The sequence below is a fragment of the Pelodiscus sinensis genome, unplaced genomic scaffold, assembly GCF_049634645.1.
Source record: "Pelodiscus sinensis isolate JC-2024 unplaced genomic scaffold, ASM4963464v1 ctg59, whole genome shotgun sequence".
Taxonomy (NCBI): domain Eukaryota; kingdom Metazoa; phylum Chordata; order Testudines; family Trionychidae; genus Pelodiscus; species Pelodiscus sinensis.
This window is the reverse complement of record NW_027465846.1, coordinates 667,501-795,969: the sequence shown is the minus strand read 5'-3', so window position 1 is coordinate 795,969 and position 128,469 is coordinate 667,501. Positions and strand designations below refer to the sequence as shown.

General features: G+C 67.3%; 7 protein-coding genes and 1 long non-coding RNA gene across 16 annotated transcripts; 6 read left to right on the top strand and 2 right to left on the bottom strand.

Annotated features, from left to right (window-relative positions):
- The first annotated feature begins 33 nt into the window (after positions 1-33).
- Positions 34-1,286, top strand: LOC142823710 (uncharacterized). The gene is made up of 3 exons (XR_012898869.1): positions 34-436; positions 604-701; positions 1,060-1,286. It is a non-coding gene; the product is annotated as an uncharacterized LOC142823710 (long non-coding RNA).
- Positions 1,287-2,094: 808 nt separating this feature from the next.
- Positions 2,095-7,497, top strand: SPIB (Spi-B transcription factor). The gene is given in 8 exon segments (XM_075914975.1): positions 2,095-2,325; positions 3,588-3,675; positions 4,395-4,414; positions 4,416-4,580; positions 4,880-4,918; positions 4,921-5,035; positions 6,892-7,037; positions 7,039-7,497. Coding segments are annotated over 8 exon segments (1,101 nt in total). The 5' UTR covers positions 2,095-2,118; the 3' UTR covers positions 7,360-7,497.
- Positions 7,498-8,903: 1,406 nt separating this feature from the next.
- MYBPC2 (myosin binding protein C2) lies at positions 8,904-37,711 on the top strand. Of its 3 annotated transcripts, none has more exons than XM_075914972.1 (29): positions 8,904-9,052; positions 14,113-14,187; positions 14,521-14,544; positions 14,732-14,809; positions 15,346-15,494; positions 15,947-16,064; positions 16,413-16,461; positions 17,424-17,483; positions 18,349-18,548; positions 19,837-19,969; positions 21,451-21,575; positions 21,931-22,036; positions 23,166-23,332; positions 23,532-23,697; positions 24,438-24,544; positions 24,896-24,925; positions 25,739-25,878; positions 26,120-26,279; positions 26,670-26,774; positions 28,130-28,318; positions 30,120-30,254; positions 30,770-30,937; positions 31,427-31,515; positions 31,622-31,817; positions 33,039-33,178; positions 35,598-35,757; positions 35,977-36,113; positions 36,517-36,703; positions 37,502-37,711. In XM_075914972.1, the coding sequence occupies exons 1-29, from the start codon at positions 9,031-9,033 to the stop codon at positions 37,693-37,695; spliced, it is 3,609 nt and encodes a 1,202-aa protein (XP_075771087.1). In that variant the 5' UTR covers positions 8,904-9,030; the 3' UTR covers positions 37,696-37,711. The 3 variants fall into 3 exon arrangements, with proteins under 3 accessions (XP_075771087.1, XP_075771089.1, XP_075771088.1); XM_075914974.1 differs by lacking the exon at positions 37,502-37,711 and adding an exon at positions 37,345-37,493 and having other exon boundaries at positions 8,905-9,052; XM_075914973.1 differs by having other exon boundaries at positions 9,009-9,052; positions 14,116-14,187.
- A 71-nt stretch (positions 37,712-37,782) lies between these two features.
- GARIN5A (golgi associated RAB2 interactor 5A) lies at positions 37,783-44,991 on the bottom strand. Its single transcript, XM_075914978.1, has 5 exons — positions 44,764-44,991; positions 39,136-39,275; positions 38,708-38,888; positions 38,334-38,508; positions 37,783-37,929 (listed from the first exon to the last, which is right to left on the bottom strand). The coding sequence occupies exons 1-5, from the start codon at positions 44,970-44,972 to the stop codon at positions 37,927-37,929; spliced, it is 708 nt and encodes a 235-aa protein (XP_075771093.1). The 5' UTR covers positions 44,973-44,991; the 3' UTR covers positions 37,783-37,926.
- EMC10 (ER membrane protein complex subunit 10) lies at positions 39,969-44,665 on the top strand. 2 transcript variants are annotated; one of them, XM_075914977.1, is made up of 8 exons: positions 39,969-40,118; positions 40,724-40,790; positions 42,393-42,505; positions 42,607-42,711; positions 42,997-43,178; positions 43,475-43,568; positions 43,953-44,044; positions 44,428-44,665. In XM_075914977.1, the coding sequence occupies exons 1-7, from the start codon at positions 40,032-40,034 to the stop codon at positions 44,034-44,036; spliced, it is 732 nt and encodes a 243-aa protein (XP_075771092.1). In that variant the 5' UTR covers positions 39,969-40,031; the 3' UTR covers positions 44,037-44,044; positions 44,428-44,665. The 2 variants fall into 2 exon arrangements, with proteins under 2 accessions (XP_075771092.1, XP_075771091.1); XM_075914976.1 differs by lacking the exon at positions 43,953-44,044.
- A 3,824-nt stretch (positions 44,992-48,815) lies between the features above and the next one.
- CLEC11A (C-type lectin domain containing 11A) lies at positions 48,816-51,372 on the bottom strand. The gene is made up of 4 exons (XM_075914914.1): positions 51,134-51,372; positions 50,154-50,361; positions 49,732-49,923; positions 48,816-49,328 (listed from the first exon to the last, which is right to left on the bottom strand). Exons 1-4 carry the CDS (start codon positions 51,236-51,238, stop codon positions 48,928-48,930), a joined length of 906 nt encoding a protein of 301 aa, XP_075771029.1. The 5' UTR covers positions 51,239-51,372; the 3' UTR covers positions 48,816-48,927.
- A 2,118-nt stretch (positions 51,373-53,490) lies between these two features.
- SHANK1 (SH3 and multiple ankyrin repeat domains 1) lies at positions 53,491-98,811 on the top strand. Of its 5 annotated transcripts, none has more exons than XR_012898868.1 (24): positions 53,491-53,817; positions 61,805-62,034; positions 63,240-63,443; positions 63,786-63,857; positions 64,291-64,399; positions 64,511-64,662; positions 67,826-67,993; positions 74,413-74,529; positions 74,610-74,687; positions 75,110-75,176; positions 75,639-75,930; positions 76,320-76,510; positions 78,169-78,282; positions 78,654-78,729; positions 84,504-84,586; positions 84,829-84,953; positions 87,036-87,171; positions 87,396-87,479; positions 88,040-88,063; positions 90,076-90,132; positions 90,426-90,547; positions 91,144-91,246; positions 92,510-94,962; positions 95,700-95,838. XR_012898868.1 is itself a non-coding variant. In XM_075914878.1 (24 exons), the coding sequence occupies exons 2-24, from the start codon at positions 61,825-61,827 to the stop codon at positions 96,265-96,267; spliced, it is 5,487 nt and encodes a 1,828-aa protein (XP_075770993.1). In that variant the 5' UTR covers positions 53,492-53,817; positions 61,805-61,824; the 3' UTR covers positions 96,268-98,811. The 5 variants fall into 5 exon arrangements, 4 of the variants coding, with proteins under 4 accessions (XP_075770993.1, XP_075770995.1, XP_075770994.1 ...); XM_075914878.1 differs by having other exon boundaries at positions 53,492-53,817; positions 92,510-94,844; positions 95,700-98,811; XM_075914879.1 differs by lacking the exon at positions 53,491-53,817 and adding an exon at positions 60,668-61,605 and having other exon boundaries at positions 92,510-94,844; positions 95,700-98,811.
- Positions 98,812-103,718: 4,907 nt separating this feature from the next.
- Positions 103,719-122,821, top strand: SYT3 (synaptotagmin 3). Of its 2 annotated transcripts, XM_075914917.1 has the most exons (10): positions 103,719-103,852; positions 107,758-108,153; positions 108,981-109,147; positions 114,340-114,712; positions 114,942-115,494; positions 119,085-119,205; positions 119,712-119,883; positions 120,539-120,668; positions 120,863-120,969; positions 121,813-122,821. In XM_075914917.1, exons 3-9 carry the CDS (start codon positions 108,994-108,996, stop codon positions 120,944-120,946), a joined length of 1,587 nt encoding a protein of 528 aa, XP_075771032.1. In that variant the 5' UTR covers positions 103,719-103,852; positions 107,758-108,153; positions 108,981-108,993; the 3' UTR covers positions 120,947-120,969; positions 121,813-122,821. The 2 variants fall into 2 exon arrangements, with proteins under 2 accessions (XP_075771032.1, XP_075771033.1); XM_075914918.1 differs by lacking the exons at positions 103,719-103,852; positions 107,758-108,153; positions 108,981-109,147 and adding an exon at positions 112,379-112,534.
- Positions 122,822-128,469: the final 5,648 nt, after the last annotated feature.

The following is a 128,469-nucleotide window of genomic DNA, read 5'->3' as shown; positions in this document are numbered from 1 at the left end:
GCCAATGGGTGGCGCAAGAGTCCGCGAGGGGGGGGGGGGGGTGTCTCCAGGGTGTTGTAACCCGAGAAAAGCCCCATGCAGGTTCTGCAAATTCAGCTGCCCCCGGGTCCCGCTGCAGGGATCTGGCCTCTGGCCCCGAGCCCCCTGTCCCGGGCGCCCCTGGGGGTCCGGCCCCCTGTCCCGGGCGCCCCTGGGGGTCCGGCCCCGAGCCCCCTGTCCCGGGCGCCCCTGGGGGTCCGGCCCCCAGCCCCCTGTCCCGGGCGCCCCTGGGGGTCCGGCCCCGAGCCCCCGTCCCGGGCGCCCCTGGGGGTCCGGCCTCGAGCCCCCGGCCCCTGGGGAATCCTGCCCCTGCCCCGGGGCCCCGCTGATGTCTCCCCCCGCAGGCGCAGTGTGTCAGTTCTGTGTGGCGCACCAGTCGGAGCTGTACCAGAAGGAGGTGAGTTGTGGGGGTGCGGGGGTCTCACCAGAGCGAGGGTAAATGGCCGGGGGGGGGACTAGTGGTTAGAGCAGGGGGCTGGGTCCCCTGGTGGGCGTGGGGTGAAGGCGGCAGGGTGGGGGGGCTGCGTGGGGGGAGACGTGGTCCTAACCCCCCTCCTCCCCCAGATCTCCCATCTCTCGGCGCTGGAGGAGAAGTTCTCGCGTCTCTGGACCCAGTGTCAGCGCTGTCAGGGCAGCTTGCACGAGGACGTGCTGTGCACCAGGTGGGGGGCTGGACGGGCGGGGGAGGGGGCAGGCAGCCACGCCCTCAGAGCCGGTTCCCACGGGAGCCGGGGCTGAAATATGGTTTTATGCCCCGGCCCCCCCCCCCCCCCGGGCGTTTACAGCCCCTTATCGGGCTGCGCAAACAGCTGGCTCCCACGGGGGGGGGCCGGGCCCCGGGGCCACTCAGTGCCCAGGCTGGCGCCTTTACAGCCCATAAATCCAGCACCTGCCACTGCGGCTGCCAGGGCGGGGCTCAGCTCTGCTCCGGGGCCCCCAAAATCTGCGGGGCTCCCTCCCTGCCCCCTCCCCACCAGCTGGGACCTCCCCCCCACTGACCCCGCTCCTCTCGCCCCACAGCCGAGACTGCCCCATCTTCTACATGCGCAAAAAGGTGCAGAAGGACCTGGACGACCAGGAGCGGCTGGTGGCGCGGTTTTGGGCCCCCCACCTGGTGACCAGGGCCCCCCCGCTGGCAGGGGGCAGGACCGGGGGCTGGGCCCCTCCCTTGCCAAGGGAGGTGCTGGGGGGGGGGGGTGTCTGTAATTTTTGTATTTTCTCTGAGGAATAAAGATTCTAATTTTCAATGCTGGGAAATTCTTGGCCGGTTCCTGGGGCCCCAGGCCTGTGGTGGTGGGGCCTAGCAGTTAGAGCGGGGGGCAGGACTCCTGGGTTCTCTCCCTGGCCTGGTCCTGAGCCCCCGTCTCATGAAACCCCCCAGGGAGAGGGGAACCCAGCCTGCCCCCCAGCACCCCTCCAGCCCTAGTGCCGCTGCACACGTGGGGGCTGCTTGTCCCCCCAGCCAGGGCTCTTCCCATCCCCCCAGCACCACCGGCCCCCCCCCTCCCCCCCCATGCCAGATGCCGCTGCTGGGGGTGGCTGATAACGGCCCTTTCGCAAGCCCTTCACACAGCCAGGGAGATGCGGCCACCTCTGGGGAGGGGCTGGCGCTGGTGTCAGGACATGGCCACTGGGGGAGTGAGGGGAAGGGGGGGGAAGGGGCAGTTGCAAGCAGTTTAGGACAGGAAGTGGGGGTGAAGCCCACATCCTGGTGTCCTCCCACCACCCGTCCCTCCTCCCCGACCCCGGAGCTGGGCTTCAGCTGGAGGGGGGTGTGCTTTACAGGGGTGCAGGGCCAGTCTTGGGGGGCAGTGTGACCGGGCTGCCCTCCCTGGCTGGTTTCCTCGTCCCTCCTGGGCCGGGCAGGAATCGGGGGGGGGGGGGCGTCTCTCGTGAGCTGCTGCCTGCCTGAGGGCGGGGGGGGTGGGGTGTCTGTGGGACCGGAGCCATGAGACCTCAGCTGGGGAAACGGGGCCACCCCTCTGGCTCTTGTCCCCATCCCGTCCCATGGGGGGGGGGGATTTCTCCCTCTTCTCTTCTCCCCCCCCCCCCCACCCCCCCCCGCACGTTGGTCCGTGTATGCCTCTTTCCTGGCACAAGTGTTTAATTGTGCAACACTCGGCCCCGCCCCCCCGGGGGATTTCTGCTGTGAGCTCACCCCCCCGCCCCCCCCCCCTGCCGTATAAAACCCTGCCGTGGCCACTGGTCGGAGCAGAGCCGCCCTGGCCCCCCAGCTCTGCACCGGTCCCCCCGCTGCCCCAGGATGCTCACGCTCGAATCTGCACCGTAAGTGGGGGGGCATTGGGGGGTGCTTCTCCCTGCCCTGGGGCAGAGACTGGCTGGTTCAGTGGGGCAGACAGTGGGGCAGGGGCCTGTCCCCTCTAGGGGGCACCAGCTTCCACCTGGGGGGTGGGGGCCTGTCCCCTCTCGGAGGCACTGGGGGGCAGGGGCAGGTCCCCATCAGACCCCAGGGCACAGACTGGTGGGAATGGGGCGCAGGCCTGTCCCCTCTAGGGGGACCAGCTCCCACCTGGAGGGCGGAGAGACTGGCCACAGCCCCCCGTGTCCTGACCCCAGAGACGGGTCATCGCACGCTGCCCTGCGGCTGGACTCCCAAGTGTGGGGCAGGGGTCCGGGGGCCAGTTGGACAGACGGGGGGGGGGGGCTTTGCAGAAGTTTCAGGGGCGCCTGTTCCAGGCACCAAAACCCCACCCCCACCCCAGCACAGGGCCAGGTCCCCCCCCTTCACTTTCTCTCTCCCTCCATGCAAATTCTGGTGGGGGGATTTGAATATTTCCCCTCTGGGGAAAGTGGAACAGAGGCGAGTCATTTGCATGTGGGGGGCTCCACCTGCCAGCCACCCCCCCAGGCCCCTCCGCTGTCTGCTGCTCTGTCCCCTGGGTGGGTGGGGGCTGTTTCCAGCTGTAGTGGGGGGCAGGGCTCCCCCAATTATCCCCTGACTCCCCCCTGTGCCTACAGGTTCGACGGGTCCCACTATGGCTGCCCGGTAAGCCGGCTGTGTCTGGCCCCCCATGTCTGTCTGTCCCTCCTGCTCCCCCCCATCCCACATTTACATAAAACCCAGACACCCCCCACCCCATCCCCTCCGTGTCTGGTGACTGGCCTCCCACCGGCCTCCTGGCTTCTGCCTGGGCTGGGGTTCCAGGGTGGTGGGTGCGCTGGGCCCCGGGACTCCGGGGTTCTCTCCCGGGCTGTGGGAGGGGAGTGGGGGCTAGTGGTTAGAGCAGGGGCTGGAAGCCCGGACTCCTGGGTTGTCTCAGCCCCGGGAGGGGAGTGGGGGCTAGTGGTTAGAGCAGGGGCTGGGAGCCGGGACTCCTGGGTTCTCTCCCGGGCTCTGGGAGGGGCGGGGGGCTGTGCTCCGGGGGGGCTGTCTGGGGGGGGGCTGTGCTCCGGGGGGGCTGGCTGGCGGGGGGGGGGCTGTGCTCTGGGGGGGCTGGCTGGGGGGGGCTGTGCTCCGGGGCGGCTGGCTGGGGGGGGCTGTGCTCCGGGGGGCTGGCTGCGCTCATCCTGTGCCCCCCCCCCCCCAGTTCCCCGACGGCAGCTTGTACGACCTGGATTCCTGCAAACAGAGCCCGAGTTTCCCTCCCTTCGTGATTGACAGCGAGGGCCCCCCAGGTGAGACCCCCGCCCCCCGCCCCTCCGGTCTGCTCCCCCTGGGGGAGGGGGCTTTGGGTCCCCCCGTCGCGTCACAGCGCCCCCTGGCGGGGGGGGCGGGGCCTCAGGGATTCCCCCGTGACATCACGGCTCCCCCTCCCTCCCCGGGCAGGGGCGGGGCCGCCGCATGCAAATGCCTCCGGGATTTGCCTATTTCCAGCCCCGCAGGCCCGAGGGACACAAAGAGCCTTTCTCCGGCTTCCTGCCCCGCCCCCGCCGGACGCCTGGGCGCTCCCCCCGGCCTGGGAGGGGAGTGGGGGCCAGTGGTTAGAGCAAAGGGGAGGGGGGCCGGGAGCCAGGACTCCTGGGTTCTCGCTCTGGGTGGGGGAGTAGGGGCCAGTGGTTAGAGCAAAGGGGGGGGGGGCTGGGAGCCAGGACTCCTGGGTCCTCGCTCTGGGTGGGGGAGTAGGGGCCAGTGGTTAGAGCAAAGGGGGGGGGCGTGAGCCAGGACTCCTGGGTTCTCGCTCTGGGTGGGGGAGTGGGGGCCAGTGGTTAGAGCAAAGGGGGGGGGGCGGGAGCCAGGACTCCTGGGTTCTCGCTCTGGGTGGGGGAGTAGGGGCCAGTGGTTAGAGCGGGCCTGGGCGCCAGGGTGCCTGAGTTCTCCCCCCAGCTCGGGGGAGGGGGAGCGGGGCCCGGTGGCCAGAGCTGCGCCAGGACTCCTGGGTTCTCTCGCTGTGCAGATCCGGGTGTGAACTGGCTGTGAGCTCCATGACCTCAGCTACGAGGCCTTCGATTCGGGGCAGCTGGCCCCTCTGCAGAACGTGCAGGTCTCCTACGCGCAGGGCCTGTACCCGCTGGATGCCATCTACGCCCTGGAGGGGGCGCCGCTGCCCGGCCACGTCCTGCCAGAGGCCTACAGCGCCCAGGTGAGAGTCACTGCCGGGGGCTGGGAGCCTGGCGCAGGGAGGGGAGCGGGGGCTAGTGGTTAGAGCAGGGGGGGGCCCAGATGCCTGGGTTCTCCCCCTGGCTCTGAGAGGGAAGCGGGGGCTAGTGGTTAGAGCGGGGGAAGGGGCTGGCAACCTCTGGGTGACAGACATGTGGGCCCTATGCGAGGGGGCTTCCCTGAAGTGGCAGGGGGCTGCGATGGGGGGGGTCTGTTGGCTGCCCCAGGCACAGTCCCCTGGGTGGCCCCGATTAACCCTTCTCTGCCGTCTTCTTCCCACAGCCCTGTGCCCCCTATGGGCCTGCCCCCCGCCCAGCACCCTGGCCAGCCCCCCCGGCTCTGAGGATGAGTTCTCCCTGGAGAGCCCGGCCCTGGAGGTGTCCGACAGCGACTCGGAGGAGAATCTCTCGGCAGAGGGCTCGCCCGGCTACGAGGCGGGTAGGTGCCAGCCAGGCGGGGCCCCGTGTCACCAAGGGGTGGGGGAGTCCCCGGCCCTGCGCCCCATCCCCAGCCAGAGGGGAGCAGGAGGGTCTGAGGCGGCAGGGACCCGGCCTTTGTGGAGCTGCTGGGGACTGGGGCAGCCTCCCTCGCTGAGCGTCCCCATTGAACCTCCCTGCCCCCAGGGAAACTGAGGCACGTCCCCGGGGCCAGTGCAGGACAGTGGAACTCACACGCAACACAACCAGCAAGCAGAGCGAACGCGATCCCCACGGCCCCATCCCCCATCTGTGCCCATCCCTCCTGGCTGGTCCATGTGGCTCTGGCCCCTCCCCTCCATCGTGCCCCCCTCCCTCGCCCCGCGGCCACGGCCCCGCCCCCAGCTCGCGGCCACAGCCCCGCCCCTCCTGGCCATAGGTACAGCCCAGCCCACGGCCATGGCACCGCCCCTCCTGGCCATAGGTACAGCCCAGCCCACGGCCACAGCCCTGCCCCTCCTGGCCATAGGTACAGCCCCGCCCCCAGCCCACGGGCATGGCCCCGCCCCTCCTGGCCATAGGTACGGCACCAGCCCGCAGCCACGGCCCTGCCCCTCCTGGCCATAGGTACAGCCCCGCCCCCAGCCCACGGGCATGGCCCTGCCCCTCCTGGCCGTAGGTACGGCCCCGCCCCCAGCCACGGCCCCGCCCCTCCTGGCCATAGGTACAGCCCCACCCCTCCTGGCCGTAGGTACGGCCCCGCCCCCAGCCACAGCCCCGCCCCTCCTGGCCATAGGTACAGCCCCGCCCCTCCTGGCCGTAGGTACGGCCCCGCCCCCAGCCACAGCCCCGCCCCTCCTGGCCATAGTATAGCCCCGCCCCCAGCCCACGGGCATGGCCCCGCCCCTCCTGGCCATAGGTACAGCCCAGCCCGCAGCCTCACGGGCATGGCCCCGCCCCTCCTGGCCATAGGTACAGCCCCGCCCCCAGCCACGGCCCCGCCCCTCCTGGCCATAGGTACAGCCCAGCCCCCAGCCATGGCCCCGCCCCTCCTGGCCATAGGTACGGCCTCGCCCCCAGCCATGGCCCCCGCCCCTCCTGGCCATAGGTACGGCCCTGCCCCCAGCCATGGCCCCGCCCCTCCTGGCCATGGGTACGGCCTCGCCCCCAGCCATGGCCCCGCCCCTCCTGGCCATAGGTACAGCCCCGCCCCCAGCCCACGGGCATGGCCCCGCCCCTCCTGGCCATAGGTACGGCCCTGCCCCCAGCCATGGCCCCGCCCCTCCTGGCCATAGGTACAGCCCCGCCCCCAGCCCACTGGGCATGGCCCCGCCCCTCCTGGCCATAGGTACGGCCTCACCCCCAGCCATGGCCCCGCCCCTCCTGGCCATAGGTACGGCCTCGCCCCCAGCCATGGCCCCGGCCCCTCCTGGCCATAGGTACGGCCTCACCCCCAGCCATGGCCCTGCCCCTCCTGGCCATAGGTACGGCCTCGCCCCCAGCCATGGCCCCGCCCCTCCTGGCCATAGGTACAGCCCAGCCCCCAGCCCACGGGCATGGCCCCGCCACTCCTGGCCATAGGTACGGCCTCGCCCCCAGCCATGGCCCCGCCCCTCCTGGCCATAGGTACAGCCCAGCCCCAGCCCACGGGCATGGCCCCGCCACTCCTGGCCATAGGTACGGCCTCGCCCCCAGCCATGGCCCCGCCCCTCCTGGCCATAGGTACGGCCTCGCCCCCAGCCACGGCCCCGCCCCTCCTGGCCATAGGTACGGCCTCGCCCCCCAGCCATGGCCCCGCCCCTCCTGGCCATAGGTACGGCCTCGCCCCCAGCCACGGCCCCGCCCCCCAGCCCCCGTGACCCCTGTGGCCCCCTGCAGGCTCCCGGCGGAAGCTGCGCCTCTACCAGTTCCTGCTGGACCTGCTGCAGCGCGGCGCCATGAGGGAGTGCGTCTGGTGGGTGGAGCGCGAGGCCGGCGTCTTCCAGTTCTCCTCCAAGCACAAGGAGCTGCTGGCGCACCGCTGGGTGGCAGCAGAAGGGCAACCGCAAGGCCATGACCTACCAGAAGATGGCCCGGGCCCTGCGCAACTACGGCAAGACGGGCGAGATCCGCAAGGTCAAGAAGAAACTCACCTACCAGTTTCGGCCAGGCCCTGCTGGGGCCGCCCGGCGCACCGCGCCCCCTCCTAGGGCCCCGCCCCGGCGGCAGGACTGGACAGTGCATGGAGCTGCCCGGGGGGGGTGCTGGAAACGGACCCCCCCCCCACGCCTCCACGGAGCTCTCGGCCAGGGCACCTGGGTTCCACCTCCGGCAGGCTCGTGGAGGGGAGCGGCAGCTAGTGGTTAGAGCGCAGGGAGGCAGGGCTGGGGGCCAGGACGCCGGCGTTCCTTCCCCAGCTCTGGGAGGAGAGTGGGGACCAGTGGTTAGAGCGGGAGGGGAGGGGGTGGGGGCCAGGACTCCTGGGTTCTCTCCCCAGCTCTGGGAGGAGAGTGGGGACCAATGGTTAGAGTGGGGGGGAGGGGGTGGGGGCCAGGACTCCTGGGTTCTCTCCCCGGCTCTGGGAGGAGAGTGGGGACCAATGGTTAGAGCGGGAGGGGAGGGGGTGGGGGCCAGGACTCCTGGGTTCTCTCCCCGGCTCTGGGAGGAGAGTGGGGACCAATGGTTAGAGCGGAGAGGGGAGGGGGTGGAGGCCAGGACTCCTGGGTTCTCTCCCTGGCTCTGGGAGGAGAGTGGGGACCAATGGTTAGAGCAGGAGGGGAGGGGGTGGGGGCCAGGACTCCTGGGTTCTCTCCCTGGCTCTGGGAGGAGAGTGGGGACCAATGGTTAGAGCAGGAGGGGAGGGGGTGGGGGCCAGGACTCCTGGGTTCTCTCCCCAGCTCTGGGAGGAGAGTGGGGACCAATGGTTAGAGCAGGAGGGGAGGGGGTGGGGGCCAGGACTCCTGGGTTCTCTCCCCGGCTCTGGGAGGAGAGTGGGGACCAATGGTTAGAGCAGGAGGGGAGGGGTGGGGGCCAGGACTCCTGGGTTCTCTCCCCCCTCCGGCCAGGGCCCATTTCCTGGTCTCTCTGCGGGTCGTCCGGCCCCGGGGGTGCGGACAGAGAGGCGGGGGGCGTATCTGGGGTGCACCAGGGCGCGTGTCGGAAGTCGGCTCTTTGGGAAGTGGTGGCGTCTGTGTAAAGCGCCTTGGTAATAAACGCTGGTCAAACTAGCCATGGAGTTACCCCGACCAATCACTCGGCGGGCCAGAGCGGGGGCGGGGCCGAGAGCCAGGACTCCGGGGTCCCCTGTTTGGCTGGGGGAGGGGATGGCTGCAGTGTGCCCCCCCCCGGCCTCCCGCCCCATTTCGGTCCTGGGCAGCCGGGACCCTCCGGGCTCTGTCTCCCCCCCCGGGGGAATTGGCTTGTACCCCCCATCTCCTGTGGGTCCCGGGGGGCGCTGCAGCCTGTAGGGTAACGCCCCCCCGCCGGGGCTCCCCGAACCCCTGGGCCCACGGGGACACCCCTCCCGCGCCCGGCGGCACGCGGTGGGTCCTGGCCCCCCGCCCGCCAGGGATTAGGCAGCAGATGGCCGAGGTGCCTTGGTATTACCAGGCTGACGGATGAAGGGACGCGGCGCTCGGCTCGGGTTTCAGAGCTTCAGCGCCGGGGGGCGCCCCCAGGTCCTGCAACGTGGGGCCAGGCGCCTGCCCCCTCAGCCAGCCAGGCCCTGGGGCCGGTGGGAGCTGGCGCCCCCTGGAGGGGACAGGCCCCCGCCCCCCGGCATGGTTGTGGGGGGGAATCGGGGGACCCCCCCGGAGCCGTGGCGTGAGCTGTTCCCCCCCCCCCACCCGGCTGTCTGTCCCAAGGCCGAGCCTGGGATTTAAAGCAGTTGATGGCAGGGCTCAGGAATTTGGCCCAGGGCCTGGGGTCAGGTGACAGCTCCTTGGAGCCCCCCCCATCCCAGAGGGCCCCCCCTTGTGCTTTAAAGGCCCCGGCCGGGCGCTCCCCGGGGAGACAGCACTGCCAGGCCGCACACACACCATGCCTGAGCCAAAGCCAGCCGGTAAGTGCCCGGGGCCCCCTCACAGCCGGGGGGACATGGGCCCCTCTTCCTGCCTCCACACACGGGGGGGGACCCTGGCCCCTACCGCTTGTAGCCCAGCACCCCCGGTTGGCTCCTGCAGGCACACAGGTGGCTGGCCGGGCTCTGTGCGCTGGCATGTTCTTGGGGACCCCCCTTTGCAGCCTGGTGCCAGGGCCCTGGAGTACCCCGACACACACAGCCCCCCGCCGCTGGGCAAAGGCCCAGAGCTCTGCACGGGGGAGGGGGGGTTCCCCCCTGGGGTATCGGCCTTCAGTGGGGTTGCCTGTCTCGGCCTGGCACTGTGGATTGGGGGGTGCAGCCAGGAGGAGGGGTGCCATGCGGGAGCTGGGGGCAGGGTGGAGGAAGGGCTCCTGGCTGCTCCAGCCCCAACCTCTCCCAGCGGGTGGGCGCCTTTGGGAGCGGGGGGGCTGCCGTATGAATTCCTGCACGCACGGTGCCCCCCCCCGAAGTGCCCGGCTGGGGCTGTGTGCCTGGAGCTGCTGGGGGGCAGGCGGTGCCCAGAGGGGATGGGGGCCAAGGCCCCCCAGGGCAGAATGTTGGGGTGGGCTCAGCTCAGCAACTGTGTATGTTGGGGAGTCGGGGGGGGGGACTGTACAGAACAGCTGGTGTGTGGGGGGGGTCCGGCTGGGTTGCTTGTGCCCTGCACTGTGGCTGGAACATGGCATGAGGTGTGGACAGATGCTGTGTGGTCCGCACCCGTGAGGTCTGGGGGTGTAGCCATGCAGCTGGCAGGTGTGAATAGTGGTGTGGAGGTGTGTGCCCGTGCTCACGGGGCTGTGTGCTCCGAGTTTGTGTGTCCGTGCACATGGGGCCGTGTGTGCCATGCGTGTCCGTGCACACGGGGCCATGCGTGTCTGTGCACACAGGGCCAGGCACTTCATGTGTGTGTCCGTGCACACAGGGCCATGCACTCCGTGTGTGTGTCCATGCGCACGGGGCCATGCACTCCATGCTGTCCATGCGCACGGGGCCATGCACTCCGTGTGTGTGTCCGTGCACACAGGGCCATGCACTCCGTGTGTGTGTCCATGCGCACGGGGCCATGCACTCCGTGTGTGTGTCCGTGCACACAGGGCCATGCACTCCATGCTGTCCATGCGCACGGGGCCATGCACTCCGTGTGTGTGTCCATGCGCACGGGGCCATGCACTCCGTGCGTGCAGGGTTGCACGGGGCTGCGGGTACCTTTCCTGGCACGCTGGGTGAGCCAGGTGTGGGGCTGGGGCTGTGTGGCCCAGGCCCTGGGGGAGGGGAGGCTCTCTGGGCCCCCCACCCAGGCAATGGGGGGATATTCGGGGGGGGGGTAAGCTGAGACGGTGGCTTTCCGAAGTGCTGAGACCAGGGGCTTTTCCTGCGAGCAGGGGTCTGGTTACTGCTCCAGTACGGGCAGGGTCCCGAGCCAGCCGCTAATTATAACCCCCCCCCCCCCCCCGTGCAGCGCGTCTCGCTCCCTGCCCCTACTAGGGCACAGGCCCCCCAGCTGCAATGTGAGACGGGGCCAGGAAAAACCAGACTCTTGGGGGGGTGCCGGGTGCTAGTAAATCAAATCTCCCTGCCTCCCCCCCGGCCAGGATCTGACCTTCTGACCAGGATCGGGCCCCCCGCATGCTGGGTGCTGCATGGACACCCCTCCCCCCCAGGTTCAGGGACCCTGCGGTGCTGGGAATTGAACCCAGGCTGGGAGGGGGGGGCAAGGGATGGGATGCTGGGCCCAGGGAAACTGAGGCACACACACAGGGTTACTACAGGACAGTCGAAATCACAGGCCCTAGAACAAAGCAGAGTGACCCCAAACCCCACTTCGTCACTCGGCTCTGGTGAGAAACCACACGGCAGGATGGACGGATACAGGGCGAGGCTCCAGCCGCCGTGGTCCATCCCTGGGGGTACCTGGGGACCTGGCTGCACTGCGGCCCCTCTGGGGTGGGGCGGGGGGCTGGGTACCTGGGGACCCGGCTGCACTGTGACCCCTCTGGGGTGGGGCGGGGGGCTGGGTACCTGGGGACCCGGCTGCACTGTGACCCCTCTGGGGTGGGGCGGGGGGCTGGGTACCTGGGGACCCGGCTGCACTGCGGCCCCTCTGGGGTGGGGCGGGGGGCTGGGTACATGGGGACCCGGCTGCACTGTGGCCCCTCTGGGGTGGGGCGGGGGGCTGGGTACCTGGGGACCCGGCTGCACTGCGACCCCTCTGGGGTGGGGCGGGGGGCTGGGTACCTGGGGACCCGGCTGCACTGCGACCCCTCTGGGGTGAGGCGGGGGGCTGGGTACCTGGGGACCTGGCTGCACTGCGGCCCCTCTGGGGTGAGGCGGGGGGCTGGGTACCTGGGGACCTGGCTGCACTGCGGCCCCTCTGGGGTGGGGCGGGGGGCTGGGTACCTGGGGACCCGGCTGCACTGCGGCCCCTCTGGGGTGGGGCGGGGGGCTGGGTACCTGGGGACCCGGCTGCACTGTGACCCCTCTGGCGCAGGGGGGCAGGCCGCCGGGGATGGGGGCAGCCAGGCAGGGTCTGGGCCCAGGGCCTGGTGCCCGCGTCTCTGGAGCCGTGAGTGGCAGCCCGTCTGGGCTGGCTCCCAGGCGTGACAGCTGGGCCAGGCGGTCGGGGGGTGGCCGGGCTATATTAGGGGGCAGGGAGGGAGTCGAAGGCCCCGCTGGATCAGGAGCAGCTGGAATGCCGGAGTCAGCGGGGGGGGGGGGGGGGGGGGCCGGGCCTCCTGGCCCCACATAGCCGGGAATTACAGCCTGGGCAGGCCTGATTAGCACCCGGGCAGCCTCCTTCGCACCTCAGGCAGCCGGCCGCCCCGCAGGGAGGGGGGTCCCTGTGGGTGTGGGATGGAGGGGGCTGCCCAGCTAGTTAGGGGGTGTGGAGGTTGGGGGGGTTGGGCGGGTAGGGAGCACTCGGCCCCTGGGGGGTGCATGCAGAGAGGGGGAGCACGGGGCCAGCGCAGCGCGATGCTTCGCCGGCACCAACCAGGGGGCTTTCCTGAGCCCTGAACCCCCCAAGGATCCCTCCGGCCTGGCCCCTCCCCCGCACCTCAGTCCCCCTGCAGCCAGCTGAGCCCTGCCTGCTCTGCTCTGCCCCCCAAGAACAGCCCCCGTCTCCCCGCCGAGCCCCCAATCCCCCCAACAGCCCCTCCCCGGCCAGTGTCTCTCCCCCCGTCTCCCCGCCGAGCCCCCAATCCCCCCAACAGCCCCTCCCCAGCCAGTGTCTCTCCCCCCGTCTCCCCGCCGAGCCCCCAATCCCCCCAACAGCCCCTCCCCGGCCAGTGTCTCTCCCCCCGTCTCCCCGCCGAGCCCCCAATCCCCCAACAGCCCCTCCCCAGCCAGTGTCTCTCCCCCCGTCTCCCCGCCGAGCCCCCAATCCCCCCAACAGCCCCTCCCCGGCCAGTGTCTCTCCCCCCATCTCCCCGCCGAGCCCCCAATCCCCCCAACAGCCCCTCCCCGGCCAGTGTCTCTCCCCCCATCTCCCCGCCGAGCCCCCAATCCCCCCAACAGCCCCTCCCCGGCCAGTGTCTCTCCCCCCGTCTCCCCGCCGAGCCCCCAATCCCCCCAACAGCCCCTCCCCGGCCAGTGTCTCTCCCCCCGTCTCCCCGCCGAGCCCCCAATCCCCCCAACAGCCCCTCCCCGGCCAGTGTCTCTCCCCTGGTAACGGGGTGGCCTGGGCCCCTCCTCCCTCCCCCCGATGTTCTCCCCTCGCTGGGACCAGCTGGGCCGCTCGCCTGGGTCCCCTCTGCCGCCCCTTGTCTGTCTGGCCGGACCCGGCCGTGTCCTCTGAGCAGGGTCTGCCAGGTCACCAGGGCCCCGGGCGCCGGTTCTGGGCTGGTCTCCGCAGCCACAAACTCCCTCCCCCTTGTGGCATTAACCAGTAACACCCGGGCCCTGAGCGCCCCCCTGCCTGCAGCCCCCCTTAGCCCCCCACTACGGCACAGGGGAGCCAGTCTGCGCTGTGACCCGGGTTCCCTGCGCTGGGAGGTGGGATTCCCACTGATCCCCCCGCTCCTGGGCCCAGCCTGGGCGGGTAGCACAGCTCTCCCCGGGGGGCAGCCAAAGGAGGGAGGCGGGGACGGGCACCTGGCTGGGGGCAGGGCTGGGAGGGAGGCGGTGGCTGGCTGGGAAACAGGAAGGGAACAGACTGAGCTGAGGACTGGGGGGCGATGGATCCCCAACCCCAAGGGGTCTGAGGCTGCCTGGCCCGGACTCCTGTAGCCACGTCCCGTCTGCGCTGTGTCCTGGAGGAGCAATAACCCCCCGTTCTACTGGCCGGTGGAGTCTGTTCTGGCTGCTACGGGGGTGCAGGATCGGGGGGTCCCCAATGCACCGTCACCTCCTCAAAACGCCCCACTGCCTCCCAAGGGTTCGCTGTTTTCTCATTGGTCGTTTTCAAAGTTCCAAGAGCGCGACGGACGCCCGAGGGTATCCAGCTCCGAGCTCCGTGGCCGCGCCTGTCAGCGCCACAGACAGGCGGCCAGTCGGGTGACCGATTCTGAGCGCCAGGCCGGGTTTTGTTGGGTTCTCCCATTGCCTTTTGAAATACGTGTCTCCCTCGAACGGCTGATGCACCTTCCACGTGTAGCTCCCTACACCTGGACGCTGCGTAACACGCTGGGATCGTACCGCGCAGGACAAGCGAATCCATCCTAACGTCCCACAATACGTGGCAAAGAAAACCATCGGCTACGCTCCAGAGGCTGCAACTTTCAGCCGTGGCTTGTTACAACCTTCCAGCAAGAATACTCCTTTTTTTAATGTGTGTGTATTGTGTGTGTGCGCACACCATGCTGTGAACACAGCGCTGTTTTACAAATAGCTCCTTGCCGGCTTTACCCCTATTGGCAAGCTCTTGTTTCCTTTAGCTTCCCTTATCAGCCTCCTACGTTTGTATACTGGTGGCTACATTCACTGCCAATTTCCTGTCCTTCCTGTATGTTTTTTTGTAATGGTCCCTTGCTGCTTTTGCATTTCCTTTGGTCAGGAGGGCTGGGTCCCCATTTCACATTCTCTGTTCATGTCTCCGCCGCCAGCAGCTGAAAAGAAGGAGAAGAAGAAAGAGGAGAAGAAGAAAGAGGAGAAGAAAGATGCTGTAGAAGCTCCCAAAGGTCAGAGCTGGGGATGGACTAGGAGGGGTACTGAGGAGTGGGGGGGCAACAGGACACTCCCCGCCCCGTTCTTAGGGCGCCTTGTGGCGCAAGGAGCCCTGGGACCCGTCCTCGGGTCACTGCGCATGGGGCTGCCCCCCCGTCTCTCCCTACACGCCCAGCCGGCGCGCTCCGGGGTCAGGCGCTCGCTAAGAGTATCGCCGGCTTCCTCCCTTCCCTCCCCGGGCCCGGCCCAGCCCAGCGCTGGGGGGGAAGGGCTGGGATGGAGGCGGGGGGGAAACTGGGGGGCTGGTGACTCAGTTTCTGGCTGACTCAAATCCTGGTTCTTTTCAGAAGCCCCAGCGGAGCATCCAGAGGGTGAGTGTGTCTGAGCCAGGACATCCCTTCCCCCTCCCCCGCTACAGCCCCTCCCCCTCTACATCCCATCCCTGCCCCCGCTACACCCCCTCCCCTCCTCCTCCCCCTCCCCCGCTACACCCCAGCCCATGGGGCCCCTGGGACGCAGCCCCAGGATCCCTGGCCTGACCCCGCCGGTTCCTTGCAGATGCCCAGCCCCAGGACAAGCCGGCCGAGCCCCAGAGCCTGTTCCTGCAGAAGCCGGGCCACATCCTGGTGGAGTGCGGTAGGGCCGGGGGCCGCTGGGCTCTCACTGGGGCCTGGCTTGGGGGAAAACGGGGGTGGGGGGCTCTGGGGGGCAGGGAGTTCTGGGGGCCTCACTGTGGTCGCGGGGGGGGGGACTGCACCCTCCAGGTCAGGGTGGGGCTGTGGCTGGGGGGAAGGGGAGGGTGCTGCGGCGGGGGTGGGGCAGCAAGCGAGGTGAGGGGCTTCAGTGGGGGGGGGGCTGCAGTGGGGGAGGGGAGGTGCAGTGGTGGGGGAGGTGAGAGTCTGCGGTGCCGGGGGGAGGGGCTGCGGTGGAGAGGGGCAGCGGCTGGGGGGGAGGTGCTGCAGCTGGCGAGGTGAGGGGCTGCGGTGTGGGGGAAGGGGAAGGGCTGCGGTGTGGGGAGAGGGGAGGGGCAACGGCAGGGGAGGGGAGGGGCCGTGGTGTGGGGGGAGGGGAGGGGCCGCGGTGTGGGGGGAGGGGAGAGGCCGCGGTGTGGGGGGAGGGGCGGCGGGGGGGCGCCGCGGCGGGGTCCCGGGCTCACGGCGCGGCGCCCCCAGGCAAGGAGGTGGCGGTGGAGGTGCAGGTGGACGGAGGGCAGCTCGTGGGGAAGCCGAGCGTCAAGTGGTTCAAGGGCAAATGGCTGGAGCTCGGCATCAAGAGCGGCCAGCGCTTCCAGTTCAAGGAGAGCTACGACAAGGAGAAGAAGGTGGGGCCCCCTCTCGGCTCCCCCTCTCCCCTCCCCCAGCCCCGGGGTCCCCCTCTCCCCTCCCCCAGCCCCGGGCTCCCCCCAGCTCCGCTGCCCCCTGGGCTGCCAGGCCATCAGGTCTGGGCCGAGCGCTGGGAGCAAATGGGACTCTGGCGGCTCCAGGGCTAAGCCCGGCTCCGTGCGGCTCCAGGCACGTGGGCCTCCAGGGGAGCGCCGCAGCTCCCATTGGCTGCAAGTTCCGACCAATGGGAGCTGCAGGGGAGGTGCCTGCAGGAGCAGGGTTGCTGGGGGGGGGATGGAGTGGATGGGGCGTGGCCTCTGGGAAGGGGCGGAGCTGGGCCGTTCAGTGTTGCCCTGGTGGAAAGCTGGCAGCCCTAGCCGTCTCCTCCCTCCGCCAGAGCGGGGGGGCAGCGGGGGAGGGGGAGCCGCCTCTGACCCCATGTGCCCCCCAGGTGCACACCTTCGAGCTGCACATCAGCAAGGTGGTGATCGGGGACCGTGGTGACTATCGCTGCGAGGTGGCCAGCAAGGAGAAGAGCGACTTGTGCAACTTCAACATCGACGTGGAGGGTGAGTGGGGGGCAGGGACCCCCAGAGCACCCGGAGCTCCCCAAGGCTGGGGAGACTCGGATTCCCCGGGGTATGGAGCCCCCAAACCTCCCCAGGCCAGGAACCCCCCAGGCCCTCTGCCCCCCAACCCAGGGACTCGCTACAGACCACCCCCCACCCCACCCAGTGCCCTATCCCCGTGCCGCTCATTTTGGTGTGACCCACCATAATGTCCCAGCTCTGGGGGTCGTGTGTCGTGGTGCGGAGGCCCAGGCAGAGATGGTGTCTGGGGGGCAGGCGGTGGGGGGCACGGGCACTGGGGGAGGGGCTGGAAGGAAGGCGTCATGCTGTCACTGTCCTCTTTCCCAGCCCCACGGACGGAGGAGAGTGAAAATGTGCTCCAGGCCTTCAAACGGACGTGAGTGCCAGTGCCCCATAGCGCCCCAAGAGTGCCCCTCCCAGTCCCCCATAACGCCCTTCATCAGTGCCTCCTAGCTCCCCTGCCAGCGCCCCACAGTGCCCCCATAGCTCCCCTGCCAGCGCCCCCATAGCTCCCCTGCCAGCGCCCCACAGCGCCCCCATAGCTCCCCTGCCAGCGCCCCACAGTGCTCCCCATAGCTCCCCTGCCAGCACCCCACAGTGCTCCCCATAGCTCCCCTGCCAGCACCCCATAGTGCTCCCATAGCTCCCCTGCCAGCGCCCCACAGCGCCCCCCATAGCTCTCCTGCCAGCGCCCCACAGTGCTCCCCATAGCTCCCCTGCCAGCACCCCACAGTGCCCCCATAGCTCCCCTGCCAGCGCCCCACAGCACCCCCATAGCTCCCCTGCCAGCGCCCCACAGTGCCACCCATACCTCCCCTGCCAGCGCCCCACAGCGCCCCACATAGCACCCCTGCCAGCGCCCCATAGTTCCCCTGCCAGCGCCCCACAGTGCCCCCATAGCTCCCCTGCCAGCGCCCCAGAGTGCCCCCATAGCTCCCCTGCCAGCACCCCACAGTGTCACCCATAGTTCCCCTGCCAGCGCCCCACAGCGCCCCACATAGCACCCCTGCCAGCGCCCCACAGCGCCCCCCATAGCACCCCTGCCAGCGCCCCCATAGCTCCCCTGCCAGCACCCCACAGCGCCCCCATAGCACTGCTGCCAGGGCCCCCATAGCTCCCCTGCCAGTGCCCCACAGCGCCCCCATAGCACCTCCCATAGCTCCCCTGCCAGCGCCCCCATAGCTCCCTTGCCAATGCCCCACAGCGCCCCTCATAGCTCCCCCACCAGTGCCCTCCAGGCAGTGCTCCCACCTGCCCCACAGTGCTCCTGCAGGCCAGACTGGGCCCCTCAGCTGGGCGGGGGGGGGGCCTGGGTGAGCCGCTTTGTTCTCCCCACAGGGGCGAGGGGAAGGACCACGTGGCTGGGGAACTGGACTTCAGTGGCCTCCTAAAGAAGAGGTAGGTGCTTGGGAGGGGCCGCCTGTCCCTGGGGCGCTGGGTGTGTCTGTCCGTCCGTCCCTGGGGCGCTGGGTGTGTCTGTCGGTCTGTCCCTGGGGCGCTGGGTGTGTCTGTCCGTCCGTCCCTGGGGCGCTGAGTGTGTCTGTCGGTCCCTGGGGCGCTGGGTGTGTCTGTCCGTCCATCCCTGGGGCGCTGGGTGTGTCTGTCCGTCCGTCCCTGGGGCGCTGAGTGTGTCTGTCGGTCCCTGGGGCGCTGGGTGTGTCTGTCCGTCCATCCCTGGGGCGCTGGGTGTGTCTGTCGGTCCCTGGGGTGCTGCGTGTGTCTGTCCGTCCGTCCCTGGGGCTCTGGGTGTGTCTGTCCATCCGTCCCTGGGGCACTGGGTGTGTCTGTCGGTCCCTGGGGCGCTGGGTGTGTCCGTCTGTCCCTGGGGCAGGGCACTTGGTGTGTGTGTGTGTGGGGGGAGGGTGTCTGCCCATCCTGGGGGAGAGGCAGTGTCTGTCTGTCTGTCCATCTCTCCTGGACTCCCAGCTCTGGTCCCACGCCTGGCCCCCAGGGCAGCCTGCTGCCACCTCGGGATTGCTCAGCTGTTGGGGGGGGTCTCTGACCCACTGGGTTACCTGCCCACGTCCAGGGGACACCCCTCCATTCCAGGCCTGGGGGGGGGGGGGTTGAGCACACCCAGCAGGGAAACTGAGGCAGGCTGTGATATGATGACCCCTCCCCCCCGGCCCAGAGGGGTTGGGCGCTCCCAGTGGGGAAACCGAGGCAGGGCGCAGCATGGTGACCCCGGCCCCGGGGCATTGAGTGTTCCCGGTGGGGAAACCGAGGCACGGCGCGGTGACCCCGTCCCGTCCCGCCCGCGCAGGGAGGTGCAGGGGGAGGAGAAGAAGAAGAAGAAGAAGGACGACGACGACGACGCCTTCCCCCCCGAGATCTGGGAGCTGCTGAAGGGGGTGACGAAGAAGAGCGAGTACGAGCGAATCGCCTTCCAGTACGGCATCACTGACCTGCGCGGCATGCTCAAGCGCCTCAAGAAGGTCAAGGTGGAGGTCAAGAAGAGCGAAGGTCAGTGGGGGCGGGGCTGGGGGCGGGGCTGGGGGCGGGGCCTCCTCGGGGGAGGAGCGGGGTGGGGAGCGTGTCCCCTGTCGGAGTAGGGGGATCCCTGCCTGTCCCCCACCCAGCCCCATCCCAAGGACCCCCCACGGCTCCCCGAACCCAGTCCCAGCTCTGAGGTCCCCCGTGTGTCCAGCCCCCCAAGCCTCCCCACACCCTGACCCCCTCCCACCCTGTGACCCCAGCTCCCTCCCACGCCCTGTGCCCCATGACCCCGCCTCCGCCCACCCTGTGACCCCAACTCCCTCTCGCCCCCTGTGCCCCGCGACCCTGCCCCCCCCACCCTGTGACCCCAACTCCCTCTCGCCCCCTGTGCCCCGCGACCCTGCCCCCCCCACCCTGTGACCCCAACTCCCTCTCGCTCCCTGTGCCCCGCGACCCTGCCCCCCCACCCTGTGACCCCAGCTCCCTCTCGCCCCCTGTGCCCCATGACCCCACCTCCGCCCACCCTGTGACCCCAACTCCCTCTCGCCCCCTGTGCCCCGCGACCCCGCCCCCCACCCCCTGTGCCCCATGACCCCGCCTCCGCCCACCCTGTGACCCCAACTCCCTCTCGCCCCCTGTGCCCCGCGACCCCGCCCCCCACCCCCTGTGCCCCATGACCCCGCCTCCGCCCACCCTGTGACCCCAACTCCCTCTCGCCCCCTGTGCCCCGCGACCCTGCCCCCCCCACCCTGTGACCCCAACTCCCTCTCGCCCCCTGTGCCCCGCGACCCTGCCCCCCCACCCTGTGACCCCAGCTCCCTCTCGCCCCCTGTGCCCCATGACCCCACCTCCGCCCACCCTGTGACCCCAACTCCCTCTCGCCCCCTGTGCCCCGCGACCCCGCCCCCCACCCCCTGTGCCCCATGACCCCGCCTCCGCCCACCCTGTGACCCCAACTCCCTCTCGCCCCCTGTGCCCCGCGACCCCGCCCCCCACCCCCTGTGCCCCATGACCCCGCCTCTGCCCACCCTGTGACCCCAACTCCCTCTCGCTCCCTGTGCCCCGTGACCCCGCCCCCCCACCCCCTGTGCCCCATGACCCCGCCTCCGCCCACCCTGTGACCCCAACTCCCTCTCGCCCCCTGTGCCCCGCGACCCTGCCCCCCCACCCCCTGTGCCCCGCAACCCCGCCTCCGCCCACCCTGTGACCCCAACTCCCTCTCGCCCCCTGTGCCCCGCGACCCCGCCCTCCTCAACCCAACCCCACTCCGCCCCTGCGACCACCCGAGCCCTGCTCACCCCTGCTGCCCCCCCAGCCTTCACGATGAAGCTGGACCCGGCCTACCAGGTGGACAAAGGCCAGAAGATCAAGCTGGTGGTGGAGATCAGCAACCCCGACCTGCCCATCAAGTGGTTCAAGAACGGGCAGGAGATCAAACCCAGCGCCAAGTGAGCGGGCCGGGGGCGCAGATGGGGGCGGGGCTGGGGGTTGGGGGGTGTAGATGGGGGCGGGGCAGGAGGGCGTTGTTGGGGCTGGGGGCTCGCGGGGCCAGAGCCAGGGGCAGTGTAGATGGGGGCGTGGCCGGGAACTTGTGGGCCAGGGGGTGGGGCTGGGGGCGTAGATGGGGGTGTGGGGGTGTGGATGGGGGTGTGGATGGGGGCGTAGATGGGGGTGGGGGGGTGTGGATGGGGGTGGGGGGTGTGGATGGGGGTGCGGCTGGGGGCGTAGATGGGGGTGGGGGGGTGTGGATGGGGGTGTGGATGGGGGCGTAGATGGGGGTGGGGGGGTGTGGATGGGGGTGTGGGGTGTGGATGGGGGTGCGGCTGGGGGCGTAGATGGGGGTGTGGATGGGGGTGCGGCTGGGGGCGTAGATGGGGGTGGGGGGGTGTGGATGGGGGTGCGGCTGGGGGCGTAGATGGGGGTGGGGGGGTGTGGATGGGGGTGCGGCTGGGGGCGTAGATGGGGGTGGGGGGGTGTGGATGGGGGTGCGGCTGGGGGCGTAGATGGGGGTGGGGGGGTGTGGATGGGGGTGCGGCTGGGGGCGTAGATGGGGGTGGGGGGGTGTGGATGGGGGTGCGGCTGGGGGCGTAGATGGGGGTGGGGGGGTGTGGATGGGGGTGCGGCTGGGGGCGTAGATGGGGGTGGGGGGTGTGGATGGGGGTGCGGCTGGGGGCGTAGATGGGGGTGGGGGGGTGTGGATGGGGGTGGGGGGTGTGGATGGGGGTGCGGCTGGGGGCGTAGATGGGGGTGGGGGGGTGTGGATGGGGGTGTGGATGGGGGCGTAGATGGGGGTGGGGGGGTGTGGATGGGGGTGTGGGGTGTGGATGGGGGTGCGGCTGGGGGCGTAGATGGGGGTGTGGATGGGGGTGCGGCTGGGGGCGTAGATGGGGGTGGGGGGGTGTGGATGGGGGTGCGGCTGGGGGCGTAGATGGGGGTGGGGGGGTGTGGATGGGGGTGCGGCTGGGGGCGTAGATGGGGGTGGGGGGGTGTGGATGGGGGTGCGGCTGGGGGCGTAGATGGGGGTGGGGGGTGTGGATGGGGGTGCGGCTGGGGGCGTAGATGGGGGTGGGGGGGTGTGGATGGGGGTGGGGGGTGTGGATGGGGGTGCGGCTGGGGGCGTAGATGGGGGTGGGGGGGTGTGGATGGGGGTGGGGGTGTGGATGGGGGTGCGGCTGGGGGCATAGATGGGGGTGGGGGGGTGTGGATGGGGGCGTAGATGGGGGTGGGGTGTGTGGATGGGGGTGTGGATGGGGGCGTAGATGGGGGTGGGGGGGTGTGGATGGGGGTGGGGGGTGTGGATGGGGGTGCGGCTGGGGGCGTAGATGGGGGTGGGGGGTGTGGATGGGGGCGTAGATGGGGGTGGGGGGGTGTAGCTGGGGTGGGGCCAGGGGCGGGGTCTCTGTGACGGGAGCCCCCCCGTGACCCCCAGGTACATCTTTGAGAACGTGGGCAAGAAGCGGATCCTGACCATTAACAAGTGCACGCTGGCCGACGACGCGGCCTACGAGTGCCTGGTGAGCGACGAGAAATGCTTCACCGAGGTCTTCGTCAAGGGTGAGTGGGCAGGAGAGGGAGCCGGGCTGGGGCGGGCGGGGGGAGGGAGCAGGGTGGGGGGGGAGCCGGGCGGGGGAGGGAGGCGGGCGGGAGCGGGCGGGGGAGGGAGGCGAGGGGGGGCGGGTGGGAGGAGGGAGCCGGGTGGGGGGAGGGAGCCGGGTGGGGGTGGGCAGGGGAAGGGAGGCAGGCGAGGGAGGGAGCCGGGCGGGGGCGGGCAGGGGGAGGGAGGCAGGCAGGGGCGGGTGGGGGGGGAGCCGGGCGGGGGAGGGAGGCGGGCAGGGGAGGGAGCCAGGCGGGGCGGGCAGAGAGAGGGGAGCAGGCCCGGCCCCACGTGACCCGCCCCCTCCCTCGGCAGAGCCCCCCGTGCTGATTGTCAAGGGCCTGGACGACCATCAGATGTTCGTGGGCGACCGGGTGGAGCTGGAGGTCGAGGTGTCGGAGGAGGGAGCCCAAGTCATGTGGTAACGCCCCCGCCTGCCCCACCCCCGCCCGCCCGTCTGCACACCCGCCCCACCCCCGCCTGCCCACCCGCCCCACCCCCGCCCGCCCGTCTGCACACCCGCCCCACCCCCGCCTGCCCACCCGCCCCACCCCCGCCCGCCCGTCTGCACACCCGCCCCACCCCCGCCCGCCCACCCGCCCCACCCCCGCCTGCCCGTCTGCACACCCGCCCCACCCCCGCCCGCCCACCCGCCCCACCCCCGCCCGCCCGTCTGCACACCCGCCCCGCCCCCGCCTGCCCACCCGCCCCACCCCCGCCCGCCCGTCTGCACACCCGCCCCGCCCCCGCCTGCCCACCCGCCCCACCCCCGCCCGCCCGTCTGCACACCCGCCCCACCCCCGCCTGCCCACCCGCCCCACCCCCGCCCGCCCGTCTGCACACCCGCCCCACCCCCGCCTGCCCACCCGCCCCACCCCCGCCCGCCCGTCTGCACACCCGCCCCACCCCCGCCTGCCCACCCGCCCCACCCCCGCCCGCCCGTCTGCACACCCGCCCCACCCCCGCCTGCCCACCCGCCCCACCCCCGCCCGCCCGTCTGCACAACCGCCCCACCCCCGCCTGCCCACCCGCCCCACCCCCGCCCGCCCGTCTGCACAACCACCCCACCCCCCGCCCCACCTCCGCCCGCCCGTCTGCACACCCGCCCCACCCCCGCCCGCCTGTCCGTCTGCCTCAACCCCACCACCTGTTTGCCCGTCTGTCTGGCCCCATGCCTGCTTATCTGTCTGTCCTCTCCCATGCTTGTCAGTCCATCCCCACGCCTGCCCGTCCATCCATCAGCCCGTCCCCACATCTGTCCGTTGGCTTGTCCCCACGCCTGTCCATTCATTGGCCCGTCCCCCCGTCCTCCCGTCGGCCCGTCCTCCTGTCCGTCCATCGGCCCGTCCCCCCGTCCCTCCACCGGCCCGTCCCCTCGTCCATCAGCCCGTCCCCCCGTCCGTCCATCGGCCCGTCCCCTCGTCCATCAGCCTGTCCCCTCGTCCGTCCATCGGCCCGTCCCCTCGTCCATCAGCCCGTCCCCTCGTCCGTCCATCGGCCCGTCCCCTCGTCCATCCCTCGGCCCGTCCCCACTCCTGCCCTGTGCCCAGGATGAAGGACGGGGTGGAGCTGACCCGCGAGGCGGCGTTCAAATACCGCTTCAAGAAGGACGGCAAGAAGCATTTCCTCATCATCAACGAGGCCACCAAGGAGGACACGGGGCAGTACAAGGTCATGACCAACGGGGGCCAGTCTGAGGGCGAACTGGTGGTGGAAGGTACGGTGGGGGCAGGGCGCATGGGGAGGGATGGCAGGTGGGGCAGGCCAGGGACAGGGTGCGTGGGGGAGGGGCGGGAGGCGGGGCAAGGAGTGTGGGGGAGGGGCGGGAGGCGGGGCAAGGGGGTGGGGGAGGGGCGGGGGCGGGGGCGGGGCAGGCCAGGACAAGGGGGAGGCCCTGACCCCTCCCCTGCCCCCAGACAAGCAGCTGGAGGTGATCCAGGACATCGCGGATCTCACGGTCAAGGCCACGGAGCAGGCCGAGTTCAAGTGCGAGGTGTCGGATGAGAAGGTGACGGGCAAATGGTACAAGAACGGTGTTGAGGTCCGGCCCAGCAAGCGCATCCACATCACCCACAAGGGCAGGTGGGCACTGCCGGGAGGGAAGCTCGCAGCGCCGGGGTCGGAACTGGGGCACTGCGGGGGGGAAGCTCGCAGCGCCAGGGTCGGAATTGGGGCACTGCTGGGAGGGAAGCTCGCAGCGCCTAGGTCGGAATTGTGACACTGCCGGGAGGGAAGCTCGCAGCGCCGGGGTCGGAATTGGGGCACTGCTGGGAGGGAAGCTCGCAGCGCCTAGGTCGGAATTGTGACACTGCCGGGAGGGAAGCTCGCAGCGCCGGGGTCGGAATTGGGGCACTGCTGGGAGGGAAGCTCGCAGCGCCTAGGTCGGAATTGTGACACTGCGGGGGGGAAGCTCGCAGCGCCGGGGTCGGAATTGGGGCACTGCCGGGAGGGAAGCTCGCAGCGCCGGGGTCAGAATTGGGGCACTGCGGGGGGGAAGCTCGCAGCGCCGGGGTCGGAATTGGGACACTGTGGGGGGGAAGCTCGCAGCGCCGGGGTCGGAATTGGGACACTGCGGGGGGGAAGCTCGCAGCGCCGGGGTCGGAATTGGGGCACTGCGGGGGGGAAGCTCGCAGCGCCGGGGTCGGAATTGGGGCACTGTGGGGGGGAAGCTCGCAGCGCTGGGGTCGGAATTGGGGCACTGTGGGGGGGAAGCTCGCAGCACCAGGGTCGGAATTGGGGCACTGTGGGGGGGAAGCTCGCAGTGCCGGGGTTGGAATCGGGCCACTGCCGCTCACAACCCCACGCTGCTCCCTCCCCCTCAGGTTCCACAAGCTGTTGATTGAGGACGTGAGGCCAGAGGACGAGGCCGATTACACCTTCATCCCCGACGGATACGCTATCTCGCTCTCCGCCAAGCTCAACTTCCTGGGTGAGTCTGGGATAGGGCACTGCTGCAGGGAAGCTCACAGCACCAGGGTGTTCAGTGAGGCACTGCTGCAGGGAAGCTCGCAGCGCTGATGTCTGCGTCTCGGGCACTGCTGCGGGGAAGCTCGCAACGCTGATGTCTGCGTCTCGGGCACTGCTGCGGGGAAGCTCGCAGCGCTGATGTCTGCGTCTCGGGCACTGCTGCGGGGAAGCTCGCAGCGCTGATGTCTGTGTCTCGGGCACTGCTGTGGAGAAGCTCGCAGCGCAGGGGCACTGGAGCCGGGGCTGTGGTGGGGGGGGGGGGGTTTGCTTTCCTAGGGTCTGTGCTAACCCTTTCCTCTCCTCTCTGCTGCAGAGATCAAGGTGGAGTATGTCCCTAAGCAAGGTGAGCCACTCCCCCGCCTCAGGCATGCACACTGGGTGCAGAGGGTGGGGCTGCAGTGATAGAGGTGCTGGGGGCAGGAGGGAGGGGCTGGGTTAAGAGGGGTGCGGGGCTGGGGGAGCTGGGGACAGGGTGGGAGGGGCTGAGGTTGGAGGAGGGCGGGGCTGGAAAGGTTGGGCGGGGGAGCTGGGGACAGGCTGGGAGGGGCTGAGGTTGGAGGAGGGCGGGGCTGGAGGGGTTGGGCGGAGGGCTGGGGGCAGGTGGGAGGGGCTGAGGTTGGAGGAGGGCGGGGCTGGAGGGGTTGGGCGGGGGCTGGGGGCAGGTGGGAGGGGCTGAGGTTGGAGGAGGGCGGGGCTGGAGGGGTTGGGCGGGAGGGCTGGGGGCAGGTGGGAGGGGCTGAGGTTGGAGGAGGGCGGGGTTGGAGGGGTTGGGCGGGGGGGCTGGGGGCAGGTGGGAGGGGCTGAGGTTGGAGGAGGGCGGGGCTGGAGGGGTTGGGCGGGGGGCTGGGGGCAGGTGGGAGGGGCTGAGGTTGGAAGAGGGCGGGGCTGGGGGGGCTGGGGGCAGGTTGGAGGGGGGCTGGGCTGGGGTGAGAGGGCTATGGGGCAGGGGAGCGAGGGGGTGATCCCGGAGGGGCACACGGCTGGGTGGCCCATGGGGGGCAGTGTCTCTGGGGAATTGGGGGCTCCATTGGGCTATGCTGGGGTGTTTGGGGGAGCCTTTGGCTGGCTCAAGGAGGGCTCGGGGGCCGAGTTAGGAGGGACCCTCGTTGGGGGGCCTGTCCAGGCTGGCAGAGCCGACCCCCTCCCCTGCCCCCAGAGCCCCCCAAGATCCACCTGGACTGCTCGGGGAAGACGGCGGAGAACACCATCATCGTGGTGGCGGGGAACAAGCTGCGGCTGGACGTGCCCATCACCGGCGAGCCGGCGCCCACCGTCTCCTGGATGAAGGGCGACCAGGTGGGGCTGGGGCTGGATGGGGCGGAGATGCTCCTGGAGATGGGGTCCCCGTGGGGGGGGGGAGGTGAGACTCTCTCTGATCGTTTCCATCCATGTGTGGAATAAGTTTTGTTCTGTGTACCGAGGCGCGCGCGGGTGGCACCCCCCCGGAGAGCCACGGGCTGGCGGCTGTGGAATTGCCCCGGGGGGTAGAGTGCCTGGGGGGCAGAGGAGCCCATGGGGCTGACCCCCTGCCCCCCAGGTGTTCACGGAGACCGAGGGCCGCGCCCGCATCGAGACGCACAAGGAGGAGAGCAGCTTTGTGATCGACAGCGCGGAGCGGGGCGACGAGGGGCGTTACACCATCACCGTCACCAACCCCGTGGGGCAGGACTGCGCCTCGCTGCACATCAAGGTGGTCGGTGAGCCGGGGCCGGGGCCGAGCGGGGTCAGGGGGCCGAGCGGGGCCAGGCCCCGGGCATTAGGGGGTCAAGGAGAGCTGGTATGTTGGGCTAGTTCATGGGGGGCCGGTTGGGGCTATCGGGGTGAAATCGAGAGGGTGTGGGGGGCAGTTGGGGTGAGGTTGTGGGGGGCAGGGTTGGGGGCTGGTTGGGATGAGGTCATTGGGGGTCATGCGGGGGGCCATTGGGGTGAGATTGTGGGGGCAGTGGGGCGCTGGTTGGGGCTATTGGGGGTGTGGGGGGCAGGGTGGGGCTGAGGGGCTGTCGGGCCAGCCAAGGGATCGTGGCCGGGGTGAGGGACTGGGGGCCCCTCCTTGTGCTGAGCTGCTCTCGGGGCCCCGTCTCTTCCAGACGTCCCCGACCCCCCCGAAGCCGTTCGCATCACCTCCGTGGGGGAGGACTGGGCCATCCTAGTCTGGGAGCCCCCCAAATATGACGGCGGGCAGCCCATCACCGGTGAGTCGCCTCCGGGAGGGGGCAGAGGAGGAACAGGGCCGGGACTCGCTGAGGGGGGGGGGCAGAGCCGGGACTCGCTGGGGGGGGCAGGACCGGGGGACTCGCTGGGGGGGGGCAGAGCCGGGAGACTCGCCGAGGGGGGGGGGGGCAGAGCCGGGAGACTCGCTGGGGGGGGCAGGGCCGGGGGACTCGCTGGGGGGCTATGGGGTGAGGCGGGGCGGGCACAGAGCACAGGACAGCCCAATGCTCAAGGCCTGGCAGCCGGTCCAGCCTGGGGGGACCCAGGGCTTCCCCCCAATCCCAAAGCAGGAGACCAGCCCCTCCCTGCAGCCCCGCCCGACGCCCATCTGCCCATGGACAGGCCCCCCCCAGCCCCGTCCGTTCTTGGCCCCTACAGAGCCAGGCCCCTCGGCCCCTGGGCTCCAAGTGAGACACTGGCCTGGGTCGGGCAGGGGGGTCAGTGAGCGTCTGGCCCCTGCGCAGGGACCTCCCCCGGCCCCGGGCCTGGCCCCCCCCCGTCCTGCAGCCCTCCCCTCCCCCAGCCCAGCCGCCCCCCTCCCCCACCTTTTTCTGACCCAGGTAACCAGCCTCTGGGCCCCTCTCTGATCCGCCTCCTCCTGATGGAACGGAAGAAGAAGGCGGGGTACGGGGGGGCTCTGGGGGGGTCGGCGGGCCTGATCCCCCCCCACCCGCAGGGTACCTGATGGAGCGCAAGAAGAAGGGGGATACGGGGGGCGCTGGAGGGGTACGGGGGGCCCTGGGCGGGTACGGGGGGGTCGACGGGCCTGACCCCCCCCGCCCGCAGGGTACCTGATGGAGCGCAAGAAGAAGGGGGGGTACGGGGGGTGCTGGAGGGGTACGGGGGGCCCTGGGCGGGTACGGGGGGGTCGACGGGCCTGACCCCCCCCGCCCGCAGGGTACCTGATGGAGTGCAAGAAGAAGGGGGGGTACGGGGGGCGCTGGAGGGGTATGGGGGCCCTGGGGGGTTACGGGGGGGTCGACGGGCCTGACCCCCCCCACCCGCAGGGTACCTGATGGAGTGCAAGAAGAAGGGGGGTACGGGGGGCTCTGGAGGGGTACGGGGGGCCCTGGGTGGGTACGGGGGGGTCGACGGGCCTGACCCCCCCGCCCGCAGGGTACCTGATGGAGCGCAAGAAGAAGGGGGGGTACGGGGGGTGCTGGAGGGGTACAGGGGGCCCTGGGCGGGTACGGGGGGGTCGACGGGCCTGACCCCCCCGCCCGCAGGGTACCTGATGGAGCGCAAGAAGAAGGGGGGGTACGGGGGGTGCTGGAGGGGTACGGGGGGCCCTGGGCGGGTACGGGGGGGTCGACGGGCCTGACCCCCCCGCCCGCAGGGTACCTGATGGAGCGCAAGAAGAAGGGCAGCATGCGGTGGATGAAGCTGAATTTCGAGGCCTACACGGAGCTGAGCTACGAGTCGACGCGGATGATCGAGGGGGTGCTCTACGAGATGCGGGTCTTCGCCCTCAACGCCATCGGTGTGTCCCAGCCCAGCCTCAACACCAAGCCCTTCATGCCCATCGGTGAGAGGGGGCGGGGCTGTGGGGTGGGAGTGGGAGGGGCAATATGGGCGGGGCAGTACAGTGGGAGTGTGGCACTGTGGGTGGAGCTGTGGAATGGGAGTGGGAGGGGCAATATGGGCGGGGCAGTACAGTGGGAGTGTGGCACTGTGGGCAGAGCTGTGGAATGGGAGGGGGAGGGGCAATATGGGCGGGGCAGTACAGTGGGAGTGTGGCACTGTGGGTGGAGCTGTGGAATGGGAGGGGGAGGGGCAATATGGGCGGGGCAGTACAGTGGGAGTGTGGCACTGTGGGCGGAGCTGTGGAGTGGGAGTGGGAGGGGCAATATGGGCGGGGCAGTACAGTGGGAGTGTGGCACTGTGGGCGGAGCTGTGGAATGGGAGTGGGAGGGGCACTATGGGTGGGGCAGTAGGGTGGGAGTGTGGCACTGTGGGCGGAGCTGTGGAATGGGAGTGGGAGGGGCAATATGGGCGGGGCAGTACAGTGGGAGTGTGGCACTGTGGGCGGAGCTGTGGAGTGGGAGTGGGAGGGGCAATATGGGCGGGGCAGTACAGTGGGAGTGTGGCACTGTGGGCGGAGCTGTGGAATGGGAGTGGGAGGGGCACTATGGGTGGGGCAGTAGGGTGGGAGTGTGGCACTGTGGGCGGAGCTGTGGAGTGGGAGTGGGAGGGGCAATATGGGCGGGGCAGTACAGTGGGAGTGTGGCACTGTGGGCGGAGCTGTGGAATGGGAGTGGGAGGGGCACTATGGGTGGGGCAGTAGGGTGGGAGTGTGGCACTGTGGGCGGAGCTGTGGAATGGGAGTGGGAGGGGCAATATGGGCGGGGCAGTACAGTGGGAGTGTGGCACTGTGGGCAGAGCTGTGGAATGGGAGGGGGAGGGGCAATATGGGCGGGGCAGTACAGTGGGAGTGTGGCACTGTGGGCGGAGCTGTGGAGTGGGAGTGGGAGGGGCAATATGGGCGGGGCAGTACAGTGGGAGTGTGGCACTGTGGGCGGAGCTGTGGAATGGGAGTGGGAGGGGCACTATGGGTGGGGCAGTAGGGTGGGAGTGTGGCACTGTGGGCGGAGCTGTGGAGTGGGAGTGGGAGGGGCAATATGGGCGGGGCAGTACAGTGGGAGTGTGGCACTGTGGGCGGAGCTGTGGAATGGGAGTGGGAGGGGCACTATGGGTGGGGCAGTAGGGTGGGAGTGTGGCACTGTGGGCGGAGCTGTGGAATGGGAGTGGGAGGGGCAATATGGGCGGGGCAGTAGGTTGGGGGTGCTGTGGGCGGAGCTGTGGAGTGGGAGGGGGAGGGGCAATATGGGCGGGGCAGTAGGGTGGGGGTGCTGTGGGCGGAGCTGTGGAATGGGAGTGGGAGGGGCAATATGGGCGGGGCAGTAGGGTGGGGGTGCTGTGGGCGGAGCTGTGGAGTGGGAGAGGGAGGGGCAATATGGGTGGGGCAGTAGGGTGGGGGTGCTGTGGGCGGAGCTGTGGAATGGGAGTGGGAGGGGCAATATGGGCGGGGCAGTAGTGTGGTGGTGCTGTGGGCGGAGCTGTGGAATGGGAGTGGGAGGGGCAATATGGGTGGGGCAGTAGGGTGGGGGTGCTGTGGGCGGAGCTGTGGAGTGGGAGAGGGAGGGGCACTATGGGTGGGGCAGTAGAGTGGGAGGGAACGCTGTGGGCAGGGCTGTGGCGTCGGAGGGAGGGGGCGCTGGAGCAGGGCTGTGGGGCAGGAGGGGCGCTGTGGGTGGGGCTGTGGGGCAGGGCAGAGGGGGGCAGGGGGCAGCACAGTCGGTGTGACAGGAGCCCTGGCTGCCCCCCAGCCCCCACCAGTGAGCCGACCCACCTGACACTGGAGGACGTGACGGACACCACGGCCACCCTCAAGTGGCGCCCGCCCGACCGCCTGGGCGCTGGGGGCATTGATGGCTACTTGGTGGAGTACTGCCTGGAGGGCTGTGAGTTGTCACCCGCGCCCGGGCCGGGGTGTGAGTGACGGGGGTGTGAGTGTGAGTGACAGGGGGCTAGTGACGGGGTGTGAGTGTGAGTGACGGGGGTGTGAGTGACGGGGGGTGAATGACGGGGTGTGTGTGAGTGACGGGGGGCTAGTGACGGGGTGTGTGTGAGTGACAGGGGGCTAGTGATGGGGTGTGAGTGTGAGTGACGGGGGTGTGAGTGACGGGGGGCTAGTGACGGGGTGTGTGTGAGTGACAGGGGGCTAGTGACGGGGTGTGTGTGAGTGACAGGGGGCTAGTGACGGGGTGTGAGTGACGGGGTGTGAGTGACGGGGGGCTAGTGACGGGGTGTGAGTGACGGGGGGTTAGTGACGGGGTGTGAGTGACGGGTGTGAGTGACGGGGGCTGAAGGGGAGGGGCTGGAGGTCCAGGCCCTGGGGGAGGGTGGGTGGGTGCCATCCAGGGCCAGCGTGGGGAAGGGGGAGGAAGGGAGCCCGGCCCTGACCTGAGCCCCCCAGCGGACGAGTGGGTCCCGGCCAACACGGAGCTGGTCGAGCGCTGCGGCTTCACCGTCAAGGGGCTGCCCACGGGCCAGCGTATCCTCTTCCGCGTCACCGGCGTCAACATCGCCGGGAAGAGCACCCCGGCCACCATGGCCCAGCCCGTCACCATCCGCGAGATCATGGGTGAGTGACCCCTCGGGCCCCCCCACTGCCCCTCGGGCCCCTCCCCCTCCTGTCCTCCTTCCACCCCCACACGCCCCCGCCCATCCCGGGACCCCCGTCCCCTTCAACACCCCCATGTCCTCCCCTACCCTCCTTCCATCCCCTCTCGCCCCCGGGATCCCTGCTCCCTCCTACCCCTGCTTCCACCCCCTCACGCCCCTCCCAGCCTTCCCGCCCCCAGGGTCCCTGCCCCCTCCCACGCGACTTCCACCCCCACACGACGCTCCCAGTCTCCCACATGACCCCTCCTGCCCCCGGGTCCCCACCCCCTCCCGCCCTCCTTCCACCCCTGCCCCTCTCACCCCCCACATGCCCCCTCCCACCCCTGCGGTCTCCACCTCCTCCTGCCCTCCTTCCACCCCCCCACCCCCTGTCACCCCTAGGGCCCCCCGCACCCTCAGTTCCCCGGACAACCCCTCCCATCTCACACGCCCCCTTCCCGCCCCCCAGAGCAGCCCAAGATCCGCCTGCCCCGCCAGCTGCGCCAGACCTACATCAAGAAGGTGGGGGAGCAAGTCAACCTGGTCATCCCCTTCCAGGTGAGTGAGGGGTTCCGGGGGGCAGTCGCCCTGCTCCCCCCACGGGGCCAGGCGTGTGGGGTTGGGGCAGGGCCCCGCTGACCCGGCCCCCTGACCCGCCCCCCAGGGGAAGCCACGGCCCAAGGTGACGTGGACCAAGGACGGGCAGCCCCTGGACCCCAAGGAGGTCAGCGTCCGCACCTCGGACTTCGACACCATCCTCTTCATCCGCTCGGCCGCCCGGCACCACTCGGGCCAGTACGAGCTCTCCGTGCAGATCGAGAACATGCAGGACACGGCCACTGTCCGCATCCGCGTCGTGGGTGAGGGCAGGGGGGGCTGTGCAGCCAGAGGGGGGCTGGCCGGGTGGGGGGCGGGGGCTGTGCAGCCAGAGGGGGGCTGGCCGGGCGGGGGGCGGGGCAGGCTGTGCAGCCAGAGGGGGGCTGGCCGGGCGGGGGGCGGGGGCTGTGCAGCCAGAGGGGGGCTGGCTGGGCGGGGGGTCGGGCTGTGCAGCCAGAGGGGGGCTGGCCGGGCAGGGGGTCGGGCTGTGCAGCCAGAGGGGGGCTGGCCGGGCGGGGGGCGGGGCGGGCTGTGCAGCCAGAGGGGGGCTGGCCGGGCGGGGGGCGGGGGCTGTGCAGCCAGAGGGGGGCTGGCCGGGCGGGGGGCGGGGCGGGCTGTGCAGCCAGAGGGGGGCTGGCCGGGCGGGGGGCGGGGCGGGCTGTGCAGCCAGAGGGGGGCTGGCCGGGCGGGGGGCGGGGCGGGGGCTGTGCAGCCAGAGGGGGGCTGGCCGGGCGGGGGGGCGGGGCGGGGGCTGTGCAGCCAGAGGGGGGCTGGCCGGGCGGGGGGGCGGGGCGGGGGCTGTGCAGCCAGAGGGGGGCTGGCCGGACGGGGGGGCGGGGCGGGGGCTGTGCAGCCAGAGGGGGGCTGGCCGGGCGGGGGGCGGGGCGGGGGCTGTGCAGCCAGAGGGGGGCTGGCCGGGCAGGGGGTCGGGCTGTGCAGCCAGAGGGGGGCTGGCCGGGCGGGGGGTGGGGCGGGGGCTGTGCAGCCAGAGGGGGGCTGGCCGGGCGGGGGGGCGGGGCGGGGGCTGTGCAGCCAGAGGGGGGCTGGCCGGGCGGGGGAGGTCACCAGGGCCGGGCTGGGATCCATTTTCTGTACCCGGTCCCCCCCATGGGAAAGTGCCTGCTGCTGGGGCCAGCGGAGGGAGGCTGGGCCCTGCCCCACTGAGCAGGCCCCCAACCATTTGCTCTGACCCCTCCCGGCTGCCCCCTTGGGCCGGGGGCCCGCACACTCCCTGCTCTTTATTCAAGTTCCCCCGATGGCTCCCCCGCGCCTGCCCTGCTGGGACCCTTTAAAATGGGATTTACTGGGGGGCTGCCCTGCCTGATTTATTGCTAGGCAGGGAGGGGAGGGGTCCATGCGGGGGGGGGGGCAGGCTGCACAGAGATGGGGGAATGGGGACACCATAGAAATATGAATCACCCCCCCACGGGCCCCTCTGTCCCCTGGGAATGGAGCCACCCAATGCTGCTCCCTGTCTCCCCCAGAGAAGCCAGGCCCCCCGGTGTCGGTGCTGGTGAAGGAGGTTTGGGGGTTCAACGTGCTGCTGGAGTGGGAGCCCCCCAAAGACGACGGCAACTCGGAGATCACAGGCTACGCCATCCAGAAGGCGGACAAGAAAACCATGGTGGGTCCCCCCCCGGCGCTGCCCCCCACGGCTCACAGGGACCCGGGGGGGGACCCGCTGGGACGTAGTGGGGGGCTGTCGGCTCTGTGAGCCGGGAGGTGGGATTCCCTCTGAGTCCCCCCATTTCCCTCAGTGCCCCCACAGGCTCTCTGCCCCCCACTGCCCCCCATTTCCCTCGGCACCCCCACGGGCTCTCTGCCCCCCATTTTCCTCAGCACCCCTCCGAGCCTCCCTGCCCTGCCCCCTGCGCTCATCCAGCTAGTGACACCCTCCCGGGCTCTCAGCTCCCCAATTCTCACCATGCACTGCCTGCTGCGAGGCCAACGCCCTGTGCCCCTCCCCCCGCAGCCAGCCGGCGTGTCAAAGGGAGCCCCTCTCCGAGCCCCAGACAGACGGCCCAGCTCCCCGGCCTCTGGCACGCCCATCGCGCCTCCTGGTGTCTGGCTTCCCTGCTCCATCCCCTTCCTGGAGCTCCCGTTACCATGGGCCATCACTTTCCTGCCGGCTGCTGCAATAGCCTCCCCTGGTCCCAGGGGGCTCAGCAAAAGCCACCCCCCGGTTCCCACCCCCACCTGGTGCGACACGCAGGCAGAGGGTCACAGACTCGGGGGGCTGGGCGGTGCAGCCCACGGGGAGCAAGGCAGTTTTCCAAAGGGACGTTCGGAAGGGCCCAAAACCCAAGTCTTGCGCTGCCTAGCACAGAAAATCTGGCAGGAGTTCGCCTTGGATCAGCCAGGACAACGGGGTGGCCAACGCGCGGCTCACGGGCCGCCCCATGCGCCCCTGGGTCTAAGATGGCGGCAGCGAGCAGGAGCCCGATGTGGTTTTTAAAGGGGAAGCGTCCTTTTTTTTTTTGGCTCAACAATTCTGGTGCGGCTTTTCGCACTTTTTTCCGCCGCCGTTTCGTCTCTTTGTTTAATGCGTTGGCCGCCCCCGACCCAGGAGATCTTGCATGCTCCAGAAAAGCACAAAGGCGTCCTACCGAAGGTGGGAAAATAGGCCAACACGCAACGGTGTCCCAGAGGGAGTGAACCGAACAAGTAATGATCAAGCCATCTCTCTCCTGCCAGCCATCTCCACCCTCTGACACACAGAGGCTGGGGACACCTTTCCTTACCCACCCTGGCTAATAGCCATTCATGGATCTAACCTCCATGAATGTGTCTAGTTCTCTTTTAAACCCCATTTAGTCCTAGCCTTCACAGCCTCCTCTGGTGAGGAGTTCCACAGGTTAACTAGGCGCTGTGTGAAGAAGAACTTCCTTTTCTTTGTTTTAAACCTGCTGCCCATTCGTTTCCTTTGGTGTCCTCTAGGTCTTATATTATGGGAACAAGTCAATAACTTTTCCTTATTCACCCTCTCCACACCACTCATGAGTTTATTGACCTCTGTCCTATCCCCCCTCAGTCTCCTCTTTCCAAGCTGAAAAGTCTCCGTCTCGTTAATCTCTCCTCATATGAGACCCGTTCCAAACCCCTAACCCTTTTAGTTGCCCTTCTCTGAACCTTTTCTAATGCCAGTAGATCTGGTTGGACAGATACCTGCCAGGGATGACCTAGACCAGTGGTCCCCAACTTTTTGGGCCTGCTAGGCGCCCGGGGGCGGGGCCGCACACGCGCCTGAGGGTGGGGCCGCTCATGCTCTGCACAGCTGGGGCGGGGGCCACGCATGTGCCACATGCCCAGGGCGCAAGAATGGCTCGGGCTGGCCCTGGTCACTCGGCGGGCGCCGCATTGGGGACAGGGCCGACGTATCCATTAGGCACAGAGCCTAGGGCCCACAATGCTTTTAGGGGCCCACGCCAATGTTTTCATTTCTTTTAAAATCAGAAGAAGAAAAATGAACTTTTAGGGGCGAAGACAATGGTTTACTTTTCTTCTCACCTCAGAAAAAAAGGAAACTTTTAGGGCCCATGAAAATCGATTACATTTTGCCGAAAACAGACAAAAAATCAAATGTTGGAGTATGGAAAGTTATATACAAAATAATCTTTAATATTGATATTTCGGGGCTCGCGGAGCCGCGGGGACCCTGCTCGCCGGCCGCGCTGTCCGGCTCTCTGCGCACGCGCAGGTCGCCCGGACCCGGCTCGCCTGGGCTGCGATCTACTCGCACGGGCGAGGAGATGGCGTTATTTGTCGAGTCGTGGATATTATTATGGTGGGAGGGGCCCACGAAGTGCCCAGGGCCTGTGAAAGGCAGAATGCGGCCCTGGTTGGGGACCACTGACTTAGACGGTGCTGGGTCCTGCCGGGAGGGCGGGGGGACTGGACTCGACGCCCCCGTGAGGTCCCAGTTGTAGGAAATGGAGGCGCGCTCCGTGTTCCTGCAAACCAGACAGACTCACGGCCAAGCCGCCGGGCGTCTGTCGGGCGGGCGACACCCCGCCCCTGCTGACAGCCCTGCTCCCCCCGCCCAGGAGTGGTTCACGGTGTACGAGCACAACCGGCTGACGCGCTGCACGGTGTCCGACCTGGTCATGGGCAATGAGTACTACTTCCGGGTGTACAGCCAGAACATCTGCGGGCTCAGCGACTCGCCCGCCATCTCCAAGAACACCGCCCTCATCCAGAAAACAGGTGCGCCCGGATGCCCCAGGGGTCGGGGGGGCATGGGGGCTAGTGGTTAGAACGGGGGGGAGGGCGGGAAGCCAGGACTTCTGGGTTCTGGCTCTGAGAGGGGAATGCGGTGGAGTGGTTAGAGCGGGGGGGGGGAGAACTGGAGATAGTGGGGTGCAGCGTTTCTTGGGGGGGACATGGGGCTGCTACCCCAGGCCCTCACCCTCTGGCCTCTCCTAGGGATCATCTATAAACCGCTGGATTACCAGGAGCACGACTTCCGGATGGCCCCCAAGGTCCTGACACCCCTGATCGATCGGACCGTGGTGGCCGGATACAGTACGGCCTTGAACTGCGCCGTGCGGGGACACCCCAAGGTAAGCGACCCCACCCGAGGCACCCCTAGGGTAGGTGGGAGTTCAGGGGGGTGTGATGGGGTGGAGGCAGGGAGGGGTGGGGACAGGGGGTGGAGGCGGAGCTGTGATGGGATAGAGGTGGGAGGGTGGGGGTGTGACGGGGCGGGGAGGGGTGTGACGGGGCGGAGGCAGGGAGGGGTGGGGACAGGGGGTGGAGGCGGGGCTGTGATGGGATGGAGGTGGGAGGGTGGGGGTGTGACGGGGCGGGGAGGGGTGTGACGGGGCGGAGGCAGGGAGGGGTGGGGACGGGGTGGAGGCGGGGCTGTGATGGGATGGAGGTGGGAGGGTGGGGGTGTGACGGGGCGGGGGGGACGCAGGGCGGAGGGGTTTGGTCTGGGCGCCCCTGACGCGCCCCCGCCCCCAGCCCAAGGTGACCTGGCTGAAGAACCGGATGGAGATCTGGGAGGACCCCAAGTTCCTGATGAAGAACAACCAGGGGGTGCTGACCCTGCACATCCGCAAGCCCAGCCCCTTCGACGCCGCCACCTACACCTGCGTGGTCGTCAACGAGTTGGGGGAGGCCCAGACCGAGTGCAAGCTGGATGTCAGAGGTGCCCAGGGCGGGCTCCAGTGGGGCTGGAGATCGGGGGGAGGGGCAGGGCTGGAGATCGGGTTGCTGGGGGGGAGGGCAGGGACCCGGCCGGGCTGGGGAGCAGGGGGGGGGGGCGGGATCCAGTGGGGCTGGAGATCGGGGAGCAGGGGGGGAGGGCAGGGACCCGGCCAGGCTGGAGATCGGGGAGCGGGGGGGGGGGCGGGATCCAGTGGGGCTAGAGATCGGGGAGCGGGGGGGCAGGGTCCAGTGGGGCTGGAAATCGGGGAGCGGGGGGGGGGCAGGGGCCCGGATGGGCTGGAGATCGGGGAGCGGGGGGGGCGGGATCCAGTGGGGCTGGAGATCGGGGAGCGGGGGGGCGGGATCCAGTGGGGCTGGAGATCGGGGAGCGGGGGGGGCGGGATCCAGTGGGGCTGGAGATCGGGGAGCGGGGGGGCGGGATCCAGTGGGGCTGGAGATCGGGGAGCGGGGGGGGGCGGGATCCAGTGGGGCTGGAGATCGGGGAGGGGGGGGGCAGGGGCCCGGCCGGGCTGGAGATCAGGGGGCACAGGGTCCCAGTCCTGCTCTGCCCCAGGGTCTCTGCCTGTCCCTGGGTGTGGGGCTTACATGTGCCCCCCTCACTCCCCCTCTCTCCCTACACAGTGCCCCAGTAACCAGACAGCATGGCCACCGCCTTGGCACGGTGAGTGGGGGTGTCTGGGCTGTGGGGGAGAGGGGGGCTGTGGAGCTATGGCTGGGGGCAGGGAAGCTGGGGGGGCTCTCAGTCTGCCCCCCCGCACTGATCTCTCTCCCCCCCCAGGCCTCCCGCCGGTGAGGACCCACGCGACTGAGCCAACGCAAGCTGGGCCCGCTGCCCCCCCTCAGCAGCGCCAGGGGAGGGGGCACTGGGCATTACCCCCGCCCTCCGCTTTCCTGCACCCCCATCTACACCGGTGTTGGGGGGCTCAGCTGTGCCCCTCCCCCGCAGCGTGGAAACCCCGGGGCAGCCAATAAATGGATCCCTGCGGCCTCTCTGCCTCTGTCTGTCCGTCCGTCCGTCGCGGGGGGGGAGGTGGACACACAGCACTGACTGAGGCAGCGTTTCTCCAGCGGGGTCCTCGGCTTTTATTGGGGGCTGCTGCATCTTCAGGGTTCACCCGTAGGGGAGGGGCGCCAGGCTCCTCCCACTCCCAGTCTCCTGGGGGGCCTGCCCTGCACCCCCGTTTCCCCCAAGGGTTTTGAATGTCACTGCAGAGAGAGAGAGAGAGAGAAGTGAAACCACAGGCAGCCCGGGCGCATCCCTGGCCCTAAGAGGGGAGTGGCGTCTAGTGGTTAGAGCAGCCAGATGCCTGGGTTCTGGGAGGGATGTGGGGGCTGGGGGTTGGGGGGGGGCTGTCTGCTCTGTGACCCGGGGTTCCCTGTGCTGGGATGCGGGATTCCCACAGACTCCCCCACATGTGGCCCAGACACTTCGGCCCAGCCTGGGCAGGTAGCACAGCTCTCCCCAAGGGGGCAGACAAAGGGAGGGAGGCGGAGACACCTGGCTGGAGGATCCTGGGGGGCTGGGAGCCAGGACTCCTGGGTTCTGTGCCCGGCCCCGGGAGGGGAGCGGGGCCCAGTGGTTGGGGGGAAGGGGCTGGCCCGGGACTCACCCGGCCGTAGCGCAGGCGGTACAGCAGCAGCACCCACTGGCCGAAGACCCGCTCCAGCTGGCCGGGCGGCGCCAGGAGCTGCAGGTAGAAGGTGCGGCCGGAGGCCAGGCGCACCTTGAGCCGGTGCCGGTGTTCGTCGTGGATGGAGAGCCGCACCAGGTGCAGGGGCAGCAGCCTGCGGGAGAGGGGGGCGCTGGGGTGCTGGTCCCGGCCAGCAAGGGGGGTAGGATTGGGGGGGTGCTGGGGGCGGCAGGTCGTGGGGTGGATCTGCGGGGGTTGGAGGGGGAGAATGTGGGAATTAGGGGCTACGGGAGCAGTGCTGTGAGGGGGGCACCGGAGGGTGGATGGGGGGGCACTGGGTTTGGGGGACTCACCCAAACAGCTCGAGCTCCTCCCCCCGCGGGGGCAGCCTCCGGGCGCAGCGGAGCAGCAGGCCCCCCTCGCGGGGCTCAGGATGGGCCGCGCCAGCAGCAGGAGGTTGGGGAGCTCCAGGTGGGGGCTGGTGGCGGCGATGCCCAGAGTCACCCTGCTGGCCACGTCCCCGCTCTTGGTCACCTGCGGGGAGCCGGGGAGAGCTGAAGGGGGGGTGAGAGGCAGGAGCTGGCGGAGAGGGGCAGGGGGCAAGGCCGAGGGGAGGGGTCAGGGTTTGGGGGGGCAGAACCCAGGGCTGAGGGGCGCGGCTGGGGGCGGAAGCCAGGGGCGGGAAGGGAGTTGGGGTAACGGGCCGGGGGCAAGGCAAGGAGCAGGGAGGGGAGTGGGGGGCTGGGTGGGGGGCAGGGCTAGGCTGGGCTGGGCCCCTCACCTGCAGGAAGTCGCTCTCGAAGAGCGGGCAGTCCCGCAGTGACCCGAACTCCCCGCCGGCCAGGCAGCGCTGCAGCTGGCCCATGCTGCAGCCCGGGCATGGGGCGGGCAGTGGGGGTCCCGGTCACGGTGGCCCGGAGCCTGTGGAGGAAGGGGGGTGTCAGGCAGGAGCGTCCCACCTCCCCACGCCTGCCCCCTCGCCCCCCCCCCCCCCCCGCTTCCCCACGCCTGCCCCCTCGCCCCCCCCCCCCGCTTCCCCACGCCTGCCCCCTCGCCCCCCCCGCTTCCCCACGCCTGCCCCCTTGCCCCCCCACACGTGTTCCTTCCCCCCTGGCAGCCAGCTCGGCCCCACGGGGGCATGGAGGTCATGGGCTTGTGTGACTCAGTTTCCCCACTGGTTGCCCAATCCTGCGCGGCAGGACAGGGTTCTGAGTTCGAAGGGGGCGGGGCGAGCTCCGAGGCCGGGAAGGGGCGGGGCCTGGGTTCGAAATGGCCGGGGCGGGCTCCGAGGCCGGGAAGGGGCGGGGCCTGGGTTCGAAATGGGCGGGGCGGGCTCCGAGGCCGGGAAGGGGCGGGGCCTGGGTTCGAAGGGGGCGGGGCGGGCTCCGAGGCCGGGAAGGGGCGGGGCCTGGGTTCGAAGGGGGTGGGGCGGGCTCCGAGGCCGGGAAGGGGCGGGGCCTGGGTTCGAAGGGGGTGGGGCGGGCTCCGAGGCCGGGAAGGGGCGGGGCCTGGTTTCGATGGGGCGGGGCGAGCTCCGAGGCCGGGAAGGGGCGGGGCCTGGGATCGAAGGGGCGGAGTCTGGGGGCGGAAGGGGCGGGGCGGGTTCCAAGATGACGGAGGGGAGAAGGCGGGGCAGGCGCTGGGCCCCGCCCCTATCCCGGCCTGCACCGCGCGGCCATGGCGGCGCTGCCCGGCTGGTTCGTGGCGCTGCTGCTGCTGCTCGGTCGCTGCCGGGCCGGGACCTGCCGGGGCGCGGGCCCCAGGGTGAGTGCGGCCTCATCAATATTCATGAGTCTTGTTAATATTCATGAGGGGGGTCGGGTCAATGGGACGGGGCTCAATGCACGTGAGGATAGGCGGGCGTCTCATTAGTATTCGTCACCCCTCGTTAATATTCATGAGGGGGCGGGGTTTCCGTGCGGAGCAGGCGAAGCGACCCCACTGTCCCGGAGAGACGGGGTTAGAGCAACGCGCGGCTCGTTAATATTCATGAGGGGGCGGGGTCGCGCTCGCTGCGTATGCGCCTGTGGTCATTAATATTCATGATTCTGTATTAATATGCAGGAGGCTCAGTTACGCCTCCCCCCGCCGGCGGCAGGGCCTGGCCCTCTGTGATCAGCCCGACTCGCTCATCAATATTCATAAGCCAGCTCATTAGTATTCCCGCGCAGCTCATCAATATGTAGGTAGCCGGAGTGACAGGAAGCCAGTCCGAGGCCAAAGGGGAAGAGCTAAGCCTGCAGAGGCAGCTAATTAGCATACACTGCATATTCATGAGTTCTCTCCCCGCCAGGGGAGCGGGGCCTAGCGGTTAGTGCCTGGGGGCCGGGGCAGTGGGTTTGCTGATCCGTGTCCCCTCTTGCCCTCAGCCAGGTGAGGGCCGGGACTCCGAGACCTGTGTCCTCTCGCTGCCGCTGGAGCATTCCTTTGAGCTGGGTGAGTGAGCAGTGTGTGCGCGTGCGCGTGTGTGTGCATGCGTGCGTGTGTGTGCGTGCGTGTGCGTGCATGTGTGTGCGTGCGTGCATGTGTGTGTGCGTGCGCGTGTGCATGTGTGTGCGTGCGTGCGTGTCCCACGTTGGGGGGGTTGGGTGTGGAGGAGAGGTCCCTGCTAGGTAGGGCTGTGAAATCCTGTTTCACCGATTTACCGCTTGCATGGGGCTGGGTGAGTAACAAGTGAAGCCCTGGCTCCCCTAGTTCCCGCGCCTGAGCTGTTCTGGTGGGGAGAACAGAACATCAGACCGGGTCAGACCAAAGGGCCGTCCAGCCCAGCGTCCTGGCTGCCCACGGTGGCCCATGCCAGGTGCTCCGGAGGAAGGGACTAGAACAGGGAATCCTCACGTGATCCCTCCCCTGTCGCCCATCCCAGCCTCTGACAGAGGCTAGGGACACCCTCCCTGCCCAGCCTGGCTAATCGCCATTGGTGGACCTAGCATTGAATGTATCTAGCTCTTTCTTGAACCCTTTTAAAGTCCTGGCCTTCACCACATCCTCTGGCGAGGAGTTCCACAGGTTGGCTGTGCGCTGGGCGAAGAAAAACGTCCTTTGGTTTGTTTTCAACCTGCTGCCTATCGATGTCAGTTGGTGACCCCTAGTTCTTATGTGACGGGATCAAGTCAATAACGTTTCCTTATTCACTTTTTCCACATCGTTGTGACTTTCTGGGCCTCGATCCGATCCCCCTCCTTAGTCTGCTCGTTTCTGAGCGGAGAAGTCCCAGTGTGTTTGATCCCTACCCGTTCCAAATGCCACGTCACTTTTGTTGCCCTTTTCTGAACTTTTCCCAATGCCAAGAGATCTTTTTTGAGCTGAGGTGACCACATCTGGAGGCAGTATTCCAGATGTGGGCGCCCCATGGATTTATGTAGAGGCCGTAAGATATTCTCCGTCTTATTCTCTAGCCCACTGAGTGGGTGTTTTCCGAGAATTCTCCACAAGGACTCCGAGATTTCCCTCTAGACTAGTTGTAGCTGAATTAGTCCCCATCATACAGTAATTCCTCGTTTAACCGTGTCCGCTTAACACGTTTTCGTGATAGCGCGATTTTTTTTTAGGGAACATTTTTCGAACAACGTGACCCGTCCCCGCAATAACGTGATTTCCCCTGCTGGCAGCTGCGTGAGGTTTCGCCTGCCTTCCCTTCTCCAGAGCCAAACCCCTCCCCTCCCTGCCAGAACCCACTGCCCTTTCTCCCCCACCCTTATGTGCCCGTCCCAGCTGCTAACAGGCTGGAGCTGCGCGCGCATGTGCGCTTAAAATGCAACCCCCACCTTTTCCATTCTTTTCAATGGGAAAATTGAGCCCGCGTAGCTCGATGGTTTTCTGAAACGTGTCCCCGTGCTCAGTGAGGAATTGCTGTGTGTGTCAGTGGGACCCTTTTCTCCCGTGTGCGTGACTGTGCAGTTACCAGCAGTACGTGGCGTTTGCCGTTGTGTTGCCCGATCCCTCGGTTTGGCGCCATCCTTTCGAAGCTTTGATGTCTTTGGGGGAGGGGTTTCTCCACCCTGTCCTAAGGCTCCCCCCCCCCCAATCTCTCCCCAGACGACAGCATCCGCTTCCGGAAGCGAGGGACACTGGTGTGGAGCCTGGCGCCCGAGCCCAGCCTGGCGCTGAGCCAGAAGCAGCTGAGCGAGGAGGAGCGCACCAAACTCAGGGTGAGGTTGCTGGAGGTGGTGGGGGATGGGGGTGCTGGCAGCCTGGCCTATGGGGCGGAGGGGGAGCTCTCTCACCTGTCCCCATGCCCCCCCGACCCCAGGACGTGGCGGCGCTGAATGGGCTGTACCGGGTGCGGGTCCCGCGCCGGCCGCTCGGGGCCGTGGAGGAAGCCGGCGCAGAATATGTCAGCTCCTTCGTCCGAGCCGTGAGTGTCCCCCCCAACGCGGGGTCCTGTGCAGAGATCCCCTCCCTGGCTGTGACACCCCCACCCCACCTTGGAGCACGGACCCAGCGCACCCCGGTGCTGCCCCTCCCTCCCGGGCCTGTGGCTCTGTCTCTCCGGCAGGCGGGTCCCAGTCCCCCTCCCCCGCTGTCTGCTGGGTCGGGGTGAAGGTCTGTGCCCCATGTGCCTGCTGGGGGCGGGCAGGGCCAAGGCGCGGGGTGCTGGGTGGGTCTGTGCCCTGCTCACCCCCTCCTTGTGCCCCCCCAGTGCGCGCTGGTGGATTCCCACCTGTCCGACCGGCTGACGGTGCACACGGACGGGGCGGGGAACCTGATCGGCATCTCCATTGTCACCGTGCCGGGCGCCTGCCACGGCGCCGAGGTGGAGGATGTCGACCTGGAGGCCTTCAACACCACGGTGGTGCTGCAGCAGCCGGTGCCGGCCGCCGTGTGAGTGGGGGCGGGGGTGCTGGGCTGGGACGGCTGCTCTGCGGGGTGGCATTGGGAACGGGCGGGGACGGGGCAGCGTTCGCGCGCGTGTCTTTCCGCCTGTGTGCAGAATACGTGTTGTTCTGGGCGCCGAGGCACGGGGGGATGTGCACCACCGGGGGAAACTCAGGTGCCGGCTGGGAGCGTTCTGCTAATCAGCTGGGCAGCCCCCGAATCTCTCCTGGGCGGCCGCACGTGGGGGTCTTTGGAAGGCGTTGGGGGGGCAGGTTTTCTGACAGGTTCTCCCCCCCCCGCAGCCCTGAAACTGCAGCGTTCATCGAACGCCTGGAGCTGGAGCAGGCGCAGAGAGCCAAGAACCCGCAGGAGCAGAAATCCTTCTTCGCTAAATACGTGAGTGCCGGGCCCTGCACCCGCCGCCTCCCCTCCTAGAGCCAGGACGCCCCCCCCCACCCACCCACACTGCCTTGGCTCCCAGCACTGCACCGAGACACCCCCCGCCCCCTTCCACTGCCCCCCATCCTGAGCACTGCAGCAAACCCACCCCCTAGATCTGCTCCCCCACATGCTGCCCGGGACCCCCCTGCATTACCCTGGGGTCTTCCCCCCCCCCCCCCGTTGGGCTGCCATGCCTCCAGTGCTGCCCAGGACCCCCCCTTCAAACCTCTCCTGCCTTGGGGGGCCTGCTGCTCAAACCTGACGGGGGGGGGGGGATCCTTGCCACTGCGTCCCCACCTGTCCCCCCCCACTCCCTGACCTGTGCTCTTCCCCCCACAGTGGCATTTAATTCTGGGAGGAGCCGCGCTGCTCCTGGCCACCGGCTCTGTGAAAGTCCCGCAGGAGCCCGGACGCCAGCCCTGAGCAGCCAAGTAAATCCCCCCCCCCCCCCACTGTCCTTCCACACCCCCCCCCCCCCACGCTCCTCACCTCCCCCCCAGCTGGCAGGGAGCCTGCCCTGGGCTCAGCCCGACACACCAGCCTGAGCCCGGAGGTGTCCGTGCTGGGGGGGGGAGTGTCACTGCTTTGCCTTCACTCCCTGCTGGTCCTCGGAAAATCGCAATCCCCCTCCCCTGGTGGCTGAACCCCCCCCCCCCCCCCCCCACTAGGGCTGATGCAGTGATAGTCACTGGTGCTTTCTCCCCACCCCCCGGGTGTGGGGGCTTGATCCTGCCGGTGGGTTTGGGGAGGGCTCTTGTGTGGCTGCTCCCATGGGGGGGGGTCCCATCTAACCCCCCCTCCCTTCTCTCCACAGTGGATGTACATCATCCCCGTGGTGCTGTTCCTCATGATGTCCGGAGCGCCTGATGCCGGAGGGCAGGGTGGGGGCAACGGGGGCGGGGCCGGGGGCAGGTGACGGTCGCTCCCTGCGCTGCGGGGCCGGTGGCGGGGGGACTGTGCCCCTGTTGAGCTGTTTGTGCCCCGGCTCTGGGTGTCGGCGCGGGGCTGGACCCGGAGGGGGGGCTGTGTAAATAAAACCTGTCCAGGCCCTGCTCCCGTCTCCTGTGGTGAGTGGGGGTGGGCTGGGCTGAGCGCATGGCACGCTCCCCCCATGGGCGCTGGGCCCCCGCCCGCCCGTCCCGGCACCCACCTGCTGGCTGTGTCCCCCGAGGGGCTCTCCCATGCCGAGCCGCTCCCCTGCGTGGCGGGGGCGGGGGGCTGCCCTGGCACTACGGGAACGGCAACCGCACAGAACCGGAACCCGGGGCCGGGGCTCCAGAACCGCGGCTCTAGAACCCCAGCCCCGGGGGGCGGAGCCGGACACCTGGGTTCTGTGTGGGTCCTACCACCCATACGCATTTCCGTCCCCCCCTCTCCTTTCCTGCTTCCCCGCTGGTGGTTGGTGCAGGCTGTCCCATTTCCTGCACTCCCATTGGCTGTGGGTGCTGCCCGTTCACACCCCCCTAGCTGAGCCCTGCCTTCTTGCGGGACTCCCCGCTGTCTTGCTCCACCCCCCCAGGCGGCCTTTCTGCCGACCTGCGCTCCCATTGGCTGGCAGGTGTCAGAGCCTCGCCTCCTCCAAGGGGCATGCTCCCATTGGTGGATGGAGCTGCCAATTGGCAGCAGGGGCTGCGCTGATTGGCTGGTCCGGGCTGTCAGCGGAACCCGCATTCCCAATCAATATGGCTGTCTGGGCTCAGAATCCCCAAGGGCCGAGTGGGTGGGGGTGGGAGGCTGTGTCAGGGCAGTGGGGATCACGCGGGGGCAGGGCTGGGATCAAGGGGGCTAAGGCAGGGTTGGTATGGGGGACTCATTCTGGAGGCAGAGCTTGTATCAAGGGGGCGGGGTTACAATGTGGGGCTGGTGTGGGGAGAAGGTGCCACCGTGAGGGTGGGGCTCGGGAAGAGACCCTGGCTACGCTGGGGTTGGGGTGGCTGCAGCGAGGTAGCTGGTTTTGGTGGGGAGGAAATAACCCAGTACAGGGGCAGGACTGGCATTGTGTGGGAGGGGCTAACAGGGTAGAGGCGGGGCTGGCACTGTGGGAGGGGCTAAACTGGTGGAGGCGGAGCTGGGCTGAGCCCAGAGCTGCTACTGGACTTTTTCCAGCTTCGAGGTGTCCTGGACAAGCTGTGCCGGGTGTAGCTCTCCTCCCGCAGCGACACCACCAGCCTGCACCTCGTCTACACACCCCGGCAGTACAGCCAGCTGGTGGGGGCACAGACTGTTCTGCCCGCCCCTCCCCAAAGGGGGCGCTGCTGCCCTGGCCAGACCCACGCTGTGGCCGACTTCCTGGTCTGGGACCTGATGCTGCTGGAAGCGGTGGAGGGTGAAGGCAGCTGCTGGGGCCCCCCATGCTGCTGTGGGAGCGCCCCCTGTAGGGCAAGGCGAGGGGAGCAGAGCTGGCACCCAGGCTGCCCCACTGGGCCCTCAGCCCTGGCCCTCTGGCCCCATCCTCTCCCTGCACTATGTGGGCGATGCCTGCGCACAGGTGTTGGGCAGTTGTCCTGTGCCAGAGGGGGCCTGGCGGGGGCTCTGGGCAGGGGGGCGGGTGGAGGAGAATGGGGCCTTCGCCATGGGGCCGCACAGAGCTGTTGCCTGCCAGACAGCTGGGACACTGGGCGGGCAGGCCCTGCCCTGCATAGGGCAGGCACTGGGGGGCGTTGTGGAGGCCGTACGGGTCCTGCTGCCTACCTGGGTAGCCCCTCCCTGCCCCCCAGGCCGCCCTAACAGGACTCAGCCATTGAATACCCGCGGAGGACCTGCGCTGTGGGTGGGGCAGAAGCGCACGAGCCTGGTGGGGCCGCCTCCCAGTGCCAGGTGCTCCAGCTGTGGTGGAAGGGGCAAGATGCCCCATACTCGGCGCTGGCCGGGCAGCCCACAAGCTGCTGGGTGAGTTCCCCCGCCCGGCCTCCCCCCCCCCCCCCCGCTGCCTGGCTCTTCGGGGGGGCCGACCAGGCTGGCACCAGAGCATGTCCACATGTTGATCTTGCAGGGCAGCAATGGGGCAGGGATCCCCCAGATCTGGGCCTCCTGTCCCGGGGAGGGGGGGGGACTTGGGTGAAGACAGCAGGGCTCCCCCCCCACAGATCCCCCTCTGGGTTCCCCCCCCACAGATCCCCCTCTGTGTTCACCCTACTTGCTCCAAACAAGTCCCATCTTAATACTTCCAAGCCTCCTTTGGGGGGGCTGCCCCAGGCCCAGTGTCGGGGGGGGGGGGAGCAGCTAGCCCCCCTGGGAGGGAGGGGATGGTCCACCTGTGCTGGAATAGTGGGGGGGGGGGCGAGGAGGAATCATCCAAATTTATTAATAGGCAGGGGAGAAGAAATAGCCCATGTCTAGTAGGAAGTGGGCCAGGGAGGAATAGTCCATGTGGGGGGGGGGGGGGAGGAATGAGAGAGAGGAAAAGTCCACTAGGGCAGGGAGGGAGGAATAGTTCATGTGTGGTGTGTGTAGGGGGGAGTGCACAAGAGGGAGAATCCATGTAAGAGGGGGAGGGAGGAATAATCCATGTAAACTGAATGGGGGTGGTGAGGAAGGAATAGTCCATGTTAGCTGGGAGGGGGGAGGGAGGAATAGTCCATGGCTGCTGGGAGGGGATTGGAGGGAGGGTCACAGCACAAGGACAGAGCCAGTTCCTCTCCACTTCCCTCTGGAGCCCCCCTCTCCTGGCGCCTGCTCTATGGTCACTGCACATCGCTGCCCCACACCACCAGCCCCCTATGGCCACAGGCTGGGGGGGCAGCCTCCCATGCACCAGCTGCAGCAGCCCCCCCACATGCAGCTAATTTCAAACCAAAAAATGACCCCCCCAGCTCCCCAACCTTCTGCCCCTTCTCCCCACCCCCTGTGCCTCCATCCCACCCCCTGTGCCCCCCAGCCTCCTCCCTTCCATCCCTGTGGCCCCCTGCCCTGCTGTCCCCAGCCCTGTCTCTGAGCCTGGTCCTCACCCCCTAGTCCCCCTAACCTCCCTCCTCCAACTTCTCTGCCTCACTCAGCCCCCTTTCCCCCCCCAGCCGCTCTTGCTCTGCCCCCCCCCCCCCACACACACATGTAGCTGAATGTCCAGCTTGCACACACCCAGAGTCAGGGTTGCAATATTCCTGCCAGCATAAGCTGGTTTGTGTGGCCTGGCCCGGGCAGTGGGGGGCCGGGGAGCCCGTGGCGCCTTCTCCCTCCCCCGCCAGCCGCAGACTGGGCTGCCAGGGCAGAAAAAAGAAACCAAAAAACCCCACATTAAAAAGGAATAAAGGAGTTTCTATTTGACCAGAGACGCCTGTGCGTGTGACAGAGCGGGGGGAGCGAGGGCAGCACAGTTCGGGGGCACAGCCCTGGGGGGGTGACTACATTGAGGGGCTAGACGGGGGCCACTAAGGGTGAGAGATGGGAAGGAAAACTGCCCTGGGTTGGAGACCTGTGAGGAGCGGAGGGCAAAGGCGGATTGGCTTCCAGACTGGTGGGGCTGAGGGTGTGTGTGTGGGGGGGGGGGGGGGAGATGATCCCAGTGTGTGTATCTGGGGCTAGGCACTGGAGCGTATGCCCCCCTGCACATTGGGGTGATGACCTCTGACCCCCCCTGGGTGGGTCAGCCCTGTGGTACTGTCCCAACGGGGGGGGGGGGGGAGTCCTGGCAGCCTGTGATGGGGTGGGGGTAGGGAGGAGGGGCAAGGAGTACCTCTTTCCTTGCTCTAGCAGGCAGCCAGCTGCCTCCCCATGAAAGCTGGATGGGCGGGGGGCAGGAAGTCGTTTCCCAGACATTACCTCCCGGGGGGGACTGTCGGGGAGGGAACGGAGGGGAGCTCTCCCGGGGGGGGCTGTCGGGGAGGGAGCGGAGGGGAGCCCCCCGGGGGGGCTGTCGGGGAGGGAGCAGAGGGGAGCCCGGGGGGGCTGTCGGGGAGGGAGCGGAGGGGAGCTCCCTGGGGGGGGGCTGTCGGGAGGGAGCGGAGGGGAGCCCCGGGGGGCTGTCGGGAGGGAGCGGAGGGGAGCCCGGGGGGGGCTGTCGGGAGGGAGCGGAGGGGAACCCCGGGGGGGGCTGTCGGGGAGGGAGCGGAGGGGAGCCCGGGGGGGCTGTCGGGAGGGAGCGGAGGGGAACCCTGGGGGGGGCTGTCGGGGAGGGAGCGGAGGGGAGCCCGGGGGGGCTGTCGGGAGGGAGCGGAGGGGAGCCCGGGGGGGCTGTCGGGAGGGAGCGGTGAGGAGCTCCCCCGGGGGGGGGCTGTCGGGGAGGGAGCGGAGGGGAGCCCCGGGGGGGCTGTTGGGATAGGAGCGGAGGGGAGCCCGGGGGGGCTGTCGGGGGGGAGCGGAGGGGAGCCCGGGGGCCCTAGAGCCGGAACTCGCAGACGTAGTACATGCGCCGGCTGCAGGCGTTGTCCCACCACTTCCCGTCGTCGGAGGACAGGGAGACGCAGTTCTCCAGGGCGCCCCCGTTGGGCTGGCTCACCAGCGGGTCCCGGTACCAGTCGAAGAAGGAGACGCGCTGCCCGTTCTCGTACAGCCACAGCCCCTCGGCCCGCCGGTCGTGGATCCCCACCCAGGCCGGCCAGTTGAAGGGCTGGAAGGCCTGGTGCAGGTAGCGGCGCAGGGCGGCCAGCTCGGCCTCGTCGGCCGGCATGGCCAGGCTCCCGCCCCGGTGCTGGCACAGCCCCTGCGCCGCCTCGTAGCCCTCGAACTCCCGGAAGATCAGGAAGCATTTGGCGTGGATCCGCCGGCCCCGCAGGCAGCCTGGCGAGAGCGGGGAGCGTGGCCTGTGACCTCTGCCCTCCCGGACGGTGACCTTTCACCTCTGCCCCCGTTGTGACCTTTGCACCCTGACCCGCTGCCCTTTGACCTTGGGCCTGTTCGCCCTGATGACCTTTGGCCTCTGACCCAGGGTGGGCTGCTGCCCCCCCCCTTTGACTCCTTTTCCGTCTACAGCTGGGTGCCCTCTCTCGTGACCTCTGACCTAGAGCGGGGTTAGCCCCCATTAACCTTTCGCCTCTGACCCCGAGAGGCTCAGACGTCCGACCTTTGCCCTCTGGAAACGGCGGGTTCCTCTGACCTTTCCCCTTTGACCTGGGCCTGGTCCCCGCTCTGAGCTTTGCCCCCTTTGCCCCAGGGTGGGGGCGTTCCCGGCCCGGGCGCTCACCGTCGATCTTGCCGATGTCGTGCCGGTTGCGGGTGCTGGTCTGGACGAGGGCGCTCAGCGCCTCCTGGGTCTCGGCCAGGCGCCCCCGCAGCTCGGCCAGGCCCTGGGAGAACTGGGCCACGCGCAGGTCCATGGCGTGGAACTGCACGTTGAGCCGGTGCACGGCCGCGTCCAGGCTGTCCAGCCGCGAGACTGCGGGGGAGGGGAGAGCGTCGGGGGGCAGTCCCCTTCCCCTCCCCCGCAGCCCCCCGCCGCCCCGCCCCTCCCCCTTGGGGCCCTGACCCCCATATGCCCTATGTGCCGATGCTACCCCTCGGTCTCCCCATCCCTCTTGGAGCCCCTGACCCACAGGTGGGAGCTGGGGAGACCCTAATTGGGAGCAAGGGGAGCAGGGCCTGGGGCAGGGCCCCCCTCAAACTCACACACGTAGGTGAATCCGTCCTCCTCGGGTTGAGGGGCCAGTGTGGTTGGGGCCGGGCCACTGGGATTCACGTCCCCCTTGACCGGTGCCCCTTCCCCATCCTCCTCCTCCTCCTGTCCCGTGCCCCCCTCGGGGGCCAGCTCCGTCAGCGTCATCTCGGGGGGCCCCTCGCCCTCCACGTCCGGCAGCTGCAGCACTTCCTGCAGGTGCTGGAGGGACAGAGGGGTGGAGTGACCGGCCTTGCCATGGGGTTTTCCCCCATCCCTCCCATCCCCCCCCAGCCCTGCTCCCCCATTCCCCCCCAGCCTCCCCCGGCCCTGCTCCCACATCCCCCGCCAGCTTCCCTCCTGCCTCCCATGTTCCCCACCTCAGCTTCCCATGTTCCAGACTCTGCCCTCCCTTGGCCTGCCCCATGACTGCCCCACAGAATGTGTGTGTATGTGGGTGGACACCCCTTTGTGCTGCTGTCTGAGAATCAATCTGTGCCCCCCCCCGCCCCAAGAGGATTAGAGTGGAAGAAGCGGGGGGAAGGAGGGGGAGGCAGGTTCTCCTGGGTTCTCTTCCTGGCTCTGTGACCTTCATATCGGAGCCTCCCCCACCCTGCCCCACTGCAGTGACGGAGCTGCCTGGGCTCTGGGAAGGGCACGTCAGGCCGGGTGAGGCGCTTATATAAGGCAGCAGCGTACAGCTCTGAGTCCCAGCCCTGAGAAGGGGAGGGGTGGGGATCCTGGGAGTGAGGGGAGAGACTGGGGAGGGGGGGACCCCCAGGAATGGGAGGGCATGGGGGGAGGGGAACCTCGAAGGATTGGACTGGGGAGGATGGGACCCTGAACCAGGGTGACGGGAGTTGTGGGGCAGGGAGTGGGAGGGCCCCTGAGCTGTGGGGGCCCAGGGGAGAGCCCCCAAGGAGGGGCTGGGACACGGGCATGGCGGACTGAGGGATCCCATGGATATTGGGGGAACCCAGGGACCCCCCCTTACCTTCAGCATCAAGGCCTGTCTCTCCTCCTCCGAGCTCAGCTCCCGCCCCCGGCTGGCCCCCAGCAGCGCCCCCAGTAGCAGCAGCACCCCGCACCCCACGGCCATGCCTGCTCCGCTCCCCTGGCCTTCCAGACACACGGTTTCCTCTGGCCCGGGTGGCGCGGCCAAGCGCTGGGGCTGGCGGGATGGCTGGAGGGGCTGGGAGCCCGGCCAAGAGGCAGCTGATCCAAACCAGATGTGTGGGGCTGAGGTTGGCAGGCCTGGGTGCTGCTGGAGGGGGCGGGGGTGACTGTCTCTGCCTCTGTGGGTGTGGCTGTCTCTGCCTCTCCTAGCCCCATGGGAGCCTGTGCCCCACATCCATGGGCACGTCCGATACATGCCAAAGCATCTGCCTGTGTCCATGGGCGTGTTTGCCTAACCCGCATGTGTCCTGGCTCCTGTATGTTTCTCACATGTAAGTGCGTGTCAGAGCCTGTATCCGTGGGTGTGCATGTGTCCCGGCAAGTACCCGTTATTTGTGGGTACTGGTGAGGCCCACACATGTCAAGCTGCGGACTCCGTGTCTGTGGTTGTGTGTTCTGGTGAGCACCCTGTGTCTGTGTGTATTTCCGTGTCCGAGGCATGTCATATGGGATGTCCTGGATCTGTGTTGGTGTGTCCTGTGCATGTCACCCGACGTGCCCTGGATCTGTGTTTTCATGTCCTGTGCATGCCCCACGGTGTGCCCTGTACTTGTGTTGTGTGTTGCATGCATGTCACATGGTGTGCCCTAGATCTGTGTTTGTGTGTCCTGTGTATGTCACAGGGCATGCCCTGCATGTATGTTTGCATGGCCCATGTTTGTCACACAGGGTGCCCTGGCTCTGTGTTTGCATGTCCTTTGCATGTCCCACTGTGTATCACATAGCATTTTCTGCACGTATGTCTGCGTGTCCCATGTTTGTCCCATGGTGTGTCCTGCATTTGGTGTGGGGTGCTCTGGATCTATGTTTGCATGTCCTGTGCATATCACACTGATTCCGGGTGGGAGGATGGCGTAGGAAAGGGGGGGGGAGGGAGAGGGGGGTTGGCTGGAATGCTGCAGGAGAATCCAGGAGGGGGTCCCCCCCCATTCCTGAATAGCAGCAATAGTGGGTGGGGGATGGGCTAGGACCGGGCGATTGGGGGGGGCTGGCTATGAATGGAACAGGGCAGGCCCATGCATCACTGTACGGAGGGGGATTTACCGGGGGCTGGTGGGTGGTGGTGGGGATGATACTAGGTGGGGGGGCTGGTACGGGGGGGGGGGGAGCTGGGTCTGAGGGGGGAGGGTAGATTCCTGAAGAGCAGAAGGAGAGAGGGTGGCATGGGGGGGGGGGGGGGGAGGACTGGAGCCCGGTGGATTGTGGGTGGTACAGGAGTGGAGGGGGGCGGAGCTGGCTTTGAATGGGGGGGGGGGACCTGTGCATTCCTGAACAGCAGCGGGCGGGGGGGGGGGGAGTGGCTGGGGGGTTATGAATGGGGGGCTGGGAGGACCCCTTGCGTTCCCGCCCAGCAGCGGAGTGGGGGGGGGGGGGAGCGGCTGGTGGGGAGGGGTATGAACGGGGGGGGGAGGGGGGGAGAACCCCGTGCGTTCCGGCCCAGCAGCAGTGGGGTGGGTGGGAGTGGGCGGTGCCGGACGGGTGGTACCGGGGCTATGGGGGGGGGGAGGGGGGGAACGGACCCGCGCGTTCCTGCACAGCGACAGCGGGGGGGGGGGGGTACCGTGGGGGGAGCTAGTATCGGGTGGGTGGTACCGGGTGAGACTAGTACTGGGGGGGGGGGCGCTAGTACTGGGAGAGCTGGTACCGGGGGGGCTGGTACCGGGGGGGGGCTGATACCATGGGAATGGTACCGGGGGGGGCTGGTACCGGGGGGGCGGGGCTGGTACCGGGGGGGGGCTAGTACCGGGGGGGGCTGGTTACGGGGGGGGTTAATATGGGGGGGCTGGTAGCGGGCGGGGCTAGTACCGGGGGGGGCTGGTACCGGGGGGGGTTAATATGGGGGGGCTGGTACCGGGCGGGGCTAATACCGGGGGGGGGTGGTACCGGGGAGGCTGGTAGCGGGCGGGGCTAGTACCGGGGGGGGGGGCTGGTAGCGGGCGGGGCTAGTACCGGGGGGGGGGTTGGTACCGGGGGGGCTGGTAGCGGGCGGGGCTAGTACCGGGGGGGGGGGCTGGTAGCGGGCGGGGCTAGTACCGGGTGGGGCTGGTACCGGGGGGGCTGGTAGCGGGCGGGGCTAGTACCGGGGGGGGGCTGGTACCGGGGGGGCTGGTAGCGGGCGGGGCTAGTACCGGGGGGGGCTGGTACCGGGGGGGCTGGTAGCGGGCGGGGCTAGTACCGGGGGGGGGGGGCTGGTAGCGGGCGGGGCTAGTACCGGGTGGGGCTGGTTACGGGGGGGCTGGCACCTGGTGGGCGGTACCGGGGGGCGGGCAGATGAGCATCATCCAAGCCCGGGGGGGCGGGAGCCGGGCGAGCGCGCATCCCGGGGAGCGGAGCAGCCGCCCGCGGATGGGGATGGGGAAGGGGCCGGGACCGCGCCGCGCGTGGGGCTGAGACACCCGCCCATCGCCCGGGGGGGGCAGAGCGGGGGGGGGCCGCCACCATGGTCCCCCCCACAGGGCAGACCTACTGAGCGCGCCCCAGCCCCCCCCCAGCCATCGGCAGGTAAGGGGCAGGCAGCCCACGGGGCGGGGGTCTCTGTGTGGGGCGGGGCGGGGGGCTGGGCGATCGGGGGGGGTCTCTGTGTGGGGAGGGCTGGGCGATCGGGGGTCCCTGTGTGGGGAGAGGCGGGGGGGTTGGGCGATCGGGGGGGTCTCTGTGTGGGGAGTGGGGCTGGCTGGGGGTCAGGGGAGGGCGACGGGCAGGGGACTTACTGGGCTGGGGGGTCCCGTCTGGGGGAGGGGAGGTGGGGTCCCTTTGTGAGGGGGCGTTGGATGAATGGGGACTTTGCGGGGGAAGGGCGTGGATTGCTGGGGTCTATGTGGGGCTGCAGACAGGATGGCTGTGGGGGGGAGGGGCACAGGGGGTTGCCTGGCCGGGGTCCCCACACGGGAATGGTGGGGGGGGGGGCTGGTCAGGGTTCCTGTGAAGGGAAGAGTGAGGGGGTGGCGTCCCTGGGCGGGATGGGTCTGGATGGCTGGTGTCTCCGTCGGGGGAAGGGCTGGCTAGTATCCTTGGGGGGCTGAATGGAGGGGGGGCTGCCGTGGGGGGAGGGTCTGGCTGGGGTCCTGTCGGGGGAGGGGAGTGTGCCTGGCCTTGGTGATGACTTTCAGGAGCCTTGGGGAGCGAAGGGATCAGCTGCCTTTGTCTGGGGTACCCCGGGGAGGGAGTGGGGAGTCCCTGCCCGGGTTGCCCTGGGATCTCCCCTGCCCCCTGTCTCTCCGGGCCCCTGGGTTGTGGCTCAGAGGGCTGTTTCTGGGGGACACCCAGAAGCCCTGATTGTTCAAGGGCTTTGCAGCACCCCCCGCCAGAAACTGTTCCAGCTTCCCTGCTTGGGGGCGGTGGGGGGGGGGGGGATGAGACAGGCGGAGGGGGGGCGGGGAACAGCACCATGCGGTGGGGGGGGGGGAATGAATGAGAACCATGCGGGAGGCTGTCTGGGAACAGCAGGTGCACATGTGCAGCAGGCGTGTGTGTGTGTGTGTGTGTGTGTGTGTGTGTGTGGCGGGGGGGCACACGCATGCATAGATGTGTGAGAGGGAGAGCTCGGGTGTATGTGTGCAGGCAGCCATGGGGATCTCTCTCGGTGTGTGCGTGCAGGGCGTTATCGCTGGGAGTGCGTGTGTGCATATTTCTGGCTGTGTGGGCATTCGTGATGTGTGTGCGGGGATGCGGCTGTCTCGGGGGGGGGGTGTAAACTCAGCGTCTGTGTGTGGCAATGAACATATGTGCATATCTCTGGGCGTGCATGCCGTGCGCAAGTTATTTGTGTGTGTGTTCTATCTGGGTGTGTGTGTTATCCACATGTGTGCATGGCTCTTTGTGTGAGTGTGTGCATGCACATATGTGCATTTCTCTGGGTGTGTGCACACATTATCCATGGGTGTGCATGCCCGTGCATGTGTGTGTTCTCATTCTCGCTGTGTTCATACAATATCCCTGTGTGTATTCTTCCTTGGTGTGTGCACACACTATCTGTGGGTGCGTGCATGCCTGTGCATGTGTGTGTGTTCTCTGGGTGTGTGCACACAATATCTGTGTGTGTGTGCATCCCTGTGTGTGTGTGCTCTCTGAGTGTGCGTGTTATCCACATGTGTGCATGGCTCTTTGTGTGAGTGTGTGCATGCACATCTGTGCATATCTCTGGGTGTGTGCACACATTATCCGTGGGTGTGCATGCCTGTGCATGTGTGTGTTCTCTTTCTGGCTCTGTGCATACAATATCCATGTGTGTATTCTCTCTTGGTGTGTGCACACACTAATTGTGTGTGTGTGCATGCCTGTGCATGTGTGTGTGTTCTCTGGGTGTGTGCATACATTCTCTCACTATGATTATCTCAGAGTGCACGCTGACCTCTGAGTGTGTGCAGCCCGGTGTATTGCTGTCCCCACCTTTGTGGAAGCGCGTGCCTCTTTGTACACCACCTGTCTCTCTGGCTTTAGGGGTGTGCCCAGGCATGTGCCCACAGGTGAAGCTCCATGCACGCGCAAGGGTGTAATGTCGGGGGACGCGTCTGCGTGCACGCACGACTCTGCTGCCAGGGCAGGACAAACGGGGAGCTGTCTCCGCATGGCCATGGGTCGGTGCCACGCACGGGCGTGGCTCGCTGGGCCTCGTGGCCGGCGCTGGTGCCTGGGTGTGGCTGGGAAGGTGTCCCGGGGCCGCCGCGGGCCTGGCGTCCGTGCACAGCTGGGCACGTGGGGCCGGGTGGAGGCGCGTGTGTGAGAGACACGCGAGGCTGGGGAGGGGGGGGGGCGTCCTTTGGCTTCATTTCAGATCCGGGAGGTGACATTTAGGAAGGGGGAATAAAGGCAGCCGGGACAGCTTGTGAGTCCCAGGTACAGACCCCCCCAGAGCTCTAAATACACCCCCGTCTGCCTGCAACCATGTACCCTGTTCAGAGACCCCCCCCCAGCCTGGCTCTGTGTCCCATATACAGACCCCCTGCCCCCGCTGGCTCCGTGGGCCCCATGGGCACGTGGGCAACCTGTCAGTGAGACCCCCTCCCCCGCTTCCTCTTCTGCCCCCAGACGGCCTCTGGGCTCCAGGCCCCGCTGGGGTTTGCCCGTGTCAGGCAGGGGCAGCCCGTAGCTTGGCACAGAGACGGCCGGGGAAAGCCGCTGTCCCTCCTGGCCAGCCAGCGCTGCCGCCGGCCAAGCGGCCCTGGACTCCCGTTCTGGCTCTCCCTCCGCCCCACGCGTGAGAGCTGTCGTCTTGCGCACAAGCCAGGCCTCTGGCGGCTCCCCCACCCCACCCCCCGCGGGCATCACTCCTGTCTCCTGCCCATCCCCAGGGGGCCCACTGGGAAGCAAGGCAAAGACAGAGGGAAACTGAGGCAGGTGTAGCAAAAGCACAGAAAATTCTCCTGTCACAGCAGCCTTGCTCACTGTGTCCCCCCTTTGAAGCCCAGACTGTCTCTGCGTGTCCCCTATATAAACCCCCAGCCTGATTCTGTGTGTCCCCATATAGACCCCTAGCTTGGCTTTGTATGTCCCCATATAGACTCTCAGCCTGGCTCTGTATGTCCCCATATAGACCCCCTGCCTGGGTCTGTGTGTCCCCTATCTAGATTCCCAGGCTGACTCAGTGTTCTGTGTAATTCTGCACAGTCCCTTCCCTGCCCACCCGTCCGCCCATCCATCCCCTGGTGTCTGTCTGTCCACCCTTCCATCTATGCCCCCGCACCCTTCTAGCCAGCCTGCATGTCCCTCCTCACACATAGCCCGGCATCCCGCCATGTTCATCCCCCTTCCTCCCACCATCCCACTTCACACCCTGCTTCTGACTGTCCAGCTGCACACGCACCCCTCTCTCTGGCGACTGACAAGTCAGCCTCGTGTGTGGGGGGGGGGGGGAGGGGTTAGGGGCTGGTATCGGGCTCAGCCTCTCCTCAAGGATTGGGAAGTCAATACTGAGTCCAAATCAGGAGCCGGCAGAAAGGTCGGCCGGGTGGCGAGCGAGGCCGGGAGGCCGCTGGGCCCGTTCTCAGGCAAATGCATGGACACACTGCCAGGAGCAGAGCTGGCGGGCCCAGGACTGTCCCGGAAAGCCCCAGCCGGCAGAAACGGGCCCAGCCAGATGCTGAACTTGGAGTCCCAGGGTCGTGCTGGGGTGAAAAGGGTGGACGGATGCAATCCGGGATGTATGAACGGTCGGGGTGTAAAATCCCGTTTAAACCGGGGTGTAACCCCCCCCCCTTCAGCCTGGCTCTGTATTCTGTGTAATTGTCCACAGTCCCTTCCCTGCCCGCCCATCCGTCCCCCGGCGTCCATCTGTCCACCCTTCCATCCATGCCCCCCGCGCCCCTTGATCCAGCCAGCCATCTCCCCGCATGTCCCTCCCCACACATAGCCCGGCATCCCGCCATGTTCATCCCCCTTTCACCGATTAGAGGGGGGCTGTGGTGGTGGTGGAGGAACCACAGACAGGGGCTGCTCCGGCACAGCCCTCTGACCATGGCGGGTGGGGAGCTACTCTGGACCCCACCAGTTATCCAGAACTGGTAAGCCTCACTCTCGGGTTAACCATTCACGTCCTTCATAAACTGGGGGGGGGGGGATTCTTTCTTTCTTTCTTTCTTTCTTTCTTTCTTTCTTTCTTTCTTTCTTTCTTTCTTTCTTTCTTTCTTTCTTTCTTTCTTTCTTTCTTTCTTTCCCCACCCTATCTATCTATCTATCTATCTATCTATCTATCTATCTATCCCCACCCACCCCCTCTATCTATCTATCTATCTATCTATCTATCTATCTATCTATCTATCTATCTATCTATCTATCTATCTATCTATCTATCCCCGCCCACCCCCTCTATCTATCTATCTATCCCCACCCACCTATCTATCTATCTATCTATCTATCTATCTATCTATCTATCTATCCCCACCCCCATGTCTCTCCCCCCCGCCACCCCCCCCCCCCCCTGCATCACTTACACACTCTCTCTTTCCCTGACTCCTGTAGTATCTGACAGATCTATTTCTGCTGGAGGCAAGCTGGGTTCCATTCGGTACCAACCCCCCCAACCCGGACACTTTGGTCCGTGTTTCCCCACGTGTGGGCAGGCTGTGTCCCATCTCTCCGCCCCCCCCAGGTGCTCTGTGTCCTTGGCAGGCGCCTGCACCGGGGCCTTCTCTGTGCTCCAGCCGTGCTGGGCTATTCTTAGCAGCCGCGCCTTTGATTCATGCTTCTGAGAGCACATGTCTGCGTGTGCGCGTGTGTGTGTGAGCGCGCACGCTCAGTGCAGCAGTCTGTGTGTGTGTGTGTGTGTGCGCACGGAATGCAGCCGTGTGTGTGCAGTAATGTTGGCGTGTGTGTGTGTTCACTGAATGCAGCAGTGCCTCTGTGTGTGTGTGCTTGTACACGGAATGCAGCCGTGCGCGCGCGTGTGTGTGTGTGCGAGTGTGTGCACAGAATGCAGCAGTGAGTGTACATGTGGGAGTGCACAGAACGCAGCAGTGCGAGTGTGCATGCACGGAACGCAGCAATGCTTGTGCGCGTGTAAGTGTGTGCACTCAACACAGCTGGGAGTGTATGTGTGTGTGTGTGTGAGTGCATGGAATGCAGCCATGCATGCATGTGCGAGTGTGCATGCACGGAACGCAGCAATGCTTGTGCGCGTGTAAGTGTGTGCACTCAACACAGCTGGGAGTGTATGTGTGTGTGTGTGTGAGTGCATGGAATGCAGCCATGCATGCATGTGCGAGTGTGTGCACGGAATGCAGCAGTGAGTGTGCGTGCCCTTGCTGAATGCAGCACTGTGCACACACGCGCTGTGTGGCAGGTGCAGATGTGCGCACGAGCATGCCAGAGCATGTGTGTGTACCCATGTGAGCGTCTCTTTTGGGGACAGCGGGGGTGGTAGGCCCCGCAGTTCGTGTGTAGGGGTGTGATCCTCTGCTTGGCTTAGGGGGGCTAAGCCCAGGGGGAAATGGATCAGCACCCCCCCGTCCCGCCCAGGGGACCAGCTGGGGCAAGTTCGGGCCCTGTGGGGGCAGAGGGCAGTAGGGTGGCAGGTCATAGAGGTCACAAGACAGGGTGCAGCGGCAGTTCTGGGGAGGTGGGGTGTTGCTCGCCCTGTGACCTGCCAGACCCCCCTTTGCTGGGCAGCCTCACGTCTCCCCCTCTGGCCCGGTCCAGCCCCCGCAGGAAATGCTGTGGGGCGTGGCTGGTGGCAGTGAAACACTGGGAAGGGCAGGGGGCAGCCCAATGCTCAGAGACCTCCAGGGTGGGAGAGGAGAGGGGGCAGGGGGCTCTAGTGGGTTGGGGGGTTGGGAGCCAGGCAGGACTCCTGGGTCCTCTCCTGGGTTGGGGGGGGCTCTAGTGGGTTGTGGGGGGGCAGGACTCCTGGGTTCTCTTCTGGGTTGGGGGGGCTCTAGTGGGTTGTGGGGGGAGGACTCGTGGGTTCTCTCCCAGGTTACGGGTGGGGGGGCTCTAGTGGGTTGTGGGGGGGCAGGACTCCTGGGTTCTCTCCCGGGTTAGGCTGGAGGGGGGGGCTTTAGAGGGTTGGGGGGGAGGACTCGTGGGTTCTCTCCTGGGTTGGGGGGGGGCTCTAGTGGGTTGTGGGGGGGGGTAGGACTCCTGGGTTCTCTCCCGGGTTGGGGGGGGCTCTAGTGGGTTGTGGGGGGGCAGGACTCCTGGGTTCTCTTCTGGGTTGGGGGGGCTCTAGTGGGTTGTGGGGGGAGGACTCGTGGGTTCTCTCCCAGGTTACGGGTGGGGGGGCTCTAGTGGGTTGTGGGGGGGCAGGACTCCTGGGTTCTCTCCCGGGTTAGGCTGGAGGGGGGGGCTTTAGAGGGTTGGGGGGGAGGACTCGTGGGTTCTCTCCCGGGTTAGGGGTGGGGGGGGCTCTAGGGGGCTGGGGGGGAGGACTTGTGGGTTCTCTCCTGAGTTAGGGGCGGGGGAGGTTCTAGGGGGCGGGGGGGAGGACTCGTGGGTTCTCTCCCAGGTTACGGGTGGGGGGGGCTCTAGGGGGCTGGGGGGGAGGACTCGTGGGTTCTCTCCTGGGTTAGGGGTGGGGGGGCTCTAGGGGGCTGGGGGGAGGACTCGTGGGTTCTCTCCCAGGTTACGGGTGGGGGGGAGGACTCGTGGGTTCTCTCCCGGGTTAGGGGGGGACTCTAGGGGGCTGGGGGGGAGGACTCGTGGGTTCTCTCCCGGGTTAGGGGCGGGGGGGGCTCTAGGAGGCTGGGGGGGAGGACTCGTGGGTTCTCTCCCGGGTTAGGGGGGGGCTCTAGGGGGCTGGGGGGGAGGACTTGTGGGTTCTCTCCCGGGTTAGGGGGGGACTCTAGGGGGCTGGGGGGGAGGACTCGTGGGTTCTCTCCCGGGTTAGGGGGGGGCTCTAGGGGGCTGGGGGGGAGGACTTGTGGGTTCTCTCCCGGGTTGGGGCGGGGGGGCTGCCCGGCGGGTCCCCTGGAGGGAGCCCTGCTGGAGGCAGAGGGAGCCGGGTGCTTTGATGGCTGTCTGTCTGTCTCCATGGAAACCTCCAGGCAGGGATGGAAGCCAGGCCTCAGGCCTGCTTGGGGAGGGGGGTATCCAGGGGCTGGGGGCAGCCTTGGGGACTGCCCTGTCAGCAGAGGAAGAGGGGGCAGGAACCAGGCCTGGGGGCACCTTAGGTGGGGGGGGGGCAGGATGGTTGGAGCAGCTCCCCCGCTCTGGGCTGTACCCGTGGGGAAGCCTGTGGCTGGAGCAGGGGGGGCTGAGCTGCCATGGGGGGCAGCCCTCCACCCCTCTGGCCTCCTGCCCTGTCTCCCCTGTGCTCTCCCATCCGTCTGTCCCTCCTCCCCTGTGCACACCCCTGTCCGTCTGTCGCCCCGCGCCCTGTGTGCATCCCCCATGGTGCCTCCCTCCCACCCTGGCTCTCTCTTTCCCACCTCCCCTCCCCTTTATGCCCCTGGGCACCCCCTCACGGTGGGGGGGAGAGAAGGTGCCCTGGGGTGCAGCTCCCTAAGGCCGCTAAGGGCCGTGGGCCGATGGCAAGGAGATGCATCTCAGTCTGCCCAGCCCCCGCGCCCCCCAAGAACCCCATCTGCCCAGCCCCCACCCCCCTAGAGAACCCCGTCTGCCCGTTGCTGGTTTTCTGTGGGGCTCTGGGCTCCCCCCGGTGGGTAGCCGAGTGGGGGGCCCAGGGCTCTGCTCTGAATGCTTTGTCCTTCCCCGGCTAATTTTAGCCGGTGGCGGGAGAGCAGAAAGTGGGGCAGATGTCCCAGGCGTGGGGCGGGGCGCTGGGAAGGGCTGCTCCAGATCGCAAGGCCCCAGGTGCCGGGCAGAACTGGGACAAGGACCCACAAAGTCACCAGTCAGGTCTGGGGGGGTGTCGAGAGAGGTGGGGGGCAGGGGAGAGGCTGGGGGGGGATTATGGCCGGGGTGTGAGTGTGTCTAAAGTCTGGGGCCCTGTAACCAGTGTGTGGGTCCGCAAGGGGGGAGGGCAGCCTGCTGTGTCCCCCCCCATGTCCTGCCCTCTGGCCCGGGCTGACCTCCCCCCTCTCGCTCTGCCCCCCAGCTGGCCTGTGATGTGGGACGATGCCCCGGAGCCCCGGGTCCAGCGAGGAGGAGAGGGTCTCGGAGTATCCCGAGGGGGAGTCGGACTCCGAGAGCTCCCGTGACGGCCCCCCCGGCCCCAGCCCCGGCCCCCTGGACCGCAGGACCCAGGGGCCCCCCATGTCGGTGCCCGACGACGCCCGTTTCAGTATGATGGTCTTTCGGATCGGCATCCCGGATCTGCACCAGACGGTGAGGAGGGCAGGGGGCACCGGCCCCGCTTTGCCCCAGACGGCGAGTGGCGGGGGGGAGGGGGCACCGCACTTGGGGGGGGGGCAAGGAAGGAGCCAGAGAGGAGTCTTCCAGGGAAAATGCTCCTTTCCCTTTTTCCCACCAGCTCTCCCCTGCACTGTATGCCCCTACCTCTCCCCCTGCCACCCCATCCCTGCTGCCTGGCTCCCTCCCCTCCCCCAGCCTTCCCCTTCCCCCCACTCCATGCCCCTCCCCCAGGCTTCCCCCGTCCTGCACCCCCCCCAGTGCCCCTCTCCCCCATTTCTGCCTTTCTTCTGTCCTTGTATCCCCCCTCCAGCTCCTCCTTTCCCCTCCCCCTTCATCTCCACCCCCCCCTGCTCCCTGGGGGGGTCATTAGCAGAATTGGATGAATCCTGGTTTCAGCAGGAGCCGAAACAAAGCCCCCCCCCCCCTTAGCTGAGAATTCAGGACACGGAGCTAGTGTCAGGCGAACCCCCTCCCCCCCCCCGCCGCCTTCCTCCTCCCCCCGCTGGGCCCTTTGATCTGGGGCTGCGGGAAGGGGGAGCCGCAGTGCGGGAGCTGCCCCACTCTAGCTGTGCCCCCTGCAGGATTCTGCCCCCCCCCCCCCGTTCCCATGTATCCTCCCTGCTCGGGCCCAGTTTCCGATCCCTCTCCCCCATAGGTAGGGGGTGGGCCCCATTCCTGCCCAGGGTCCTGAGGCCTCCCTCCCCCCCCAATCTGTCCCGTCCAGGTCCCCTCGCTGCTCACAGGCGCACCATGGAAACAGTTGCTATGGATCACAAATTGTCATCTCCTTGGCGACGGGTCCGGTTCTGCTGGCACGCCGGTTGCCTAGGCCCCCGTCTGAGCCTGGGGGAGGCCCCTGGGGTGGGGCTGGGGGGCCGGGAGAGGCTGTAGAGAATGGGGTGGGGTCTCCACAGGGGCTGCTCTCCCTTCATGGTCCGCACCAGGCCAGGGTCCCTCTGGGGCTAGCCCCTGCCACTCACCCCAGAGGTGGCTGCACCTCGGAGCCAGGCCGGGGTCCCCCTGTAAAGAGACACACCCCAGAGGTGGCTGCATCCCGGCATCGGGGGGGGGGTCCCCATCTGAGCAGCACCCACCCCAGGGGTGACTGCATGGCCACCCTCCACCTGCCCCCCCTCCCCGCCGACTCAGGCCTCCCTGCCTGCTCTCTCGCCCCCCAGAAATGCCTGCGCTTCAACCCGGACGCGGCCATCTGGCTGGCCAAGCAGCAGATCCTGTGCACCCTCAACGAGAGCCTGAAGGACGTGCTGAACTACGGGCTCTTCCAGCCGGCCACCAACGGGCGCGACGCCAAGTTCCTGGACGAGGAGCGGCTGCTGCGCGAGTACCCCCAGAGCTTCGAGAAGGGCGTGCCCTACCTCGAGGTGCCTCGCCCCCACGGCGCAGCGGGGGCCTCTGGGCACGAGGGGGAGGGGCTTGGTGGGCAGGGGAGGGGCTATGGGCACAAGTGGGAGGGGCTTAGAGGATAGGTGGGAGCTCTGATGGGAATTGTAGGCAGGGGAGAGGTTCCAGGCCGATTTGGTAGGCAGGGGAGGGGCTATGGATTCAAGGGGGAGGGGCTTGGTGGGCAGGGGAGGGTTGCAATCACAAGGGGGAGGGGTTTGCCAGTGAAGCCATAGGCAGAGGGGAGGGGCTATGTGAGAGGGGGAGGAGCTCTGGGGTCGCAGGGTGTGCTGACTCCGCCCCTTCCCCCCTCCCCTGGCTAGTTCCGCTACAAGACCCGGGTTTACAAACAGACCAACCTGGATGAGAAGCAGCTGGCGAAACTGCACACCAAGGTAAGTGCCCCGCCCCCACACCTTGGCCCCCCCCACCTGTCCCAACCCCCCCCCCCCACGGCACCTCACTTCCGGTCTCTCTCTTGTCCTCCCATTGTCTCTCCCTATCTCTCCTTGCTCCCAGGTCCCCCCACTGCAGTCCCCCTCTCTGCCCCCAATCTCACCAGTCCACATCAGCTGGGTACCAGGGCTGGGACCAGATGGGACCAGCTCTGTGGTTCTCCCGTCAGGACGGCCTGCTCCAGCCGGCCCGGTGTTTAATCCCAAGGCAAGGAACCCAACGCCCCAGTTCCTGCCCACCCCGCCCGCCCCGTTCCGCCCGCTGTCCTGAGAACGGGCTGCCTGCGTGTGATGCAGCCCCGTAGCCGTCTCCCCCCATCCCCGCCCCTCCCCAGGCTCTCACCTCTCCCTGCCCCCCGCCCCCACCCCACAGACTGGTCTGAAGAAGTTCTTGGAGTACGTGCAGCATGGCGCGGTGGAGAAGGTGGCGCGGCTTCTGGACAAAGGCCTGGACCCCAACTACCACGACTCGGACACGGGAGGTGAGTGCCGGGATGGGGGCTGCATGTGCAGGCAGCGGGGGGGGGGGGGCTGTTTTTGTCCAGCTTTCCCCTGCCTCGGTGATGCCGCTATGCTCTGCTTCTCCCCTGCAGAGACTCCGCTGACGCTGGCAGCCCAGTTGGAGGGCACCGTGGACGTGATCCGGCTGCTCTGCCTCGGGGGGGCTCACATCGATTTCCGGGCCCGGGACGGAGCCACCGCACTGCACCGGGCAGTGTGCACCCGGCGCTACACGGCCCTGACGGTACAGACCCCCTGCCGCCCGACCCCTTACTGCACTGCACTGGGCAGTGTGCACCCGGCATTACACGGCCCTGACGGTACAGACCCCCTGCCGCCCGACCCCTTACTGCACTGCACTGGGCAGTGTGCACCTGGCGCTACACGGCCCTGACGGTACAGACCCCCTGCCGCCCGACCCCTCACTGCGCTGCACCGGGCAGTGTGCACCCGGCACTACACGGCCCTGACGGTACAGACCCCCTGCCGCCCGACCCCTTACTGCACTGCACTGGGCAGTGTGCACCTGGCGCTACACGGCCCTGACGGTACAGACCCCCTGCCGCCCGACCCCTTACTGCACTGCACTGGGCAGTGTGCACCCGGCACTACACGGCCCTGACGGTACAGACCCCCTGCCGCCCGACCCCTCACTGCGCTGCACCGGGCAGTGTGCACCCGGCGCTACATGGCCCTGACGGTACAGACCCCCTGCCGCCCGACCCCTTACTGCACTGCACTGGGCAGTGTGCACCCGGCACTACACGACCCTGACGGTACAGACCCCCTGCCGCCTGACCCCTCACTGCGCTGCACCGGGCAGTGTGCACCTGGCGCTACACGGCCCTGACGGTACAGACCCCCTGCCGCCCGACCCCTTACTGCACTGCACTGGGCAGTGTGCACCCGGCACTACACGACCCTGACGGTACAGACCCCCTGCCGCCTGACCCCTCACTGCGCTGCACCGGGCAGTGTGCACCCGGCGCTACACGACCCTGACGGTACAGAGCCCCTGCCGCCCGACCCCTCACTGCGCTGCACCGGGCAGTGTGCACCTGGCGCTACACAGCCCTGCCCCCTGACTCCTCACTGCGCTGTACTGGGCAGTGTGCACCTGGCGCTACACGGCCCTGACGGTACAGACCCCCTGCCACCCGACCCTCACTGCGCTGCACTGGCAGTGTGCACCACGCGCTACATGACCCTGATGATACAGTCAGCCGTCATCTGCTCCCCAATCTCTCCCAATGCTGCATGGCCCAGATGGGGAGGAGCGTGCCTGAAGGATCTGTGTGGAGAGCAGGTGCAGTGTGGGCCAAGGCAACATGTGCAGTGTGGGCACAGTGTGAGGATGCAGTGCTTGCTCCTGAAGCAGTGTGCAGATACAGTGTCGCTGGGGAGAGGGGCTGCCATGGATGAGCGTGGGTGCAGTGTATGCTTAGGTGGGGCCCAGGCAGTCTATGGGGGCAGTGTGTGCACAGTCAGTGGGCAGAGTGTTACAGTATGTATTGTTGCAACGCACGTGTAATGCACGGGTATGTGCGGTGCTGCACAGTACAGTGAGCAGTGTGCGGCAGGCAGGCAATTGCAGTGTGCATTGTTGCAGTGTGTGCACAGTACAGTGAGCAGTGTGCGGCAGGCAGGCAGTTGCAGTGTGCATTGTTGCAGTGTGTGCACAGTACAGTGAGCAGTGTGCAGTGGGTAGGCAGTTGCTGTGTGCATTGTTGCAGTGTGTGCACAGTACAGTGAGCAGTGTGCGGCAGGCAGGCAGTTGCTGTGTGCATTGTTGCAGTGTGTGCACAGTACAGTGAGCAGTGTGCAGTGGGTAGGCAGTTGCAGTGTGCATTGTTGCAGTATGTGCACAGTACAGTGAGCAGTGTGCGGCAGGCAGGCAGTTGCAGTGTGCATTGTTGCAGTGTGTGCACAGTACAGTGAGCAGTGTGCGGCAGGCAGGCAGTTGCAGTGTGCATTGTTGCAGTGTGTGCACAGTACAGTGAGCAGTGTACGGCGGGTAGGCAGTTGCTGTGTGCATTGGTGCAGTGTGTGCACAGTACAGTGAGCAGTGTGCGGCAGGCAGGCAGTTGCAGTGTGCATTGTTGCAGTGTGTGCACAGTACAGTGAGCAGTGTGCGGCAGGCAGGCAGTTGCTGTGTGCATTGGTGCAGTGTGTGCACAGTACAGTGGGCAGCGGGTAGGCAGTTGCAGTGTGCATTGGTGCAGTGCGCATGCCGTGTGGGCAAAGTGGCTGAGGGCAGTGCGCGACGATGCGGCGAATCTCGGTCTCTTTCTCCCTGCGTTGTGCATTATCTAGCGGAGCAGTCACTTTGCTATAGCTGGGGAAGCCCTTTCGGTGTCTAGGACCTCACTTCTTAATGCTGTCAGATCTGCAGGCTGACTCGGGGCCCTTCGAAATATGCTGTGCCTTTTGGGGGGAGGGGAAAGGGGTCCGAAGACACTTCCCCCCTCTCCGAAACACCCCAGCAGTTCTTAAGGTCGACAGAGTCTACCAAAGTGACTTACCCCTAGACACATGTAGTGGACACAAACCGTACCATGGCATCCCCCGGCTGTCGGAGGTTTGGGCCTGACGGCATTCGTTACTCGGAAAGGGCATGAGGCTCCCCCAACCAGCCCAGTCCCTTTGTCTCAAGATATAGCGTGAAACATGCCGATGCAGTGTGCCAGCATGGCAGTGTGTGGGCAGTCTGGAGTGTGCAGTGCATATGCAGTGTGGGCGGGTTGAGGGCAGTGCGGGGTGGATGCTGGGCAGTGAATCGTGTGTGTATGGTGCATATGCAGTATAGTGTGCCAGTGCCTGTGGCAGTGAGTGCAGTGTAGTACATGTAGTGATAACTTGACGTGCAGTGTGCAGTGTGTGCTATACAGTGAGCGCTGACACAATGGGCATGCAGCAAATGCAGTGTGGGCTGATACACTGCATACACAGATGCAGTGAGGGTGTTCTGTATATGCAGTCAATGCAGTGTATGCTGTACAATGCGTATGGAGGAGCATGTGCTGCCACAGTGCATATGCAGTGTTTGTTGTGTGGTGTGTGAGACGCAGTGGATAGCCAGCATGTGTGTGTTGTGCAATGCACATGGCGTGTGTGTTGTGCAGTGTGGGCATGCAGCAAATGTGGCAAGTGTTGGTGCAGAGCCTGCTGACAGTGCGTGTGGATGCAGTGCACACATTGTGTGTGCTGATGCAGTGCGGATGCAGCCTGGGCTCCACAGTGCATATGTCGTGTGTGGTGCAGTGCGCGGAACACAGTGTGGGTGCTGATGCAGTGTGGCTGCAGTGCACGGTGCAGTGTGTGCTGCATGCACGGACCCAGTGGCTGTACAGTGTCTGCCGTGTCCACCCCATCTCACTCCCCCATATCTTTGCTCCTCGCCTCCCCAGGCGCTACTGGACCTTGGGGGCTCGCCCAACTACAAGGACCGGCGAGGCCTCACCCCCCTGTACCACACAGCCATGGTGGGGGGCGACCCACGGTGCTGTGAGCTGCTGCTCTACAACCAGGCGCACATCGGAACCGTGGACGAGAACGGCTGGCAGGAGATCCACCAGGTGAGTGTCTGCCGACAGGGACACCCCCTTGGCTAGAGACAACCTTGGACAGGGAGCCCTTCGACGGGGCCCTTCCCGTCAGACCCCTTGCCCAGTGGGGCCACTGGCATGTCAGAAAGCCAGGAGCTCCAGAGGGAAAGAACAGAACAGGACAACGTATTGAGTGCTCTCAGGTCCTGGCAGTCCGAGGTTTAGGGACACCCGGAGCCAGGCGTTACCTCCCTGGTCAACTTGGCTAGTAGCCAATGCTAGAGCTAGCCTCCAAGAACTGGTCTCATTCTTTTTTGAGCCCGGCCTTCGCAGCATCCTCCAGCAAGGAGTTCCACAGGTCGACTGTGCGTTGTGCCAAGAAATACTGCCTGTGGATGGTTTAAAACCCCCTGCCTGTTAATTTCAGTGGGCAACCGCTGGTTGGTGTGTTACGTGAAGGTGTAAGTAACGCTTCCCTCTGGCCTTTCGCCACGCCGTTCGGAGATCCCTGCCGTATCCCCGGCGCGTCTGTAAACTGTGCGGTCCCAGTCTTGCTCATCTCTCCTGGCGCGGAAGCGGTTCCCCACCCTTGCTCATTTTTGTTGTCTTCCCTTTGCTACTAGGCCTTAACACCCCATTTGCTTTTTGGATGGCCACTGCCCATGGTTGCATCTTGTCTGCCAGTTCCTTGCCCTGTCACCCAGTTTTATGAGAGCCCTTTTGCGCATCTGCTTTGGACGCAATTCTCTGCAGTCACTGGGCAGTGTCTGCAAACGTTGCCCCCGCTGACTCTTTCTTCCTACCCAGCCTTTCCTACCTTTTAACCGTCTGAAGAAGTGGGTCCCATCTACCTGTTTTGTTAGTCTTGAAGGTGCTGCTACCATGGGTTCCCAAACTGGGGGGCGTGCCCCCCAGGCATGAAGAAATTCCAGGGGGGGTACGAAGTGAATCAGCCCCCCCGCTCCATCAATATCCCTACCCCCAAGAAAGAGCTCGGTTCCTCCGTCCGCTCCGGTGCAGGGCAGACTTCAAAATGCCCGCTCTGCTCTTAAAAGGGCAATCTTTTTCTTTTTTTTTTTAAACAAGTTTTGCTGCATTTTTCTTTTTAGATCCCGGTCAGTTCCTTTTGTTGAGGGGGAAAAAAAACCGTGTTGCTGCTATTTTTTGGGGGGGAAGGGCGTGAAGATGTCTCAAAAATCAAAAAGGGGGCGTGATGCCGAAAAGTTTGGGAACCACTGTGACTGGAAAAACGTAAACACCAACGAATCGTCTAGTTACAGACTCACCCGGCTTCCCCTCGGGAGCTTTTGTTAGTCTCCCTGGGCATGTCTACGCACAGAAATTATTTCGAAATAACTACAGTCGAAATACAAACTCCCGGAATAACACCATCGAAAGAGCGTGTCCCCACTTCGGGGGAGCCGCGACACGAGTCCCAGGCAGGCTCCCGTAATGTGGACACGCCACCTCGCCGTAGAGCTCCAGGAAGCGCTGGGAAGTCATTCCTTCGAATGAGTCTGGGGGGGGCGTTATTTCGAAATAGCAGCAGCGGAAGGTGCGTCTACACGGCAGCCGTCGCTCGGAAGAAGCTACGCAAGTTGAGCCAGGCCAATTGCGTCGCTTCTTACGAGTTCATTTTGAAATAGCGTATTTCGAAATCTGGCGCTGTCCACCTGTGACGGCGCGTCGGGGGGCACCCGACCCTGCACCCCCGTCTGCAGCCAGATTGACTCTCAGCCGGCCAGTAGAGTAGAGGGGTTGCTTGGTTCAGTGACACAGTTAGCACAGGCACCGATCCCAGACAGCCTTATTCCTCTCGGAGGGGGGGGGGGGCTCACGGGCCCTGAACCCCCCTTTGTGCTCTCAGTCCCCTCTCCTTATCCTGCCTAGCTGAGACTGCCCCCCCTCCCCAGCCACTGCTCACTCGCCCAGGCAGCCCTGCCTTCTCCATTAATCATCGAATCCTAGGACTGGAAGGGACCTCGAGAGGCCATCGAGTCCAGTCCCCCGCCCTCACGGCAGGACCAAGCACCATCCAGATCAGTGGTTCCCACGCTTTTCGGCATCACGCCCCCGTTCTTGATGTTTGAAAAAACCTCCCGCCCACCCCCCCCCCCTCCCGACAAAAAAAAAAGCAGCAAAACTTGTTGAGGAAAAAAAAAGAAAATGAGCGGGGGAGCAAAACTTGATGGGGGTGGGGAGGCTGGGTTGCCTCATGCCCCCCCCCGGAATTTCTTCACAGGAACCCATGGACTAGACCATCCCTGATAGACATTTATCTAACCTGCTCTTCAATATCTCCAGAGATGGGGATTCCACAACCTCCCTGGGCAATTGATTCCAGTGTTTGACCACCCTGACAGGAACTTTTTCCTAACGTCCAACCTAAACCCCCCTTGCTGCAGTTCAAGCCCATTGCTTCTTGTTCTATCCTCACAGGCCAAGGGGAACAACTTTTCTCCCTCTTCCTTATGACACCCTTTTAGATACCTGAAAACCGCTCTCATGTCCCCCCTCAATCTTCTCTTTTCTGAACTAAACAAGCCCAATTCCTTCACTCTTCCCTCCTAGCTCATGTTCTCTAGACCTTTAATCATTCTTGTTGCTCTTCTCTGGACCCTCTCCAATTTCTCCACATCTTTCCTGAAATGTGGTGCCCAGAACTGGACACAATACTCCAACTGAGGCCTAACCAGCGCAGAGCAGAGCGGAAGAATGACTCCTCGTGTCTTGCTCACAACACACCTGGTAATACATCCCAGAATCATATTTGCTTTTTTTGCAACAGCATCACACTGTTGACTCATATTTAGCTTGTGATCCACTCTGAGCCCTAGATCCCTTTCTGCCGTTCTCCTTCCTAGACAGTCGCTTCCCATTCTGTGTGTGTGGAATGGATTGTTCCTTCCTGAGTGGCGCACTTTGCATTTGTCTTTATTAAACTTCATCCTGTTTACCTCCGACCATTTCTCCAATTTGTCCAGATCATTTTGAATTCTGACCCTATCCTCCAGAGCAGTCACAACCCCTCCCAGCTTGGGATCACCTGCAAACTTAATAAGCGTCCTCTCTATGCCAATATCTAAATCATTGATGTAGATATTGAACAGAGCTGGTCCCAAAACAGACCCCTGTGGAACCCCACTTGTTATACCTTTCCAGCAGGTATTTATACCTTTCCATTGTCCTGCTTCCAGGCCCAAGGTGTTATCTGCTGTCACTTGGGCCTCAGGAGGTGAGAGACTGAACATACTTCCCTAGTGAGTCATACCCAGCCTCCCCCTCCTCATGCAGCTAGTGCTGCAGGGCCCGGGGAAACTGAGGCACACTTACACCCACACACAGCATTGCTACAGGGCAGCATAGGACAGTAGGCTCACATAGAACCCCATGAGACAAACGGCGAATGCGACACCAGAGCACACACAGGATGACAAAAGCAGACAGCACCCCCATGACATCACACCACCCCGTGCCAAATTTCGAAATAGAGCGCTATTCAGAACCGTCCCTGGCTCCTCGTGCAATGAGGTTTACAGGGATGCCGGAGTAGCATCCCCCTTGTATTTTGAAAGAACTGTGTCAGAATGAGCGGCATGACCCGAGGACAGCGGAAGTACAGAATATAAGAACGTAAGAACGGCCGTACTGGGTCAGACCAAAGGTCCATCTAGCCCAGTATCCTGTCTGCCGACAGTGGCCAGCACCAGGTGCCCCAGAGGGGGTGGACCAAAGACAGTGATCAAGCGATTTGTCTCCTGCCATCCCTCTCCAGCCTCTGACAAACAGAGGCCAGGGACACCATTTTATCCCCTGGCTAGTAGCCTTTTATGGACCTAACCTCCATGAAATTATCCAGCTTCTCTTTAAACGCTGTTATAGTCCTAGCCTTCACAGCTTCCTCTGGCAAGGAGTTCCACAGGTTGACTATGCGCTGTGTGAAGAACTTTCTTTTATTCGTTTTAAACCTGCTACCCATTAATTTCATGTGGTGTCCTCTAGTTCTTCTACAGAGTTCTAATAAGCGGCCTGCGATTTTGAAATGACGGGCTTGGTAATGCGGAGGCGCCACCTGTTATTTCCAAGTGACTCCCTCGTGCAGACCAGGGCGAAGGTGCCACAGGACTCCTGGTTGTTTTTAAAGTTACAGACTAACAGGGAGACTTCTTACCTTTTCACCAGCTGCAGATCCCGCTCACGCCCCGACTGGCTGCTCTGCTCAGAGCTGCTGGGGAGGGACCTTGGCAAAGGCGTCCGGAGGGTCCCAGTGCGTGATACCCGCTGGGCCCCTCGCCCGGCCGTGTTGGGCCCCCACCCAATGCCAGTCGCTCGGCGAGGCAGGACTGCCCCGTACAAAAGCTGCGTGGACTCTTCCCCCTACAGACCTTGCTCACCTCCACGGCGGGTCGTTCTGGTCTTTACTGTCCTTTCAACCCGTTTGCTACCGAAATGGGGCTCCGGCCTGGCATGGCCGGGATCCCCACCGGAGCCTTTTTTAACCCCCCAAGGTCGCCTGGCGCAGCGGCTGGTCTAAGCACGAGCTTACACCTCACAGTCCGCTGTTCTGCAGTTTCCCATTTGACTTTCTTCTGAAGGCTTGGGGGCTTGTCAGCTGGCCCTGGCGATGTGGAGCTGTTGACTGTATTCGTTTGTTCCAAACCCACCGCGCCGGGCACCTTCACCAGGACGGTTCCTCAGACTGGTGGGACTCTGCCTCCCGGCCTCTGCAACAGAGATCAGTGCAGAGAATGCACGTTGCCACCGCCCGGCCTTCCTTGGGGGCTGCGGTAGCCCCTCGACCGGCCAGCCCTCTTGCTTCTGAGGTGCTTTTTTTGAGTCTTTTGCAAGTGGCTCTTCAAATCCCAGCTTGGCCTGCCTGGTTATCCTTTTACACTTGCCTCGCCAGCCTTGACGTCCTGTTCTGTTTTACTCCGGAGGGCTTGACTTCCACATGTCTCTTTGTCTCTACTCTTTCTTGGAGGCGTAGCCGCAGTGGCACGTTTGGGCTTCTTTTGCCGTCGTGTTTTTCTTAAATCGGGGAGTTGAACTTAGAGTGTGTGAGTCCCAGTGACGGCGGTTTGCAAAAAGCTGCCTTGCAGTTTGCAGGCGTTTCACTCTCACCAATGTCCTATGGAACTGCCTTCCCAGAGCTCGCCTCATGGCTGTGGGCGTTCCCCTGTCTGAAGGTAAATGCTGCCATAGTAGGTTTGTTTGGCGTGTTCTCCTCTCCGAGGCCGGGAAAGTTAATTCCGTCACCTTGCGGGCCAGATCCCGTGTGCCATGTAGGGCGAGATCAAGTCTCGCCTGTCCCCGGTGGGTCTCTGAATCAGCTGCTCTAAGACGCAGCCCTTCGTGGGAGCAAGTTGTTTCATCTCGGCAGTGTCGAGAGGTGACGGGCCCACTCAGAATGGGGGGGGTTGAACCCCCCCGGTATTATTGGGTTTTCTCTTTGTGGTGTCTCTGATCCAGAAGGCTGCGGTCTCCTCCTGCAGGCCGGGGCTCGATGGGACGGTTTGCGTCACTGAAGATTTTCTACTAAACTTTGACACTGGGGTTTCCGTCACACATAGCCCCCTCCCCCGCCCCCGGCACCACTCGCTCTCGCGCTCCTGCCCCTCTGCACCTGCCACCCCTTTGGGTGATGTGGGGGGGGGCTGTCTGCGCTGTAACCCGGGGTTCCCCTGCGTTGTGATGAGTGATTCCCCCTGACTCACCCACGCGTGGATTGGCCCAGCCTGAGCAGATAACAAGGCTCTCCCCAGAGGGACAGACAAAGGGGGGAGGCGGGGACGGGCACCTGGCTGGGGCAGAGCTGGGAGGGAGGCGGTGGCTGGCTGGGAAACAGGAAGGGAACAGACTGAGCCGGGTGCTGAGGGTTGGGGGGCGATGGATCCCCAACCCCAAGGGGTCTGAGGCTGCCTGGCCCTGACTCCTGTAGCCACGTCACGTCCGTGCTGTACCCTGGAGGAGCAATAACCCCCCGTTCTACTGGCCGGTGGAGTCTGCTCTGGCTGCTACGGGGGAGCAGGATCAGGGGGACCCCGACGCACCGTCATACCTCTCCCCTAGCCTGGCTCACTCAAAGAGGACGCCCCACTCCAAAGAGAATCCACCCTGCCTAACCCCTTGCAGTGGGGCCATGCCCCCAGCCAGCTCCCCCCCCCCGGCTGGGGTCACCCCCGTGATGGGGCCTGCCCTTGATAGGAGCCCCCCAACCTTCCCACAATTTGTGGGGCAATGTTCCCTCTATTTTGTTCCCATCCACGTGTGGAATGAATTTTGTTCCATGCACCGAGGCATGGGTGGATGCGCACCACCCATAGAAACACAGGCTGCCGGCCGTGGGTGCTCTGCGAACCAGCCGGGCGGCCCCTGAATCTCCCCTAGGGGTTTGTCCCAGTCAGCCCCCGTCTTTGGTGACACCCCCTGGTATTGCTCCCCCCCCCCAGGCTTGTCAGCACGGACACTCCCAGCACCTGGAACATCTGCTGTTCTACGGGGCCGAGCCAGCGGCCCAGAACGCCTCGGGGAACACGGCGCTGCACGTGTGCGCCCTCTACAACAAGGTGCGTGTGCGAGATCCCCCCCCACACTCCCGCTCCCCTCCCCCAACCCCCTCCCCATCTCACGCCCCCTCGTCCCGCAGGAGAGCTGTGCCCGCATCCTGCTCTACCGTGGCGCCAACAAAGAGATCAAGAACAACAGCGGCCAGACACCCTTCCAGGTGTGTGTGTGGGGAGAAGAGGTGCAGGGTGGGCGCAGGAGGGAGGGAGGCAGCGGGGTGGAGTATGGGGTGGGGGTGCAGGAGGGAGGGAAGCAGCTGGGTGGGGGCGCAGGGTGGGTGCGGGAGGGAGGCAGTGGGGTGGGGGCGCAGGGCGGGTGCGGGAGGGAGGCAGTGGGGTGGGGGTGCAGGGTGGGTGCAGGAGGGAGGCAGCGGGGCAGGTGCAGGAGGGAGGCAGCGGGGTGGGTGCAGGAGGGAGGCCGCGGGGCGGCGGCAGCGGGGCCGGTGCAGGAGGGAGGCCGCGGGGCGGCGGCAGCGGGGCGGGTGCAGGCGGAGGTGCCTGGGGGGGGGCTGCCTGGCTCGAGGCCCGCGGGGTCCGGGGGCCAGGGGTCGCAGCCGCCTGATCCAGCCCCTGCCCCCTCCAGGTGGCCGTGATTGCTGGGAACTTCGAGCTGGGCGAGCTCATCAAGAACCATCGGGACGCTGACGTGGGTGAGTCGGGGGGTCCCAGTGTTTGTCCCCCACAGGAGCCCCACCCCCACCCAGGCCCCGCCCCCAGAGCCCCTCCCCCTCGAGATTGAAAAGCCAGGCGTGGGACCCTGGAGATCAGGCGCCCCCCCCTTTGCTCTGGGTGCTTTGACGTGTTACCCCCCGGCCTCTCTCCATGGGTCGGCGCCAAATGTACCGGGGAGGGGCCCAGACCCCCAGCTGTAGGAGAGCTCACCCCACAGCTGCCCCACCCCCGCTCTGCATCCCATGCCCTGACCCCAGCCCTACCTCTGCCCCTCCTGCAATCCTGGGGGCTCTTCGGCCCTTCTCGCAGGGCTGGGGGTGGCCAGGGGGCCCCCCTCCCCAGAGAGGCGGGAGGAGGCCCTCCCGCTGCCCCTGGGGGTGGGGTCGGTTTGGGGGTGGCAGGGGAGTCCCCATCGCGGGGCTCCGCCCCTGTGCCTGCAGTCCCGTTCCAGGAGTCCCCGCAGTACGCGGCCCGACGCCGAGACGGGGGGCGCAGCCTGGCGCTGCCCCACCTCCTGCTGCGCGCCAACAGCGACACCAGCATGAACGTGCCCGACTGGCTGCTCTACGGCTCCCCCGCCGCCCCCCCGCCGACCACCGTGGCCGTGCAGGCCCCCAAGATCACCACAGGCACCCTGCGCAGCGCCAGCAGCCCCCGCGGTGCCCGCACCCGCTCCCCCTCCCGCGGGCGCCACCCCGAGGACGGCAAGAGGCAGCAGCGTGGGCGGCCCAGGTAGCCGGACGCCCGGGTTCTCCTGGCTCTGGCAGGGGAGCGGGGGCTAGTGGTTAGAGCAGCAGGGGCTGGGAGCTGGGCTGGGCTCTCTCTCCAGCACCAGGAGAGGAGTGGGGGCTAGTGGTTAGTGTAGGGTGCTGGGAGCCAGGATGCCTGGGTTCGCTCCATGGCTCTGGGAGGGTGGTGGGGGCTAGTGGTTAGTGTAGGGTGCTGGGAGCCAGGATGCCTGGGTTCACTCCATGGCTCTGGGAGGGTGGTGGGGGCTAGTGGTTAGAGTAGGGGGCTGGGAGCCAGGACTCCCGGGCTCTGGGATGGGGGGAGTCTAGTGGTTAGAGCTGGGGAGCCCGGCCTCCTGGGGTCATGCCTTCTCTGTCCCTCTTCCTCTGCAGCTCCAGCGGCTTCCCCAAGGAGGGGGGGGCGGGGGCGGGGGCGGGCCCCGGGGCGGGCGGGACGCTGGGCAGCCGGGGGATGAAGAGGAAGCTGTACTCGGCCGTGCCCGGACGCACCTTCATGGCCATGAAGCCCTACCAGGCCCAGGCGGAGGGGGAGCTCTCGCTCAGCAAGGGCGAGAAGATCAAGGGTAGGTCCAGCAGGGGGCGGGGCCCCGCGGGCGCAGCGCTCCCCTCGCAGTGCGGTGGAGGGGGGGAGTACGGGGCGGGGTGCAGAGGTTTTGGGGGCCCGTGCCCAGTGCTGAGGGGGTATGGGGGGCACAGGGGGGCTCAGAGGGTTTGGGGCCCCACACTCCCCTTGCAGTGCTGAATGTGGGGGACTGATGGGGGCACAGGGGGCAGACTAGGGCGCAGGGGGCATATGGAGGTGGATAGGAACACGGGGCAGATGTGTCTCCAGGGGCTTTGGGGTGCCGTGCTCTGACCCCCACTCCCTGCAGTGCTGAGCGGGGGAGGGGCGATGGGGGGCGGGGGGGTTGGGGTGCCGTGCTATGACCCCTTCTCCCCGCAGTGCTGAGCGGGGGAGGGGCGATGGGGGGCGGGGGGGTTGGGGTGCCGTGCACTGACCCCCTCTCCCCGCAGTGCTGAGTGGGGGAGGGGCGATGGGGGGCGGGGGGGTTGGGGTGCCGTGCTCTGACCCCCTCTCCCCGCAGTGCTGAGTGGGGGAGGGGCGATGGGGGGCGGGGGGGTTGGGGTGCCGTGCTCTGACCCCTTCTCCCCGCAGTGCTGAGCGGGGGAGGGGCGATGGGGGGCGGGGGGGTTGGGGTGCCGTGCTCTGACCCCTTCTCCCCGCAGTGCTGAGCGGGGGAGGGGCGATGGGGGGCGGGGGGGTTGGGGTGCCGTGCACTGACCCCCTCTCCCCGCAGTGCTGAGTGGGGGAGGGGCGATGGGGGGCGGGGGGGTTGGGGTGCCGTGCTCTGACCCCCTCTCCCCGCAGTGCTGAGTGGGGGAGGGGCGATGGGGGGCGGGGGGGTTGGGGTGCCGTGCTCTGACCCCTTCTCCCCGCAGTGCTGAGCGGGGGAGGGGCGATGGGGGGCGGGGGGGTTGGGGTGCCGTGCTCTGACCCCTTCTCCCCGCAGTGCTGAGTGGGGGAGGGGCGATGGGGGGTGGGGGGGTTGGGGTGCCGTGCTCTGACCCCTTCTCCCCGCAGTGCTGAGCGGGGGAGGGGCGATGGGGGGCGGGGGGGTTGGGGTGCCATGCTCTGACCCCCTCTCCCCGCAGTGCTGAGCGGGGGAGGGGCGATGGGGGGCGGGGGGGTTGGGGTGCCGTGCTCTGACCCCTTCTCCCCGCAGTGCTGAGCGGGGGAGGGGCGATGGGGGGCGGGGGGGTTGGGGTGCCATGCTCTGACCCCCTCTCCCCGCAGTGCTGAGCGGGGGAGGGGCGATGGGGGGCGGGGGGGTTGGGGTGCCGTGCTCTGACCCCTTCTCCCCGCAGTGCTGAGCGGGGGAGGGGCGATGGGGGGCGGGGGGGTTGGGGTGCCGTGCTCTGACCCCTTCTCCCCGCAGTGCTGAGCGGGGGAGGGGCGATGGGGGGCGGGGGGGTTGGGGTGCCGTGCTCTGACCCCTTCTCCCCGCAGTGCTGAGCGGGGGAGGGGCGATGGGGGGTGGGGGGGTTGGGGTGCCGTGCTCTGACCCCTTCTCCCCGCAGTGCTGAGCGGGGGAGGGGCGATGGGGGGTGGGGGGGTTGGGGTGCCGTGCTCTGACCCCTTCTCCCCGCAGTGCTGAGCGGGGGAGGGGCGATGGGGGGCGGGGGGGTTGGGGTGCCGTGCTCTGACCCCTTCTCCCCACAGTGCTGAGCGTGGGCGAAGGCGGATTCTGGGAGGGGCAGGTGAAGGGCCGGGTCGGCTGGTTCCCTTCGGACTGCGTGGAGGAGGTGCCCACCAGGACACAGGAAGGGAAGCAAGGTACGACCCCCCCCCCCCCCGCGCCCCTCTGCAGGGCCGGCCCCCATCCCGCCCCCCGGCTCCCAACCACTCTGACCTTTCCCCGTCTGCCCCCAAGGGTCCCCTTCCTGACTGGCGCCCCCCAGGGCCTCCTCCCCAGCAGACCCCTTGGGGAGGCCATGGGGTCCACGCTCCCCCCACCCCACCAGCACCTGGCCTCTGCTGACACCTGGTGGCTGAGGAGGGAAGTTTCTGGGGGGAGCCCTGGGCATGGGGGGGGGCAGAGCTTAGCAGGAGTGGGGGGGGAAGGGGCAGAGAGAAGGCGCATGGGGGGGGTTACGTGTGGGGAAGGGGCCTGGTGTGCGCCCCCCCTCACTCCCCGTCCCTCACAGACACGCGGAGCGACAAGGCCAAGCGACTCTTCCGCCACTACACGGTTGGGTCCTACGACAGCTTCGACGCCCCCAGGTGAGCCCCCCGGGTGACAGCCCCCCTCTGCCCCCCCGTGCCACCCCCTGAGTCACACACCCTGTGTGCCACTGATGGGGCCCAAGCAGGAGGGGCCCCAGCTCTGGGGGGTCAGGCTGGGGGAGCAGTGGATTTGGGAGGACAAAAGTCAGGGGTCGGTGCTGGCGTGTGGCTCGTGGTCAGGGGTCGGTGCAGGGGAGTGGGGGCTGGTGCTGGGGGTCAGGGGTTGGTATTGGCGTGTGGCTGGGGGGTCAGAGGTCGGTGCAGGGGGTCGGGGCTCTATGGCACCTGAGACCCCCCCCCAGATCCTGGACCCCCCGGTTGGGGAAGGGGCCCCGGGCTGGGAGCCAGAAGACAAGTTTCTGTCCCCTGTTGACTCCTGGGTTCTACCCCAGATCCCCCCACGGGCTGCAGATGTGGGGTTCCCTGCATCTCATGTCCAGCCTCCAAGGGCATTGGGGTCCCTGCCCCCTTTCCCTGGCAGGGCCCATCGGCCGCTCACCATCTGTCGGCACAGATGGGACCCAGCAGGGCCCCCCCCGAATCTAATGTTGGGAGGGGAGTGAGAAATGCTTCTTTCACTGCCCCCCAGTACCCCCACTCCTGCCCGCAGCCCCTGCCAGCCCTGCCCCCCAGCCCCATCAGTGCCCCACACTCCCGACCCGCAGCCCCTGCCAGCCCAGCCCTGCGCATGAGCGCCCCAACTCCTGCCCCACATTCCCGACCCGCAGCCCCTGACAGCCCAGCCCTGCCCCCGAGTGCCCCCACTCCTGCCCCACAGCCCCTGCCAGCCCAGCTCTGCCCCCCAGCCCTGCCGGTGCCCCCCACTTCTGCCCTCAGCCCCTGCCGGCCCAGCCCCCCAGCCAAGCAGTGCATTCACCTTGATTTGCTCTGCACTCCCCCCCACCCCCCCAAGGACTCGGCTCATCCCGTTTCGGGCGCAGGGACGGGCGGGGAGCTCTGCACCACATCCCGGCGAACGTCCTTGAGCCCAGCGGGGACGCGGCGCACGGGCTGCGGGTGCGGCGGGGCGCCCGGCAACGCGGGTGTCACTTGGGGGTCCGACGTCCCCGCCCCGGACGCCCTCTTTGCACCCGCGTGTGCCCACCCCCTTCTCGCACCACGGGGCTCGTGACCCAGTTTGTGCGCACACACTTGGTGCAAAGGATTTTCCAGCCGCGCTCCAGGCCAAGGGCGGCCACGTCCCACACCTGTGGGGCGCCTGGCCCCCGGGGCCCCTTCTCCTGGCGCCGGGGGACGGCCGGTGGCCATGGAGGCCAGGGGGCGGGGGGCCGCCGGGAGCACGTGGGCGCTGCGTTGACCCAGCAGGGTGGCGAGATGGTGCCCGAGGTGTCTGGGTGAGTGGGGCTGGGGGGATGGGGTGGGGGCACAGGGTGTGTAGGCTGCGTATGGGGGGGGAATGTGAGGGGGGCTGTGGGGGAGGAAGCTCTGGTACCTGCCCTGCTCGCATGTGACGGGGGGGGGGTAGGGGCCGGGGTGGGCAGAGTCCGGGGGTTCAATGTCTGGAGAAGGGAGAGAACTGGGCTCAGAAAGCGCGTGGGGGGGGGGGGGCGCCCTGACCTTGTGTGACGGGGGCAGGGGGAGCAGCCGGTGCAGGGGGGGGGGGCGGTGCATGAACCTGGCACCCCCGGCACTGAGCAGAGATGGGGGCCCCTTGCCTGGGCCGGGGAGGGGGCCCCTCTGGGGGAGGGGGGCTCTGGGTAGCCGGGTTCCGGGCCCCTCGCTCGGTGCTGAGACGCGGCCCCCGTGGGGAGGGGCGGGGGCTGGGCTCCGGGGACCCCTCTCCCTCTGCGCCTCCGTCTCCCCGCAGCCTCCCGCCCGGCAGCGCGCCCGGGCTGCGGCGCCGAGGGGGTTAACGGAGCCGGCCAGCCGGAGCGCAGCGGCGGGGCGCAGCGTCTCTGCCTTGCGCGTCCTGCCACCCCCCTCCCCCGCCCCCCAGTCCCGGCGCTGCCCGCCCGGCTCCGGCCCCAGCTCGCAGCCGGTGGGGGCCATGATGTGAGTATTGGGGCCCCCCCGCGCCGCCCCCCGCGCCCGGTCCCCTCCTAGCATGAGGCAGAGCCTGGGGCGCGATGCGGGGACCCAGCCCCCGCTCTCGTCCAGCTGGCCCGCGCTGGGGCCTCGGCGCCGGAGCGTCTGGTACATCTACAGGTAGGGCCCCCCTGCGCGCCTTCCCGGCGCAGCGCCGCGCAGCGCCCCCTCCCCTCCCCTCCCCGCGCCGCGCAGCGCCCCCTCCCCCCGCTCCAGCGCCGCCCGCCATTCACAGCCAGCGCGCTCCATTCACTCCAGTCATTCATCCCCCGCGCTGCTGCGCACCGGGGGGCGCGCGGCGCAGGCTCCGCGCAGCCTCGGCGCAGCGCAGCGCGCCTCCCCCTGCGCCCCCCCCCCCCAGCTCAACCGCGGGCCTCTCGGCCTGGGCTCTGCGCAGCGGGGAGGGGTGGGGGAGTAGAGACACGTAGGGAGCGCGGTGTGTGTGTGTGTAGCTGCGTGTGCATCCCTTGCCGGTGGTGTGTGGGAATAGGTGTGTGGGTAGCCGGTTGTTTGGGAGAGCAGGTGTGTGTGTGAATAGGTGTGTGTCCATCATTGTGTGTGTACCTAGCCAGCAGCGTGTGTGCGGCTCCATGTGTGTGTACCTAGCTGGTTGTGCGTGTAGCTGTGCGTGGGAACATAGCCAGTTGTCTGTGTGTGGGAACGTAGTCAGCTGTGTGTGTGCAGCTGATTGTGTAGGTACTAGCCAGTTGTGTGTGTTGCTCTGTCTGTACTACACTGTGCCAGCTGTGTGTGTGTGTGTGTATTTATACCCTTTAATGTGCTGTATAGAACTAGTTGTGTGTAGCTGTGTGTATGTGAAGCGTTGTGTGTGCATATGTAGCCAGCTGTGTGTGTGAAACCAGGTCTGGGTGTGTAGCTGTGTGCGCATATATGTAGCCAGCTGGGTTCGTGTTGCTGTGTGTGTACCTGTGTGTGTGTACATATCCAGCTGTGTGTGTGTACATAGCCAATTGTGTGTAGCAAGGCCTGTGTTTGTGCAGCTGTGTGCGTGTGTGCGCGCTGCCAGGTCTGTGTCTGTGTTTAGTTCTGTGCGTGTCCTTGCACGCAACCCCTGTATGTGTGTATTCCCGTGCCCCGTGTGTGGCTTGGCACCCATTCTCGTGCGTTATTTTGCCCCCCTCCTGCCAGCCTACCTCACTCTCCCTTGCCTCCGTGTCTCTGGGGCTGCAGCTCCTGTTTAATCGAGTTGTGGGGGAGAGCCGTGTGCATGTGTGCGCTTCTAGGGAGGGATGTGTGCGTGTGTGTACCCTGTGCAGGGGCGGGGGGGGTGTGTGAACACCCCAGAATACACAAGTCTCGGGGGCGTTGCAAGTATGCGACTGATGGCAGAGGTGGCTGCCTGGGGGCATGGCAGGACCGGAAGGAAATGCAAATCCTGGGTCCCCTAGGGACACCGTGAAGGGCGAGACTCCCTGGAGTTACAGGGGGCTGCCAGTGCCCCGGGGGGAGCCTGTTACCCAGGGGATCAGGAAGCCGCTGAGCTGCGAGGACACACTGCAAGCAGCAGGGACAGGCGGGTCGGGGATAGCCAAGTTCACTGCACGCTCATGGATGTGTGGTGGGAGTGGGCAGTGCACGCTGCAAACGGAGTGGGGCTATGCAGTTCCAGTGTGCGCAGGGGTGGGTGCGCTTGCAGTGTGAGTGCACTGCATGCAGTGGGGATCTGGGATGACAGCGCATGGCGTCTGTGTGAGTGCCCTGCACACAGGCTGGTCCTGTCCCTGCAGTGGCTGCAGGGCCGCCATGTTCCCTACAGTCTCTGGGTGAGGGCACTGCATGCAGAGGATGCCCTGCATGGGGGTCTGTGATTGCACTTCGAGTTGGGGGGATTGTGGTGGCTGTGCAGGATATCTGTGACTGTAGCTAGAACACACTGCACAAAGAGATTGCAGTGCGAGCACGCTGTACTAGTCTATGACTGCAGTGGGTGCACTCAGGGGTGTGAGGGTGCCACATGTAGTGTACGGGGTCTGTGAGCAGAGAGTGTGAATGCACTGCTCGTGGTGTGTGTGTCTGCCCTTGCAGTGGGATGCAGGGATACTGTGATCCCTGCAATCACAGAGTGAGTGCCCTGCACATGGGGGAAAGCAGAGTTGATCACAGTGCGAGTACACTGCATGCAGGAAGGAGGAGATCGCAGTGCGAGTACACTGCGTGCAGAAAGGGGGTGATCACAGTGCGAGTACACTGCGTGCAGGAAGGGGGTGATCGCAGTGCGAGTACACTGCGTGCAGGAAGGGGGTGATCGCAGTGCGAGTACACTGCGTGCAGGAAGGGGGTGATCGCAGTGCGAGTACACTGCATGCAGGAAGGGGGTGATCACAGTGCGAGTACACTGTGTGCAGGAAGGGGGAGATCGCAGTGCGAGTACACTGCGTGCAGGAAGGGGGAGATCACAGTGCGAGTACACTGCGTGCAGGAAGGGGGAGATCGCAGTGCGAGTACACTGCGTGCAGGAAGGGGGAGATCGCAGTGCGAGTACACTGCATGCAGGAAGGGGGTGATTGCAGTGCTAGTACACTGCAGGCAGGAAGGGGGTGATTGCAGTGCGAGTACACTGTGCAGAAAGGGGGTGATTGCAGTGCAAGTACACTGCAGACAGAAGGGGGGTGAGTGCAGTGTGAGTACAGGAAGGGGGTGAGTGCAGTGCTAGTACACTGCAGGCAGGAAGGGGTGATCACAGTGCGAGAACACTGCGTGCAGGAAGGGGTGATCACAGTGCGAGTACACTGCGTGCAGGAAGGGGTGATCACAGTGCGAGTACACTGCGTGCAGGAAGGGGGTGATCACAGTGCGAGTACACTGCGTGCAGGAAGGGGTGATCACAGTGCGAGTACACTGTGCAAGAAGAGGGTGATTGCAGTGCAAGTACACTGCGTGCAGAAAGGGGGTGATTGCAGTGCAAGTACACTGCAGACAGAAGGGGTGAGCGCAGTGCGAGTACAGTGCGTGCAGGAAGGGGGAGAGTGCAGTGCAAGTACACTGCAGACAGAAGGGGGTGAGTGCAGTGCGAGTACACTGCGTGCAGGAAGGGGGTGATTGCAGTGCAAGTACACTGCAGACAGAAGGGGGTGAGTGCAGTGCGAGTACACTGCGTGCAGGAAGGGGGTGATTGCAGTGCAAGTACACTGCAGACAGAAGGGGGTGAGTGCAGTGCGAGTACAGTGCGTGCAGGAAGGGGGTGAGTGCAGTGCAAGTACACTGCGTGCAGAAAGGGGGTGATTGCAGTGCAAGTACACTGCAGACAGAAGGGGTGAGCGCAGTGCGAGTACAGTGCGTGCAGGAAGGGGGTGATTGCAGTGCAAGTACACTGCAGACAGAAGGGGGTGAGTGCAGTGCGAGTACAGTGCGTGCAGGAAGGGGGAGAGTGCAGTGCAAGTACACTGCAGACAGAAGGGGGTGAGTGCAGTGCGAGTACACTGTGTGCAGGAAGGGGGTGATTGCAGTGCAAGTACACTGCAGACAGAAGGGGGTGAGTGCAGTGCGAGTACAGTGCGTGCAGGAAGGGGGTGAGTGCAGTGCGAGTACACTGCATGTGGGGTGGGATGATGGCTGTGCCGGGGCCCTGCATGCGGGCAGAGGGAGATTGCAGTGGGGGCGGCGGCCATGTGCAGCCGTGGCAGTGTGGGGCAGGGGCAGGGGAGGGGGCAGGGTGATGAGAGCTCACGAGCCCCTCTGACATCCCCCCCCCGCGTCTCTTGCAGTGACTACATCATTAAGGAGAAGACGGTTTTGCTGCAGAAGAAGGACAACGAGGGGTTTGGTTTCGTCCTGCGGGGAGCCAAGGGTGAGGGGGCCGCCGGGACGGGGGAGCAGGGGCTGGGAGGCAGTGGGGAGGGGGAGAATGGGCCTGTCCATGGGTGGGAGTTCTTAGCGGGAGGCGGGCTGTCGGGGGGCGCCCATGCCTGGAGCTGCCCGGAAGGGGCCCATGCGGGGTCTGCCCTGCAGTGGAAGGAGCTGCACTGGGGAAAAGGGGGGGGCCCAAATCTCCCTCCCATCCCTGCCACTGACCCCGCGCTCTCCCCACAGCGCAGACCCCCATCGAGGAGTTCACGCCCACCCCGGCCTTCCCTGCCCTGCAGTACCTGGAATCCGTGGATGAGGGGGGCGTGGCCTGGCGTGCCGGCCTCCGCATGGGGGACTTCTTGATCGAGGTAAGGGGGGGCTCCCTATGCTCACCCCTCCTGTCAGTGGGGAGGGGCACCAGCAGGGCTGGGAGGAGCAGGACAGGGCGGGGGGGCTGCAGGGCGGGAGCGAGGGGTGGTGGAGGGAAGGGGAGTGCAGGTCGGGTGGAAGGGACTCTGCAGGGTGGTTGTGGGTTGGGAGGGAGGGGCTGTGGGTGAAGAGTGAGGGGCGGAGGGGTTGCAGCGGGGGGGAGAGCGGGAAGGGGCTGAGGGTTGGGAGCGGGAGGGGAGGAGCTATGGGGCAGGAATGAGGGGGCTAAGGGGAGGGGCGGTGGTGGGGGAGGATCCATGGGGCAGGAGCAAGGGGGGGCCGAGATGCTGTGGGGCGGGAGCGAGGTGGAGGGGCGGCCATGGGCAAGTGGGGTTGAGGCGGTGAGGCGGGAGCTAGGGAAGGGGCTGCGGGGCGGGAGCGATGGGGGAGGGGTAGCGGGTGAGTGAGGGGGGAGTGGCCGCAGGGAGGGAGGGGGGAGGGGCGGCTGCGGGCTAGTGACGGGGGAGGGGCCGTGGGGCGGGAACGAGGGGAGGGGTGGTGGCGGGAGAGTGACGGGAGAGGGGTCGAGAGGTGGGAGCAAGGGGAGAGGCAGTGGCGGGTGAGCGAGGGGAGGGGCGGAGGCGGGCAAGCGAGGGGGGAGGGGCGGTGGGGCGGGAGCTGGGGGAGGGGTGGTGGTGGGCGAGCGAGCAAGAGGAGGGTCAGTGGCGGGCGAGTGAGGGGGGAGGGGGCAGCAGGGCAGAAGCAAGAGCAGGGGTGGCGGCAGGTGAGCGAGGGGAGGGCCGGCGGTGGGCGAGCCGGGGGGTGGCGAGTGGGAGTGAGGGGAGGTGGCAGGCGGGACCAAGGGGAGGGGCGGCGGTGGGTGAGCGGGGGGGTGGTGGCAGGTGCGTGAGGGGAGGGGCGGCAGCGGGCGAGTGGGGGGGGCGGTGGCGGGTGCGCGAGGGGAGGGGCAGCAGGTGGGAGTGAGTGGAGGGCGGTGGCGGGTGAGCGGGGAGGTGGCGGGCGGGAGAGAGGGGAGGGGCGGCGGGCGGGAGAGAGGGGAGGATGGCAGCGGGCAAGCAGGGGGGCAGCGGGCGGGAGCAAGGGGGGGTGGCGGTGGGCGCATGAGGGGAGGGCGGCGGCGGGCGAGCAAGGGGAGGGGTGGCAGTGGGCGGGAGCGAGGGGAGGGGCAGCGGGCGGGAGCGAGGGGAGGGCGGCGGCGGCAGCGGGTGAGCGGGGGGCAGCGGTGCGCGCGAGGGGAGGGCGGGGGCGGGCGGGCGCGCAAGGGGAGGGCGGCGGCGGTGGCCGGCGACCGAGGGGAGGGGCGGCGGTGGGCGGGCACGCCAGGGGAGGGCGGCGGTGGCGGGCGCGCGAGGGGAGGGGCGGCGGTGGGCGGGCGCGCCAGGGGACGGCGGCGGCGGGCGGGCGAGGGGAGGGCGGCGGCGGGTGGGCGCGCAAGGGGAGGGCGGCGGCGGCGGGCAAGTGGGGGGCAGCGGACGGGTGCGTGAGGGGAGGGCGGCGGCGGGTGAGGGGAGGGGCGGCGGTGGCCGGCGACCGAGGGGAGGGGCGGCGGTGGGCGGGCACGCCAGGGGAGGGCGGCGGTGGCGGGCGCGCGAGGGGAGGGGCGGCGGTGGGCGGGTGCGCCAGGGGACGGCGGCAGCGGGCGGGCGAGGGGAGGGCGGCGGCGGGTGGGCGCGCAAGGGGAGGGCGGCGGCGGCGGGCAAGTGGGGGGCAGCGGACGGGTGCGTGAGGGGAGGGCGGCGGCGGGTGAGGGGAGGGGCGGCGGTGGGCGAGCGTACGAGGGGAGGGGCAGCGGTGGGCAGGCGGCGGGCGGGGCGCGCGAGGGGAGGGCGGCGGCGGCGGGCGGGCGCGCGAGGGGAAGGCGGCGGCGGGCGGCGGCGGCGGGCAGGCGCGCGAGGGGAGGGCGGCGGCGGCAGGCGGGCGGCCAGGGGAGGGCGGCGGCGGCGGGCGGCGGCCGGGCGGGCGCACGAGGGGAGGGCGGCGGCGGCAGGCGGGCCAGGGGAGGGCGGCGGCAGGCGGGCGGGCGCGAGGGCTCCGTCTCCCGGCCTGTGCCTCGCCCCCAGGTGAACGGGCAGAACGTGGTGAAGGTCGGGCACCGGCAGGTTGTGAACATGATCCGCCAGGGAGGCAACAACCTGATGGTGAAGGTCGTCATGGTAACCAGGAACCCCGAGATGGAAGAGGCCATGAGGAAGAAAGGTACCGGCCCCTCCCCCGCCTGTGCCCGGGGCAGGACTCCTGGGTTCGCTCTGGGCGGGGAGCAGGGCCTAGTGGTTAGAGCTGCGGGGGGGTTATGGGGACCTGGTCTCCTGGGTTCTATTGGAGCTCTGGGGAGGGGAGCGGGGCCTCGGGCTTGCGGTGGGAGGGGGGGTTCTGGGGATCTTGGTGTCTGTCCTCACCTGGGATCCCTTTTGCCTCCCCAGCGGCCCCCCAGCAGACGAAACGACTGCCCCCCCCAGCCATCTCGCTGCGCTCCAAATCCATGACCTCCGAGCTGGAGGAGATGGGTAAGGGGGTGCAGGCGGGTGGGGATTGGAAAGGGGGTGCGTGGGGGGGCTCTGGGCTGGATCAGGGTGCGTGGGGGGGCCTCTGGGCTGGATCAGGGTGCGTGGGGGGGGCTCTGGGCTCGATCAGGGTGCGTGGGGGGGGGCTCTGGCCTGCAGCAGGGTGTGTGGGGGGGGTGATGGTTGCTGGGGGAGTCTGTACTGGGATGGGGGAGAGTTCCCAGAGGGGCTGGGCAGGGGCTGTGGGGGGAGGGGAATGGGCCTGTGGGGGGAGGCAGAGGGGCTTGTGGGCAGGACTCACTCTGTGTCTCTCCCTTCCCCGCCCCCCCGGGACCGGCTCTCCCTTGGCCCCGGGCAGTGGAGAAAGGTACGTGCCATGGCCCCCGCGCAGATTGGGGGAGGGGGGAGCCTCGGCTTGGCGTGGGGGAGTGGGAGGAGAGCGCTGGGCCCGGGGGTGGGGCTGGCGGGGGGGGTCTGTCTCAGGGCCCTGCCCAAGCCGGGCCCAGCCCCCTGCGGACGCCCGCCCCGTGTCTAACGCTCTCCCGTCTCGCTGTCTCCCCCAGTCTCGCCCTGGAAGAAGAGAACTGGTGAGTGCGTGGGGGCTGGGCCCCGCGCCCGGGGGCCTTGCTGCCCCCCAGGCTTCCTCCACCGCTTCCCCATGCCAGCCCCCCTGCTCCCAGCACCCCCAAACCCAGCCTGTGCCAGCCCCCCGGCTCCCAGCGCCCCCAAACCCGGCCTGTGCCAGCCCCCCGGCTCCCAGCGCCCCCAAACCCAGCCGGTGCCAGCCCCCCGGCTCCTAACTCCCCCAAACCCAGCGTGTGCCAGCCCCCTGGCTCCCAGCGCCCCCAAACCCAGCCTGTGCCAGCCCCCCGGCTCCTAGCGCCCCCAAACCCAGCCTGTGCCAGCCCCCGGCTCCGAGCGCCCCCAAACCCAGCGTGTGCCAGCCCCCCGGCTCCCAGCGCCCCCAAACCCAGCCTGTGCCAGCCCCCCGGCTCCCAGCGCCCCCAAACCCAGCCGGTGCCAGCCCCCCGGCTCCTAACTCCCCCAAACCCAGCGTGTGCCAGCCCCCTGGCTCCCAGCGCCCCCAAACCCAGCCTGTGCCAGCCCCCCGGCTCCTAGCGCCCCCAAAACCAGCCTGTGCCAGCCCCCGGCTCCGAGCGCCCCCAAACCCAGCGTGTGCCAGCCCCCCGGCTCCCAGCGCCCCCAAACCCAGCCTGTGCCAGCCCCCCAGCTCCCAGCGCCCCCAAACCCAGCCTGTGCCAGCCCCCCGGCTCCCAGCGCCCCCAAACCCAGCCTGTGCCAGCCCCCCGGCTCCTAGCGCCCCCAAACCCAGCCGGTGCCAGCCCCCCGGCTCCTAACTCCCCCAAACCCAGCGTGTGCCAGCCCCCCGGCTCCTAGCGCCCCCAAACCCAGCGTGTGCCAGCCCCCCGGCTCCTAACTCCCCCAAACCCAGCCTGTGCCAACCCCCCGGCTCCTAACTCCCCCAAACCCAGCGTGTGCCAGCCCCCCGGCTCCTAGCGCCCCCAAACTCAGCCTGTGCCAGCCCCCCGGCTCCTAACTCCCCCAAACCCAGCCGGTGCCAGCCCCCTGGCTCCTAACTCCCCCAAACCCAGCCGGTGCCAGCCCCCCGGCTCCTAACTCCCCCAAACCCAGCCGGTGCCAGCCCCCCGGCTCCTAACTCCCCCAAACCCAGCGTGTGCCAGCCCCCCGGCTCCTAACTCCCCCAAACCCAGCGTGTGCCAGCCCCCCAGCTCCCAGCGCCCCCAAACCCGGCCTGTGCCAACCCCCCGGCTCCTAACTCCCCCAAACCCAGCGTGTGCCAGCCCCCCAGCTCCCAGCGCCCCCAAACCCAGCCTGTGCCAGCCCCCCAGCTCCCAGCACCCCCAAACCCAGCGTGTGCCAGCCCCCGGCTCCCAGCACCCCCAAACCCAGCCTGTGCCAGCCCCCCGGCTCCCAGCGCCCCCAAACCCAGCGTGTGCCAGCCCCCGGCTCCCAGCACCCCCAAACCCAGCCTGTGCCAGCCCCCCGGCTCCCAGCGCCCCCAAACCCAGCCTGTGCCAGCCCCCCGGCTCCCAGCACCCCCAAACCCAGCGTGTGCCAGCCCCCGGCTCCCAGCGCCCCCAAACCCAGCCTGTGCCAGCCCCCCGGCTCCCAGCGCCCCCAAACCCAGCCTGTGCCAGCCCCCCGGCTCCCAGCGCCCCCAAACCCATCCTGTGCCAGCCCCCCGGCTCCCAGCGCCCCCAAACCCAGCCTGTGCCAGCCCCCCGGCTCCCAGCGCCCCCAAACCCAGCGTGTGCCAGCCCCCCGGCTCCCAGCACCCCCAAACCCAGCCTGTGCCAGCCCCCCAGCTCCCAGCGCCCCTAACGCCTGTACCAGCCCCCAGCGCCCCACCGCTCCTGCCTGTGCCAGCCACCCCCATCCACTTCCCAACCCTCCTCCTGCTTCCCCCTCCCAGCCCCCCATTTCCACGCCTAGCCGCCCGCTCACTGTGCCCCTTCCCTCCAGCTCATGCTGCCCTCCCCCCAGTTCTCGCTCTCCCCCCGCCCGCTGCTCTGCCGCCCTCACCCGCTACAACTGCCCTCCTCTTTCTGCCCCGCAGATTACGAGCCAGCGCTGGCCACGGAGAAGAAGAGGACAGTCTATCAGATGGCACTGAGTAAGGGAGGGAGAGGGGGCTGCTGGGTCAGAGCAGGGTTCTCTGCCTGGCTCCAGGAGGGGAGTGGGGCCTAGTGGTTGGGGGGGGGGGGGCTGGGTGCCAGGACTCCTGGGTTCTGTTGCACCCCAGCGGCATGGGGAGTGGGACGGCCAATCCACAGGGTTCTGGTCCCCAGCCCAGGGTGCCTGGAGTGAGGGTGTGGAAGGATGAGTAGGGGGGAGAGCCCCCCCGGATGTGGGGCAGGGCGGGGCCAGCCCCCTCACCCTCTGTCTGTGCCCTCCCTCCCCCCGCAGACAAGCTGGACGAGATCCTGGCGGCCGCTCAGCAGACGATCAGCGTCGGGGAGGGGCCCAGCCCCGGTGCGCTCCCGTCCCTGGGCAAGCCCCGGGGCCACAAGGGTTACTTCACCTCTGAGGTAGGACGGGCTCGGCTCCCCGGGCACGACAGGGGGGTGGGGTCTAGTGGTTACAGCTGCGGTGGCAACCAGGACACCTGGGTTCCGTCCCTGGCTCTGGGAGGGGAGTGGGGTGTAGTGGTTAGAGTAGTGAGGCTGGGCACCAGGACGTACGAGCAGCCAGACTGGTTCACACCACGGGTCCATCTAGTCCACGGACTTGTATTCCGACTGGCCGGTGCCAGGTGCCCCAGAGGGAGGGAACAGAGCAGGGAGCCATCCAGTGATCCCTCCCGTTGTCCATTCCCAGCCTGGCTAATAGCTCGATGGCCATTGAATCCTCTAATTGTCTTGTCCCACAACATCCTGTGGCGAGGAGTTCCACAGGTTAACTGTGTGCATTGTATGAAGAAATACCGCCTTCTGTTTGAACTCTGCTGCCTGTCCCAGGGGGGAGGTGGGTCTGGTGGCGGGGGTGGGGAGAGTCAGGACTCCTGCGTTCTCTCCCCAGGATGTCCCCATCTCCCTGCCTGTGACCCCACCCTAAGCCTTTTCCTGCCCTGGGCGGTGCCCTCGCTCGCTTGCCACTCACTCCCCTCACCCCCCTGTCTCTGCAGTCCAACTTCGAGCCGCATCGGATGGGGCAGGCCAGCTATGAGCGCCCGTCGTATCTGCCCCCCGGTGCCTCCCAGGGCCTCATGCTGCGCCAGAAATCCATCGGTGAGGTGGGCCGGACTGGGAGGGGAGCCGGGCGGGGGTGGGAGAGATGTTCACGGCAGGACTCCTGGGTTCTGTCTCTTACTTTGGGGGGCAGAGGGGTTTGGAGCAAGGGGGCTGGGAGCCAGGACTCCTGGGTGCTCTCCCCGGCTCTGGGACGGGAGTGGGGTCTAGTGGTTAGAGCGGGGGGGGCTGGGGTGGGTGCTCTCCCCGGCTCTGGGACGGGAGTGGGGTCTAGTGGTTTGAGCGGGGGGGGGGCTGGGGTGGGTGCTCTCCCCGGCTCTGGGACGGGAGTGGGGTCTAGTGGTTAGAGCGGGGAGGGCTGGGGTGGGTGCTCTCCCCGGCTCTGGGACGGGAGTGGGGTCTAGTGGTTAGAGCGGGGGGGGGAGCTGGGGTGGGTGCTCTCCCCGGCTCTGGGACGGGAGTGGGGTCTAGTGGTTAGAGCGGGGGGGGCTGGGGTGGGTGCTCTCCCCGGCTCTGGGACGGGAGTGGGGTCTAGTGGTTAGAGCGGGGGGGGGAGCTGGGGTGGGTGCTCTCCCTGGCTCTGGGACGGGAGTGGGGTCTAGTGGTTAGAGCGGGGGGGGGCTGGGGTGGGTGCTCTCCCCAGCTCTGGGACGGGAGTGGGGTCTAGTGGTTAGAGCGGGGGGGGGAGCTGGGGTGGGTGCTCTCCCCAGCTCTGGGACGGGAGTGGGGTCTAGTGGTTAGAGCGAGGGGGGGGGAGCTGGGGTGGGTGCTCTCCCCGGCTCTGGGATGGGAGTGGGGTCTAGTGGTTTGAGCGGGGGGGGGGAGCTGGGGTGGGTGCTCTCCCCGGCTCTGGGACGGGAGTGGGGTCTAGTGGTTAGAGCGGGGGGGGAGCTGGGGTGCGTGCTCTCCCCGGCTCTGGGACGGGAGTGGGGTCTAGTGGTTAGAGCGGGGGGGGGGGAGCTGGGGTGGGTGCTCTCCCCGGCTCTGGGACGGGAGTGGGGTCTAGTGGTTAGAGCGGGGGGGGGAGCTGGGGTGGGTGCTCTCCCCGGCTCTGGGACGGGAGTGGGGTCTAGTGGTTAGAGCGGGGGGGGGCTGGGGTAGGTGCTCTCCCCGGCTCTGGGACGGGAGTGGGGTCTAGTGGTTAGGGAGTGGGGGGGAGGGGGCGGGACTGGAAGCCAGGACTCCTGGGTTCTCCCCCCAGCTGCGGGAGGGTCATGGGAGCTAGTGGTTAGAGCGGGGGTGGGGGCACTGGGTGCCAGGGCTCTCTGGGTCACTGGCCGACTTGTGTCCGTCTGTCCCCAGGCTCAGTGGAGGACGAGAAGCCCTACCTGGCTCCCCCGGCCATGAAGTTCACCCGCAGCCTGTCGGTGCCCGGCTCGGAGGAGATCCCCCCTCCCCCCACCACCTCCCCTCCCGAGCCCCCCTACAGCACCCCGCCCTCGGCCACGGGCCGGCTCACGCCCGCCGTGCGCTCCACCTTCAACCCGGCCGCCGAGGCCAAGCTGTACCCGGCCTCGCTGCACCAGGAGCCGCCCGCCCTGGAGGGCCCGGCCCGGCGGGAGAAGCTGGCCATGTACCGCCAGGAGCTGAGCCGCGGGGCGGAGGCCGGGGCCCCCCGGGGCTGGCGCGGGCACCACCCGCCCCCGGAGCTGCGCTACTACAACCTGCCGGGCCGGGCCGCCAGCACCGCCATGTACGTGCCGGCCAAGCCGCTGCGCCGCAAGGGCCCGCTGGTGAAGCAGACCAAGGTGGAGGACGAGCAGCGGCAGCAGCCGAGCGCCGGCGCCCACGCCCCGCCCGCCCCGCCGCCCTCGCCCGCCCCGGAGAAGAGCTCCATCGCCATCCCCACCATCGTCATCAAGGCCCCCTCCACCAGCAGCAGCGGGCGCAGCAGCCAGGGCAGCAGCATGGAGGCCGAGGGGCAGCCGGAGCCGGCCCCGGTGCCCGCCCTGCCCCTCCACAACAGCATGGACTTCACCAGCCAGTTCGGCGCCGCCCTGGTGGGCGCGGCCCGGCGGGACCGCGAGTGGCACAGCGAGGCCCGCCGCCGCTCCGCCCTCTTCCTCTCCACCGAGGTGCCTGAGGACGAGGCGCCCGAGCCGGCGCCGGCGCCCCGGCTCCGGCACTCCAAGAGCATCGACGAGGGCATGTTCTCGGCAGAGCCCTACCTGCACCTCAGCTACAGCCAGCCCCTGCCGCCGGGCACCTACTACCAGCCACGCACCTCCAAGGCCTACGGGGCCGCCGGCACCACCAGCGCCTTCACCACCGTCTGCTCCAGCTTCCTGCCCCAGCTCCAGCCGCGGCCCGGCAGCGGGAGCGTGCCGCCCCTCATCCACCCGCTGACGGGGAAGATCCTGGACCCCAGCTCGCCCCTGGGGCTGGCGCTCGTGGCCCGGGAGCGGGCGCTGCAGGAGTCGCAGTCCCAGCAGCTGCAGCAAGGCCGGGCAGAGGCGGAGGAGCGGCGGTCGCGCCCGTCCTCGCCCCGGTTTGGGGAGGTGGCGCCGGAGCCCGCCGGAGGGGGCAGCTCCATCCTGCGCCTGTGGGGGGTACCGGCGGGCGAGCCGCGCCCAGAGCAGGCGGAGAGCCCCCGGCGCCGGGCCCTGGCGGAGCCCAAGGGGGCCCCCTGGGGCGGGGAGAAGCGGGCCGAGGAGCCGGGGGCGGCCGAGAAGCTGGAGCTCCACGTGCGCTTCGTGGAGAACTGCCGGCCCCGGGAGGAGAGCAAGCCGGGGGCTGGGGACCCGCCGGCCCGGGCGGTGGAGGAGAACGGGCTGCCCCTGCTGGTCCTCCCCCCGCCCGCCCCCTCCATCGACGTGGACGACGAGTTCCTCTTCACGGAGCCGCTGCCCCCGCCCCTCGAGTTTTCCAACAGCTTCGAGAAGCCCGACTCGCCCAAGGCCGGCCGGGAGCCCCCCGCCCCGCCCGCCCCGGAGCCGGCGCCCGCCCCCGCCCCCGCCCTGGACTCCACCGCCTCCAGCCTGACCTCCTACGACAGCGAGGTGGCCACGCTGACACAGGGCGGCGGGCCCGAGCCCCGGGAGGCCCCCCACGTCAACTTCTCCTCGGTGGTGTCCTCCATCCAGATCCCGGCGCCCGAGCCCCCCGAGGCGGTGACCGACTCGGGCATCGAGGAGATCGACAGCCGGAGCAGCAGCGACCACCACCTGGAGACCATCAGCTCCGTCTCCACCCTGTCCAGCATGTCGGGGCTGTCCAGCGAGGGCGCGGAGCTGGTGGACAGCTACATCACCTACATGGACGGCCAGGCCTTTGGGGGCCCCGCCGAGAAAGGCCCCCTGTCCAGCAAGCTGCGCTCCCGGCCGTTCCCCGCCCGCCGCGACCCCGCCACCCCCACCAGCTCCACCATCTCCGTGGCGGCCTGCGCCGAGAGCGTCTTCGCCCTCACGCCCGCCCCCGCCCAGGAGCCGCCCGCCCCCCAGCGCCGCTCGCCCACCCTGGCCTGGGAGGAGGGCGGGCCCGGCGCTGCCAAGGCCTCGCCCGTCTCGGCCATGAAGGCCAGCATGATCAGCGAGCTCAGCTCCAAGCTGCAGCAGATGAGCGGGATGTCGTGGGCCCGGCCCTCGGACGGCGCGGGCTCCTTCGGCGCCGACCGGCCCGGCTCCCTGCAGCGGCAAAGGTAGCGTCGGGAGGAGGACGGACGGACGGACGGAGGAAGCCGCCGTGGCCGCCGGCCCCCCCCCTCCCCGTGCATGCCTCTCGCCCTGCTGCCTTGCCACCGCTCGTGTTTGCTTGGGGTTGGTTTGGGTTTCACGCCCGGCTCGTAGGGTCGTGGCGCGGGGGGGGGGGGGAGAGGGAGTGTGGGTGGGCAGGGGGGCACCCCCCCATCCGCACCCCTGGATGCCTTCCTCTCCCCACAGCCGAGCGCCCGGTGGCTAGAGGGAGTCCGCTCCAGGGCAGGGCCCCTCCCCCCTCGGGAGTCCAGCCCTGTCGTGGGGCCCCCCACATTGTGCGTGCACAGAGCCCGCCCCCCCAAAAACTTGTCTGCAGTGGGGGGTTCACCCGTGGGAGATGGGAGCCCCCCAGCCACAGGACAGGGTGTGGGGGGCATGGGAGTAACTTTGGGGACAAGCTGGGGTGGCAAGAGATGAATGAGGAGCCCTGACCCCCCCCGCTCTAACCACTGCACCCGGCTCCCCTCCCAGGCCTGGGTGGAAACCCAGGAGTCCTGCCCCGAGCCCCAGCCCCTCCCAGCAGGGCGGGGCAGATCCCCGGGCGGCCCTCGAGGCGGCGAGTCCCCACTCTGCAGATGAGTCCCCGGGCCGATCTGTCATCGTGTGCCGCGAGTGTGCTGCTGCCCGTGACTGCTCGTGCGTGCTTGTGCAAATCTGGGGGGGATCCGGCACTCCCTCCCCTGGAGGTGGGGGGGGTCCAGCTTTGGCCTCTTCTGGGTGCAAGTACGGAGGGAGGCGGCCGGGGGGGTGGTCAGCTTGCTGTGGGGGGGGGCGCCCCGTGACCGTCTCTCCCTCCCCAGGCTCTCTGAGGACGCCACGGCCCCCCTGGGTCCCTCCAAGCCGCCGGGCAGCCTGTTCCACAACTGGCCCAAGGTGGGGCCGGGCGCCAAGCCCCCGAAGAGCGTGGAGTTCGACATCCGGCCGGCCCTGCGCCGGGCCCCCAGCCCCGCCACCCTGCCCTCCGAGCACAAGATCAGCCCGGTGCCGCGCCCCTCCTCCCTGCCCATCCTGCCCTCCGTCCCCCTCTACGGCGGCCTCTACGACCTGCGCGGCTCGCCCACCGCGGGCCCCTGCCCCTTCCCCGACTTCCCCTCCGGCAGCCGCTCCCTCTCGCCCACCCACTTCCTGCCCCCGGCCACGGACAAGCCCTTCGGGGCCAAGCCGCTGGCCTTCTGGACCAAATTCGACGTGGCCGACTGGCTGGAGTACCTGAAGCTGGGCGAGCACCGGGAGCGCTTCCTGGACAACGAGATCGACGGCTCCCACCTGCCCTCGCTCACCAAGGAGGACTACATCGACCTGGGCGTCACCCGCGTGGGGCACCGTATGAACATTGACCGCGCCCTCAAGCTCTTCCTGGAGAGGTGATGAGCGAGCCCCTGCCCCCCGGACACCGAGGCCTGACTGTACCTGCCGCGGGAGCAAGGAGGACCCGCGGCGCAGGGCCGTGGCAGTGTCCCCCCCAGAACGCAAGGGCCCCCCGCAATGATCCCCCCATGTGAAGAGGGGGCCCTTAATCCCAGGAGGGGGCAGAGGGTGCTGGTGGGTGAGGGAGGCACCCATGTGTAACTGACCCGTTGCTCGTCTTTGTGCACCGGCTCGCACCATTGCTCATACGTGCACGCTCACCACCGGCACGATCGCTGGTGTGCGCGCCACGTACCATCGAGGGAATGTGTACACTCGGCTATGCACTAGCTTGTACATTTGCCCGCTGAGACGCCGCATACTCTGTCGCTTGTGCATGCACGCTTGCCTCGTCACACCATCGCTTCCACGTGCACATTTCCCTCTGCACGGGCTTGAGCTCTCACCTAGGCACCCGCCATCGTCACTAGTGTGTGCACTCTGTACCATGCATTGCCTGTGTAGTCTCCTTCACGCTACCTTGTATGTTTGCACCCCCGAGGAGCAGCATACATTGTTGCTCGTGTGTGCACCTGCTGCACGTCCCACCATTGCTCACGTGGACGCTTCATTCCAGCCAGGCGTGCACCAGCGCTCGTGTGCCCATTCCGCCTTTCAGCCGCTGGCTTCACGGTCCGTGTGCTCCAACCCTGCTCGTGCCATCGGTCACTGGCATGCTGCACTGCGCACCGGCTTGCACCATTGCCCTCACGCACACATGCAGCTGGGTGCCTCTTCGCACTATTGCCAGCACGTGCACACTGGGAGCACGGGCTTGCACGAGGACAGTCGGGCAAGGGCTCACGCCATTGTCTGTGCACGCTCATTCTCCCCTCACCCACCAGCTTGCACGGGAGCCCCTACTGCACAGATCCAGTCGCCCTTTCTCACCCCCCGTGTGCGGGGCTGTGCGTGCCTTGGTGGGCTGGGCGGGGCAAGCCACCCCCCTCGAGTGCCAGGAGGGAGGGGTGCCTTGCCATGGGCAAGTGTTTAGGGTGCAGCAGGATGGGGGGGGTAGGCACAAGGCAGGGGGGCTTCCGAAGAATGGTCCCAACTGGGGTGGGGGGGCTGCCAGCTGGGGGACCCTCACCTGTTTCTAACCCCTCCCACTCACTGGTCTCTGAAGTTCTGCTCCCCCTGAATTTGGGGGGGCCCTGGGCAGGGCCTCTGGGCTCTGCCCCCGGCCGATGCTGCCAAAGAAGTGGGGTGTTGCGGTGGGCCCAGGACTGTGGTACCCCGGGGCTGGGCAAACCCCTGTTGGGACTGTGGGGGGGGGCGGGGAGGGGGGTGCCCCTGGTTTTTGGCTGTGATGCCCGGCGTGACGCTCCGTCCAGGGGGGCCCTGCCCTCCACTTCTCACCACGTCAGGGATAACAAGACTGGGTCCGGGACCGGGGCGCTCTTCCCTCTTGGGACCCCCTCACCCTCCCACTGTGGACCCCTGGCTCCCCCTCCCTCTCCCCATGGCCACCTGGCCGTCTCTTAAGGGCTTTCGTCTCGTCTCATCTCGTCGGACTCCCCGCGCCGGCCCCCCTCAACCCCGCGAGGGAGCGAAACGACACACTAGAATGTCTTCCAGACCCCCCAAACCCTCTCCAGCCTGGGCTCCCACCCAACTCCTGGGAGGGGAGCGGGCACCAGTGGTTAGAGCAGGGGAGGGGTGGGGGGGGGCGCCAGGACTCCTGGGTTCTCTCCCCGGCTCTGGGAGGGGGGCTGCCCGTGTATGAGGGGCTGAGGACTGCGGTGACTCCAACCTCCCCGTTTGGGGGGTGCTGCTCAGGGAGGCAGCTCCCCTTAAGGGTCCGGCTTTAGGGGGGAGTGGGACCCCCTGCTGTTATTACCCCAGTGTCCAGCCCTCTAGCATAATTACTGCCCCCCTACTAGCTGTGCTGCCCCCGAGAACCCTCCCCCCCATGAGAACCCAGGAGCCCTGGCCCCCAGCCCCTCTTCTGCTCTAACCACTACCCCCCACTCCCCTCCCAGTGGTGGGGAGAGAACCCAGGAGTCCTGCCTCCCTGCTCTAACCACTGGTCCCCACTCCCCTCCCAGTGGTGGGGAGAGAACCCAGGAGTCCTGCCTCCCTGCTCTAACCACTGGCCCCCACTCCCCTCCCAGTGGTGGGGAGAGAACCCAGGAGTCCTGCCTCCCTGCTCTAACCACTGGCCCCCACTCCCCTCCCAGTGGTGGGGAGAGAACCCAGGAGTCCTGGCCCCCACCCCTCCCCCAGCAGAGACTCTCGAGACTGAATGTAATAAAATGTGCCAATTTCCTGATGGGAGGGGCTGCCTGAACTCACAAAACTCCTGCTGTCACGTGTCTGTCCTCTCCCGGCCCCCCGCCGATGCGTCCGCCGCCCCCTTCTTTTCCTCCAACTGATCCTCCGTCTCCCCCTAAATGATCCCCCGCCCCCCCGCAATGTGCCCCCACCAGCCGGTGGCCCCCGCCCCGTGTATAGAGGAACCGATGTAATTTACTGATTTTATTTGCAAATATAAACTCTACGGGATACGGCCCCCGCGAGCGTGAGTTTGTGAGCGCGCGTGCCAGGCGGCTTTGCACACGCGTGTGGAGTTGGGGGAGGAGGTGTTTGTGCACTGGGGAGTGTCGGGGGGGCCGGGTGTGTCCCCCAGGATGGTGCTGTGACTGCGTCTCTTGCCCCCCCCCCCCCGTGGGGCTGGGGGCTGTGCGCCTCTCCCCTCCCGGGGTGCACGCCAGCCATGGGGGGGGGGATATGTCCTACGCTTATCGCTATCTTTCCCAGCCCCCCCCCCCCCCCATGCCCTGCATTCCTGCCTGGTCCCAGGCCCCGCAAACTCTCCTCCTCAGGAGAGGGTAACAACCTACTACTGCTGCCCGTGACAGCCCAGCGGGGGCGGGTGTTGCTTGGTCGGGGGCTAGTAGGGCATCGCTTCCCCCATTATCTCATAGGGAGGGGATCCACCCAGAGCCCCCACTTTCCACCAGTGTCACCCGTGGGGGTGTTTGGGTGGGAAATTAATCCATCCAATCAGGAGCGGGGGTTGGCCTCCATGTGACTCGCCCGACCTATCCCCAGCCAGACGGGGAGTGGTGTCTCCCACGGGGTCGTGGAGTGGGACCGCAACACGCAGCCCCGCCCCTTCACTTCTCCATAGCCCCTCCCCCAGAGGCGGGGGGGGGGGGGTTGGGGCAACCCAGCCCCACTCACTGAGAACCCCCCAGTTCCCAGGGCAAGGACCCCCAGGATCTTAGCTTCCCCAAGCCAGCCCCAGAGGGGCAGGGAGCTCTGAGGTCGGGGTACGCCTGGGCAGAGCTGGGGGGGCGGCCGTGGACAGAGGGGTGACCAGGTCCCTCGTGGGGCCCGGTGATGGGGAGGGGCCTTTGGGGGGCCAGGCTCCCTGTGATAGGCTGCCTGCTAACGAGGGGGGGCGGCAACGGGGGGGGGACGCCCCTGGCTCCCAGCCCCCCCCCCCGGGCTGGGGGGGGGAACCCAGGAGTCCGGGCCCCCATCCCTGTGCGCTGTGCAGCCGGGCGGCGGCGGCTCTATCGCTTCCCCTTCACACCCACAGTCGCAGCTGGGTAATTAGCATCGGCGCCTCCTCATTAATGAGCCCGCCCGGGGGGGGGGGTTAAAACTCCTCGGAGCCGGCCAGGGCTGGGATTGGGGCCCATAGGCCCCCCCTAACCCCCCTTCCAGCTCTCTGCAGCCCCCCACGCCCCTGCCTCCCACAAGGAGCAGCCCTGCAAACCGACCCCCTCCCCCGCTGGCAGGGCCTCGGCATTCCAGCCCCCCCCCCCCCCCGCGCTAATTCTCTCTGCGTCTCGGGAGATTAATTGGCGACTTGGCTAATTAAGTTAAAAGCTGAGGCAGGAGATGGAGCCGCAGACCGGCTGGGGGAGGGGGAGTTTGGAGTCAGAGCCCCCCTAGAGGGGAAATTCTGCCCCCCCCTCAATCAGCCGGGCCCTGCCCTGGGGCCAGGTGGGAGCCAGTGCCCCCTAGAAGGGAAAAGCCCTCCTGCCCCATTTCCACCCCTCAGCCAGCCAGGCCCTGGGGCCAGGTGGGAGCTGGCCCCCCACAGAAGGGACAGGCCCCTGCCCCATTCCCTGCCCCGAGCCAGCTAGGCCGGTCAGAGGGGACCTGGGCCCCTGTAGCGGGGAAAAGTCCCATGTCCCCCATTCCCTGCCCCCCAGTCCAGGTCAGCACCCACCCCAGGGCAGGGTTGGAGCCGGTGCCCCCTAGCGGGGCTGGGTGCCCCCCTCCCGAGCCAGCCAGGCCTTGCCCTGGGGACAGAGCCGGTGCCCCCAGAGGACACATTCCCATTCAGGGAACGCTGTGGGGTACAGTGGGGGCTGCTTATGGCGGGGAGCCCCGGGCAGGGGGAGGGAGGGTTAGCTAATGGGCTTGCACACCCACCCCCCCATCCCTGGCAGCCCTGGGCTCTGCGCTGCTGTCTGCCTTTAATTAAATGGCCTGTCTGGCTGGATGCCGGGGACACTGGGTGTCCGGGACCCCGTTAATGCCTCTTCAGGGACTGGTGCCAGGAGGTTGCGGCCACCTCTGGGGTGGGGCGTAGGCGAGGGAGTGGGATCTGGGCAGGGGAGGGGGGGGGGAAGAGGCAGGGACTGGGGCTGCCACCTGCCCTGAGCCCCCCAAGTCTCCTGCCCCTACCCCTGCCCAACTCCCTGCTCCCCCCCTTGACCCTGGTCCCCCCCATCCACTGGTCAGGTTGCCTGGCGCAGCCCTGGGGAAAAGATGCTGAATAGGCCCATTGCCACGGAGACCGTTTCCATGGAGACGGCCAGTCCTCACCCCCCTGCTGCCAGTCTTCCTGGAGGAGCTGTGGGCTGCATTGGAGGGGGGGTGCAGGGAAGGTGGGGACCGGGGGGTGGGAAGGGGGCAGGAGCCAGGACTCCTGGGTTCTCTGGCTGCTGGGTTGGAGCTGAGCCTGCACCCAGCAGCCCCCCGCCTCGTGCGTGCGCCAGAGCCCCAGGGCCGGGTAATTGCTCTTTCTCATGGCCGCTGCCCCCTCAGGCCCGGCTGTCACTTGGCATCAGCGCCCGGCGCGGAGACGGAGACGGGCAGGGAGCTGCCAGGCCGGCGTCTCCCCACTCGGCCACATGGCTGCCTCGCACGCAGGGACTCGCCCCCCCCCGTGTATTCACGGGGACTCACACGCTTGCCTCCCCCCTGTGGGCTGCCCAGCCCCCCCTTTTCCTGTGACCTCCCCTCTCTGCTCGGCTCCTGTAACACCCAACCCCCTTGGCCCTCTCCACACGCAGCCTGGCTCCCCTCACAACTTGTCTGTGCTCCCTGCGCTGCCCCATCCTGCTCTGGCCTGTGGGGTGCAGGCCATCCTGCTCTGGCCTGTGGGTGTGCAGGAGGGGGCGAAAGCTTGTGCCCCCCCAGCTCCCTGCCTCCCCCCACCTTTTGCAGCAGCACCCAGCGGTGTGCAGGTCCATGCACAGGGATGTCTTTCACACCGTCCTGACGCTACAGCCGTGCAAATCAATTGTGCGAGGGTGGGTGTGATTGTGAGCACACAAACCTGTCCTCGGCCCTGGTGGGGCCAAACTCCCCCCCCTTCACCCTGCCTGGCTCCAGGGCCCAGCCTAACAGCCGTGGCCCCTGCAGCCCCTCGCCGACACTAGCCCCATGGTGCACGCCCTGGTGCACGGAGCCCCTGTGTCTGGTGGCAAGCAGGCCTGGTGGGGATGGAAGGGCGGAGAAACACCCCCACCCGGCCACTCCAGGGATTTTGTCCTCCAGTCATGGCCCCCGTGGCTCCGACATGGCGACTGGCGGGTTCCTCACCGGTGGGCGTGTGCCAGCGGCAGGGGGACCCATGACCTTGCACACGTGTGTGTGTGTGCGCGCGTAACCGATAGCAGCCAGGTCTCTCCTCCCCAAGCCTGGCCAGCATCACCCCTCCCCACTGGCAGACCCCTCGCCCAACATGCAGCTGCCTCTGGGGGTGGGGGGCTGAGTACATGGGGACCCCCTGGCCAGGCAGTGATGCGGCCTCTCTGGGGTGTAGAGGTGGGGGGGGTAAGTGGGGACCCCTGGCCAGACAGTGCTGCGGCCTCTCTGGGGTGTGGGGGTGGGGGGTACGTGGGGACCCCTGGCCAGGCAGTGATGCGGCCTCTCTGGGGTGTGGGAGTGGGGGGGGTACGTGGGGACCCCTGGCCAGACAGTGCTGCGGCCTCTCTGGGGTGTGGGGGTGGGGGGGTAAGTGGGGACCCCTGGCCAGGCAGTGATGCGGCCTCTCTGGGGTGTGGGGGTGGGGGGGTAAGTGGGGACCCCTGGCCAGGCAGTGCTGCGGCCTCTCTGGGGTGTGTGGGTGGGGGGGTAAGTGGGGACCCCCATGCCAGGCAGTGATGCGGTCTCTCTGGGGTGTGGGGGTGGGGGGGGGGGTAAGTGGGGACCCCTGGCCAGGCAGTGCTGCGGCCCTCTCTGGGTGTGTGGGTGGGGGGGTAAGTGGGGACCCCCATGCCAGGCAGTGATGTGGTCTCTCTGGGGTGTGGGGGTGGGGGGGGGGTAAGTGGGGTCCCCCTGGCCAGGCAGTGATTCGGCCTCTCTGGGGTGTGGGAGTGGGGGGGTACGTGGGGACCCCCATGCCAGGCAGTGCTGCAGCCTCTCTGGGGTGTAGGGGTGGGGGGGTACGTGAGGACCCCATGCCAGGCAGTGCTGCGGCCTCTCTGAGGTGGGGGGGTGGGGGGGGTAAGTGGGGACCCCCCTGGCCAGGCAGTGCTGCGGCCTCTCTGGGGTGGGGGGGTGGGGGGGTAAGTGGGGACCCCCTGGCCAGGCAGTGCTGCGGCCTCTCTGGGGTGTGGGGGTGGGGGGGGTAAGTGGGGACCCCCTGGCCAGGCAGTGCTGCGGCCCTCTCTGGGGTGTGGGGGGTGGGGGGGTAAGTGGGGACCCCCTGGCCAGGCAGTGATGCGGCCTCTCTGGGGTGTGGGGGTGGGGGGGTAAGTGGGGACCCCCCTGGCCAGGCAGTGCTGCGGCCTCTCTGAGGTGGGGGGGTGGGGGGGTAAGTGGGGACCCCCTGGCCAGGCAGTGCTGCGGCCTCTCTGGGGTGGGGGGGGTGGGGGGGTAAGTGGGGACCCCCTGGCCAGGCAGTGCTGCGGCCTCTCTGGGGTGGGGGGTGGTGGGGGGTAAGTGGGGACCCCCTGGCCAGGCAGTGCTGCGGCCTCTCTGGGGTGGGGGGGGTGGGGGGGTAAGTGGGGACCCCCTGGCCAGGCAGTGCTGCGGCCTCTCTGAGGTGGGGGGCTGGGTTATGGGGGGACCCCTCGCTCCTCCCCCCACTCTGTGCGAGCCCCCCTGGTGCCCCCCTGGCTGGCCAGGCCGGGGGGGGGGGCGCTGCCTCGGGCTGGGGGTCCCGCATCTCCCCGCGGGCCCCCCCCCCTCCGCGCTTGGCGTCTCCGGCCGGGCGCGGGCTCCCCCTGGCGGCCGGCGCGGGCTCTGCGGGGGGACCCGGCACCTGCTCGGCTCTGCGCGCCGGGAGCGGGGGAGGCGCATCCGTCCCCGCGCAGCCGGCTCGGGTCGGGCGGCGGGGCTGGCGGCCCGGCAGGTAGGGAGCCGCCGAGGTGCGGGGGGCGCGCGGGGAGGGGGCTGCGGGGATTGCTGGCTTGGCGGAGAGAGACGGTGGGTGCGGGGAGAGGGGTGCATTGGGGGTGCGGGTGCAGGGGGAGGATATGGGGGGTGCGCGGGAGAGGGGTGCATTGGGGGTGCCGGTGCAGGGGGCGGATTTGGTGGGTGCGGGGAGAGGGGTGCATTGGGGGTGCCGGTGCAGGGGGCGGATTTGGGGGGGTGCGGGGAGAGGGGTGCATTGGGGGTGCGGGGTGCAGGGGGGCGGATTTGGGGGGTGCGGGGAGAGGGGTGCATTGGGGGTGCCGGTGCAGGGGGAGGATTTGGGGGGTGCGGGGAGAGGGGTGCATTGGGGGTGCCGGTGCAGGGGGAGGATTTGGGGGGTGCGGGGAGAGGGGTGCATTGGGGGTGCCGGTGCAGGGGGCGGATTTGGGGGTGCGGGGAGAGGGGTGCATTGGGGGTGCGGGTGCAGGGGGCGGATTTGGGGGGAGAGGGGTGCATTGGGGGTGCCGGTGCAGGGGGCGGATTTGGGGGGTGCGGGGAGAGGGGTGCATTGGGGGTGCGGGTGCAGGGGGCGGATTTGGGGGGAGTGATGAGGGGGGTGCATTGGAGATGCGGTTGCAGGGGGCAGATTTGGGGGGTGCAGGCAGAGGTGCATTGGAGGTGAGGATGCAGGGGGTGGATTTGGGGGATGCAGGGAGAGTGGTGAATTGGGGTGCAGGAGAGGTGGATTTGGGGGTGCAGAGAGGGGAGGAGTTCGGGGTGCATGGAGGGGAACTGGGGGTACATGAAGGTGGGGATGCAAGAGGGGAGACTTGGGGGTGCATGGAAGGAGGAGGTGGGGTGCATGGAGGTGTAGGTGCTGGAGGGTTTGGAGGCTGTAGGGGGGAGTTGGGGTTCAGGGATGGGAGTTGGGGGGTGCTCTGAAAGTGGAGGGTGCAGGGAGCAGATTTGGGACAATTAGGGAGGAAGGAGATGGGGTGCATAGAGGTTGGGGGGTGCAGAAGGGGGAGGATTTCAGGGGTGCAGGGAGGGGATGGGGTGCAGGGTCTCTAGCTGATCGGGGTGCGAAGTGGTGGGTTGCGGGGGGCTGGATGTTCTTTAGCCCAGGGGTCGGACGCTGGGGTCTGGTGGGTCTGCAGCTGGCGGGGGGAGGAGAGGATGTGTGGGGGAGGGATGCAAGGTCTCCTAGTGCCCGGTGCACCCCCACTTTGTCCACAGCAATGGGGGGGAGGGCGGAAGGGAAGCTCTGGGGGAAGGGAACGCTTGGAGGCTGCTGGCGGGGGGCTGTTGCACAGGAGTGGGGGGGCAGATGCACAGCAGTGGGGGGCTGCTGGAGCAGCTCCCGGCACAGCTGCGTGCAGGGGGCTTCCCCTTGTCCCCCCCCCCCAGCACAGGGTGTAATTAGGAGGCAGCCGCCTGTCAGCAGGGAGGGGGGGGGCTGCTCGACTCAGACAAGGGAGCCGCCTCCCGGGCGGCTGTTGTGACAACACGACGCTAATGTGATTAGGAGCAAAACCGGAGCCAGCCCGGACGTGAGTGTGCGAAAGCGCGAGTGTGCGCGAGTGTGCGACACCAGCGCCGCTCCGGCTGGCTGTCCGGGAGACAAAGGCTCTGTGTGTGTGGGGGGGGGGGGCTGCTCACGCTGGGTGTGTGCGAGAGAGCACTGGGGCAGGCGTGACACCGGGGCGGCGTGCGAGAGAGAGGGGGCGTGAGCATGCCATGGGCCCTGCTGCTCATGCTCTGCCGGGGGGGGGGCCCTCCAGTGGCGTCCCCTCCAGAGAGCCCCCCCGTGGCGCTGCGCGGTGCGGCGTGTGGCTGCGATTGTGTGTGACACGCCCCGGGTGGGGGGCAGCAGCCCCCCCACACCCCGCTCCCACCCAGCGCTCTGCCGGCAGGGATCAAGGCCTGTTTGTGTGATGGGCTGGGGACGTGGGGAGGCCTGTTCAGGATGGAGGGAGGGGGAGGGGGCACAGAGCTGGTCGGGGGGGGTTCCAAGACAGTCGGGCCCCCTGCTCTGACCCACCAGAGCCCCCTCCCCTCCGGGTGCCAGGACCCAGCCCCTCCCCCTCAAACACTGCAGCCCCGCCCCCCCCGCCAGGGCCAGGGAGAGGACCCTCGCTGCCCCCTCCCCTCTTGGAGCTGGGGAGAGCACCCAGGAGTCCTGCCGCTCTGTCCAGAACCAGGCCTGGCTGCCTTACGCCGGCCCCCCCCCGACCCTCCGCATCTGAGACGCTCCCAGGCCTGCTTGTTTGGGAGTCGGTTCTGGGCCTGCTGCGTCCCCGTCCCGTGGTGGCTGGGAAGCAGCCCCCCCCCCCTTCCTCCAGCCACCAGAGGATCTCCCTGGGGGGGGGGGGGGGGGGGAATTCCAGCTCCTGGCAGCAACAAGCGACATATCGACCCGGCTTGGCTGGGTTTGCCACACGGGCAGCTCTGGTTACTGGAGCCGGGGCTGGCTGGGACCAGGGACTCCCGTGTCCCCCCCCCCCCGTCTCTGTCCCTCTGGCGCCCCCCCCGGCAATCCCAAGGAGCCTCCTCAGGCTCAGGGTTCCCCACAGCGATGCCCCCCCCCGGCTGGTGTCAGACGCCTGCTCCCGGCTGCTGTGACCCCACGTGTCTGTTGCACCTTGTGTGTGTGTGTGGGCTCCTCTCCTTCCCCCGTGCGGCGCTGGTGCTGGTGACTCACCGGCGGGGGGGCCGCCGGGGCGGAGAAACCCCAGCCTGGGGCAGGGCCTGCACTCACGAGCCGGGCGCACGGGGAGCGGGGTCGCGGGTTCACGCGCGGGTGCCCAGCCTGGCACGTTTTGCACCCGCGTCGCACCGGGCCCGGCCTGCCTCCGCACGGGCGCGTGTCAGCGTGGCTGAGCAGGGCCAGCGTCCCAACGCGATGTGACAGGCAGCAGCTGCCCGGCCTGGGCCCCAGGGGCAGGGGCGGGGGGAGGAGGGTGACATGTGCTGGCCAGGCTGCTCCAGGTCCTCTGCTGGGCCTGGCGCGTCTCTGCCCCCCCCAGCTCTGCCCCTCCTACGGCCGGTAAGGCCCCTCCGCCCGCCCAGGGCCCCGGAGGCAGCTCGCTGTGCATGGGGGGGGGGGAGCCGCTGGCCTGGTACTTGGGTATTCAGGGCAGGCAAGAGCCCGAGCTGAGCCGAATGCGGCTGCAGCAGCGACACCTACGCTGGGACCTGGCAGGCCAGGCTGCTGCGACCGGGGGGTGGGAGTACGCCCGCCCCCGGCACACAGAGAGGGGCTACTCTCTGGAGAGGCAGGGACGGCACCCAGCCCTCCTCCTCCCGTGGGTCTGGCAGCGAGAGTCAGGGGAGAACCCAGGAGTCCCGGCTCCCTCCTGCTCTAACCACTAGCCCCCACTCCCCTCCTGGAGCTGGGGAGAGAACCCAGGAGTCCCGGCTCCCCCCTGCTCTAACCACTAGCCCCCACTCCCCTCCTGGAGCTGGGGAGAGAACCCAGGAGTCCTGGCTGCCCCCCTGCTCTAACCACTAGCCCCTACTCCCCTCCCAGAGCTGGGGAGAGAACCCAGGAGTCCTGGCTGCCCCCCTGCTCTAACCACTAGCCCCTACTCCCCTCCCGGAGCTGGGGAGAGAACCCAGGAGTCCTGGCTCCCAGCCCCCCTGCTGTAACCTACCAGGCCAGATGAGGGGTGGTGGATAGGGCTGAGGGGATACGGTGGAAGGGGAGGGGGGGTTTCTGAGGCTGGACGAAGGGGGGGAAGGTCGGGGAGGGGGGCAGGGCAGGGGGAAGTGGGTTTTGGAGATCATGAATAGTCTGGGGGAGTGGGGGAGGGGAGCTTCCTGGGGGCAGGGAGTGGGGCTGGGTCATGAGAGGAGGGGGCTGGGGTGCAGACACCTCCCTCTCATGAGCTCCTCCCCCCACAGGTGCCTGTGAATCGAGGGCCTTCCACCCCCACCCCACAGCTCCACCCAACACCCCCCCAGGAGACGCCTGTCTGAGCCGCGCCCCCCACCAATGGAAAGGCCTGGCCCCCCATCTCTCAGCTGGGGTCCTGCCCCCCTGGCCCTGTGAGCTGCCCCCCCCCCCCCCCCCCCCGTGGAGCATGGCTGGGCTGTGCTGCTGATCCCGGAGCTGCCAGAAGGGGGCGCCCGCCAGGGCCGGGCCCCGGTGCCGCATGGCTTTGGCGGTGCCCGCCATGGGAGACCTGGGCGCCCGCACCCGTCCCACGCAGACACCGGCTCGCCGGCACCGGTACTGACGCCCCAGCCAGCCCCCACACCGGCACCCCGAGCCGGCCGGAGACGGAGGCGGCTGAGCAGGTGAGTGGGGGCCGGGGGCGCAGATGGATAGGGGAGCATGGGGGAGCCCGTGGCGGGCGGCAGATGCGGGCGAGGGAGAGCTGGCCCATGCGACTGTGCGTGCACACGGGTCCACCAGCTGGTGCACAGCGGCGAGTGTGTGAGCCCATGCTGGTGTGTCAGTGCACAAGTCTTTGCACGTGGGCATAGCAGGTGCATGTGAGATTGCATGGCCCTGCGGGAGTAACCCTATGGGTATGCATGCCAGCCCACACTAGCATGTGGAAATGCACTTGTGTTTTTGTGGGCCTGCAAGTGTAAATGCACATCCGTTTGTGTGCGTGTGAATGTGCAAATGCATGCCTGTTTGTGTGCATGTGAATGTGCAAATGCATGCCTGTTTGTGTGTGCGTGCATGTGCAAATGCACACTTGTTTGTATGCGTGTGCATGTGCAAATGCAAGTGCTTTTGCGTAGATGTGCAAATGCACACCTGTTTGTGTGCACGTGCATGTGCAAATGCTCACTTGTTTGAGTGCATGTTCCTGTGCAAATGCACGTTTGTTTGGCCCTAAGAGTGTAGCTGTGCATGTGTGGTCATGTATGTGCAAAGGAGACATATACTTGAGCAGGTGTACAAATGCACACGTGCTTGTGTGGATGTGCATGTGCAAAAAGTGCACACGTTTGCGTGGGTGTGCACACCAGAGTGCAGCAGGTGTGTGCACATGGCTCACCCGGTCTCTGCCCAGCACAGGAGGACGCCCATGTGGGCACGCTGGCTGCTGGGGTGTGTTTAGGGAGGCGCCCCTCGGGCAGCTCACCGGCTCTCTCCCGGTGCTGGGCAGATGGTGCGGCACCATGTCAGGGGACTACGAGGAGGACGTGTGCCGCAGCGCCCTCACCCTGCTCAAGGAGCTCTGCTTCTCCCTGCGGGCGCTGGAGCAACATGAGAAATGCCTGGAATTCACCGACCTGCTGCGCAACCGTGGGCACCCCCCACCCACCGACTCGGGTAAGGGGCGGGCTCTGCTCCGGGGCGCGGGGTCACCTCTGTGTGGCAGCGAGTGCTGGGGTATTGTGGGGCACGTGGTCACGTCTACGTGTCAGCGAGAGCTGGGGTATTGTGGGGCACGTGGTCACCTCTACGTGTCAGCGAGTCCTGGGGTATTGTAGGGCACGTGGTCACCTCTACGTGTCAGCGAGTGCTGGGGTATTGTGGGGCACGTGGTCACCTCTACGTGTCAGCGAGTCCTGGGGTATTGTGGGGCACGTGGTCACCTCTACGTGTCAGCGAGTCCTGGGGTATTGTGGGGCACGTGGTCACCTCTACGTGTCAGCGAGTCCTGGGGTATTGTGGGGCACGTGGTCACCTCTACGTGTCAGCGAGTCCTGGGGTATTGTGGGGCACGTGGTCACCTCTACGTGTCAGCGAGTGCTGGGGTATTGTGGGGCACGTGGTCACCTCTACGTGTCAGCGAGTGCTGGGGTATTGTGGGGCACGTGGTCACCTCTACGTGTCAGCGAGTGCTGGGGTATTGTGGGGCACGTGGTCACCTCTACGTGTCAGCGAGTCCTGGGGTATTGTGGGGCACGTGGTCACCTCTACGTGTCAGCGAGTCCTGGGGTATTGTGGGGCACGTGGTCACCTCTACGTGTCAGCGAGTGCTGGGGTATTGTGGGGCACGTGGTCACCTCTACGTGTCAGCGAGTGCTGGGGTATTGTGGGGCACGTGGTCACCTCTACGTGTCAGCGAGTGCTGGGGTATTGTGGGGCACGTGGTCACCTCTACGTGTCAGCGAGTGCTGGGGTATTGTGGGGCACGTGGTCACCTCTACGTGTCAGCGAGTGCTGGGGTATTGTGGGGCACGTGGTCACCTCTACGTGTCAGCGAGTGCTGGGGTATTGTGGGGCACGTGGTCACCTCTACGTGTCAGCGAGTGCTGGGGTATTGTGGGGCACGTGGTCACCTCTATGTGTCAGCGAGTGCTGGGGTATTGTGGGGCACGTGGTCACCTCTACGTGTCAGCGAGTGCTGGGGTATTGTGGGGCACGTGGTCACCTCTACGTGTCAGCGAGTGCTGGGGTATTGTGGGGCACGTGGTCACGTCTACGTGTCAGCGAGTCCTGGGGTATTGTGGGGCACGTGGTCACCTCTACGTGTCAGCGAGTGCTGGGGTATTGTGGGGCACGTGGTCACCTCTACGTGTCAGCGAGTGCTGGGGTATTGTGGGGCACGTGGTCACGTCTACGTGTCAGCGAGTGCTGGGGTGTTGTGGGGCACGTGGTCACCTCTACGTGTCAGCGAGTGCTGGGGTATTGTGGGGCACGTGGTCACCTCTACGTGTCAGCGAGTCCTGGGGTATTGTGGGGCACGTGGTCACGTCTACGTGTCAGCGAGTGCTGGGGTATTGTGGGGCACGTGGTCACCTCTACGTGTCAGCGAGTCCTGGGGTATTGTGGGGCACGTGGTCACCTCTACGTGTCAGCAAGTGCTGGGGTATTGTGGGGCACGTGGTCACCTCTACGTGTCAGCGAGTGCTGGGGTATTGTGGGGCACGTGGTCACCTCTACGTGTCAGCGAGTGCTGGGGTATTGTGGGGCATGTGGTCACCTCTACGTGTCAGCGAGTGCTGGGGTATTGTGGGGCATGTGGTCACCTCTACGTGTCAGCGAGTGCTGGGGTATTGTGTGGGGAACATGGTCGATTGTGTCTCCATTGGTGCAATCTTGCGCAAAAGTGCCCACTTTTGCGCCAAAACTTGCTGCCTATCTACACTGGCGGGGAGTTCTTGCGCAAGAACACTGACGTTCTAATATATGAAATCAGGGCTTCTTGCGCAAGAACTGTGATGCTCCTGCTCAGGAATAAGCCCCCTTGCACAACTGTTCTTGCGCAAGAGGCCAGTGTAGACAGGCAACAAGAATTTCTTGCGCAAGAAAGCCCGATGGTTAAACTGGCCATCAGAGCTTTCTTCCGCAAGAGAGCGTCTACACTGGCACGGATGCTCTTGCGCAAAGGCACATGCCAGTGTAGACGCTCTCTTCTGGAAGAGTTTTTGCACAAGAACTCTTCCGCAAAAGAGTTCTTGCGCAAAATCATGCCAATGTAGACATAGCCGTCATGTCTACGTGTCAGCGAGTGCTAGGGTATTGTGTGGGACGTGGTCATGTCTACGTGTCAGCGAGTGCCAGGGTATTGTGTGGGACATGGTCATGTCTACGTGTCAGCGAGTGCTAGGGTATTGTGTGGGACGTGGTCATGTCTACGTGTCAGCGAGTGCTAGGGTATTGTGTGGGACATGGTCATGTCTACGTGTCAGCGAGTGCTAGGGTATTGTGTGGGACGTGGTCATGTCTACATGTCAGGGAGTGCTAGGGTATTGTGTGGGACGTGGTCATGTCTACGTGTCAGCGAGTGCTAGGGTATTGTGTGGGACATGGTCATGTCTACGTGTCAGCGAGTGCTAGGGTATTGTGTGGGACATGGTCATGTCTACGTGTCAGCGAGTGCTAGGGTATTGTGTGGGACGTGGTCATGTCTACGTGTCAGCCAGTGCTAGGGTATTGTGTGGGACGTGGTCATGTCTACGTGTCAGCCAGTGCTAGGGTATTGTGTGGGACATGGTCATGTCTATGTGTCAGCGAGTGCTAGGGTATTGTGTGGGACGTGGTCATGTCTACGTGTCAGCTAGTGCTAGGGTATTGTGTGGGACATGGTCATGTCTATGTGTCAGCGAGTGCTAGGGTATTGTGTGGGACGTGGTCATGTCTACGTGTCAGCGAGTGCTGAGTTATTGTGTGGGACATGGTCGCGTCTACGTGTCAGCGAGTACTGGGGTATTGTGCGGGGGATGTGGTCATGTCTACATTCTAGCAAGTGCTGGGGTATTGTGGGGGGACATGGTCATGTCTACGTGTCAGCGAGAGCTGGAGTATTGTGTGGGGAGTGTGGTCATGTCTACGTTCCAGCAAGTGCTGGGGTATTGTGGGGGACGTGGTCATGTCTACGTTCCGAGGAGTGCTGGAGTATTGTGGGGGGACATGGTAATGTCTACGTGTCAGCGAGTGCTAGGGTATTGTGGGGGATGTGGTCACCTCTACGCGTCAGCGAGTGCTGGAGTATTGTGCAGGGAATGTGGTCATGTCTACGTGTCAGCAAGTGCTGGAGCATTGTGGGGGATGTGGTTATGTCTATGTGTCAGTGAGTTCTGGGGTATTGTGCGGGGAACATGGGTATGCCTGTGTTCCAGCGAGTGCTGGGGTATTATCGGGGAAGGTGGTCATGTCCAGCGATCGACAAGCTGCGATGAGAGCTACTCACCAGTCCCGTACCGCGCATGTGCGCAGCGCTGGTGAATGGGGCACACAGAGCGACTGACTGAAATCTACTCGCCATGGGTGAGTAGGAACAGCGGTGTGTCGAGGCCTGGTCATGTCTATGTGTCAGTGAGTGCTGGGGTATTGTGGGGGACATGGTCACATCTATATTCCAGGGAGTGGTGGGGTATTGTGACAGAGATGTGGTCATGTCTGTGTTCCAGGCAGCGATCAGATATTGTGCATGTGTGCATGGGGGTGTATGGTCATGTCTATGTTCCAAGGGCATTGGAATATTACCAGAGATGTGATTATGTCCGTGTTCCAAGAGAGTGTTGGGTGTCGTGAATGGGCGTGGTCGTGTCTACGTTTTAGGGAGTATTGCGATATTGTGGGGGGACGTGGTCACGTCCACGTTCCAGGGGTGTTTGTGTATTGTAGCAGGATGTGGTTGTGTCTATATTCCAGGGGGCATTGGGGTATTGTAGGAAGTTGTGGTCATGTCTGTGTTCCTGGGACATTACAAGGACATGTGGTCATGTCTGTATTCCAGAAGGTGTTGGGATATTGTGCGTGGGGGGATGTGGTCATGTCTACATTCCAACAGAGATTGTAATATTACAAGGGACATGGTTATATCTACAGTCCAGGCAGTGATGGGCTGTTGTGGGAGGTCATGGTTATGTCTAGGTTTCAGGCGATGAGGTTATCCCAGGTGGATGTGGTCAGACCTACGTTCTAGAGTGTGCTAAGATATTATGTGGGGACGTGGTCGTGTCTACATTCCAGATGTCATTGAGACATTGTGTGTGCGTGTGTGGGGGATGTGATCGTATCCGTGTTCCAAGAGGGGTCAGAATATTACCGGGGACATGGTCATGTCTGCGTTGCAAGCAGCAGTGGGATATTACAGTAGGACACGTTCCAAGAGGTATAAAGGTATTAGAGGGGAAGTGGCCACGTTGACGTTACAGGCAGAGGTGGGATATTACAGTAGGACACGTTCCAAGAGGTATAAAGGTATTAGAGGGGAAGTGGCCACATCGACGTTACAGGCAGAGGTGGGATATTACAGGAGGACACGTTCCAAGAGGTATAAAGGTATTAGAGGGGAAGTGGCCACGTTGACGTTACAGGCAGAGGTGGGATATTACAGTAGGACACGTTCCAAGAGGTATAAAGGTATTAGAGGGGAAGTGGCCACGTCGACGTTACAGGCAGAGGTGGGATATTACAGGAGGACACGTTCCAAGAGGTATAAAGGTATTAGAGGGGAAGTGGCCACGTTGACGTTACAGGCAGAGGTGGGATATTACAGGAGGACACGTTCCAAGAGGTATAAAGGTATTAGAGGGGAAGTGGCCACGTTGATGTTACAGGCAGAGGTGGGATATTACAGTAGGACACGTTCCAGGAGGTATAAAGGTATTAGAGGGGAAGTGGCCACGTCGACATTACAGGCAGAGGTGGGATATTACAGATACGTTCCAAGAGGTATAAAGGTATTAGAGGGGAAGTGGCCACATCGACGTTACAGGCAGAGGTGGGATATTATAGACACATTCCAAGAGGTATAAAGGTATTAGAGGGGAAGTGGCCACGTCGACGTTACAGGCAGAGGTGGGATATTATAGGAGGACACGTTCCAAGAGGTATGGCGCTATTAGAGAGCATGTGGCCACGTCTTTGTCCCCAGCGGTGGCTGGAGGCTGCTGGGGAACGTGGTTGTCCATGTTCCTGGCCGTGATGGGACACTGTGTGAGGGACGCAGTCCTGTCTTTGTGCCATGAGGCTTGGGGGGCGGAGGGGAGGGTGATGGGAGGATAGGGCCTCCAGCGTGCCTCTCCGTGTCCCCTCCCGCTGCTCACAGCTTCTGCCCCGCACAGACATCTCCGTCAGCCTGCTGTCCGTCATTGTCACCTTCTGCGGCATCGTGCTGCTGGGCGTCTCGCTCTTTGTTTCCTGGAAGCTATGCTGGATCCCCTGGCGGGATAAGGGGGCTGCGCCGGCGCCACGCAAGGACCATGGCCACCTGCACCACTCACCCTTCGGTGACCTGCTGGTGGAGCGCGTCGAGCTGGGGCCTGAGATGCCCGAGCGCTCCTACCTCGACATGGACTCCTACCCCGAGGCCAGTCTCAAGCTGAGCCAGACCTCGCCCGACCTGCCGGTGGAAGGGCAGGGCGTGGCAAAGGAAGCCGGTGGCTTGCCCAATGCACACTCCCACCAGCAGGTGGCCACGTTGGTGCCCACGCCCAGGTGAGGCCAGGAAAGGACATGGCATGGGAGGGGGCAGCAAGGGGGAGTCTGTCTTGGGTGGCAGCGGAGTACCTGGGCCTGGCTGGGGGGACAGCCCTGGGCCTAGGAAGGTCATGGGAGGTGCTGCGGAGTGTGGGGACTCAGTGGGGTGTAGCTATGGGCCTGTCCCGGGGTGGGTTGACTCCCCCCATGGTCTCAGCGTGTCCTTCCCAACTTCCGCCGCCGGCAGGTACAACACCCTGCCGCGCCCTGTGACGCAGCAGCTGTCCAGCCCGGACGTGGGTGGCCACGGTGGCGAGGACAAGCCGGAGCAGGCTACTAGCATCGGGCAGATCAAACCGGAGCTGTACAAGCAGCGCCTGGGCGAGGCAGAGCACCGCAAGGCCGAAGCTCCCCCGTGCGGGCGCATCAGCTTCGCGCTGCGCTACGCCTACGCCTCCGAGCAGCTGGTGGTGAAGATCCTGCGGGCGCTGGACCTGCCGGCCAAGGACGCTAACGGCTTCTCTGATCCCTACGTCAAGATGTACCTGCTCCCGGACCGCAAGAAGAAGTTCCAGACCAAGGTGCATCGCAAGACGCTCAACCCCGTCTTCAACGAGACATTCAGCTTCAACGTCCCCTTTGCCGAGCTGCCCGGGCGCAAGCTGCACTTCAGCGTCTACGACTTCGACCGCTTCTCCCGCCACGACCTCATTGGGCAGGTGGTGCTGGACAACTTGCTGGAGATGGCGGAGCGGGATGACGAGACGCCCATCTGGAGGGATATCCTGGAGGCCAGCTCGGTGCGTGGGACCATGGGGCGGGAGAGGGTTGGGGGAGGGGTTGACCCCATCTCGGTTCAGCTGTGCTCTCCACTTCAACCCGACCTTAACTTAAGCCAACCCCCACCCAACTCAATGTTCAATCTGCCCAGTCTACATTCAACCCAACCCAACCAGAACTCAACCCAACCCCCACCCAACTCAACGTTCAATCTGCCCAGTCTATATTCAACCCAACCTGACCAGAACTCAACCCAACCCCCACCCAACTCAACGTTCAATCTGCCCAGTCTACATTCAACCCAACCCAACCAGAACTCAACCCAACCCCCACCCAACTCAACGTTCAATCTGCCCAGTCTATATTCAACCCAACCTGACCAGAACTCAACCCAACCCCCACCCAACTCAACGTTCAATCTGCCCAGTCTATATTCAACCCAACCTGACCAGAACTCAACCCAACCCCCACCCAACTCAACGTTCAATCTGCCCAGTCTATATTCAACCCAACCTGACCAGAACTCAACCCAATCCCCACCCAACTCAACGTTCAATCTGCCCAGTCTATATTCAACCCAACCTGATCAGAACTCAACCCAACCCCCACCCAACTCAACGTTCAATCTGCCCAGTCTATATTCAACCCAACCTGACCAGAACTCAACCCAATCCCCACCCAACTCAACGTTCAATCTGCCCAGTCTATATTCAACCCAACCTGATCAGAACTCAACCCAACCCCCACCCAACTCAATGTTCAATCTGCCCAGTCTATATTCAACCCAACATGACCAGAACTCAACCCAAACCCTCTCAATTCAACTGAACCTTAAGACAACCCAATCCAAATTCAAGTCCAACTCACCCCGATCCAACCAAGACTCAACTTGGCTCCGCTCCGGTTCTCAACTCCAACCCAACCCGAGCCCTAACCCAAGCCAGACTTAACTCAGTTGCACTCCAAACTGAAGCCAGCTCAGCCTGGAACCAGGGTAAGGAAACGCGCATCTGGAGGGGCACCCTGCAGCCAGCTCGGTGCATGAGCCCCCGGGGAGATGGGGGACGTGGGCAACAGGGGAGACTGACGCAGCCCAACCTCCAGTCTGTGTCAGCTCAGTTCAACCCCATTCCCAAAGCTCCACCCCAGCCCAGCCCCAGGGCAGACCCACCAACTCAGTCCAACTTCCGTTCCTGCCCCACAGCCCCCAGCCAAACTCAGGCAGCCCAGGCCGGCTCCCCAGCCCAACCTGCGAGACCCACACCCGGCCGGTGAACGGGAGGGGAAGCCCAGAGCAGGACACCCCCGGGGCCAGTTGGGTTACAGCCCAGGGAGATGAGAGAGGCAATTCGGGGGGATCCCAACCCACGGGTCGGATGCTGCCTTCAGAGTGTGTGTGGGGGGGTGTCAGCCTGGCGAGGGATGTAGGATCTAACTGACTCCATCCTGCCCCTCCCCCCAGCTCCTCCGACCCAATTCTGCTGCGATTTCCAGCCTGGGTGGTTTTGAATGTTTTAGCTGAATGTCTTGTTCATGACACTGACGAGTAATTAGAGCAGCCAGGTGGGTGTGCTCCCCTCCCCCGCCCAGCCCTGCCGGTGCCCCCGCCAGCCCAGGCCTGCCCCCCCAGCCCTGCCGGTGCCCCCTCCCTCCCGACCGCAGCCCCCGCCAGCCCAGGCCTGCCCCCCAGCCCTGCCGGTGCCCCCTCCCTCCCGACCGCAGCCCCCGCCAGCCCAGGCCTGCCCCCCCAGCCCTGCCGGTGCCCCCTCCCTCCCGACCGCAGCCCCCGCCAGCCCAGGCCTGCCCCCCCAGCCCTGCCGGTGCCCCCTCCCTCCCGACCGCAGCCCCCGCCAGCCCAGGCCTGCCCCCCCAGCCCTGCCGGTGCCCACTCCCTCCCGACCGCAGCCCCCGCCAGCCCAGGCCTGCCCCCCCAGACCTGCCGGTGCTCCCTCCCTCCCAACCCGCAGTCCCCCAACCCCGCTGGTGTCTCTCACCCCCAACCTGCAACCCCTGCCAGCCCAGCCCTGGCTCCCAGCCCCCCCCCCCCCCCACTCCTGCCAGCCAGTGTGACGCCCCTTCTCCGGGGGGGGCTGCAGGCCGTGCTGCAGGGAACAGGCCCGGGGACTGTAGGGGGCGGGGTCCCAGCTCCCCCCGTTTGGATTCTGGGGCCGGACCGGGAGCTGCAGATGGATTTGGGGAGCGTGCGGGGGAGGGGAGATGGGGGGGCAGGCTCGGCTCCCGTGTGCTGGTTCAGGCCCTTCCCATGTGTGGGTCGCTCGGGCCGCTGCCCCCCGTCCTAGGGGTGACCCAGCTGGGGTGTGCAGCGCTGCAGGGAGCGCTCGGGGGACAGATGGACACAGGCCTCCTCTTCAGCCTCCCCCGCCCTTTCGCTCACCTGGAAATCAGCTGACTTCCAGTAGCTCAAACCCCAAGCAGCATCGCAATTGATGGCAATTGCATTTGATCCCCGAGGAGAGACGTGTGGGGCTGGGAGAAGAGCGGGGGGGGGAGGGGCTGTAGGCTGGGAATGAGGGGTGCTGGCAGGGCTTGGGGGCTGCGGGTGGGAGTGGGAGTGGAGGGCACCGGCTGGACTGGGGGGCTGGGGGGCTGCGGGTGGGAGTGGGGGGCACCGGCTGGACTGGGGAGCTGGGGGGCTGCGGGTGGGAGTGGGGGCACCGGCAGGGCTGGGCTGGCAGGGGTTGCGGGCCGAGCTGGGGGGAAGGGCTGGGCTGGCAGGGGCTGAGGGGTGGGAGTGAGGGGCACCGGCTGGGCTGGGCTGGGGGGCTGGGCTGGCAAGGGCTGCAGGCAGAAATGGGGGGCGGGGCTGGGCTGGCAGGGGCTGTGGGGCGGAAGTGGGGGCACCGGCTGGGCTGGGGGGCTGGGCTGGCAAGGGCTGCAGGCAGAAATGGGGGGCGGGGCTGGGCTGGCAGGGGCTGTGGGGCGGGAGTGGGGGCACCGGCTGGGCTGGGGGGCTGGGCTGGCAAGGGCTGCAGGCAGAAATGGGGGGCGGGGCTGGGCTGGCAGGGGCTGTGGGGCGGGAGTGGGGGCACCGGCTGGGCTGGGGGGCTGGGCTGGCAAGGGCTGCAGGCAGAAATGGGGGGCGGGGCTGGGCTGGCAGGGGCTGTGGGGCGGGAGTGGGGGCACCGGCTGGGCTGGCAGGGGCTGTGGGGCAGGAGTGGGGGCACCGGCTGTGCTGGCAGGGGCTGTGGGGCAGGAGTGGGGGCACCGGCTGGGCTGGCAGGGGCTGTGGGGCGGGAGTGGGGGCGGGGCTGGGCTGGCAGGGGCTGTGGGGCGGGAGTGGGGGCACAGCTGGGCTGGGGGCTGCGGGTTGGCGCTGGGGGGCACCGCGTGGGGGTCACGCGACTCCGGGGAGCCGGCCGCGGTGTCTCGGCCGCGTTGCTCTCGCCGCCCATGCTGGGGGGGGGCGGTGGCCCGGCGCCAGGGACTGTAACACGCGGGCTGGGCTGGCGCCCGGGGCCAAGGGCCATTAATATTCATGGGCAGGAAATAGCTGCGGCCTGGTAAAGGGGCATGAAATATTCAGGCCGGGGAGGCGCTGGCGGGTGGGGCTCAGGGCCTGCCCCCTCTGACCTCCCTGTGCTCCCTGCAGGAGAAGGCCGACCTGGGGGAGGTGAACTTCTCCCTCTGTTACCTGCCCACCGCTGGCCGCCTGACTGTGACCATCATCCGGGCCTCCAACCTCAAAGCCATGGACCTGACGGGCTTCTCAGGTGGGGCTCAGTGGGTCTGAGCTGGGGGCGGGGTCAGAGGGGTGAGGGCTCGGGGGCGGGGCCAGAGGACTGAACTGGGGGCAGGGTCAGAGGGGTGAGGGCTCGGGGGCGGGGCCAGAGGACTGAGCTGGGGGCGGGGTCAGAGGGGTGAGGGCTCGGGGGCGGGGCCAGAGGACTGAACTGGGGGCGGGGTCAAAGGGGTGAGGGCTCCGGGGGAGGGGTGAGAGGACTGAGCTGGGGGCGGGGTCAGAGGGGTGAGGGCTCGGGGGGAGGGGTCAGAAGACCGAGCTGGGGGCGGGGTCAGAGGGGTGAGGGCTCGGGGGGAGGGGTCAGAGGACCGAGCTGGGGGCGGGGTCAGAGGGGCAGCGGGGGAGGGGAAGGAGGCAGTGGGGGGCTGGCTGGGATGGTTAGATGGGGTGCTACTGAGGGGGGAAGGCGATGAAGGGGTGGCGGTGGGGGGGGCTGTTCCGGACCAGAGGGCACAGAGCTGGGAACTGCCCCCCCAGACCCCTACGTCAAGGCCTCGCTGATGTGTGAGGGGCGGCGGCTGAAGAAGCGCAAGACGTCCATCAAGAAGAACACCCTGAACCCCAGCTACAACGAGGCGCTCGTCTTCGACATGCCGCACGAGAACGCCGAGCACGTCAGCCTCACCATCACCGTCATGGACTACGACTGGTGAGGGGCGCGGGCGGGGAGGGGGGCACCTTCCCCCTCTGGCTCTGGGAATGGGGGGTGGGGCTGTTGGCCTAGAATTGGGGGGCGGGCTGGGAGCCAAGGCTCCTGGTGCTGGGGCCTAGTGGTTAGAGCAGGGGGCTGGGAGTCGGGACTCCAGGGTTCTCTCCTGGTGCTGGGGCCTAGTGGTTAGAGCAGGGGGCTGGGAGTCGGGACTCCGGGGTTCTTTCCTGGTGCTGGGGTCTAGTGGTTAGAGCCTGGGGCTGGGAGCCGGGATTCCGGGGTTCTCTGCTGGTGCTGGGGTCTAGTGGTTAGAGCCTGGGGCTGGGAGTCGGGACTCCGGGGTTCTCTCCCGGTGCTGGGGCCTAGTGGTTAGAGCCTGGGGCTGGGAGCCGGGACTCCGGGGTTCTCTCCTGGTGCTGGGGTCTAGTGGTTAGAGCAGGGTCTGGGAGCCGGGACTCCGGGGTTCTCTCCTGGTGCTGGGGTCTAGTGGTTAGAGCCTGGGGCTGGGAGCCGGGACTCCGGGGTTCTCTCCTGGTGCTGGGGCCTAGTGGTTAGAGCCTGGGGCTGGGAGCCGGGACTCCAGGGTTCTCCCCTGGCGCCAGGGCGGGCGCTGGGGGGCGGGCGGGGACCAGCACCGACCGGCCTGTCTCCCCAGCATCGGGCACAACGAGGTGATCGGGATGTGCCGCGTGGGCAGCGACGCGGAGGGGCCGGGCCGGGAGCACTGGGCCGAGATGCTGGCCAACCCCCGCAAACCCATCGAGCACTGGCACCAGCTGGTGGAGGTAATGGGGGAGATGGAGGGGGGCTGTCGGGAGGGGGTTGTGGGGCTGGGCAGGGGTGCACAAGGGGGCAGGAGGGCTTTGTGCTGTGGGACCAGGTGGGGGAGGGGCCTGGGAGATGGGACTGCGGGGGGCGGAGGGAGGGGCACTGGTGCCAGCTCTGACTTCTCCTCCCCCCCCCCACTTACCCCCCCCAGGAGAAAACCCTGAACAGCTACATGTCCAAGAGTGCGCAGCGTGACAAGCCCAGCATCGTGGTGGAGGGTGTCCACTCGGACTAGGCCCCCCAGAACCCCCTCGGGCTGTGAGTATCTGGGGGGGCAGGGGCTGCGGGGGGGAGGGGCAGGGGCTGCGGGCAGGAGGGAGGGGCCCCGACAGGGCTGGGGGTGGGAGGGAGAAGCCCCAGCAAGGTGGGAGGGGGTGCAGGGGCTGTAGGCAAGAGGGCGGGGCCCCAGCAGGCTGGGGGGGGCAGGGGCTGCAGGCAGGAGGGAGGGAGAAGCCCCAGCAAGGTGGGAGGGGGTGCAGGGGCTGTAGGCAAGAGGGCGGGGCCCCGGCAGGCTGGGGGGGGCAGGGGCTGCGGGCAGGAGGGAGGGCCCCCGACAGGGCTGGGGGTGGGAGGGAGAAGCCCCAGCAAGGTGGGAGGGGGTGCAGGGGCTGTAGGCAAGAGGGCGGGGCCCCGGCAGGCTGGGGGGGGCAGGGGCTGCGGGCAGGAGGGAGGGGCCCCGGCAGGGCTGGGGGTGGGAGGGAGAAGCCCCAGCAAGGTGGGAGGGGGTGCAGGGGCTGTAGGCAAGAGGGCGGGGCCCCGGCAGGCTGGGGGGGGCAGGGGCTGCGGGCAGGAGGGAGGGAGAAGCCCCAGCAAGGTGGGAGGGGGTGCAGGGGCTGTAGGCAAGAGGGCGGGGCCCCGGCAGGCTGGGGGGGGCAGGGGCTGCGGGCAGGAGAGAGGGGCCCCGGCAGGGCTGGGGGTGGGAGGGAGAAGCCCCGGCGGGGGGGGGGGGGGAGCGGGGGCTGCGGGCAGGAGGGAGGGGCCCCGGCAGGGCTGGGGGTGGGAGGGAGAAGCCCCGGCGGGGGGGGGGGGGGGAGCGGGGGCTGCGGGTAGGAGTGAGGGGCCCGGCAGGGCTGAGCGGAGTCTCTCTCTCTCCCCCCCCAGGTTTGTGGCTGTGCTCCCTGGTTCTGGGCTGTTCTGCGTGTCCAGGGGGAGGTGCCATCCAGTTCTGTGTGTCAGTGGGGGGGCAGCGGTGGGGGGGGTGTCACCTTTTCTCAAAGCCATAGGAGAAGCCAGGACCAAGCTGTCTCCAAACACCCCCCCGGAGCCGGTTTGTGGCGGGGAGGGCACAGGCTGGGATCCCCCTCTGTGCATGTTATCCAGTGGGGGGGGCCCCGCCCCTTGGGGGGGGTCAGGATGTCGCTGTAGGCACACCCACGCACTGTGAACCCAGGTGTCCGGGGTCTGCACCCCCTTGCGGAGAGGAACCAGGACCCTTTGGCTGGCTCTTTCCACACCCCGTGTGCCCCCCGCTACCCCCCCGGTCTGTGCTGAGAGGAGCCCCCTGCACTGATGGACCCATCGGGGGGGCTGGGCTTCCTCTGGAATGGGAGTCACGCCCCCCCCCCGAGGAGACTTCCTGCTTGAGCTAGACTGGGGGGGGAATGTGTGCGTCTCCCTTCCCCCCCACCTCCAAAACACGTCTCTTTGTTGTTTGCATGAACGTGATTCCCCCCCCCCCCGTGTGTGTGTGTGGGGAAGGCGGAGAACCCAGGCATCCGGGTGCCCCCCAAGAATGGGGGGGATAGTGGGGGCAGGGAATCCATCTCGGAGCATCCAGCTCATGTCTCCTGCCCCCCCCACGCATGTCTGTGCGTTTGTCCGTCCGCCTTTCTCCCTGTCCGTCCGTCCCCCGAGCAACCGTCCTGGGTCTTTGTTGTTAAGTGTTTCGGGGGGGAAAAAGCAACCCCCCTGCTCCCCCTGCTCCCCCCGGACCAAGTGGAAACCCCTCTGGAAAAGCCATAGACCCCCGCCCGCCCCCCCACGCCTGGGGCCAGGGCACCCGGCCTCCGGGGAAGGGAGCAGGCGCGGTTCTGTCCATACCATCTGCAATAGCATCACGGGAACTCGGATCTGCTGCTAACGTGACCTTAATAAACCTGGTGAGAGGTGACGGCTGGACCCTGGCGTCTCCCTGTCTCCCACGGGGGCCCCCAACTTCCATGGGGCCCTCTCTCCCCCACCCTGCTGCAGTGACACCCTGCCCCCTGCTGTCCCACCAGTCCTCGCTTGCAAAGGGCGCCCCCTGCCCCTCATCTGGCCCCAGCAGGGCACCTGTCCCCTGTGGGGGGGTGCCCCCCCCCGGGATCCCAGCAGTGTGTGTATACGGAGGGTGGGGGAAGGGGGCCTGGGTTTGATCCACAGCCAGGGAGCTGCTGGCAGGTAAGTTACCCTGCTGGTGAGCGTTAAAGGGAGCGAAAGCAGGGCCCCCCGCCCCAGGGGGTTACTACGGCCAGGTCCTGTCTTGAGGTGGGGGGGCCAGACCCAGTGACTTTTCATGGCCCCTTTCTGCCCCGGGTTTCTATGATTTTGTGCGCTGGCTCACGAGCCTGGTGCACCTCCCAGCGCACGGCTTCCTCGCACGAGGGCTCCCCTTGCACAGCCATGGGCCCTGGAGTGGGGGGCGGGGCCCAGGGCTGATTGTGCCGACTCACCCAGGAGCCGGCGGCAGCCTTGGGGGCCCAGCCAGGCCCCGCTTCCACCTTTGTCCTGGCCACCACCTGCCCTGGCTCAGGGTACAAAGGGCATCAGCCGGCATGTACATGGGGGGCGGCTGGAGCAGCCTCCTGCAGTGGGAGTCATGCCCCAAATCCCCATCCCCGCCTAGGGATTGGGGTAGTGCCCAGGGAAACTGAGGCACACACCCAGGGTTACTATAGGACAGTAGAGCTCACATGCACCAGAACATCCCCTGCAGCGGCGAGTCCCCCTGGAGGCTGAAGGGCAGGCCTAAGGACTCGGGGAGGCCACTGGCTTTCAGCCTGGCCTCGGGGTGCAGTGGCACCCGCCGGCAGCCTTTGGGGAGGGCCACGGCGGTGAGGCAGCGAGCGCCCCCCAGCTTGTCTAGGACCTCGTCCGGCCCAGGCCTGGGGGGGGGGGGGAGTCGGGGGCAGACACGGGGATGGCGCTGAGCTCTGATAGAACCAGATCGGCCCCTTCCTTGGGGAGCAGCAGCTCCGGAGGGGCCCAAGGGGTGGGATCAGCCCTAGACCCAGCATGGCCTGTGCCTCTTCCCAGGCCCTGGGCTGCCTGCCCGTGGCTCTGAGCGGGGAGCAGCGATTGGGGGGGGGCGTCTCTACCCGGTGGGCAGGCAGGCGGGGGACACGGTGGGTCGGAGAACAGCGGCCGGTGGGGGCGCAGCCCCTCTCGGATCTCTGCCTGCTGGGCCGGGAGGGGGCGAGGTCCCAGCCAGGGGCCAGCCCCGGCTCTAGGGAACAGCCCCACCAGGGGGCCTCTCTCTGCCCCTCCCAGCGCCCACACCCGGCCAGACCCAACTCTCCCCGCCCCCATGGGGTCCATCGTACTGAAAGGGGCCCCCAGGGGCCGTGCACCCAGCTGGGGGCCTCCCCGCCCTGGAGTCACCTCGTTCAGCTGCCCAGTGACCTCAAAGGGGCCATCCCAGGCCACTCGCAGCTTGTGCCTCCGCCCAGGGCTAAGACCCGGCCCCTGGCCCCGGGCGCTGTGGGCCCATTCCCTGGCCCGGCCCAGGAGCGCAGTGAGCCAGCACGTCCTGCACCCCCGAATCCCCATCCGGGGAGGCCTTCCCCCCCCATCTCTCAGCAAGTCCAGGGTCCCCTCCCCCTTCTCCCGTGCAGCAGCTGGACTCCGGGGCCCCCCTCTGAGAGCAAACGGCAGGAGGGGGACGGGCTCGTCCAGGCCTGCGGGTGCCGGTGCATGAAGGTGGGACGCCGAGTCGGGGTCCCCTGATCCTGCACCCCCGGAGCAGCCAGAACAGACTCCTCCCGCCAGTAGAACAGGGAGGGGCTATTGCTCCTCCAGGACACAGCGCAGACGGGACGTGGCTACAGGAGTCAGGGCCAGGCAGCCTCAGACCCCTTGGGGTTGAGGATCCATCGCCCCCCTAGACCTCCAGCCCCCAGTGTCGACTGACTCCTTCATGTTCCCCAGCCAGCCACTGCCCCTTCCCCTGGGAATCCCATTGCCCGCCCAGGCTGGGCCGAGGTGTCCGGGCCGCATGTGGGGGGGTCAGTGGGAATCCCACCTCCCAGCGTGGGAACCTGGATCACAGCGCAGACAGCCCCCCGCTGCGGCACAGAAGGGCGTTAGCATCTGCTGCCGCCCGCCGCGCTTCTCCCCATGCACCGGCGCAGGGCGGATGTGACGCTGCACCCCTGCTCCGTGACGACTCCTCGGGGCGCCCCCCGGAAGTGGCCAGCAGCACGTCAGCCACGGCCTCGGGGTAGCGGGTAGCAAAATCCCCCCCCCTCCAGGATTTCTCCCCCCACCAGGGCGCACTGCAGAGGGGCCCCACTAGACCCATCGCCCCCTTCTGGAAAGGATCCTCTCTGATGGCCGCTTCTCTCTTGCCCCAGGCCCTCCCCACTGTCACCGAGGGGTGGGGGCGTCCCAGGGCCCTGCCCCCTCCCTGCCCCCCGAGCCAGCTGGGACTAACTCAGCAGCCAGCCCCCTCTCCCCAGGACCCAGGTCACCCGCCGGCGGTCAGTGCGTACCTGCGGGAGGCTGTCACACCCGAGATCCCCTTCCCCAGCTAGGCACAGACGCTGTGCCCAGGGAAACTGAGGCACGCACTGTGGATCAGCAAAAAGCACGTGCTACAGAAGAAGGGGACTAAAATCCCCATTTCCTCACACCCGCCCCCGGCAGGCCTGGGGGAATGTCGTGGGCCAGGTACAGCAGCACCTTTGGGGAACCCCCCCCCCCGCCCACAGTTCCACTTGCCCTGGAGGGAGCCGTTCCCGGTACAGGAACCTCTCCTGGCAGCCTCCGCAGCCCAGTCCCATCGCTTCTGCAAGGAGGGATCTGCCTGCACCTCAGCTGGAAGGGACGGGGCCCTATTCCCCCCTCTGCCTAGGTCTGGGGTCCCAGCCCTGCTGAGCCCGGCCCCCTGGGGCCCATGGTCTGCAGGGCACCCCCCAGGATCAGGGCTGTGGTCCCCTCGTCAGTGCTGACTGCGGGTAGCAACCAGGGCTGTGTGGGGTCCTTCCGGCCAATCCTCTAGGTCCCTACCCATCAGCACCCCAGCCGGCAGGTGCTGGTGCACCCCCACCTCCTTGGGGCCCTCAGCCCCCCATCTGAGATGCACCCAGACCACGGGCACCCTGAACGGGGTCCAGTCTATGCCCCTCAAGGTCAGCTGGGTGCTGGGCACCAGGCAGTCTGGGGCCACAAATCGGGCTGGGCCAGCGTCACCTCCCCAATAGCCCATCACCTTTCTGCCATCCACCTCCAGGGGCACGAGGCTCTCGCTCCGCAGGGCCGCCCTGCCCCTCCCGCCACCCCACACGTCCCCCCCGGGAGGCCTCGGTTTGCTCCGTCTGTCCTGGGGCGTGTGGCTCCTTTGCACGCAGCGATGGCCGGTCAGGTCCCGTTGGATCCCTCTAGCCAGCGGGTCTGCCCGGGTCCTGGCTGTCTCCCTAGGGGGGAGGTTGTTGGGCCCCCCCCGGCTGGCACCTCTGGGATCCAGGAAGGGGGTGAGCTGCTGGGGGGACCCGGTGCAGCTCGCGCGCTCGCTCGAAGGAGCTAAGGAAGCCGCCCATGTGCCCTGCATCCTTGCACGGGGACAGCACGTACGTCTCAAAGCGACCTGCAGCCCCCTCCCCACACACCACAGCCGGGGCCTCTCTGCTGCTCAGCTCCTGCCCAGCTCGCCGCGCTCTCTCCTGCTCCTCCAAATCCTTTAGCCACAGCTCGCGCTCCAGCCGGTGCAAATCCGCCGAGGGAGACCCAGGCCAGAATGAACTGCTGCTGCCCGAGCGTGTCCTAGGAGGCGCCGCGTTTGTCTGGCGGCCTCCTGGCCCTTCTCCTGCCTCAGCCCCTGAAACGCGCCCGGGGGGGGGTCTGGCTGCCCCCAGCCGGGGCAGGATCCTGCTCCCTGGAGCAATCGTTTTCTTCCACTGTGCTCCCAATTCGCAGCCCTTTTTCCTTGCACACCTCTCTGAAGGAGATGGGTACCGGCCGTCTCCCCCCTTCACAGGCCGGCACTTGCAGCGCCCTGCGATTCCCGGGGAACACCCTTCCGTGTACCAGCCTCCTTGGGGATCACAACCCCCGTCGGCCCCTCCGCTTCCTGGACCCGCTCCTCACTGGCCTCCAGCACGCCTCAGTGGCCTCCTCGCTGGTAGGCTGCAGGTCGCTTTGAGACGTACGTGCTGTCTCCGTGCAAGGATGCAGGGGACATGGGCAGCTTCCTTAATTCCTTCGAGCAAGCGTGCGAGCTGCACCGGGTCCCCCCAGCAGCTCACCCTCTTCCCGGACCCTCAGGCTGCAGGGGTGCTCGGCTGGCAGCACCCTTTCTTTCTACAGTGCCCCAGTCAGTTACTGCCGGATGCTCCATCTGCAGGGTGCAGGCTATCCCACCGCTGACACCAACTGTCCCTGAGGGGCGGGGAGCCACTGGGCCCTGCACCCCCATCCGCAGCCAGGCATGACTGTCAGCCAGCAGGGAGAACAGAAGGTTTCGTAGGTTGCAAGGACAGGGCATAGCACAGACTTGTCGGCACAGGAACCAGGAGCAACCAGCAGCATCCAGCGTGGGCAGACGGGGCCCTGGCCCCCCATCAGGCTCAAGCCAGCTCGACTCACGCACACACCCAGCGGCCCAGCTTCGACCCTCCGGCGCCTCCTCTGTCCAGCTGGCCAAAGGTGTCACCTGGTCACAGCTCTTCCCAGGCTCAGGTTACAGCTATGGCCTAGGTCAGTGGTCCTCAAAGGGGGTCCAGGGCCCACGCACGGTCTGCGATGCTCTTGGGGGCGCTCTGCGAGCTCCGCGCTCGGCCCTGCCCTGCCACAGGAAGCCAGTGCGGATACTCCGGCCTCCTGCCCGCCTGCGCTGGCACCAGCTTCCTGCTGGGGGGGGCGAGGAAGGGGGCGGGAGGGTGAGCCCACTTGGAGAGCAGCAGCACAGGACACAGCTGGCTTGGAGGCTTTCCCCGCCCCTCCCATTGGCCAGAATCGCCCCCCACCGTGGGAACAGCCGGGGGCAGGGAGCCAGGTAAGTGCCCCCATCCCCCTCATGCCCAGATCTCACCCCCCACCCCTCTCACACACCCTCTCCTCCACCAAGACCATGCACATTCAGGCCGCTCCTGCACCCGCCCTGCCACCCAGTGCCCCGCCCCCAGCCCGCTCCTGCCCCCTCCCTCCCGCCCAGTGCCCTGCCCTCCGCCCGCTCCTGCCCCCTCCCTCCCGCCCAGTGCCCCGCCCTCCGCCCGCTCCTGCACCTGCCCTGCCACCCAGTGCCCTGCCCTCCGCCCGCTCCTGCCCCCTCCCTCCCGCCCAGTGCCCCCGCCCCCAGCCCGCTCCTGCCCCCTCCCTCCCACCCAGTGCCCCCGCCCTCCGCCCTCTCCTGCCCCCTCCCTCCCGCCCAGTGCCCCGCCCTCCGCCCGCTCCTGCACCCGCCCTGCCACCCAGTGCCCCCGCCCCCCAGCCTGCTCCTGCCCCCTCCCTCCCACCCAGTGCCCCCGCCCTCCGCCCTCTCCTGCCCCCTGCCTCCCGCCCAGTGCCCCGCCCTCCGCCCGCTCCTGCACCCGCCCTGCCACCCAGTGCCCCCACCCCCCAGCC

What these genes read in the sequence shown, in the direction of transcription:
- MYBPC2 (XM_075914972.1), top strand. Translation starts at nt 9,031, where the DNA reads ATGCCTGAGCCAAAGCCAGCCG. An exon ending in CTCCAGGCCTTCAAACGGAC is followed by an intron (nt 16,462 to 17,423) that starts GTGAGTGCCAGT and finishes TTCTCCCCACAG; the next exon opens with GGGCGAGGGGAAGGACCACG. An exon ending in CACCGAGGTCTTCGTCAAGG is followed by an intron (nt 21,576 to 21,930) that starts GTGAGTGGGCAG and finishes CTCCCTCGGCAG; the next exon opens with AGCCCCCCGTGCTGATTGTC.
- EMC10 (XM_075914976.1), top strand. Translation starts at nt 40,032, where the DNA reads ATGGCGGCGCTGCCCGGCTGGTTCGTGGCGCTGCTGCTGCTGCTCGGT. An exon ending in AGGAGCGCACCAAACTCAGG is followed by an intron (nt 42,506 to 42,606) that starts GTGAGGTTGCTG and finishes CCCCGACCCCAG; the next exon opens with GACGTGGCGGCGCTGAATGG. An exon ending in TCAGCTCCTTCGTCCGAGCC is followed by an intron (nt 42,712 to 42,996) that starts GTGAGTGTCCCC and finishes GTGCCCCCCCAG; the next exon opens with TGCGCGCTGGTGGATTCCCA.
- GARIN5A (XM_075914978.1), bottom strand. Translation starts at nt 44,972, where the DNA reads ATGCGTATGGGTGGTAGGACCCACACAGAACCCAGGTGTCCGGCTCCG. An exon ending in TCGGGGGACACAGCCAGCAG is followed by an intron (nt 39,276 to 44,763) that starts GTGGGTGCCGGG and finishes CTTCCTCCACAG; the next exon opens with GCTCCGGGCCACCGTGACCG. An exon ending in GAGGAGCTCGAGCTGTTTGG is followed by an intron (nt 38,509 to 38,707) that starts GTGAGTCCCCCA and finishes CCTCTCCCGCAG; the next exon opens with GCTGCTGCCCCTGCACCTGG.
- CLEC11A (XM_075914914.1), bottom strand. Translation starts at nt 51,238, where the DNA reads ATGGCCGTGGGGTGCGGGGTGCTGCTGCTACTGGGGGCGCTGCTGGGG. An exon ending in GACAGGCCTTGATGCTGAAG is followed by an intron (nt 50,362 to 51,133) that starts GTAAGGGGGGGT and finishes CTGTCCCTCCAG; the next exon opens with CACCTGCAGGAAGTGCTGCA. An exon ending in CGACATCGGCAAGATCGACG is followed by an intron (nt 49,329 to 49,731) that starts GTGAGCGCCCGG and finishes CGCTCTCGCCAG; the next exon opens with GCTGCCTGCGGGGCCGGCGG.
- SHANK1 (XM_075914878.1), top strand. Translation starts at nt 61,825, where the DNA reads ATGCCCCGGAGCCCCGGGTCCAGCGAGGAGGAGAGGGTCTCGGAGTAT. An exon ending in GGCGCTACACGGCCCTGACG is followed by an intron (nt 64,663 to 67,825) that starts GTACAGACCCCC and finishes TCGCCTCCCCAG; the next exon opens with GCGCTACTGGACCTTGGGGG. An exon ending in AGTCTATCAGATGGCACTGA is followed by an intron (nt 90,133 to 90,425) that starts GTAAGGGAGGGA and finishes CTCCCCCCGCAG; the next exon opens with ACAAGCTGGACGAGATCCTG.
- SYT3 (XM_075914917.1), top strand. Translation starts at nt 108,994, where the DNA reads ATGTCAGGGGACTACGAGGAGGACGTGTGCCGCAGCGCCCTCACCCTG. An exon ending in ACGTTGGTGCCCACGCCCAG is followed by an intron (nt 114,713 to 114,941) that starts GTGAGGCCAGGA and finishes CGCCGCCGGCAG; the next exon opens with GTACAACACCCTGCCGCGCC. An exon ending in GGACCTGACGGGCTTCTCAG is followed by an intron (nt 119,206 to 119,711) that starts GTGGGGCTCAGT and finishes CTGCCCCCCCAG; the next exon opens with ACCCCTACGTCAAGGCCTCG.